The sequence below is a fragment of the Leuresthes tenuis genome, unplaced genomic scaffold (genome assembly GCF_036924035.1).
Source record: "Leuresthes tenuis unplaced genomic scaffold, fLeuTen1.0.hap1 SCAF_4, whole genome shotgun sequence".
In the NCBI taxonomy this organism is placed as follows: domain Eukaryota; kingdom Metazoa; phylum Chordata; class Actinopteri; order Atheriniformes; family Atherinopsidae; genus Leuresthes; species Leuresthes tenuis.
The window spans coordinates 10,495,866-10,615,084 of record NW_027325358.1 but is presented as its reverse complement, the minus strand read 5'-3'; the positions used below and the strand labels follow the sequence as shown (position 1 = coordinate 10,615,084).

At 38.2% G+C, this 119,219-nt stretch overlaps 6 protein-coding genes and 10 non-coding genes across 28 annotated transcripts; 14 read left to right on the top strand and 2 right to left on the bottom strand.

Moving 5' to 3' along the window:
* Window positions 1–22,833: 22,833 nt before the first annotated feature.
* Window positions 22,834–66,023, top strand: micu3a (mitochondrial calcium uptake family, member 3a). Of its 11 annotated transcripts, none has more exons than XM_072384541.1 (16): window positions 22,834–22,951; window positions 24,118–24,257; window positions 40,907–41,054; window positions 43,038–43,069; window positions 44,794–44,872; window positions 48,899–48,946; window positions 50,497–50,579; window positions 51,839–51,910; window positions 53,102–53,143; window positions 55,714–55,809; window positions 59,861–59,875; window positions 61,292–61,386; window positions 61,483–61,654; window positions 62,848–62,956; window positions 63,044–63,201; window positions 64,561–66,023. In XM_072384541.1, exons 2-16 carry the CDS (start codon window positions 24,135–24,137, stop codon window positions 64,657–64,659), a joined length of 1,371 nt encoding a protein of 456 aa, XP_072240642.1. In that variant the 5' UTR covers window positions 22,834–22,951; window positions 24,118–24,134; the 3' UTR covers window positions 64,660–66,023. The 11 variants fall into 11 exon arrangements, 7 of the variants coding, with proteins under 7 accessions (XP_072240642.1, XP_072240644.1, XP_072240640.1 ...); XR_011915362.1 differs by lacking the exons at window positions 22,834–22,951; window positions 24,118–24,257 and adding exons at window positions 34,422–34,780; window positions 64,183–64,303 and having other exon boundaries at window positions 64,450–64,651; XM_072384538.1 differs by lacking the exons at window positions 22,834–22,951; window positions 24,118–24,257 and adding exons at window positions 34,422–34,780; window positions 64,183–64,247 and having other exon boundaries at window positions 64,558–64,649.
* Window positions 27,109–30,575, bottom strand: LOC140305606 (fibroblast growth factor 20-like). Its single transcript, XM_072384544.1, has 3 exons — window positions 29,434–30,575; window positions 28,511–28,614; window positions 27,109–28,341 (listed from the first exon to the last, which is right to left on the bottom strand). The coding sequence occupies exons 1-3, from the start codon at window positions 29,765–29,767 to the stop codon at window positions 28,096–28,098; spliced, it is 684 nt and encodes a 227-aa protein (XP_072240645.1). The 5' UTR covers window positions 29,768–30,575; the 3' UTR covers window positions 27,109–28,095.
* Window positions 66,024–67,040: 1,017 nt separating the features above from the next.
* Window positions 67,041–67,256, top strand: LOC140306258 (small nucleolar RNA U3). The gene has a single exon (XR_011915582.1). It is a non-coding gene; the product is annotated as a small nucleolar RNA U3 (small nucleolar RNA).
* A 1,159-nt stretch (window positions 67,257–68,415) lies between these two features.
* Window positions 68,416–68,631, top strand: LOC140306254 (small nucleolar RNA U3). The gene has a single exon (XR_011915580.1). It is a non-coding gene; the product is annotated as a small nucleolar RNA U3 (small nucleolar RNA).
* A 1,143-nt stretch (window positions 68,632–69,774) lies between these two features.
* On the top strand, window positions 69,775–69,990 carry LOC140306253 (small nucleolar RNA U3). Its single transcript, XR_011915579.1, has one exon. It is a non-coding gene; the product is annotated as a small nucleolar RNA U3 (small nucleolar RNA).
* A 1,131-nt stretch (window positions 69,991–71,121) lies between these two features.
* Window positions 71,122–71,337, top strand: LOC140306249 (small nucleolar RNA U3). Its single transcript, XR_011915575.1, has one exon. It is a non-coding gene; the product is annotated as a small nucleolar RNA U3 (small nucleolar RNA).
* A 1,158-nt stretch (window positions 71,338–72,495) lies between these two features.
* Window positions 72,496–72,711, top strand: LOC140306252 (small nucleolar RNA U3). The gene has a single exon (XR_011915578.1). It is a non-coding gene; the product is annotated as a small nucleolar RNA U3 (small nucleolar RNA).
* A 1,156-nt stretch (window positions 72,712–73,867) lies between these two features.
* LOC140306260 (small nucleolar RNA U3) lies at window positions 73,868–74,083 on the top strand. Its single transcript, XR_011915584.1, has one exon. It is a non-coding gene; the product is annotated as a small nucleolar RNA U3 (small nucleolar RNA).
* A 1,157-nt stretch (window positions 74,084–75,240) lies between these two features.
* On the top strand, window positions 75,241–75,456 carry LOC140306259 (small nucleolar RNA U3). The gene has a single exon (XR_011915583.1). It is a non-coding gene; the product is annotated as a small nucleolar RNA U3 (small nucleolar RNA).
* A 1,157-nt stretch (window positions 75,457–76,613) lies between these two features.
* LOC140306250 (small nucleolar RNA U3) lies at window positions 76,614–76,829 on the top strand. Its single transcript, XR_011915576.1, has one exon. It is a non-coding gene; the product is annotated as a small nucleolar RNA U3 (small nucleolar RNA).
* A 1,820-nt stretch (window positions 76,830–78,649) lies between these two features.
* LOC140306255 (small nucleolar RNA U3) lies at window positions 78,650–78,865 on the top strand. Its single transcript, XR_011915581.1, has one exon. It is a non-coding gene; the product is annotated as a small nucleolar RNA U3 (small nucleolar RNA).
* A 1,064-nt stretch (window positions 78,866–79,929) lies between these two features.
* On the top strand, window positions 79,930–80,149 carry LOC140306261 (small nucleolar RNA U3). Its single transcript, XR_011915585.1, has one exon. It is a non-coding gene; the product is annotated as a small nucleolar RNA U3 (small nucleolar RNA).
* A 450-nt stretch (window positions 80,150–80,599) lies between these two features.
* vps37a (VPS37A subunit of ESCRT-I) lies at window positions 80,600–89,752 on the top strand. 2 transcript variants are annotated; one of them, XM_072384535.1, is made up of 12 exons: window positions 80,600–81,075; window positions 82,932–83,006; window positions 83,561–83,678; window positions 84,859–84,962; window positions 85,211–85,436; window positions 86,410–86,480; window positions 86,649–86,776; window positions 86,884–86,942; window positions 87,037–87,105; window positions 87,851–87,994; window positions 88,087–88,175; window positions 88,371–89,752. In XM_072384535.1, the coding sequence occupies exons 1-11, from the start codon at window positions 80,966–80,968 to the stop codon at window positions 88,165–88,167; spliced, it is 1,185 nt and encodes a 394-aa protein (XP_072240636.1). In that variant the 5' UTR covers window positions 80,600–80,965; the 3' UTR covers window positions 88,168–88,175; window positions 88,371–89,752. The 2 variants fall into 2 exon arrangements, with proteins under 2 accessions (XP_072240636.1, XP_072240635.1); XM_072384534.1 differs by having other exon boundaries at window positions 85,208–85,436.
* A 978-nt stretch (window positions 89,753–90,730) lies between these two features.
* Window positions 90,731–94,887, top strand: nsmce1 (NSE1 homolog, SMC5-SMC6 complex component). The gene is made up of 8 exons (XM_072384533.1): window positions 90,731–90,804; window positions 91,498–91,619; window positions 92,147–92,268; window positions 92,367–92,444; window positions 92,618–92,764; window positions 93,896–94,012; window positions 94,347–94,473; window positions 94,740–94,887. Exons 2-8 carry the CDS (start codon window positions 91,502–91,504, stop codon window positions 94,772–94,774), a joined length of 744 nt encoding a protein of 247 aa, XP_072240634.1. The 5' UTR covers window positions 90,731–90,804; window positions 91,498–91,501; the 3' UTR covers window positions 94,775–94,887.
* An 818-nt stretch (window positions 94,888–95,705) lies between these two features.
* Window positions 95,706–96,698, bottom strand: LOC140304996 (trace amine-associated receptor 13c-like). Its single transcript, XM_072383783.1, has one exon. It carries the CDS (start codon window positions 96,696–96,698, stop codon window positions 95,706–95,708), a length of 993 nt encoding a protein of 330 aa, XP_072239884.1.
* Window positions 96,699–105,464: 8,766 nt separating this feature from the next.
* caly (calcyon neuron-specific vesicular protein) lies at window positions 105,465–115,835 on the top strand. Of its 2 annotated transcripts, none has more exons than XM_072384532.1 (5): window positions 105,465–105,664; window positions 108,033–108,271; window positions 108,834–108,953; window positions 110,564–110,677; window positions 114,098–115,835. In XM_072384532.1, exons 2-5 carry the CDS (start codon window positions 108,143–108,145, stop codon window positions 114,335–114,337), a joined length of 603 nt encoding a protein of 200 aa, XP_072240633.1. In that variant the 5' UTR covers window positions 105,465–105,664; window positions 108,033–108,142; the 3' UTR covers window positions 114,338–115,835. The 2 variants fall into 2 exon arrangements, with proteins under 2 accessions (XP_072240633.1, XP_072240632.1); XM_072384531.1 differs by having other exon boundaries at window positions 105,466–105,664; window positions 114,095–115,835.
* Window positions 115,836–119,219: the final 3,384 nt, after the last annotated feature.

The following is a 119,219-nucleotide window of genomic DNA, read 5'->3' as shown; positions in this document are numbered from 1 at the left end:
CATCTGAACCTAACCAAATACATTGATTCATACCATTCTACTTTTAGCTCTGATCCCAAACATTTGTGTGTGAGAGCACAGTAGAAAGAAAAGGAAGCACAAGTGGGAGGGAAGTGGAAAAGTGGAAGGACCAGTGCCTTTTCCCATCCCTTCCTTTATCCTCATTAGCTTTGGGGCACAATGAACATTAGTGTGACATGGAAAGTGGATGTTATTACAAAGGAGCACGTATGAAGACACTGGGTGTTTACATGCTGACAAATCAAAATTCAAGTTACATCTGTGTAAGGAACGGAGTGAGGAAAACTTTGTAGCCTTACAATTTTTTATCCTTTACGTTTGTTTTTTCTTTTGGCAAACTCTATCTATGTTGTAGTTGCTTTTCTGTCTCTTAATGAATAATACTTTATGTATTGATCATCCAGTGGTCTGGCCACTCTTGGTCAACTTTGGGTATAACAAAGGAGGTGTTTTTAGAATTTCTTCACAATCACTGGTGACCAAATTCCCTTTCATTGCATAACTCGCCGTGAATCTTAATTACTCAGACTTTGTGATTAGTTTCAACTTAGCATGAGATAATTTGATTTTTATTGTGATTTCAAACATGAAAAATAATGTACAATTTTTCATCTGAATGCCAGAAAAGTGCAATGAAATGTTAACATCAGTACAAAACACATGCACAGACCAGTTCCTGAGCTCCACTATACAAAGCGTTATCTGAAAAGTCTTCTTTTCACATATTTGACACATTAATTTAGCTACATAATTATCTGTATTTGCATGGTTTTGAGAATTTTGCTATGTCAAGAACCCACACCTGTAAGACAAAGCCCACCAACATTGCCAGACTGATAGTTGCTACTTATGAATTAAGTTGATAATGATCAGTGAGTTGTTTGTCAAATTAAAAGGCTTTTTGGGCTACTAGGATAAGTCATTTTTATTTCTGCATGAGGACTGTTTAGCTACAGAGCATCATGACCACAATGTGTACGTGAACAATCTGTTAATATTCCAGCTTTTATCAAAACTTAAACATTTATACCTACATACACTATTTCTTATGACAGTGTGAGGATTAGTATTTCGATACTGATTTGACGAATATAACTGACTGACAAAGGAGCAATTAATACTATTTGTAACTCATCAATAAAGTATTAATAAGTGATTCATTAACCATAAATTATGCACAACTTTCTCTCCTTTAATCTCTGCATTTTTTTCGTTTCTCTCCCTCCCATCTTCCCCAGTTCTTAGATCAACTTGAAGTGTCTACAGGAAATCATTAGTATAGATTGTTCTGCAGTGCTGCGTCAATACACACACATACAGCCACACTCCCACTACACACACAAAACATGCCCTCTCTGCATCTAATCTAAGCAGAGAGGTGCTTCAAACTTCTTTGTTGTTGAAGATGCATTGTTGAGGAAAAGATTCTTGGCAAGGAATTATTGGGTGTTGGTTAGTGTGTTAGAACGATCCTGGACACAGTCAAACACACATTGATTTAGAAAAAAAAAATGTATGACAAACACTCATGCAGTGTGGAAAAGACAAAGGTGAGCCTTGTCTGTCCACAAAAGTAAGCAGTTCTCAGGTATCAAAGCGGAGCAGAGAACAGAGAACAAGAACCACAACAGGATGTGGGTTGGAGTGACAGAAAGAGAAAGAGGGAGAGATTTTAATGTGAGTGTGTGCGTGATTCTTTGTGAATCAAAGCTGGTGGGAATTTCCATTTAGAAGAGAAATATGTCTCTCCATTTAGAAGAGACATATTTCAGATTCTCAGACGTGTATGTGAACATTTATTTCTAAAATTCTTCTTATCATTTCAATTTTGACCACTTACATTTCAAACATCCCTCTTTTTGTCCTCTTTCTCCTTCTCGCTCCCTGTCAGAGCAGCACTTAGCTCCAGTCTATTAATATTTCATGCTGCCACTCCAATACCTGCCTATCAATAACCGAGACAAGACACACCTCAGGTCCAATCCATCATACTCACCACTGACGAGGCTGCAGAATTGTGTGTGCGTGTGTGTGTTGATGGATCATTTGTTTCTGCTGACAAAGCCATAGCGGTTTAGATAAACGGGCTCAACAGCTGGGAGATCGAAACAACCCATTCATCATTTCCTTTAGAAAAACACATTCACATATTTAGATGTGCACAAAAACTTACATTCACACAAACACACCGACATATGCTGACACCTTAGGGTTAAAAAATCTTTTCATAATATATGTTATGATAGATCAAAAAAAAAAAAGCTCAATGAATGCAAGAGTAAAGAAGTTACCGCTGCAATACAAAAGTTATTATTTACAAAAGTAGTTATTATAATTTATATGAACATAGATTTTGGTAAAGCTTTGTTTTAGTTACCCGAGTGATGAGTCCAAGTGGTGGTAAAGACACTGCATTCTTGTCAAGCTTGGGTAGCCAGATCTCCCAGAAATACGTGAAATAAGCACAAACTCTAGGCAACATAGTGACAATGTTAATAGACTCCTGATATTTGTCCTGGTGGCCACATAGATTCTCAGTTTGTAGTGGGCCCACAGGTTCCCTTGGAGTTTGTAAAATTATCCACTAGAATCCATCTTTTAAGAGAAAAAAGATTGTCATAAAGATAAAGAGAAAATCAGGACTTTTAATCAGGATGACTCTGGTTCACTTCAGACTTGAATCATTGTTCCATTTCCCTATTTTTTTAGCTGTTTAGTTGCCTAAACTTAAACTGTAAAATATCCCTGAATTTTAATGCATTTGCTGCCTCAACATAAGACCAGGTTAAGAAGTTGTGCTCATTTCATGTATTCCTGTGAAACCCAGCAGGAGGTTTAAAATGACAAAAAAAAAAATCTACCAGCACTGTAACTTTTCTGGTGAGATCAGAAAAGTCATCAGTCAGGACAAGACTTGCAAATGTTATAGCCATGTAGACTATATCAAACAGCAACTGAAAACAACAGTACAAATAATCCCCTCAACCCCAAGAAATGCAGTTGCCAGTTAGTAGCTCTGTGATAGCGGACACATGAAGCTCTTGGTTCAGGTGAGGCGGTATAAAGCCTGAAAGGGATGATTTAACTGACAGCTGCAGACGCCACATTTCATACAGTAATCAAGTTACTTGTGACCAAATTTTTAAATCAGTATATCTATCAATATCTATATCTATAAGCTATCCCTTACAAGCGTGTGCATGTGGTGGACACATAAAATGGATTACACACAGCTACGTCTTGTTGTTGTAGAGTTTGGGTGTGTGTTTTGAGCTTGTAAATTACATTTTATGTGTGTACTTGTGTGAGAAAGTACAGGTTTAAACAGCTGGATGTCACTGATTTTAGATTTTAGATTTTTCCCCAGGTTAAGGTGTTGCAAGTGAAAGGTTGGCTTCATTATCAAATGCTCTCACTGGTAAATGTGTGTTGTACTGTGCTGTGACCAATTCAAAACCTTATATCAATAATAATAAAAATATATATATATATTTACAAAATATTACAAAACATTTTTGATAAAATCTGAATAATTCCTCACATATTCTCAGCAACTCATTAGAGGTCCTGCTACTGTGGTGTTAGCTGAGTATATCCATAAATCGAGGCTTAGAATTACAGCTAAAATGATTTCAAGGTTAAGAATTAACTTTAACATTTTCATCTAAAGTTGACAGGAAATTACTGAAGGAAACAGAAAAAGTAAGAATAAGCCAACATACACTTCCGTGTTAGCTTAATAAAATGCCATCTGCTGGGAAGACTGCGTTATGATCAAAGTTTTCCTTGACTGAATAGTGAAATTTTGTTGTTAACTGCATAAATACACTTGTAAATGTGTCAAGTGGCGGTGTCAAAGTCACTTATTTATCTGTTTTTTTGTATTAGAATTCACAAAAGATGAAACTATGAACAAGAATATTCTTGAAAAGTAAAACAGTGGATTGATAGTACAATGTTTTACTCTAAAAAGAAAGATAACCCACCATCTAAATAGCACTGATGTGTGGTTGTTAACTGCTTTGATGGCTACAGCTGTTTGTGAATGCAGTAAAAGAAAATGAAAAAGGTTTCTGTGTAATCCCACTGAGTCAGTCCAGTCAAACTCTCATCAGCATGCAAACGTGAGGCTTGTTTTAATCCACCTGTGTCACCTCAAAGCAACTGTGCTATTTCAGCACATTGGTGACATGCAGTAAAACATGGGAGTAAAACATGTTTGTGGAGAAAACAGGCCTATATTCCCCCGCAAACAAAACAACTGGGAGAATTATTGTCCATCCATTTTCTTCACTCTTGCACATTGCCTTATTACCACATATTCATGCATTTAAATGTTTGGTGACAAAACTTTGATCACGTGAGACTGATATGTCTCTGTACCTGAACATATATGTTTCTATCTTTTTTCCAGTAATATTTAGGCTCGAAGAGACTGAGTGGTATTATCTGTGGATCAGCCAACTCCCTGTAACAAGAAAGGAAATCAAAGCGGTGGGAGAGACAGGGAGGGGAAGAGGGACTGCGGAGATGCATGGTAGAGAACTTCAAAGGTGAACACAGAGTTCACACAGATATGAGGCTCAGACAACAGGCCAGAGCCCTCATAGACTCTACAAAAGAGAGTTGGAGGGCAGAACTGAGAACATACATATAGTATACACACAGTCAACAAAAACATCCTTCATTCTTGTTGTGTGTCTGTCTGCAGAAGCACCAGCTGGCAGGCAGACAATCAGAGTAGGGGACTTCAGGGGTCCAGTCAGGATTTTAGAAGGTGGGTGGATGTTAGTGTGGGGGTGTGAGTTAGGTATCAGGTGTATCTGGGCTGAGAGGCCCCTCGTATGGGCATACTATTCACCTGCCGCCCGGGCCAGGACAAAGACCGGGGCTCTGGGGCTCTGTTGGGCCACAGACAGGCCAGGTAATACTAGAAGGCCTTAATGGCTCCAAGATGAAGGGAAGATGGTTAAAAGAAGATTACAACATGGGAAAATGTTGGGTTAAAAAACAGAGCTTTCTGCTGGTCCAAGCTGCTGCCATCAATGAGGTTTTTTTTTCCCACGCAGCCATTCAAACACTGTATGCTCAGAAATCATCTTTACCTCAAAAAAACTTATCTGGTGTTTATTTTATCGTTATTCTTAATTTGGCTGTCAACCAAGGAGCCAGTGACATTATTTACATCCCAATAATACATGAAATTAAATCAATATTTTCATTATTTTCAGTTACTTTAGTTACTTTAATTCAAATTTGAAATGTGACCAAAATATTTTTCTGCTAAAATTTAATTGAAGCAAAAATCTACTCACTATAGTAACCCTGGTAATTTACTTTTTAGCGCTTCCATTTTTTAATTATCGCAGTTATCTTGCAATTCACCAAATCTCTTCTAAACCAGTCATTTTTAGAGGTGTAGGCTATATTCATGATATGATATACAAGATGTACAAAAATGGAAAACTTACAACTTGTTGATAACATGCATATGATAATATTAGACATAACTCAGCACTTCTTACTACCTAGATGACACTCCAACAGAATGGCTATATAGCAAAAATGTGCTTTTCATAGGATGAAGCTACAGACATGACTGTCAAACCAAATAAAAAAACTTGACTCCCAACAACTGACTTTTTATTTACACTTTTGCTTTAAAATGTAATTTTAGTATTCTTTAGCTGCTTCCTTGTGCTTTCAGTATTTGCAATACAAACGTCTTGGTAAAGGTTTGGTATTAAAAACTGCTTAAGTAAATTAATTAAGGTAAGGAGGACATCATAGGTTGCATTAAAGAAGACTAAACATGCATCGTACTCAAATGTCATGTGTTCAAAAGCAATACAAACTTTTCTGTTTCATAACTGTTTCCTGTTGTCTCCAGATACCGAGCTGCACAAGTAGCTTCTATGTGCTCAGAAAGCTTTTGAGAGAGGTTACTAAAACATTTGAAAGAGCAACAGTCATTGTAAAAACTCCAACAATAGTCTCATTTGGCTGATCTATTTGTTGAGTTGTGCCAGCCCAGATATATTTGCACACATTTATGTCGGGCACTACGCAGAAGAAATGCCAATGACAATAGAGTGTCGCATTCATGTCCCGTCATCGTTTTCCAGATATCAAAGTCCTAAACTTACATTGTGGCTGATTTTTTTTGGTTGTTAACATGCAGAAAAATTCCAAGCATTATAGTGAAAAAGAAAATGCAATGACAAAAAGTGTCTCAAGGCTGTAAATCAACAAGGTTAGTGGAATTTTACTCTGCAGTAGCCTTGTGCAAATACTTCAGATTCTCTCTGATCTTACAATGTCGAGGGGTGGAGGGGTTATGAACATACCAGTAGTTCTACTAATCGCTGTGTGTGTTCTTATCAGAGATAAGAGAACGTGTTTATGAAACTGATCCTTAGCGCCAGAGTGTCCTCGTGCAACACCAGCAGAAACATTTCTGAAAGAAAATACATTTTGATTTCTGCATTCTGAACATTTTGCTGTGGACTCCCCTCTTCTAAGCTGAATCTAAACAGTAATTACCATACCTACCTGACATATAAACCGGCAGATGTGTGTTTGTGATTGTGTGCTGATGCCTGCTTTAATTCTTAAACACATTTTTCATCCTTTCTCCACCTCATCCTGTTCAGGGTCTTGGGGAGCCTGAAGGTGGGAGACTGTGTTCATCACAGCTACAGCACACAGAAACCAACAAACGTGCATGCACACCTGCATTTAAAATCACTAAATAATGGGTTTGTTTTTAGACGGAAGAAAGTTAGGACAGGCACAGGGTGAAAATGCAAACTCAACACAGAAAAGCCCAAACAGATGTTCAAACTAGAAACTTCCATGTTGTGAGGCAACAGTGCAAACCACTGTGCCATTATGCCACCCTATGAAGACATTTTCGTTTTTTTGTTTCATTGTTAATTTCACTGTTCATTGAAAGGAAACTCTTAAAATTTTCAGGGTTGTTTTACTTGTTAGTCGGCACTTACATTGTGCATCGTGTTTGCATCACAATGTAGAACAAAATCACAAGCCACACTGCTTGTGTTGACAATTAATAGAAGGCAGCCATTAATGTAATGTGTTGAAACATTTTTACTTTTTATTCTTCACATGAAGAATATATACCTTGTCATCAATTAATTTACCTATGATGATCCTGATTGTAACTCCTGAGATTTTTTTCTTCTTTTTTGGTCACTTAAAATCGCAGGTAAGGAACTGTGGAACTTGTACAAAACCCCAATTTGAAATCAAATATGTTTAGATTTTATCAGCTGATATCATTAGCAGGATGTTGCTATTTAATTTGTTTAATAATGCAATATTGATCAATACCAGTGTATCAGGACACACTATTTTCATGAGCCAAAGCTGACATTAGATTTTTTTGTAATGTGTTTAAAAGTTGTGATTATAGGAGAAGAAATTATAATATAGAGAGGACACTGACATCCAAATATGGATGGTACTAGAATGGAAAAAGTAGGGACATCAAAGAGCACTGGAAAAGAGAAACAGCTGGTCAATGCATGTGTGTGTTTGTATGTGTACATGAACACACCTTCAAAGGAGACCCTGGATGTGCTGGCCCACCTGACTTCAAGCATCAGTGTAGGAACACATGCACTCATGCAACACTCTCACACACACACTGTATATGCACACTCCACCTGTCATTGACTCTTTGCGTGTGCCTGCATGTGTGTGTTTCAGTGATTAAAACACACACACAGTCACACAGAGATGAATCACTGGCTCTGTGGATGTTCAGGGGCGCACATGTGCTGACATGTCCAGGCTTGATGCACCAGATCGGCTTGGATTTCAGCCTCTCAGGAGCAGATATGGGACATAGAAGAAGAAGCAAACTGATGAAGAATATTTTTCAGTGCATTGATGTTGGTGGATCGCCCTGCACAAACATCACGTTTTTCTGTGAACATCTGTGACATCTTGCATTTGACAAACTTGCATTTGTTCAACCCATTGCTGATTTTGCTCCAAAACAAATCAGAAGTCTCTCAGTTCAAATGTAAAATCCTGCCAACTAGTGGTGAAGATGCACATATTCGATATTTTAGGGACATGTCTTTATATTTCAGTGGAACTGTATACCTACACATATCCTCCCGCTGTGGCATGCCTTTGGTGCTGCAGCCCCACAACAATGACTAGCTTGCAACTTGACTGAATCAGTGAGTCTGAGGGAAATAGATTAACATTTTGCTGGTCATGACTACCAACAACCAGAGAGCAACCATCTTTCCTTAAGACTGGTCCTGAAACCCCTAAAACGTTTTAAGCTATGTGTGTTAAGCCCTATCTGCTTTGGGTTTATTTTAACATTTACTTTCATAGATACATAGTTAATAAAGCAATTGTATTATTATTATTATTATTATTATTATTATTATTATTATTATTATTATTATTATTATTATTATTATTATTATTATTATTATTATTATTATTATCACTTAAATATTGGTTCTGGAATTCCTGTTACTAGCCTGCAGAGTGTCAGATTACAGACCATAGGATAGGCTGTGTGAAAAGATACAAGGGTAAATATTGTTGACTTTATAACCAAAGTGCATGAAATTGGAATTTTTTTTATATTTATTAACAGGTTTCATTTCACAGAAAGTAATCTACTAACGTAACTAATTACTTTTTGAAGGCTGTCATCTGCCAGCTAATCGGTTCCTTTTTTTTTTTTAAAGGTTATTCTGGTGCAAGGCCTTTATCTGAAAGTGGGATCACAGGAAAGGGAGGAGAGAGAGTGTGAGAAGACATGCAGAAAACCCCTAATTGGTTACTTTTAAATGTAATGCTAGCCAGTACTGCTGACTATTTTATAGTACTTCACACAATCCCACTTAAAAAACATCAAATATCTTTTCAAAGATTGTATGGGCGTGAAAATCTAGTGTAGTTAAAATATTTGACCCATCCAAATAACAAGACCTTGAAGTAAAACAATAAAATAAATCGTTAGTTACTCTAGTACCTATTATTACAATCTATAATACTCTAAATGACTGCCACAACAAGTGGGAGGAGTGTAATATGACTTGTATTCACATCAGAGAAAATGTAATTTTTAAAGCAACATTTTTAAGTGGGATTGTTTGAGTTGTGAGAGTCAAAGCTGCAACAAACAGCAGTCAGCGAGCACTTCGTTTAGAGAATCAGACTGACAACTGAGCAAAAACTAAAATCTGTACAGAGCTGGGCTTGTCAAACAACTCAAATCTTAGAAAAAATTCAAAGTGGTTCAAACAGTTGTTTACACTTCCTCCAAAGCAGAACATTCATGTTGCAGCATTGCCTGGGATGCGTTCAAGAACAGTCCTTTGAGTCTAAATTGACCTTAGCAGTCAGTGAGAGTGCGCATGGTTGTTGCCTTTCACCAAATGACAGCTGGGATATGCTCCAGCACCGCTGTGACACTGAAAAGGATTAAGCACATATAGAAAATGGAGGGATGATAAGAAGGGAAACACACACCTCTTCTAGTAAAAGTGCCTCATTGTGGTGATAATATTTGAATACCAAAGTTACCTTTAACTGTGATTGTTGTTGTAAGAACGGCATCTACAAAGGTCCTCAGTTATAACATAAATCTTCATTTTCGCATCAAATTTCTTTCATTCTTTCTTGATTCATTCTTCATTCTTGATGACTGATGTAAACACAGGAGTTCATTAATTCAATTCAAGTAAAAAAGAATGTCTTTTCAGAGAACTCAAGTTGCAATCTCTGTAATGTGGCTTGTAAAGAAAAAACAACAACTTTTTGATTTCAATTAAACTTTCATTAAGAAACTCATATTTGAGCTGTTGATGACCTGAAGCACAAAATTGTGGGTTAAAGCTCTTGGATGTGGTAAAGTATATACACACACATGCATATACTAATTTAATAGAGATGCAGCCAGGAAAGGAAACTCCCTGGCTTTGAAAGGTAGTGATCACTCATATCCTGATCTTCTGATAACAACGTGTGTGTGCGTGTGTATGCATGTTTAATTCTTACAGTGTCAAAGTGCTCTCTATTGCCATAGTTACTGTCTGTATTCATATACAGCTGCAACACTGTGTATAACACATGCATTTCATTGCTCTGCTGCCATTTGTTCTGCAAGCACACACTTTTTCACACAAAAATATTGTGTGTCACCTCCACATGTTGTAACTCCTCAGGTATGGATACTGTCATCACATGCAAAAATTGCTCTCTGTCTTTCCCCACTACCACAACAAGACTTTATCAAATGCCACACTCTATCTGTATGTGTGTGAGTGTGTGCATTTTGCACAACAGCTCAACCTGTGAGGTAGCAACATTCCAGTAACATCTTCTCAGGCTCTGTGGTATCAGTTTGTGCCCAAAAAAGCAGAAGTTCAGATCAATTTGCATTCTAAACTAGTTGGTTTTAGGTGTGACGGGAGTTAAACTGGCAGCTTATATTACTCATTGGTCCCACGAGCAAGGCTTTGTTGATTGGTTGAAGACATATGCTTGCTTGCCATTTTCCAAATAGTTCCTACAGAGAACCTCCCATTTTATTGTATTGTATTCTATGTAATAAACCATCTGATCTGTAAGGTTACTCAGCAGCGGATACTGCTAAAAACAAGCCAAGTGATAATTATCATAATCATCTTAATCCATATGAGCACTCAGTAACTTTTTTTGTGCAATTCCTGTTACAGTTCAATCTGTTTGCTGTTGAGTTTACCTATCATTTATACGCATGTCCAATGTCTCTGTATTTAGGGGGTGATCCTGATGTCTGACTTCATATGGATGTACCTCAGATGAGTGGCACAACTAATACAGAATAGAGGACATGCAAACAATGTCACAGAACCCAAAAAATCTTTACAGCAAATCAACAAATAAATATCTGCTCCAGCTTTCTGGACATGGCATGTAAAGTTTGGAAATAATTATTAGAACTCTTTATAGCAACATATGTCAAAAGTATGACATAATATAAGATTATTCCACTCTTATGACTCAAAACAGTTTTATTATTCATTTTCAGCATGTGTGTTATTGTATCAGCATGTAACGTAAAGTATTGTTGATTCTACACGTGTGTGAGAATCAATCCTTTGTGTTTAAACTAACATTTTTTATGTTTCAGAAAAGAGCAGCAGACTGGTGACCAAGGAAGGCTGCTGATGTTGTGAAGTCATGTTTTGCTCTGAGAAGCTGGCAAGTTTTCAGTCCGTCTGCTGTCTACACCTCTCTAAGCTGAGAACACTATCACACACACAAAAACACAGGTACACGCGCACACATGTGCTTCACACTTGCTTTGAGGACAGGTTTAATAAAACTTCCCTGTATGTCTTTCATGTGTAAGGCTTAAGAGCTGTCACACTAACAGCAGGAAACCACAATGCTTTGATAGGCCTTCCACACTGAGCAGAAACCTGCCCTCGGCATGTTCAAACGTGTCCCTGTGTGTGCATGTGTTTGTGCCTCTGTGTACAGGTCAGGTGCTATTGCCCATTAAGGTTACCTTCCCAGGCAGCTGGATTCTTGTGAGATGTGGGAGGCCATGATCAGCAGAGATCAGCAGATTGCAAACTATGTGTTTGTGGTTAAGGTACAGTGAGTTGGACCAATTGATGTCAGCTTAAGGTGGGTTTTAGTCTGACAGTAGCTACTGAAGAGGTTAGTGTAATGGTTTATAGCATCTGCTATACCACAGTTGAAGATGATTTTTATTGATGATTTTTATAGAGTAGACAACGATGACACTGACTGCTTTTCATGACTGAAAAAATACTTTTGCTTGATTCCGACTGGCTGGAGGAATCCCTGGCTGCAGCCTGCAGAATTGGGGCAGTTTTCAATATAAAACGTTTAATTGCACAATCTGCAACTTGAGTGGTTTCATTGTTGAATTTGGGTGGGGTTAAATGTGGGTTAGATTTGCTTGGACTTGAGTTTTGCAGAGTTTGAATAACACAAGGTTATGAAATTAAAGCCGCTTCATACTTTTCTTGACAAACAGTGTTGCTACTTTTCTTCCGACTACTTCGATTGCAGTTATTTTTACTTCCTTGTTTTCATCTAAAGGGAAGCAATGTAAAAAAAATATTGATATTTATGGGATTTAACTATCATATATTTACTCAGATAGTGTTTTTAAGTGTCTGCAGAATCCTGGTTGTTTGTCTATCAGACAAAAGGCCTGTGGTACTTTGAGAGGGCTTGACAACCAATAATTAGTTAGGACCCACATGCAAAAAAAGTACATCAGCCCATCAAACTCACGAGCTATGTCAATCAAATCATGTTGGCTGTGAGGTAAGAAGTTCAATATCTGAACTTAGGGGGACCACATACCATCATAACAGCAATTCACCACAACTCAGTTTCATGCACTTTCTACAACTAGGCTAGAGGATCTATTCTTCTGAAAGAGAGTCCCCCATAACATGATTTACTCTAAGAGATAATCTACTATTAGGCCACAAAATAAAACATTGGCTATTAAGTAACTCTAAATGGTTTTTAATATAACTTTTTTTAATACAATATCTATACATGTCAAATGTCTAATCCTCAATAAATGGGTATGGTAAGGGCCTGCAAGGTAAATATGAGATATTCACAAGAGAAATGAATTCTCAGGACTGAGCTTTGAGACAACCAGTTTTATTTATATACAATTGAATCCAAACACTTGTATAAACACGAGCAAAATACAATAAGTGATGTTGATATTACAAATACAGACCACCACAGAGTCACCTGATTTTAACATCAGTGAAAATCAGTTGATAACTATTAAACATACATGTCATATCAAATTAAATTAAATAAATCCACTTTTACAGAGGGAGATGGGTGGGGAGAGGTGGCCAACAGAGAAAGTGGGGGTGAGACAGTTGTATTAGAGCAGAAGCACAGGCCCTCAGTGGAAGGCAAATGCATGTAAACCCACTTACAATTGATTACAAATAGGAGATAATCAATTCATCTTCAACTGAATTCTCATCAAGCAGAGGGGACTAAAGACACAGGGGAAATGCATTTCAAAGCACAGCAGAGGCATTCTTCTCCTCCACCATCGATGGTGCGTTTGACACACATTTGTCATGTCAAAAGCCTGAAGAAAATTTCTACTGATTATTCAGTAAAAATCCATGGCTTCTACTCCCCTGCTGTTAGTGGAAAATCTCCGCTGTCACGTTTTTTTTTTCTCATCCTTCCAGGGCTTTGTCCTCTGTGTCTTTAATAGTCACCTGGGTTATTTGATTATTATGATGACCATACAGTCTGGGCACACATGTGGAGGCATCTCCCCACCAACAGACACACAAATACTGTTCCATTGATCCGCTGATCCAGTGAGGTGGGGAAGTGCAAGACTTTCATTTAGTTAAAATCATTGCTCCTTCTTTAAGATAGAATGGTAAAGGGATTTGTAGAGAGAGGAGAACACAAGGATTTGAAAAAAGAGAGGAAATAGGACATTAGATGGCAGAAAAAGGAGAAAAGATTAAATTATTGATGAGGCAGGAGAAAAACGAAAAGAGAAGCATAAATGCCACTTATAGTAATTGTTTTCATTAATTCTGCTGCACAAAGCATCATCTGTCTTTCTGTAACTCTATGCCTGTTTATGCATATAATTTGCCTCTCTGCCTCTGTCCCACGTCCAACATCTCACATACTCATGCTCACACTGCAGAGAGGAGGGTATGCAGGAAGAAGTCTTTGCAGCGGTCGATAGTTCTTGGCGAGTGATCTATCGACAGAGTGGGAGCGTGTGAGAGATGAGTTCAATATACTTCAATTTAGCTCCACTTGCTTTAATTACTTCCACTATTTGTGTGGGTGTGTGTGTGTGTGTGTGTGTGTGTGTGTGTGTGTGTGTGTGTGTGTGTGTACACCCCCAGAGACAGGTTGGTGTTACACTGATAATGAAAGTACAGTTTAGGACAATATTGAATTCAGAGTGTTTTGGAGCATCTTCAAAGTTTTGACACCTTATTGTGGGAGGGTTGGAAGGTATTAAAGTTGGTGGGAATTATGTAAATTTAATGTTTTTATTTAATCAAGATCTTTTTTGTTTAGCTGCTAGATTTCCTCCAGTGATTTAGACCAAATAATTAAGTTTAAACTCACCTGCTTTCATGCTGCTGATGAGCACTGACGGACAAATAACAATACAGAGCTAGACAAACTCACAGTCTTCATCATAACCTATGACGTCATAGTCATTGCGCTTAAGATTCAATGGGTTTGGTTTCAGGTACAACACAATCTCACCCAATTTATGAAGCTGTCATGAGATTTTATCTATTGATTTGTGTTCATGGGCACAACTTGTGCTTTTTTTGTGGATACATGCAAGAGTACCACCAAAGGAATTGGGGTGCAGTATAATCTTTGTAAAATTGGTCAAATTCATACAGTGCCAATTAAAAAAAATTGCCTAGCTATGGAATCCAAGAGATTGCACCAAAACATAGATCCAATCTCCCATCCTGAGCATGCACGATGGGTAGTAAGAAAGAAATGCCTTGAAACCTCTGGCAGAGGCAGATTCAGGGAGGGTGGCCATCTGCCTCGACCAGCTGGGGGTTGAGAAGACAGGAAACAGGGGACAACAAGTCCCACAACACCAGACAAGGGATACCTGCTGAGAAACATGTTAATGATAACAATAATGTCACGTGTACATGGAGAGTAAAGAGAGCAGAGTGTGGAGAGATGCATCACAGGTGGTGTCCCAGTAGTCTAAGCCTATAGGAACGTAACTATGGAATGTTTCAGGGTCACCTGAAGCCATAACCAACTATAAGCTTTATAGAAAAGGAAAGTTTTAAGTATAATCTTAAAGTTAGAGACAGTGTCTGCTTCCCGGACATTTACTGGCAGCTGGTTCCACAAGAAAGGGGCCTGATAACTGAAGGCTCTGTCTCCTGTTCTACTTTAAGAAACACTAGGAACTACAAGTAAACCTGCAGCCAGACATCAAAGTGCTCTGTTTGGAAAATATCCAACTATGAGATCTTTAAGATATGATGGCACTTGCTCATTAAGAGCTTTATATGTGAGGAGCAGAAGTTTAAATTCTATTCTGGATTTAACAGGGAGTTAATTAAGAGAAGCTAAAACTGGAGAAATACGATCTCTCTTGCTAGTTCTCATCACTTAACTCATCATCTCCACATTTAACTGAACAAATAGGAAAGGGCCTCCCGAAGAATACACCAGTCATGTATTTGTTTCAACTGGCAACAAGTCATTTAAACCCAAAGCGAATTAAGTGAGAAGCTTACTGAAGACATGTTCTCATCAAGGGTCAAATTATTGGTCTGCATCAAGCAAAGACAACAATTAAAAAGATTGTTGAAACTACTGAAACTAGGTCAGGCACTGTTCAATGCATTATAAAAACCTGGGAATACAATTATACACGAAAATTTTGAGGAGGTAGTGGTCGGACAAAAATCTTGAATGATCATGATCAGAGATCACTTAAACATTTGATGAAATCAAATTGAACAAAATTCCCAATAGAACTAATAGCAATAAATGAGAGCCAAATTAAGAGGATTTCCAAACACATAATACAAATAAACCTCAAGGTATTGGGAGTTAACCACTTTGTAACCTTAAGAAAACCACTTATTGGTGATTGGTAATTAAAAAGAAAGGCTTCAATTTGCTAAAAAGCATAAAGATTGGACGCTGGAGCAATTGAAAAAGGTCATGTGGAAGCCAGATTTACTCTTTTCCGGAGTGATAAGTGCATCATGGTAAGAAGAGTAGCGGATGAAGTGCTGCACTCATCATGCCTAGTATCTACTCTACAAGCCTGTGGGGCAGCATCATGAGCTGGGGTTGATTCTGTTGTTCAAGGTTCAGCAGTGTTATGTGTCAAAGCATGTGGTCAACAACTGAAAATACTGCATGACCAGGGTTGTCCCTCATGGCACAGACATATTCTAAGATTACATTTCTTTGGACTCAGATTGTAAAAAATAGTGGCTCAGGGAACATAAGATTTTCACATCATCACCTCAGAGTACAGACCTTAACCCCAATGAGAATATTTTGGTTGTTCTTAAGAAACATTTCTGCAGTTGTCTGATTGTTCCATCAAGGTCTTGGTGAAAAATTAATGCAACTGAACAAAAGGTTTGTTTGTTGGCTTCAAATTTTACTGAGTCTGTTCTACAGAAAAGCTCAAAAGTTTTTCTGCTCTGTTAAAGGATCTAAAAGTGTTAACGATATGTTAATTTACCCTACCACCCAGTTAGTGTTCATCCCTGAAGACGTTTGTACTGTAATACTATTCGAATCCCCTTCAAACAATGACAAAGTGTTATCGTGTTACTTGGCAAATTGCTTTGAAATATTTAATGAGCTCACAGTTTCCCCATTTAGGATTGCAATTTTCACCAGTCTTTAAATATCAGTAGGTGTTCACAGCTCAGTAATGATCCCACTATAGCTCCATGCACCACAACGAAGTCAAGAAGATGCCACTATCAAAAACAGATTTGGGATCCTATAAAAGGAAAAAAGATGCAGTCCCACAGTTCTTCAAGGCAGCAAAGTGATGCTAAGTTTATTCTTATACAGACCAAAAACTGGGATTTATGTAGATAAATATCTAGATATAAGGCTGAATGTAAAAACTGCATCATTTTACATTTGTCACTATCTTCCCTCTTTCATTCTTTTAAACTGCCGCCCTTGGTAGTGAAGTCATATTTTCACTGGATTGTTCATACTCAAAAGATGCTTATGGTGTTGGGTATTTTAATGTTCTTCTTTACTTATTCTTTGAAACTGTAGTTAATTCTGATATCTATTCTTGATCTCATGATGTTTTCAATCAAGATCAAGGAAAAGTTTTTAGAAGAAAAGACTCTTTGTGTAGCAAATCAATGAAAGCCATTCAGGAGGTCATTTTTGGAACATTGTGAACACAATCAAGCAACAACGGGTAAGAGTAATGTCTGCTGACAGTTCTTTCTTCTTTCTAATAATGCACATCATTATTGCAAGAGAAAATGTTCTAGAGATGAAGGCTAACTGTTTGAGCAAACTTTAATCTGGTCAGCAGAAATTTAAAAGCAAAGCGCATCCACTCCCTTCCTCCAGGATTGTCTCCCACACAGTCAATAAGTCAGTTCCAGATGGAGCACACAGGTTTAAACTGGCACATACGATTTACCGCTTCTTACCTCTGTTTTTTTTTTACATTTCTTTAACAGAGCTTAGCTTAACCATGCAAATAAAGCCAAGATGCATTAACTTTTATTACTTAGAATGGTCCTGTGGTCTTTTGCAACTGTAGTGGAAATTGATTTTCCATAAGAAGCAAATGTTTTTGCAGAATAAACTGAAAACCATCTGTGTGTACCTTTACAAAATACAGCATGAATGGGGCAGTGGGATGACAATAAAATTTCTATCAAATAAATGTTCTGACATATTTAAAATGCAGAAGAATAGATTCTACATGTGCATTGTTGTGTGCTGAAATCACAGTCACAGCCTCTTCTTCATATCATTTGCATGAATAGTTAACTGCTGCATCTCATTCTCTCAAACGTCCCTTCTGTCTGGATTTTACCGTTTTCTCTTTTTTTCTCAAGCTCCCCTACCTCCCCGCAGCCCTCAGTGCCCAGTATGTTAATGAATGTTTCCACACCAAAAAGGAATTTTCCATTAATCCATAGCATTGAGCAAACGTGTAAGCAAACCATAAGCTTCATAAATTATTTTAAACCACAAGGGTGGAGAATCATAGGGGAATAAGTGTCTGCTGTCTTACTTCTAATCCTTTCTTTATTCTCCTGTTAATTTCCCAATAACCTACCCTTTTTTCTCTAAATTTCCACCATTGCTCAGTTTGCCATTTTAGTTCCAGTGACTTTGCGAAATTAAGTTTGATTTGTGTGGTTCTGAAGTTTACATTTTCAAAGCTTCACACATAATATGGAAACACTGATGGTTCAAATGTTGAGACAAACAACAAGTTGTTATTTTTAGTTTTCAGGCAGCGTACACAAATTCTAATCTCATGGGTTGATAACAAAAAGATCAGTGGGGACTGTGCTAATCCTGACTATCACTGTGTTTAAAAGGGTCACAATGTGACGCTAAAAATTGAGTGTAGAACTTGGCGATCCAACTGACTTTTAATCTCTTATCTTGCACCTTTAATGCCTGCCAAACTGATGACACTGCTACCAGGATCAGCTTTACTTTGTATGTTAGCTTGATAACACGTTAAACCAACACAGTAAATATGGTAAACTTTTTATGAATTAATACACATGTTAAATCACCTTTATTAACATGTAATAACAGTCACATAAACATTTTCCTCAGAGCTCTACTCTAACTTAAGAAAAGCTTCACAAGTCCAGCTGCAGGATGCTCATAGGAAAACAAACATGTCGCTCAGGGATGTTTGTGTGTTTACTTTTTTAAAGATGTATAACAGTGGCGCTAGAAAGCTTGTTAACCTCTTAGAATTTGCTGTTTCTATAGACATGACTAAAATATCACCAGATTCTCACAATACTCCTAAAAAAAGGTAAGGGAAACAGATGACAACATTAATGTTATATTTGGTCATTTACTGGGGCGTCACAGTGGTGCATTGTTTATTACTGTCACTTCATAGCTAAGGTTCTTGGTTCCCACCTGTGCTGACACCTCTCATGCTGCCTTCAGTAGCTTCAGCTTCTTATTATATTCGAAATATATTCATGTTGGGATCATTTCTGATTCTTAATTGACCGTGAGCAATTCATCAGTGTGTTTGTGTTAAAGAATGGATGGTCACTGAATTATCATTCATGTTTTGTTTTTGGGTTAAAGATGGGAAATTGCAACATGTTGCTAAGCCATTCTTTTGTACAGGGTAGTGTTCATCCAACCCAACTTTATTTGTTAAACACTTTAATGTCACTTGAAAGGAGCCCACCTCCCATGGAAATTAAATAGTGTAAGATGTTTTTCTGTTTCTTTTGTCAGACAGATAAGCGGATCCTAAATAGTAACTGAAAATCAGCACATTATGACAACCAGTAAACTTGCGGTCACTTAAAGCATTTCCAGACTGTCTCTCTGCTCTAATAAAATACCTGATTTTAAAACCGCAGCTTCATCTGACAAAATCAACATTCAAGGGAAGGACGTCTGTTCATTGAAGTCAGCCATACTTAATGTACAATGAGCTCCCGGAGAGAAAATTTAAAAAGCAGCAGGATGTCTTCAACATTACCTCATAAAGTTCACATCAATGCAGCGTCGGACATACTTTGGTCAATAATTCGATTCCCCTTCAGTGCATGTTTACTGGGACAGGGAGCAGCTGTTGTTTCAACTGAGCTTGAAAATATACTGAGTGTATGTTATTGGCCATCCTGCAGTCCAGATCTGTCTCGTATTTAAAATGTATGGTGCTTTATGAGAAGGACAATAAAACCACCGCAAACTGTTGAGCAGCTGATTCTTGTATTCAGTAAGATTTCAAAACTGTGATAATCAGTATCCTCACCTCCCAAATGAACAGTAAGGGCAATTAAGAGACAGAGCAATGTAACATAGTGCTTAACATGTCTTTCTAACAACTTTTTTTTTTCTAAATGCAAAGAAGTCGCTAATTAAGGACTCTGAAAATAATTTCTGTCAGATCAAGTTTAAACAGTTTAACAAATTACAGATTTAAGTTTTAATAGGATTTTATGAACATTTCCCACTTTCCAGAAATTTAAAAAACAAACAAGCACCTAACCCTGTACATTGTTTATCACCCCTAAACATGTTCTTTTAACTCCCAACCCTGACCAGATACATAAAGTAAAAAACTGGGACTAAAATGGGAAGTAGAAAAGTGACGTGACTGTAGAAAACCACCCCTGATTACATGCCTGCAAAGAGGAAAATATGTTAAAGTCTCATAGTTTCATAGAGAACATGTGTTTTGTGAAGTTTAGAGGTAATTATTCTGCTTGACCTATTTACCATGAAGTGCATTTCATGAAACTTAAGATCAAAAACACTGCCATTGCTGTTTTGCTGTTTGCATGGTCACGCATGCAGGTTCACCTGAGTTTGTTGTTCACTTGATGACTCTTTGTGGGAAGGGTAAATGTACAAAGGACATAATTCAATCAGCTAAACTAATGAAAGTAGAAATTGTTTTCAGTAATAAATAAACCACTGATTTCACAAACCCTCTCTATACCAATTATGGTGTGTTGATATATCTACATGGCTTAATAGATCATCACTTTTTATAGTTGTATATATTCTCTGACTTTGGAGATCCTAACACTCTTTAACCACACCTGTTAACTAACAAAAATGTTCATGATTTTCAAAAATGCAGTTTTTTTAAAATGATTTTGTAATCTTTAATCTTTCCTCCTTTGCCCAGTTTCGTGCATGGCCTGTGTTTTGTGTAATTTGTGGTTTTTGGGTTTGTGGATTTGAGTCGAAGGCAGTGGTTAGATGGGTATTTGACATGAAATCTGCCTTCTGCTCAGCAAATGTTTATGATGACAGGGTTGAAAATATGCGTACCAGTGTGAATCTTTCATCTGTAATATGTCAGGTAACACTCTTTCATTGAAACAGCGAAAAGAACAGGAGGTGTGGAGGTGCACATCAAGGACACTTGGTTTATTTGCTATCCTGTGATGTGATTTCCCTCTGTACTGTGTCTTCTGAAATAATCTGACAATCTGTACTTCACATTATTGCCTTAAAAAGAAAAGTATGCAAGCCATTTTAACTGAGTATAGATAACTTAAATATATCTGTTATCGTTCAATAAGTGCTTGAACCTGCACTGACTGACCTCACGTTCGAACTGTAAACACTAAAAAGATTAATTATTATCTTATTGATAAAGATGGAGTGCTTGTTACACACTCTATTTGTACGTGAGACATAAATGTTTTTTTTTTATTAATTTGTGTAATTGGCAATTTGTTCTCACAGAAGTTTATGAAATTATCACAAATTTTCTGCTCAATTTTGGACATGAAGCTTATATGTAGCATGAGAAAAATATATACAGTTTGATCATGCTCCAGTCAGCAATCAAACTCATATCTGCTTTTCATCTCAATCTCCAACCTCTTCAGATCACTGATGTCATCATCACCAACTTGGAGTGTGACTGGGACAGACATGAAATGAGCATGATTTCTATATATGATACAGCCAGTGGTTGGGGTGCTTGCTTCTTTCCCTTGTGTCAGCATTGTTTGCATCTACCTCATAATGTAGGGGTCACTTACCAACATCAGTCCAATATACATTCTCCATTTCACTTGCTCTCCACCCATGAGCAACTCATCTGGCTTTTTAGATACTACATCCTCCACAAGAAGTAACTTCCCAGGGCGGGCTCTGACAGCAGGTGCAAGCTTGTGCAAATGTTTACAGTAAAGGCTCACGAGTCGGTCCTGCAAGAATAAACCTCTCTTTGACTGTGAAGAGATAAAAAGAAGAAATTGAGTTAGTTACAGTTTAATGTAACATTGGACGCCATCAGGCCCTGTGATGGACTAGCAACCTGTCCAGTGTGTACCCTCTCTCGCCCGATGGTACCTGGGATAGACCCCGAATTAGATTAAGCAGGTATAGAATAGATGGATGGATGGCATAAGCAATGTACAAGAAGACCTCTACTGTTGCTGATTTTCACCTTTTTGTCACTGCATTTGTTTTTGTCCTCACATCAGGGTCCGCCTCGCAGTTTTACACCTAAAGGTTCTTACCCAAGCGTAAGAACGGCTTCCTCCCTTAAAACCAAGCCTGAAAATGTCCTGCGGTCCGTATACACTTCATCCCAAGCTGGCCCACATATTATTGCAGTGGCAAAATGTTTTCTGAGTTCTCCATCTGTAACTTTGTCTGCTGGTAGGAACAGTACTAATGCTGTACATTCATTTTTGAATCTGGTCTTTGAAAATTACTGTCCACCTTGGCTGAATGTGGTAAAGAATGAGTGTTGAGTAGTAAAAGTATAATTAGTGTGACTTTAAATAGAAGTGTTAATAAGAAGTACTAGTGCACAGTTTGGAAGGGGTCTGTGAATGAATATACAGCTAACAAGAGACCCAAATCACCTTAAAAGGTGGCAATAGGTCAATGCTCTATTCGCATCTAATATTTCACTCCAGGTTTAAACTGCTTTAGGTTGCACAATGCAAATTCATTGGTGAAGATTTATAAGATGCACACACTAGTTTCAGAGAATAATTCATTTGTTAGTCAAGAGCTGGATGAGTTCATAGTTGTTTAATATGTCTAAGAATTTTGGAAGGATGTGTCACTTTTTTCTTTTATGTTTTTTTGTCTGAATTCACCACAGCTGACTCATTCACTGAACCATTAATCTCACACCCAGAGAAGTGATGACAGACAGTGTGCGTACGCCCTCAGAGTGTGTTGACGACTGAAGGAAGAACACCTGTGTGGCTGCTAGTTGCACCAGCACATTCACTTTGAGATACATAAAATCATGAATGGACGTGGTCTGAAAAGGTGCTCACTGCTCATTCCTTGTTTGACATTTTAAATTTGAATTTTAAATAGTGTTGTCTTCCCTGAAATGTCTTTAATAGGATCATTTTTAATTGTTTCAGCAAATACAACCATTTCTAAATGTGTAACAAATTAATGTAAACAAGCTTATTTTTCCATTTCTGGAGTACTAGACAGACAAAAGTTTTAAGGAGAAGGTGACGAGATTTCACAAATTTCTATCCATTTATTTTACATTTGCTGAGGTTATCCCTGCATGGAGCAATACCTGCTGGATCCAGCTAACTAACAAGTCAATGGAAAACCCCACAGAGGATAGACAGAGAGAGGAGGAGGGGGGTTGGAGGTATGGCACTACACACAAACACACACACAGGCCTTCACACATCAGTCAGACAGCCCTCTAGTCAGGAGAACCCCTGGCTCACCTTCACACAGATTCACAGATCATACACACACACACACACACACATAGAAGTTGTGCTGACATGAATCTATGTAGTCACTTTGACTCACATAAACATGCCTCCCCCTCTGAACAAACACACACACACTCACACTTCAAAGGAAGATTGTAACCTGACGGGCCGCCAAACACCAAGAACCCACATGGGCTTTTTCTAAATTTTTCTTTTCAGAAACCCACCTGTTTCTTACAAACTTTAAACTTATACCTCTGCCTGTCCTGGTTTTAAGATAAGTGTCTGACACACACTCTCAGTCGGTGTCCACATGCTGGTACTCAGGCGCTGCTTGTCTGATGATCCCTCTCATCCTACACTGTATACCCCTATCAGAGGATTATACACACTGAAACATCCCCTAACCAGACACAATGTAGCCATGCTCCTTCCTCTGTAACTAGGACAATATGAACTGAGATGCACTGTAATCTTATCTGCAGCATGTTGCCAAGCTTATGAGCCTGTATACTGGCTCTGACCCATACGTGACAATGTCCCCTTCATTTGAAATACAGCTGTATGCACAAATCTCAGAGGTCTATTATTTCAGGGGTCTCGTCAACATTGGTCAAATGTTGATGGCTGACAGACAGCACAGAGCTCCCCCTCAGTAAGGTCAGGCTTTGTTGAGCCTTTTTTGTTCCCATCCCAAGTACACAGGGGTCCTTTGGGTGTCACAATGGGGGGTTCAAGCACTGAGTACTCAGATAACCCTACAGATCCTATAAGAGCACTTAGTCTGTGTAAAATAGATTAAAGGTTACCACAAATCCCCAAATCGCACTTCATCTTCAGGTAATTCTAATCCCGTGCGAAAAGGATTTAAGGTGTGCTAACATAATTCTAAAAAGTTACTGTGCTCTTATAACTTAAGACTTACTCCAGTTTCACCCTACTTTCAATGTATTGCATTTACCTGATTTCTCATGAATTACTAGAAGCAACTGCTCTGGAACAAACCAACCCGATTTCATGAAAAACATCAACATTGGTCTACAGCGTAAATTATTGCAGATTCATTGTTTTTTTCACTCTGTTCCTTACACAGATACTGCTCAAGTTTTGATGTGTCAGTACCGTCTGTCAACATCTTACATCTCTATAAAAGATCCGACTTCATCATGTCCACTCTCCAACAGCAAGGGTTGGATCATCAAGCTTTGCCCATATTCACCTCGACTGATTTGGGTGAGTGCGATGGGGTTAGTGGGTGTGGCCTGTAAAGTAAAATGATTTACAACTTGGATGTGGTCGGAGTTGGGTGGTCTAACTCCACCTACCTGTAGGCCACAGCTGAGGTTTCTTAAGTGCATGATTAGGGTTAGAATTAATGTACATGGTTATGTCTACATGATGCAAATTACATGGTCAGGCAGTTACAATATTACATGAATATGTTAATAGACTATGGATATGTTGTCATCCCACAGTTTACAACCATGGATTGTAACACAATCACGTTTTTGACCGTATGGACTAAAAATGCAGACACTGAAAATGACTCAGTCATAGCTAAAGGACAAATAGCTGCTCTCCAACTTTTGATCAAAGTGTAAGTCTTTCATCAGTGTTGTTTATTTTGATTTGCTGATCAAGTTTTCAGCTGCTGCACTGTACATATACGTGTGGTTTATGGCATAACTTAATGTTTTAGCAACATAATCCTATTTTCTCCAACTAGAATAGTAACTGTCACGAGCAAATTTCATTAAAACTAGCCGTGTTGCTAATGGAAGCTACTTCCGATTTGAATGATGGTGCTATATAGAAAATTCATGACTATATACAAAATAATATGCAAAAACACTAAGGCTAAGCTATGGAGCAATAAGCAACAACACCAGGAATGATACTGTTCTTGCTCTTTAAAGTGCCAACAGCCAGAACCACAGGAGCTAGTTAGTTCCTACAAACAGTACAGAATAATACACACCATCTGTTAAGCAGATGGTGTTCAAATGGCAACTGAAGATGTTTGCTTTTCAGTTTTTCATCTTCAGCGATCATCATATGATTAAAAGGTCTGGAACGGGTGTTATATGTTTTGACAACAGCCAACTTAAAAGTCAAGATGGAGAAGAAGAAATGTAAATATCTACAGTGCCACAGTCACGGGGGAAAAAAATGTTTAGGAATATGTGAATTGGCTGAAAGCACTGGAACACTGGAAAGTGACAGGTGACATGTTTTGTTAGGTACTGTTTTTAAGCTCAATAATTAAATCAGACCACAGTTTCTTTAAAATGTTCTATTCACTGCGTCTTCAAATTTCAATTTTGTCTGCAAAACAATTTTTATACCTGCTTTGTTTCATATTTGTCTGTCTCTGTCTTGCTTCCTTCTTTCAAATTACTTCCAATATATTTTATTGTTTTGGCTGGATTATTCTGCCTGGCGGGAAGTCCTGACAAAGAAGCTGGGAGCATTAGGCTACCAGCATGCACTTTGCCACATAGTATTCTTACCCCTGCCCTCTCTCACACCTGTGACATCTGTCCACATTAGTATCAGGTAGTATAAGACCAAGGGATGACTAACACAGCATAGGAGGTCAAAGAAGACATGAAGGGGAGGATGAAAGAGTGCAGCAGAGCTCTGGATCTGCCAGTCACTTCTTTAATTGCAGTGTCTGTCAGAAGAAACAAGGCTCCTCTAACAGATGATTTAATGTTATTTTTCTCCTCCTTTCCCATTAGTCCCATCACTCTGTCTATATCTTTTAGCACAGTCTCACCAGTAAAACGTGTCATGGGTACATATATCCAAAATATAGTGTCACAATCCATGGAAAGAAACTGTGCCTGCTGTTTTCAGTCAGACGGCAACCTAACGAGAGCCCAAAACACACTAAGAGTAAAGTAGACCCTAACAATGTATTTTATTTCAAACACATAACCATTTACACTATCTTTAAGTTCTAACCCTAAACTTTTGTTTTTGAGAGTGAAGTAGAAAAAACAGAAAGGACCATGGATAACACTGAGGGATTCTCACACTGGGCATTCCAACACAGGAGTCGATACATTCACTCCTCCTATCACCCTCCTTCCTCCTCATAAGTGTTTGTGGTGAATACATTCATCATCATTTAGTGAGACAGTGAATTTCTCAGACATCTTTTAGTGAAACATAAGCTCCATCTGTGTAAGAAAATCAGTTAAGCAAACCTGGTCATTGACCTGTAATTCAGTCTTTGTTGCGTAATTTTGTGCTGTGAACTAATCTAGCTTTTGTGAAATCAGATTGCTCTTTAAGATGTTCCTAACTTCAAAAGATATTGGTTTGTACTTGGATTTTTCAGAAACATGACATAGATAGTGTGTTATACACTCGAGCTTCAGAGAGCACTAGTCAGACTGTATAACACAGTTTTCTTATAAATGGCTTTGGGAGAAGACTTGTTAAGTCTGAGGAATAACACCTGAGTGATAGCAGATATTTTTACATATGGAGTGTGCAACAAATATCTGAGGTCAATCATGTTGTATCATAAGAACATTTAGGATACCGTGTTTGTGGCCCTTAATTAAGATTCTGCATGTTTCATGCAGAAACCACTTAAATACCCCTTTTCTTTCAAAAGAATCAAACATACCTTGTCAAAGAAAATTTTAAAAATCATTTGGATGCTGGCTTCACGGTTATGGGTGATTTTTTACTATATCTCCAAATTAGAGTTAGAAGAGCAGTATTAAAATATCTTATGTAATTTTGTCCATGTGCAAATCAAGTCAGCTAAATCACATTCAAATAGATTCCAAAAGATAAATAGACAGAACAATAATTCAGAACTGTGGACTGGTGGTTAGAAAGTTTCCAGTTTCATCACAAACCCAACTGACTGGTTTTGCAAGTTAAATCCTAGAGTTGCGATGCCATTTAACAGCATCATTCTGTGGACACAAGGTCAGGTTAAACCCATGAAAAAGCCTCCTTCCATCAGACTCTGGGCACACAAAACAGCAGTTTAATAAAAACACAAAAAAATCCCATTGCTTGTTCTGGATATGTTTTTTATTTTATCTCATACCTGTAAAAATATATTCTTAAAATAAATAAATATATGAAATAAATATATTGTTTGCCCTGGGAAAAAGAAAACATAAATAAGAATAAAATCTGTCAAAATGTTTGTAAAGGTGTCTTTGCAGGTCTCATGCTCTATGTTTTGCCTGCAGTCAGATGGACAGCAGCTGAATTCCTTCACTGGGTATCAGAACGAGTCTCTAGCATTTCAACAGAACACAAAGTAATCCACCACAGGAGACCACAATAGAAGTAATTAAGAAACTCCATTAGACCTGTCCTTATCTTCTTCTTCCTCGTATACTTTGCAGAAGAGTCACAATCTCTGAGCAGCATCTGTTTTCTTATAAGAGCTGTTTCCCAAAACAAGCACGGCTGCTTTCCAGTGCATGAAACTACCTTTTTCTATGTAAACCAGCCACACATTTTAGTGGAATATGCAGTTTAGTTAACTGTTTACTTAGCAGCCTCCATAATGTTTGAGTGAAATAAAAAGGCATACTGACACTGTAGCAATTTTACAGACAAGACTGAGAGGCCACAGCAGTAAAAAAGCTATAGCAGCCAGGGGTTAATCTCAGCTATCAAGTCCTTATGTGTCCCTTTGAACATGCAGTCTGGACCACCATGTATTTGGGTATCTTTAGTTAATACTTAAAGGAAATCCAGATCATCCATTTGGCCACCAGGGCCTTTGCATAGGCCACCAAGGGGGGAATATTTGAAGCCCAAAGTCTCTGTTTCTCTGATGGTCTCTTCATGTCTTCCACAAATGATTCCTGGCACTGTTCAAACTCCCAGACCTGTCTGCTTTCAACTCCTTTCTCCATTCCAGAGGTGCAGAGTGTTGACTTGGTTGGTGCAATTTCTGTGATCTTGTTTTGTCCAAATAAACAAGATCTTCCACCCCCCTTTAAAAAAAGGGATGAGATTAGGTGCACTTGATTTGCCTTTTAGCTCAGACCAGCTTTGACAGAGTCAAGGTATTACTCCTTTGCTCTCAGCTCTGGCCCAATATGTCTCTGTACAGGTCTGGGACTCTATCTGGGTCTACAGGCCTCGGTAGGAAATGAGTGAACCTCTGATGCCGCCTTGATCTTGTTCCATCCCGGGACGTCCCATCTTTGTTCAGTGCCACAAAATAAAATGCCCCTTTCTCGCCATGCCGATAGATGTTTGAAGAATAGGTGTTATACCAATTTTCCTCAAATTGCTCCCTGAAAACACATTCTGCTGAGAGCTTCTCCTACAAAAAAAAGTAAGACAAGCAGATAAAGAAATGTTAGATTTGTGGTGCACAAAGTGCCACCTACTGGCTGTGAGACTAAATCAGTCATAAAAAAGCTTACATCAGTTTCAAATGTATACACTGTTAAAACATATGTATGTTGGATGTTCGTTCAGGGTATCCTTACCGATCCGTACAATTCTCCCTTGCTGTCCATGGCAAGGTAAAGGCCACTGTCCACCCCTCTGATGCTGACCAGTCCCACAGCAAGACTGATGAACTCCAGAATACCTGCACACACACATTTCATCACATTTAATCGAAAAATACTTTAAACGCTTTAAATGTTAGATTTGATACTGAATTTGTATTTTCTAAATTACTTCCACTGCTAATTTCAACGCAAACTGTACTGCAGTCAATAACAGCAAAGTACAATTCCACATAATGACCAGGAGACTCTAACAATCAAGACTGGAATGCTCTGCAGCATAAAGTTGCCACCAAAACCTTAAATGGATTGAATCGAGAACAAGAAGTGCTACAGCGTGCAAGCTGCAGTACTATAAAGAATCTCTAGTCTACTTTTGATGTGCCACAAGCTGGGGCTGTGTACCTTGAGACACATGATTTAAACTGGTAGAAGCTTCCAATATAATCTTAAAGAGGAAATGTAGATCGGTGCAAACATGAAATTTTCATTAATATAACTGAAATAGTATATAAAAAATAACTCTCCATCTGGGAAGATTTAAATTTAAATAAATTACTTGTATGATTTTGCGCTAAAGTGTCAATGCAGCAGCAGCCTTCATGAGAGCCATATGGCTTGAGTGGTTATGATTGTCATCATGGTTGCATTGAGTGTACTGCAAGGGATGGGAGTGATGCAGATATTTACTGTGCGTAAGAATTCCTCGACTTACTTTTTTTCACTTTTTGTCTTGAATTACTTTGAAATAATTGATTGACCTCTAGATAACATTGAGTTTTCTCTCGTTTTGGGTTCACTGTAGGCGTATTTGCCAGAACCTCTTCCTCCAAGATATAAGTGCAACTATTACAAGGCTAACACTCATATTAATACACTAATTGTGAATGGGTCTGTACCAAATCTGCTGTGGTCTTTCCTGGTGCCCTGCACGGTGCCGTCAGGATGGATCTCCAGGTGGAAGCCGGTCCTGCAGTAAAGCTGCCTCCGCCTCAGAATCCCTTTCAGATGGCTGAGGTCCGCCAGGCTTCTGGACAGCCTCTCTGCGGACACCAGGTGCTCCTGCTGCTGCCCCTGTCCTCCCATCATCAGCCCCGTTGCGGAGTTGTAGTCTACAGCCCCGGCTGGAGTGAGAACAAAATGTGACCCTACGGGAACCGGAGCGGCACCCGCGGCACCAAAGCTGTCCAAAAATCCGTTGGCGAAGCTCCCAACCTCTGCCGCTGCCCCCATCACAGATTAGACACCCGATCCTGTTTTACAGCACAGAAGATCCAAGTAGAGGTCCAAGTGATGAGCAAAGAGCCTCTGAATGAGCGAAGCGAGGGTGAGCCCGTGAAGCGATCGAAAAGAAAAGTTGAATGTGCGAGCAGACAAAATCCCCAGAGAGTGAGTATGGTGCACCATTAATTAGATTGCCATCTAATTGCCATTAAACTCCTGCGTTATTTTGATGTATGTGCGCTGTATCCCCGTCTGTAGCAGTCCGTCTCCTTTCCTCTCCTCTCCTCTCCTCCCCTCTTCTATTTATCCCTCTCTCTTCTCTCCCTGTCCGCTCTCTTTATCTCCTCCTCACCTCGGGATACTCCCCCTTTGCTCCGATCAGGGTTTCCTCTCGGCTAACTGCTGTTAAATTAACTTCAACCCTTTAATTCTGCTGAACTCTGCGTTCACCGCTCCAGTAGCAGCAGCAGCAGTGTAAAGACAACTGCACCTCACTCCACAAGCATATAACGCATTGCTTCATAGTCACCCCGAGTTGGCTTTTTATGCAAATGCGCCCCAATCCCCTCCTTTTATGGCTCAGTTCTGCTCCCCTTCATCCCTCCGCTCGTTGCTCTGCAGTCTCACCTTTGATGTTCAGTCTCAGCGCAGAGAGCGCAGGGACTTAAAGACGAAATTAAAACTACTAGTAAAAATTAGCCTCACAGGCTTATTTTCCCGCACTCCCCCTGTAGCTACACAACTGCTGCACCGATGCTCAAATAGACTCAGAATTACAGCGCTCTTGGGCACTTTAGCAATGCAAATAGATTAACAGCGAGCTCGTCTGAGGGTCGCGAAGGCAGTGCGCAACTCAGCAACTTGTCGGTGGAATAAACAAACGTGGAGAGAAAAAAAGTGTATAGTATTTGTCAAACAGCAGGAAAGTGGCATCGCCACCATTCTAAACACTTTACAACCCCATGGCCCAATTTCGAAATGACTCAGGTGCAGCGAGAAACAGAGGAAAGCCCCCATTTGCGTAATTTTCGCACCCGGCTGTTGATTTATTGCTCCCGTTTTATGTAACTCAGCCGCACGTTTTACAGCGCCCGCACAGACACAAACACTGGCTCTTGTCTACACACACAATCGTACACATGCACCCACACACACCTGTGCAAACGACATCACTTGACTGTCAATCCCCTCATTGATCTTTCCATGATGCTTTGAACAGCGCAGGAGCCCATATATCCTTAATTGTGGTCTTAAAAGACGAATCAAAGACACTGGGGCTTCAAAGCGCAGGGATCTTGTAAGGGGATCAGGTAATAACAACCAGAATATACCTGTTTGAACTGCAAACTTAGAAAATACCCCGACACGTGACACTTGAAGGACTTCAGGGAAAAAAAGTGTATGTGGGGCTTTTTTATTTTTGTAAATAACTGACTTTGATACACATACCCATATTTTGAATGCAGCCCAGATATTGGCAACTTACATGCAAGTAAAGCAGTATGAAGCAAACAAAACTGACATAGGACTGCATGAAAAAATTGTGTGTTTGATTATCCGACTAATAAGAGATGTTAAGAGAGCATTACAAGATCGTAGGTCCGTATAAAGGACTATGCATTATCACTCAAAATAACACGTCTCTCCAAATATGAAGACTTGTAGCATTCATATATGTTTGTCTTTTTACTGTTCATTCATGCTTGACTGTGGGAATTAAGCCAAACTATATGTGTCTGATTAAGGCTGTGGTTTTATCAGAACCTGGGGCACGGGGTCCCTATATGGCATTGATTTTGCCAGCTATACAGATACACTCTCGTGTGCACAAGCACACGCGCCCACACAGCTCCCCCACCATCCCTCTCCTGGGAGTCCCGTTGATAAATGAGTTGCAAGTGCAGAGGTGTGTGTACGCGCGCGTGTGGTCACATGTACGTGCGTCGATTTCTGTATCATGACAAAAAGACATTCGTAAATCTAATATGCCTCGACGTGTTTGCGCACGCGGCCTGTGCACGCGTATGCTTGGCAGACAAACTGAACTGAACCGGCGTGAGGCCTTCTCCATCTTCCTCTCGGTTCATTTGTATTATTTGACCAACACACACAAAGAACTTTTTTAAAAGAGATTGGATCGATCGGAATCGCCTCGGGCAGATCAGATGTATTGAATATCGACCTGGTCTCAATGAAGACGTCAACGCCACATCCTCACACTCACTCACAAAGTGAGCAGCTCCCAGGATCACGTGATTTGCTTTAAATTATAGTTTCTGTTTTCTGCTCTCGTGGCCTCAGAGGGAAGTCAAGCATGTAGCGGCCACAGCATGAGGAGGAGGGTGATGATGATGATGATGATGAGGTGGGGACCCTCGGGGTTATACCCCCGCCCCCACCCATAAACACACACAAAGAAATCCCAGTTTATAATCGAATGCCTGGGTAATGGAATAACTGGGAAAAGTAGCCTAGAGGTTATTAATGCAAGTGGTCTCCAAACTGGGGTCTGGGAAACTCCAGGGGTCCTCCTCATCGGTAGAATTCAGAGGGCCCCTATTGAAATGAGACGTTAATTTAACCATTTAAATACACATAAAAGGATCTGCGATTACATTCTAATATAACTTTCATTTTCCCTAAAATGTCCTAACACATCAAAATGTTAGCTGTAGCCACTCAGCGTCTTCCATAGATCCTAATTTCACATTAGCTTTTACACTGTATCATTCAGAAAATGCCATTATTACAGTAACCATGCTACTGTGATATACTTCGGGTTATGAGCAAAATAGAAACCAAAGAAACAAATGAAGGGTTTAATCACCATACTCAACCTTTAAATAGTTTAATTCAACCAAGAGGTTTTGATAGTAATTGTTTGATCTGTTTTCAACTGAACAGTAGAGTGATCCACTTTGCTTCATGTGTGAACAGGTGACAGGCCCATCCTTTAGGATTCTCCCCTTTATTCTCTCAGCATCAAAGTCATCAGAAAAGCCCCATCAGGTTAGCATTAGTCCCACAAGTGAAGACTTAAATGAAGTGTTCATCTTTGATATTTGTTTGATATCTTCTCCCCATTGGCTGCTTTGATCCTCACTTACCAGTGGAAATCTGATACCACACTGACCTTCAATGAAAAGTGAAGACTGACAAATGTTGAACTCATTGGCTGGTCATAATTTCCCCCATGTAAACTGAGACGGAGGTCATGTTAACCCCAGCATGTACTTATATTCAGCTCTTGTAAGATATCAGATATATCATAAACAGAAGTTGCTTTGCTGTGAGTTTAAGGTTTAATTTTTGACAATGTGTGTGTATTTTATTTTTCATGTGTATTTCTGAAGGACTTTTACAGCTTTTCTTTGGTCATTGCAGTCTTTCATAAGAATATCTTTTGTTTTTTTGTTAAGCCACTTAACAATGACCTAATCATTCAAACTTAAAAAAGGCACCTAACTCAAGAAGTGAGCCATTGTTGTGTCAACATATAACAACTTAACAAAGGGCCAAGCAGTCTGCCACAAAGACACAAAGTTTATTACCATTTCTTTAATTACATCGACCAAAGATGTTGGTTTCACAGACTAAAAAGTAGTATTTTTGCTCCAACAAGATGATTTACTGAGAGCAGTTAGCCTAATACTTGTTTCTCTGAGAAAAAAATAAACAGATGCATAAGAAACTATCTACCACAGACAAACAGCATCTGTAAATAATATCTTTAGAAAATAAAGAAAAATATCCAGCAAAGATCTGATATAGGACCTGAGAGATGCATCTGGACCTTAAATTGATCAATCTACTGTTGACCAAAGCCAAAGCCTAATCAGAAAATAGAACGTCAGCTGTCAAGATTCTTAAGGATGGGACACAGGCTGAGGTATGCCAAAAGACACAAGAACTGGGCTGAAAATCAGTGGCAACAGGTCTTGTGAAATAACTCCATTTCAGCATTTCCAACAAAGTACACTGTGTAGATTATAAATACGAACAAAATGCAAATAATTTTAAATGATTTAGAAAATGTGATTAATGGGCAATGGTATCGAGACTACAAATTAAATGTTAGATATTCTCATTTTGAATTTGACCAGAGGAACATGATTTGGAAAAGTAGGACGGGCATGTTTATCACCGTGTTTCACCACCTCTTCTTCTTCTAAAGATGTTTTTAGAGGTTACCATGCAGGCAGATTAAGAAATGGCCAAATCATTTGTCCAAATCACGAACGTGAACATGACTCTTACATTTTTTATCTGTTTACCCACAGTGTCTTTCACAGAGTATTCGACACCCACCATTACTTCTGAAAGACCTTTTGTCAGTTTACTGACCTGTTTCCATCTATGAGACATCTTAACTACACTAGCCTACACAACTTTTCTAGTCTTGTGTCTTCCCTGTTCTTATCTTCAGTTTTAAACTGTTACATCTCTGTGTTTGTGTTGTATGTTTAACAGTGTTTTTGCTTAAAGTCCAAATCGTTTCCAAAAAAAAAAACAACGGGTCAGTTTAGCTCACTCACGTTTATGTTCAACGTAATGTGGTTATAGTTGTGAGTCAGATTAATCACTCACTTTCTCTTGGTAAAACAACACATCTTCCCTCTGAGGGACTTTGCTCTCAGAATCACCACTAACAGTGTGGCTGGCCGCACATCTCGCGATGAAATCGGTTAAAACGCGATAGTTTTGAGCTGCCCTTAAACTTACAATCACAGCAGCACAGCAGCAGCACCAACGGCAGCAATGGCCGCTTTCCGCAGAGTGGCAACACTGGCCGGAAAGCTAAACCTGTGGTCGGCGACTAGAAGCGAACTGATCGGTGGTCAGGCGGTGCATGGAGCGAGGAGACGGAAGTGTCTGGCAGTAGGGATGTGCGTTGCAGCGGGAGGCGCCGTGGCTCTTTACTTCTACAATGACATGACGAGCGGTACAGGCAGGAAAAGGATGAGGAGGCACAGCATCAACGGCTTGCTTCCGTCCATCCCGACTGTTGAAGCCAAGGAGAAGGTGAGTGGCTAACATGAAAAGCTGCCTTGCTTTAGTGACACGTAAGAGGTGTATCATTGGCCAAGAATGTTTCTTGTTGACATAGGGGCCTCTGTAGAGAAAACGACGGACACCTGAGAAAAAAAAAAGGCAGATAGCACTGAGTTTTTGTCACATTTCTTCACCAAAATTAGACCAACATAGGAGAGCCCACGTCTCTTCTGTAGCCAAGCTGTGGCTGGCAGTTTTTTTTTTGTTTTGTTTTTCTCCCGTGCGGAAAAACTGTGCCACTCGTTTCCAGCACGCCCTGTGGAAACAGTTTGCTCACTGTCTGGCTGCGGGACGGTGTGCGCGCGCAGATGCAGGGATGGCGCTTTCCGCTCTCGCTGGTGCTGAAATGGACACCCGCTGTCACTCAGACAGATGTGTGCAGGGACAGCTCAGACTGCACAGCTGCACACATCTGTCCATCTGAAATATGTAGTAACTGAAATATAGGACACATGTCTATTTTTATTTGAAAAACGCATGTATTCATTCTTGTCTGTATACAGTAAATGATGCTGTTCATGTCATCTTATTTATCAAGTACGGTGTCAGTGATCACTATGACTTCATAAATGAGAAGTGGCTCAACTGGTGAAAATGTTGATTTACTTTAACTCACTTTGCATCAGTTGCTATGATCAACGTTATCCGACAGGCAGGTTTGCTGTTAACCATTAAAATCAACTATGAATATCTGTGTGGAACATGCATTATGTGTTCTGTAAACTTTCTCTCTGATCTTTTTGTGTGAAATGTAAAAAAAAGCATTCTATTTACAACTTTTTAATTTCTAAATCTTATGTAGGTTTCCAAACTGTTTGTTTTACACCATTTACATGCAAGCTGCTGTGTTTGTGCAGATTGTGTTTGAATGCACTTGCAACAAGTCCAACTGCATTTGCCTCATGGCCAGGAGGTCACGAGAATGCATGCACACCACACCAGACGTGTACTGATTACAGTTGCTTGAATGTTTTGAAACATGCAAAAAAATGCCCTCTGTTCCAGTGGCAAACAGGGATTTATTACATAGTACAGTTTATTTCCAGGCACACATGTACTCAACAACTCATTGGCTCCCTCCAAGTCATAAACACCTGAGTCAAGGTGTTTATGATTATAATGGCTCAGACTGATAATTTATTTAAGCACCACTCCCTCAAGCAGTGGAATGCTTATCATTTAAAAATGGCTCTCGAAGCTTGCAATGCTCATTTGTAAAGCAGACAGCAAAGTGTGGAAGCATTAGACTGAAATGCATAAAATGTGTAAAGTGCGACAAAATAAAATAATTTTCTTTCAAAGTAGACATGAGCACAATGACAGCATCTATTGGTTTGTGAAATAATATTTGGTCGTTGACATTCTGTTGGTTATCCTCCCTATTTTTTTAGCCAAAATAAAGTGACAAAATCTTAATGAAATATTCTTTTAAGCTTGGAATAATTTTCATCAGGCTCATCAGTACACTGATATAAATGTCATGACTTGATATTTAATCAGTGAAGGTGATGCTTTTTTAATCAGAATATTCTGCATTTAATTGATTGATACTTTATTAAGCTCTAAAAGTAAATTATATTGTTGCCACACAAATTATTTAGGAAAAATAGATTAATAAATACAAAAAAAATACATTATTGGAAAGTTGGAAATGTAGCAGGTATGGTTGAAATCTCCAGAAATTGTCATTTGGATGTTGTGTTTGTATATGTTTGTTGCTTGGTAACAACTCAGCTCTCTGTAGACAACTCGGAGGGAAACTTGCAGCCAACAGTTCAATATCTGGGTTGCATAGATGCTCCATCACTGTCATATATCCAGGATTACACCATCAGTTCTTAACAAGCACTAAAATCCTTCCTCCTTTACTCATACTACTCTGTCTGCAGTCTCTGTCTGCCGGTAAAGTTGAGCAGACAGAGTAGAGAGGCGTTGGAGTCTGTAATATGTTCTCACAGCCATGTTGGTGAATCACAATACTGCGTTCCCAATATTCCCAGAGTCCTGTCAGTGTTCTAAGCTTGTCCATCACGTGCTAATAATCTCACTTTCCTCATGTTGATCAAGGTAAGAAATGGTTCAAACTTCTCTATTTTGTTCTTGCCCTACTTCCACATAATCTGCTTAGGTTAAATCTTCCTAACATATGTTAAAACAAGATACAAAGAAAGACACAATTTTACCAGGACAACTGCAAAAGACTGTCAATAGTGGCACATACAGTCAGTGCCAGTGATATGTCCATAAGTCCCCCAAGCATGCTGGGAAACTTTTCATACCTGCCATTAATGCACTGAAAACATTATTTTTTATGCTATACCATCTGGACATTGTTGTACATTTTTCACATTTATGTTTTATGATTTTATTCTATTGTTCACAACTATACATTAAGAATTATTATAGGATTGGCACAGGAATGTGTTTCTGCGTGGTATTGATAATCACTCAATAGGTTACCTTCTTTAGATCTTTCAGACGTTTTCAAAGTATTCCAACTCAAGCAGATCTACCGATTGTTAAGACTGGTATACATGGGAGCCTTTGCAGTCAAAGCCCCTAAATTATGGAACCTATTGCCCCCGTTTTTAAGTCCCCTCTTCAAACACTCTTTTTTTTGGCTTTCAAGGAAGTATGAAAGTTATTTGTTGATTTTTTTTCTTACCTTTGTTGTTATTTTGTAGGTTTTTAAAAAAAAAATTTCTAAAGCTTTTCAATTTTATTAATATTGATTAATGGTGATCGCTACTTTGAATCTACAACATTTTGACCAACAGTAGTTGCTGTAAATGTGCCTAAGTCCCCACACATCAATAGAGCTTGGAAAGACTTAGCGTTTGACTCCTTTTATACCCAATGCTGACACCCTTACCTGTTTCCTAACTATGTCCAGTCTGTTGCTGACGTCAACATTTAAGTTTCTTTATATTTTCTCATGAGATCGGTCAGTGAACCCACTGAAAATTTCTTTGAACTTTTCTTTGAGTTATTTCATTACTTCGACAACACATTTTGAGCAACAATACAAATCTAATTACTGAAGGAGTTTATTACAATCTTGTTTAGAATAGGTTAAAGTTGAAAGTTTGTTGAGCTTCATCTCTGATCTGCATTTGTTGTGGAGGTCACTGTTTGTTATGAGAGATTTTTTATTTTGCCTACACTATTTTGTAGGGTTTATTTTAATTTTCTAAAGCTTTTCCATTTTATTAATATTGATTAATGGTGTTTGCTACTTTGAATCTACAACATTTTGACCAACAGTAGTTGCTGTAAATGTGCCTTATGAAAAAATGTGTCTTTCTCACCCAGCACAGTTCCCATTCCTTACAGGAATAGTATAGTTCTAAATGGGATGGGTAACAGCCATCTGTGACTTAGTAAAGACTTGTACTTCTCCTATGAAAAGGGAAGCAATTGAAGAACTCAGCTCAAGGGATAAAGAACAATGATGTGAGAATTAATGTACTTGAAAACGGGAGAAAGAAACAAGAAAAGGTTTTGGAAACTTGATTGCAAGGGCAGCAGACTTCTCGAGGACAAGGGCCTATATTACACAAACCGCACATACACAGTTGAGTTGAGATGCAGTTACAGCTTGATGCGGCCATTTAATTGGACCTCTGTCCTTGTCCTGGTATAAATGCACAGGTGTGAAATCAAGTTAGTGACTGAAGTGTATCCGGTGCTGCGATACTGTGAACTATATGCGAAAATATATTAAGATATTAAGATATTCTGTTTCCTCTAACTTTCTCTGTATTTGGTTATTCTGCATGTAACTTCAACTGAATTCACTGCACAGGCACCATCCTTAAGTTAGTTGAATGGTTATTTCGTGAAACTAAGGCAAAAAGCTGCTCTGAGTGCACTGCCAGTGATTTCCAGACCCAGACAGCACTAAATAGACCTATTTGCCCTAATTTTGAATACTTTCTTTTGCTTTCAACCACCAAAGCACCTGCACCGGGTCAGGAAAACATGTGCTGCAGTGTACCAATTTTTTGCTGGTCCACGGTAAAGCATCACTTTTATCAGGCACTCGGTTTGGGGACATGGTGACCAAGAAGACAAACTAATTTGTGACTAAGATGTTTAAAAACCCAGTGTAGTGTGTAATCTGCATAATTTAAGAGAGAACTATTAAAAACTGAGCTATGACATCAACATGGAGTGGAAAATTAGCGGAAGCTCATCTGGCTGTTCTCATCTTCCTTTGTCATTGTTCTCCAATGCGTCCCACTGAGCGGCATTTGCTATTATCATTTTGAAACTGAATTTATAAGCAGCATTTGCAGCTACATTTACATCCATTGTTGGGTGTTTTAATAACACCAGCTGATGTTTGCAGATTCTGCTTAAATCAATGTGGAGAAATCATGTTAGTAGCAGTGTTCGTAAATACTGGTCTGAGTTTGGGAATGCCAGTTGGATTTACAAGAGTGTTCACAAACATGACTGTTGTTTACAATTGTGTATAGAAACTAAAATGGCGTTCAATTGGCCCTTGAAATGGGACAAACACTGCGATTTGTGTCGGTAAACTGTATCCCTGCTCTGTGGTCCTCTACAGGGGTTCAGAATACAGTGGAAGGATGTTTAAACAACATATTGGAAAGTGTTTAAAGTGATGTAATGACATAGCTTTGTGGTGGTTCTCTGGCTGTGGAAAACTTGACCAGTTCTTTGGATGCTCTAAAGTATAACTAGCACTGAAATGGCTCTTGTGCCAGCCCAGTATCAGCATCTGATTGAAGAGGGGTAACCAAAAAAAAATGCTAATGTCTAGCTTATGTTGCTCAGCAACCATGTAAATGAACTGCAATTTCTGAGAGCTCAGGTTTAAGAACTGATTTATGATTGCTTGGATATTAGCCAGCTAAATTTATTAACTGAACTGAAATAGCTCAAGTTAAGTGGAGGGTTTAAAAAAGGTTAAAAAAGCTGCAGCTGCGGAGAGAAAACACCAGATTGTCTAAGGGGAAAACACCTGGAGCATCTGCTGTGCAGAGAACCAAGGCAAGGCAACAGAACCAGTCCAGTTGTGGATACATGACAACTACACAAGAACACAGTGTACTGCACAGACTCCACTTGATACTCCCTGCCATTAAATAATTCTTTGTTCTAAGGGAATTAAATACTTTTTATATCTTTTCGCGCTGCGTCCTATGTGAACCTTGCCGTCTTTGCAGAACTTTACAAACTTCATTCATTAGTGAGAGTCAAACCCATGGGTGTGAATGCTCTTCAGCTTGATTACAGCGCATTCCCATGAAACCTAAGCATTCATCTCCCATCCGTGCCTGCCAGAGCTCCCTCGGTAAAGGGAGCATCAAAGCTTTATCAATGAACTTGCGTGCTCATTAGCATGTTCGCTGAGCTGAGCAGGAACCTCTGTGAGCTGGGGCCTGCAGCCAAACAGGTTTAAATTTGGAAACCTCTCTGCTAATTACACAGCTTCATGCAGCACAATCTGTTGGTACAGCAGCACTCATTCACTGCAACTAATCAAGTTGAAATCCTGGCTCCTCACAGAGAGGGAGAGAGGAAGGCTAATCAAGTAGAAAGTAGTGTTGGTGTGTGTCTTTGTGCATTTGTGTTAGCCCCTGTTCTTCTGTTTCCCTGCGCCAGAGGTGTTGACTCTATTTATAATCTCAGAGAGCTAAATGGAGAGAGTTGATGCCAAGAATAGATGGATATTCTCATTATATAGGAGTTCAAAAGCAATGAGGAGGCGCCACGCAGCTTGGATTCTGCTGTCCGCATGAGACGCAGTACAGCTGTGGAAGTCACATTCAAAGCATGACCGCTGTGGGAAATAAATGTACCAAAACTGCATGTGGTTTTGTGTTCGGAAAGTCAAATCTGATGGTTGGATAATAAAAGTTTTTGCTTACACACAGTCATAATCTGGGATACTTTTCACAGAACTAATGGTTATATTCTGAAGATCAGTGGTGTTATAATATTTAGATAACCACCTTATAAAAATTTGGTATTACTTTTGCTTACATCCTGACTGATGGCCTATTCATCACGCGGGCCACAGGCTAACTGTCTGTTCTGTTTTGTGTTTTGGATTCTTGTCTCCAGGCACGTCCATTTGACTTTGAGGATGGAGATGTGTACATGTCTTCTCATGAATATCGTTTCCGCATGTTCAGCTCTGTGGAGTATGATGGACAGCTGTACATGACTCCGCAGAACTTCATCGAGTCGGTTACCATGAGCGAACCAAGAAGTAAGTATCAGTCATAGAGGTAAGCTTTTGCAGTTTTGTTCAAATTTCTTTCTGAGGGCCTTGGATACAAAGGTTTTTATACATGTTATTCATGTGTCGTATGGCCCATATTTGTTTTAGGATAAAAGAAAATAAATTTTCTGAACGAAGCTTTAATTCCACTTACAGTTAGCCCAACCTTTGTATTAATTTGTGTCATTTCAAAGTTTTCTGTGCAGCATCATCGCAGATATACTAATCTTGGTTTGTCTGTTAGAGCCATGCCTCAAAGCAGAGCTTTCAGGGCAGTAAACTGCATAAACTGCCAAAAACAATGGTTGGAAATTGGAGGAAACATTTAGGGCTGATTGCATCCTTTTGTCAAGAACAGAAGAAGATTGTAAATCCAGGCAGTTAAAAGGCCAGATTCATGTCCTCATTTTTCCAAAAATTACAAGTTTCTTCTGGTTTAACTTTTAAAATACTGATTTAAAAACTTGAATCTTTTGTTAATTCATTTGAATCTTTATTCAACTGACACAAGTCCAGAGAAATGATTTTCAGTGACTTCACAGACCAACTTAGTTGAATTTAGAAAAAATTTGACGGCAGCACCACACATAAAGGTGTTTACCATTATGTCACACTTCTATGTGTTTCAGCGTACGCCTGTGCCCGTGTGGCTACATTAATCCAGATGTTAGTTTCTCCTACAGTTCTGCCTAGTGTTTGAAGGTCACACACATCCAACGGAAGTTTCTTTTCTGGGGGTCAACTTACTGTTTCCCGAGAACCTCTAAATTTTCTCTAAATATTTTGGAAAGTAGAAACATTTTTGAAAATATTTTTGAATCTCTTGACAGTGTTAGCAGAAATTGCTAAGTCCCCACACATCAATAGAGCTTGGAAAGACTTAGTGTTTGACTCCTTTTATACCCAATGCTGACACCCTTACCTGTTTCCTAACTTTGTCCAGTCTGTTGCTGACGTCAAAATTTAAGTTTCTTTATATTTTCTCATGAGATCGGTCAGTGAACCCACTGAAAATTTCTTTTTCTTTTTCTTTTCTTTGAGTTATTTCATTACTTCGACAACACATTTTGAGCAACAGTACAAATCTATTTACTGAAGGAGTTTATTACAATCTTGTTTCAAATAAATTAATGTTGAAAGTTTGTTGAGCTTCATCTCTGATCTGCATTTGTTGTGGAGGTCACTGTTTGTTATGAGAGATTTTTTATTTTGCCACGTCTTGAAACACTTAAAAATGATGAGTTTAAGCATATATCTGCAGTTTCTGTCAGCTTACTGCCAGTTGTAACAGATTAGCCCCAGCCAGCCAGCCTCAAAGCAGATGGCTTTACAGCTATTGTTTAGTCTGAGTTCAATGTTAGTCAGACACACACAGACTCACATTCCATTTGCTCTCATGTACCCTCTCTTATCCTGTAAATATCTAAACTCGGCAATAAACTGAAATTACTCCTGTATGACCACTGGTCTAAAAATGTCAGTACACATTGAGGTTACCACAAACAAAGAAAAGATGTTTCTTTTTTTCAGTGGGCATTAGATTGAATTGCATGCAAACTGTGCACCTGTATGTGTGTGTGTTTACATCTACTCTTGGCTTGCTGTCATACGATACAGCCGCTCGTACCCACTCGGCAGCCGACATCCTCTAATGCCCTCTTTGAAGTTGAATTAGATGAACTTTGTTGTATAAAACAGAACAAAAGTAGTACGTGCTTTTACTGGGACATTCCACATACTACAAAGGCAAGCACAGTGCACTTTAGACAGTACAAATGGGCCTGTGATGATGAGTGTATATAAAGTGAGTGTGCCGGTGTGTGTATGTTTGTGTGTGTGTATGTTGTGACTGTACTCGGCACATTAAGACCCATTTCTAAATCATACAGATGCTATCTGACTGAGCCCACCCAAACTCTCTTCTCCTCTTTCCCTTCTTTCTCTCTCCTCTTTTGTCTTGATCCCTGGCAGACAAGAAGCCCTGGAGGTCCCTGACCAAACAGGTGGGAGACACACTTTAAATCCTTCTTTCTACTGCTCCCTCCATGATGCAGTCAGACATCTGTTGCATGTTACATCTGCTACAGGCTTTTTATTCACTGCAGAGAGTAGATACAATTGTTTGACTATGCTTTAAGTAAAGGTCTTATATGTAGAATTATTCAAAATGTTTTAGATGTATTCTTTAGTAAATGTATAGAACAGACAAGTTTTGATCTGCTGTTGGGATTTAACACTCTACTGCCAGGCCTGGAATTCCCTATAGACAGGACAGGAAACAATAAAGTGGTACCATGGATACACTGCCTGTCCAGGAAAAAAGTCAAGCTTATGAAATATTTTAACATTTATTTACAACTGGAGTTGCTCTTATTTTTCCCCATAACTGATGATGGGAAAGATTTTCTGTGGGGTTAAGGTCTAGGCTCTGAGGTAGCCAGTCTATGCTTGAAAATGATATGTTAAGTTATGCTTCCTGAACCACTCTTTCAGAGTTTGAGCCAGATAAGTCCTGGCATTGTTATCTCGTATTGACGTCATTCAGTATATTTGTTTAGTCAGCTGACTTAATTTTTAGGACATATTAAGTTTCTGAAACTAGAGCAGACCAAGTGAAGCAACCCCAGGTCATTTGCATATGTAAATCCAGGTGGTGACATATTGTTTTTGACCAAATAGTGTATACTGGATCCATTGTTCCTGCACAAGTCAGGTGCTTTCTTTTAGTCATACTCATGGTAGTTTTGTTGCAGTAGCACTGATCTTGGCCAGATTTGTTCATGATATATGAAAGTGTTATCACTGGCACTAAAATTGAAGGGAACTAGTATAGTCATTTTTCCAAAATCTAGCAAGAACACATGTAAATGTAATCCCAAGAGGTCATTTTGTACTTCCTTGTCAGACTGGTTGTATTAGCCACTGACAGACAGAGATGCACTGTGGCAGTTGCGATCTACACACCACACTTTGCTGTCAGGCTGAGGTGGATTTTCTGGAAAGTTCAGTTTGTGGGTTGATCATGTTCAGTTCAAACTAAAAAAATATCATCCACTTTAATTATTTAGACCCAAAAAGATGGAAAAACACAGCCCATATTTAGAAATACTTGGAATCTTGTGAAGGATTGCCTTAATGTATTCCACCGTATTTCCCAAGTCATTCTGTATTTCCCAGCAGCATATCCCACCTCAGAAAACATTTCTAAAGCAATTTTTGGAAAAGAGTTTTGAAATTTGCATTCGTAGCTTTCCGTATTTAGATGGATGAGCTCTCATGTTCTTCGCTCCAGTGCCAGTTTATTACTTTTACCAATCTAAGCAAGATACAGAAGCCATCAAAACCCACATAAATATTGCTTCATAGCACCGCATGTGCTCAAAATCTCCACATTGTGCTTCTATTGTAACAGTGAGTTTGTCATTCAATCTTATGTTTGTTGTTAAAGTTTTCTTATACTTGGTGGTAATTCAAATATAACTTGATCGATTATAGTCAGTGTACTCACCCTAGTCACTGCTTTTCTTAAATTTCAGATTTTCTGTGCTTGAATGTTCAAAAATCGACATTGTTGCAATGTCAAAATAATACATAACATTTTTCCATTTTTCTTAGCATTCTGATCTGTCTTTCTAGCTTTCTATCTGTTTCTATGTAGAAGCTGAAGTTGGAAGGGTGGAAGTCTGTGTTTTTAGTGTTGTCATAATTTTTTGCATATATGTCTCAGGAGCTGGAGAAGATCCTCTCGGACACTCCCCCAGTATGGAGAGGATCCTCTAAACTGTTCCGCAACCTGAGAGAACGAGGTCAGAGAGCACACACACACGTAAATGCAAACATTCACACACCAACCATAAAACAGAGTTGTGACCCTCAAAACTCTGAACCACTAAAAAACAAGAACACATGTACTAAATATAAAAAAAGTACTTTTGCATCCACCAAAGCATATGCACATACGCTTAAAGACTCATAAACACTGTTTTCTGTTTGATTCTAGAGCAACATTATGACTCATGGGAGTAGCCACTAGATGAGTGTTTCTACAGGCAGAATGAGATACACCACATCTCGAATCTTAACAGTCACATAGGTCCTGTGTTCACATCCTGCAATATGACTCATATGAGCATTTTCAACAGTAAAAGTATTTGTGAAGTTTCTCATTAACAAGGTTCTAATAAGGGGGGTGGAGGAGAGGTGGAGGAGAATGACAATGCGTCATTGATTTCATTGACTTCAGTCTTTTCTTTCAGTTTCACTCGCTGTTTTACTCACCTAAAGACTCGCCTCGTCTTTAGGTTTAGCCAACACGACTCCTTGGTCAGGATCTGAAAAGATCATGTTTGGCCTTAACGCGTATTTTTGTAACATTGAAATGGTATTCTCTTTCTCCAGAGTAAATAAGTACCAGTTAGATGAAAATATGTATCAAGTTCAGTGGATTTGGACTGAAAAAGATTTGGAGCTTTCAGCTTTATAGATAAGTTTAATATGTGCATAATTTCACTGCAGCTTGTGTACAAAACTACAAAGTTTAGTAGTAAGTTTATTGCAGAACTATTACATGACTACTATTGGCTTTTCTGTACTGTGCTTATGTGCACGTCTACCACAGCCTACCTTTTGATTTGTTATTAAATAATGCTGGTGAATATCTGTGTCACTGTGGGTGTCTCTAATCCGGTATTGGTGTCATGCTGTCCCTGCTTGCTGCCAAACAACCTGCTGAAAAAAAATCTCTTCTTTTCTCTCTTCTCTCTCTCCTCTCTCTCTCCTCCTCTCCTATTTAAAACCATCCCAATTTATACTTCTAGAAGAGAGAAAGAGGAGATGAGCTTACCTTGATTAAACATTTGCTTCAGCAATATGTAACTGAGGAATCACACAGTCAGGGACTGAGTCCCCATAGTGATAATTACGCTGATCAGCACGCACACACACACACACTGGGAGATGCTAAATATAGCACACCATGTGTGATACATCCCCTCTCTCATATTAACAGAAGTATGTTCACCATGCTACTTGAATAAGTCTGTTGGGACAAGTATCCAGGTGGACTGCCTTCTTTCCTCTTTTTTTATCTGGGAGATGGAGAGGGAAAAGAAGAGTTTAATGAGTCAGGAAGTTAAAAAAGAGAGAAGCAACATAAGCATGTAGAGAAATACAAGAATGGATAGATTCTAAAAGATTTATGTAAAGGACATGACTGAGTTGTCAGAAACAGATACTTGTATTTATGCTTATGTATTACTTCTAAAACACATATATATTTCTTCAACTATATATAATTTAGTGCTTTTCCTAGAGTGTCTTGTGTGTAAGCCGTGTGTGTCAGAACTGGCTTGCTTCTTCATGCCATAATGAGCGAGGACAGTTGAAATCGTTTGAATGCCTTTGGATTTTTGACAGTTACAGAATTGTGTCTCAGACAGAGGAATGCAGAGTGTTACCCGAACACCGCTCACTGTTCTGCGTGTGTTTGTGTTGTTGGGATCTGCTGCTTGTTTGTAATTTACACAGTTATTTTGTTACTTGGCTTCAGAAACTGTGCATTTACAGTGATATGATTATGGATACTATAAAAGGCTGTACCATAACAGATATTTCCAGTACAAAGTAGATCCACATGTCAGCTGACAGATATATCAGTGGTCTGAATGTAGTTTCAGTTTTAACTTATGCCTTTGTTAAATAATGTAATATTTATTCCAAGAAAAAGCCAAAATGTTGGTGCGTCCAAACCAGTTAACATTCCTCTATTTTGTTGTTATGTTGCAAAAATGCAAAAAAAAAAATGTTAATGCACATTAACACATGTCATTCTTGTCTACTCTGAGAATAATGATTTGTTACCATTTTTGGATAATAATTCACATGTACTTGCGGTTTAGTGTTATATATAACCCAATGTCTTTTGGTTTGATCATATGTCTTATTATTTGGGATTTGAGAAGGTTTTAAAATTCCCCTTGTCTTCTTTTAGATCCTTATCTAAGTCATTATCTAGTATTGAAATAGACCTGAAAAGTAATACACCATTAAACAAAAAACTGAGCTTAGCTATTTATGAGAAGTACATGCAGAATTTTTTTCTAGACTATCAGATTTACCAGATATCTCTGGTTACAGAATTACCATTTTCAGGTATGTTGTTTACCATTTTTTCCATCTGCATTTAGTTTTGTTAAACTGATAAACATGCTAACTACACACGCCTATTGCATATTCAGCTTTATAGTCTTATTTTACTCTAAATTGTTTAGTTATTTAGTTTTTTTTTTTTTAAAAAGACTTCAAACTAGTTACTCAGAACAAAAAGTTAATAGGAAAATTTTGCTGATGTAATGCATAAAGTGTAAAATGTGCTAATTTCGCATCCCCCATGCTGGCGATTAGAAGAAGCTCAACACTTCTCAAATCTTTTTCTTCTTCTTCTTTCGGCCTCTCCCTTTTATCAGGGGTCGCCACAGCGAGTCGATCTCGCATCATCGATTTGGCACGTTTTACGCCGGATGCCCTTCCTTCACCACTTCTTACTTGGGGCAGTTTATTGTTGCAAGCAGGCATCTGTCTACATTGATCATACCCCATGAGTGAAGAATTTCGGGTATTCAACCCATGCGAAAAAGATAGCATGCATTCTTCTGAAAACTTAACAACACATAGCCCTCAGAGATGATGACAGACATAGGTCTAATGCTGATTGATTGAAAGTTAGTGATAAAGAGCAAAGAAGCACAGGTGACAAACAGACAATTGCTGCACTGCGCAATCATCATTATGTTGACAGTTTCCAACACAAAGCAGTCCACAAGAGAGCAAAGCTAAAGGACCAACAAAGATCACTCTAATTCAACCAAGAGTAGCAAGCCTCAGGGTGTATTTCCTGCCCCCAAGTGGCAGCAAACATGCAGACATTGAAGTCCTCTGTGTAACTTCTGGTTCATATCGTGGATGATACTGATTAGCACACTTTAAGTCTGACAAAAACAAAACTGCTTAACTATGAAAACTCAGAGATAGTGGAATGGTTTTAGATAGTTATAGATTAGAAAATCAACATTGTAAATTAATGTTCTTCATTCTGTTATTTCCCTTTGATAACTACCACTTGAAAATCAACATTCACCCGCCTTACATTCATTAAAATGTCACTGAAAGCATGGGAGTGTAAACACAGACTGTATGAAGAAACCTGAGCAGCTTTAGAGTGTATTTTCTGGTCTTTGCAGAGCTCAGGCTACATTGGGAAAAGAGAATTCAGTTCCAAACCAGCTCCCCAACACAAAGCAGTCAAGCATTAGCAAAACACAAGGCCCACAGTGGCTCGAACTGGTGTCATGTTCACCTTCACACACACTCATGCATACATACACACCAAAGGGAGAGCAGTCTTCCATAACACTCAAGCGAGTCACCCTGAACTATCTAAGCTATCAGACAGAAAGTGAAAAAAGAAAAAAGGACAGCAAGCTGACATGGAGCGACAAAGATTCTAAATGTGCCAGAGGCAAGAAAGGACCTCCTCCTGAAACATTTTTCACTTGCTTATCCAAACACTCACACACACACAAACCTGTGTCTTCACTCTGGACACTTCTGGTGTAGAGAAAGAGACGGTGTGTGTGGCCAAATGGCTGTTGGCAGCTCAGCTTGGAGAAGACACATTTTAAGATGCTATCTTCATGAAAGGGAGGATTATGTGTGTTATTGTGTTTGACTGTGTGTGCGGCTCAAGAGGCCCATGGGCTTTGAACATCTGTAAACACTGCAGGACTGTCTTGAATGTGACCTTTTTTAACTCCCTGTCTTGATCTCGTCACCAGGCATCATCTCATACACAGAGTACCTGTTCCTGCTCTGCATCCTGACAAGTGAGTCAGTTCAGTCTTAACACATCTTATTTTCACTCAACTTGTGCTTCACTTTTTTTTCATCCAATCCTGATCCCGATTTATTTTAGTTCTATTTTGCTCTCACTTCAAGGGTAAAGTGTTAGTTTTGGAAAGGAATTTAAAATGTGGTCAGAACCTGACAAGATGCGAGCGTGTTGGAGTGGTCCATTTCTTCTTGGGTTAAGTGACAAAATGATACATTAAAAGCTTTACTGCCCCAACTCTTTGACCTGAAATTTAAAAAGGAACATATATTTACAGATTAAATTAAGTTGACAAGGCAATTTATCTGGAAATAATCTGTATGCGATAAAATGTAGGTCAAAATAAATGTTGAACTTGTGTCATGAGTCCTCCGTCACACACAAACTCTTGACTTCACTGTTGCTCCATTACTCTGCATTTTGTTTAAAGCTTTAAGAACTGTTGCTCTTATGGCAAATATATTTCTCCAGTGTTTGTTTTCAAAATGGGTGTTACTGGACATATGGTGCGTTTGGTGACAAAAGAGAAATCTGAATTTCAAACTTACAACAGGTCAAATATCGTGTTGGGATGTAAAACATTACACACAGTACTGGTAGAGCATTATTAGCTCTATATTTTCGTACATTAAGTGAACCTTAAAACTCATGAAGAGATTTGATGTTAATAGTGGAGATTCAGAAGGAGGAGGATGGATAACTTTGAGAAGTGATCCCAGCACAATCTGAACAGCTCACTAAATATAACATTTTCATAGTCACATGAAGCCAAAAAGAAAATGTCAGGGTTGTTTTTCTTTCTAATTTTAGTGATTTCAATTGGTAGTGATACCCAAATATATGCTATCAAGCACAGAAAATAGTGATTATTTTCCATAAAAGAAGCCCGATCATTCATTTCTTTCATTTGTTCAGCTCACTTGTTGTCCAGGATGTTTAGCATGGAGCCGCTGAGGACAACCAAAGTGAAAACACAGTTCCTACAGCTCATCTTGTTACAGAGCAATCTTCTGCTCCGGAAACCTGTGTCCTAACCATCAGCTATGCCCCCACAGGGGCCAATGAATTTGTTGCTAATGTCCCAGTACCAGCCACTCCACAACACCCTGAAATGATATTTTTCCACGCCAAGAGCGTCATTGGTGGCATGAAGAGGAACTCTTAAATATTAAGCAGGTGGTTGATTAATGAGATAGCGTGTTAGATGGGTCGGGAGGAAAGAAAGCTCAACTTCTTGCTATTTTGTCAGAAGCTGACAGCAAGTGCAAGAGAAATATGCAACAAAAGACATTATTTTTTAAATATTTTAGAGATAAATGTTAAATGATGCAAAGCTGTATTCGATTTTGCAGATCAACATTTGTGATTGATCACTTACAAGAGTTTTAATTGTAGCTTACAGTCCACATGGATTTGTTGTCTCATTCCTTCTCTCCTATCTATGCTATGTGCCACTTCATCTCTTGCTATTCATAGCTTTAAAATAGCCTTTAATAAACACAAGCACACACTCACACCCTATGTGTTCTCCTATCTGTTCTGCAGAGCCTCATGCTGGCTTTAAGATTGCTTTCAATATGTTTGATGCGGACGGCAACCAGATGGTGGACAAGAGGGAGTTCTTGGTGGTGAGTTGCTGATACTGAGAGAGGAACCATCTGAATTTGCATAATAATATTAATAGCCTTCTCTGCTCCTATCACAGCTCAGACATGTTGTTTAGGACATTAAATGTATTAAGAGCCAGTATGAGGTGAGTATCTGTGATTATAATGGGACAAAAGACAAAAGCATCCATTTGAAAATTTAATTTATTCAATATTTGGCAGTGAAACGTTTGAGAGATCTGAGATCCCACAATCTTAATATGGAGTATCATTATCATAATGATCAGGGATATGGTCATTTTGATAAATGAAATTTGGAAATAAAAAGGGCTGATATTAAAGGCTTAATCCATGCATGTGTCTTGCATTTTTATGATAATTTCATTTAAATGTTAGTGCTTTTTCTTGTCCATATTTTAGAAATGAATGCAAGTAAGTTGTGGTGTCTAATGTCTGATATTCTATCAGAATATTTTTTCCTTTTAGTTTTTTCTATGCGTAAACCATCTGAAAGTCTGATTATGGCTCCCTCTTGTTAAACAGCAGAGTAATTGTAGCATTTCTTGAGGGCTTTACATGTGCTACTTTCTCTGTGAAATGGGAAGGACAGATTTTCAGCTAAAAACACTGCTGCAGGCAGGAAGGGATCAGAATCTGCGTGGAGGTGGGTGGGAGTGGGATGGCACATCAGCAGGAGGGAGTGGTAATGGCTTTAGATCCTGTGGGAGGCAGGCAGGTGTTGGACAGAAAAAGAATTCCCACATTGAGTCTTTGGTAATGGACACTGATTTCTCTGCTCTCCAAACAAGTGGCAGTGATTGTCAGATTAAGGAAATATTATATTTAGATAAACTGCAAACAAATATTACTGTAATTTGTTGCCATGTTTGATTTAGTACTCTAAGTAAAGTTAAACATTGTGACATGTACAGAATATGAAAACCGCTGATGTTTTGTATGACCAGTTCACTGAAAATGAACCACCAAGCAACCATCGCTTGCCTGATACTGGTTGCTTTGCAGCTGCAGCTTTCTGTCAGATTCAGTGTTCATCTGCCCTTTGATATCTGTGAGCATAAATCATTGTGTCAAACTAAAAAAACCACCGTTCTTTATCGTCTTGCCAGAGGACCGTCATTCGAATCACATCACAGACCTGCATGAAAGACCACCTGCTTGAATGACCTTGTGAACTCAGAGAATGTTTGTACATGTGAGCATTTAAGGTTCCAACCGCACTTGGGTTTGTTAATGAATCCTCATCCCTTGTCTCATTTCAGCTTCAGGAGATCTTCCGGAAGAAAAATGAGAAGAAAGGAAGGAAGGGAGATGCTGAGAAGTCAGCACAGTTGGTAAGAAAGTGGGTTACAAGGGTGTATGTGCTTTTGTTTAGACTGAAACTGATAATACCTTCACACAACCAACAGTGAAACAGCCATGTCTGTACAGATGTGGTCTTTAATGATGCTGCTTTCACTGATCGGGTTAACTTGAGATACAAATGTCCTAAATGTTCTGGTTTCATTCAGGTTACTTTAACAGTAATCATTATTATAAAGGGTTTTTCCCCCCAAATGATCATTTTACTGTATCCATGAATGCAAAATGCTTCAACATTTCCTTTTAAAGTATCTGAAAGCGAAGTGTTGAGTCAAACTCTGCAAGTGGATGTGTTGAAGATGACACAAGTTGCTACTCATTCGTGGCTAAGAAAGAATGAAAGTTAACTAAATCTTTCATGTGACTAGTTTTGAGTGCATGCTTGTTTTTGACTATGTGCTAACTCGTCTGTTATTACTGTGACAGTTAACCCTACTGTGTACATGATAAGTTCGATGAGCTGTAAAATGTCTTTCTGATCACTTCTGTGATTGAAGTTTTGAAACAACTGTTCACCTTGCTTTACTACACTGCTTCTGTCGCTCATATATCTACTTTTCAGGCTTGATGACTGCTAAAGTGCAGCCACTTCATAATCCATCAAGCTGACATTTTTTTTTATTAGAGCCACCAGTATTTTAGCGGTGGATCAGTATCAACTTATCATTGATATGTTTTTGCTGTTTTACAAATGTGATGTTTTGGTTTACTTTTTAAACATCCGCAGTAAGATGATGACTGATTTCTAACTTTTTTTTCTCAACTGTCAGCATTATAAAGTCATCACAGTGGCAACTTATAAAACCTTGTAGTTTAATTCTACCATAAAGTGAAAGGATCTTGATAAATGTTTCACTTAGAGATCAATTCTGGTAAAGGTTTTGGCTTTGGCTTGAAAAAGGTTAAATCTGGGAAAATGCTGAAATTGCTAGTTTCCCTCACATACACCATCTCACAAATCCTCTCTGTGAGGTGCAGTGCACAGTGTTGTAATGCAAAGTGTGCTTTCTAAAATGTAATTGCAGATGTGTAGTACATGACACATCCTCTTTTCTTGCATGTGCTAACATGTCTTTTACCTTCTCTCCTCCTCTTCCTCCTCCTCTCTGACTGCATGCTCTGACCTCTTCTTTCTCTTCCTCGTATCTCTCTCTGTGTGTTAGAGTATGCAGCTGTATGGATATCAGGTTGCCCCCATGAACAGCGTATGTATCCAAAACCGTAACACCGTAGTTTCCTTTCCTGTTCTTTAGAAAGATGAAGAATTAGATGGTGGAATGTGCAGCAGGAAAGTGGATGTGCGTGTCAGCGTGATTTACTGTTTAACTCGGTTATGAATCAGGACTATTTGAGATTCCGTATCTCCACTATATGAACCAGAAGTATTTACAGACACTTCAGAATATTTTGAACTGAATATTAATGGAACATTTTCTTTGTGGCTTTTGTTTCTAAGCATTTTAGAATAGTGTTCAATTAACTATTTTAAGCTTGAGCAAGTATTCCCTTTCTTGAGAAGAGTTAGTTGAGAGGACTAATTCTATTATCTGTTTGCTAAACATGAGATTACACCCAGCAATCAGTTATGAGGGGGACAACGTGCCTCACACATTCCAGAGGATCAGGGTGACTGGACCTTTGAAGTTCACAAGTTGATGAAGTGTATATGTGTGTCTATTCCATATGGAGACTCTAGTTTGGAGGGGACTTTTTTATTTTTATTTTCACCTTTTCTATCAGAGTTTTAAATATCTTTTTTATGCGTTTAAAAGGTAGGCAAAGAGAAGTCCACACCAAAGGCCTTTCTTTTCTGACCTGTCTATGTCATAAAACATGAATAAAAAGTTGCATTATAGTGTTTATTGATTAGTTTGGCATGCTGCAAGCTAAATTGTAAGAGCTGATATTAAGCATGAGCTGCGGGAGACTTCGTAGGTGGAGTATAAAATAACTACAATCATATTGGACATGTTTTACGAACTTGAATGAGTTTTCAACAGTGCCTGATCTCACAGGAATATCTGCTGGAACACGCGTGAGAGTACTATAAAGTAATTTAGCCATGAAAGAGAAAATAAGACCTTCGATGTCAGTCAAACGAATTTAAAAAAGTCCCAAAATTTTATTGAAAAAATTATTTAGATTATGTTGAATAGATGTCAGCAAAATTAGTGTTTAAATGCCCCTGTTGTCCACTGACCTGCTCTTTCAAAAAGCCTTAACCCTCACACAGTCCACCTGATCCTCTGTGATCACTGAAAACATACTCTGTTGGCTCCTTGAAAGGATGAATGTAAATAGAGAGCGACAGAGAAAGATTTGAGATTGGGTGTCCATCTGTCAGGTCAGCCGATTGATTTATCGAAGGACGGTGGAGGCTGTGGGATGAATGGACAGAAGAATGGCAGAAAAAGAGTAATAGATTTAAGGGGTCAGCAGAGATGAACTCTTACAAAAAGAGAGTGATGTGATTTAGAACGACCTGAGATGCTCTGAAGCTTTAAACACAATCAGACTCTGGCCATTTTAGACCATTTTAGGACTCGTGCTGTTTGTTTGGAAATGTGTGAGTGTTCCATTTGTTAATACTTAGAGAGCATATGATTTTCTTATTGGATCAGCCTCAGCTACAGACAGAAACTTGTTTTTAATATCTGAAGATATTTGCAGTATAACAAAAACAAAGTTACAAATGTCTGATTTATGGCATCCGAATTGAGATAGATAACTTATTTTTCATATTTAATTTCAAATACATCCTTGATCGTTACATTTTAAAGAGAAAGAGAAGGTCTTTTCCACCTTTAATATGAATTAATATTTCACGATCACGTGAAAATGTTAGGAAGATGTGTGCAATCCAGTAATTGTAAGCTACCAGCCACAAGTCTCCTTCTGGACTAGAGATTTCATACACTTTCTTTGTTTCTCTTGCTCTCTGTTTTTAACACACGCACACACACACGCACACACACACACACACACAAACACACACACACACACACTCCCTGTCCTGTCAGCATTGTGATGGATAGCTGCATTGTCACTGGGAAGTTAAAAGCGGTGCAGGGTCATGTTAAAATGGCTGCCACTGCATTCTCCCTGGAGAGAAAAGGCAAGGTGGGTGGTCAGGAGCTCAGTGCTGTGGTTTGCTTTTATACCAACAGAATACATTCTAACAGAAGCAGCCGTTTTCTCCTGTTATAAGTAAGAGCTGGTGTAATAGTATAGCTTTACCAGAGGAATTCCTCAGTTAAGAAAATGTATATTTGTTTAAGAGATTCCTTAAAAAACAACAACAGTTTCATTGACTGATAACCTTTTATTTGTCTATGACGTAAATCGAGTTTTCATGTGTAGAGTCACTCTTCCTTTCTCAAAGCATCTTTGATGCTTATATGTTTTGTCGCTGGTGTTTGGGATACTTTTGCAACTAACTAAAAATTATAAGTGGAATTTTGATCGGATGACAACTGTATCGAGCAGTTTTAACGGTGGAAAAATGCTTCCAGCCCCATTTGTTTTCTTTTTCTGACTCAGCAGAATTAATGGGGTTTTATATGTTGGTGAGAGGAGTGAGTGCCAGATATCACAAGAATGATGTAAAGACACATGTATCACTGATGAATGCTCTTGTATGTTACAACGTTTAAGTATATAAAGATATTTGCACTTTGAATATAGATTCAGAAATATAACATTGTGAACCTTATAAACTTTTACTTTGGTTGAATTGGGATGAACTGACCCTGGCCCTGCTTGACCACTCCCACAGGTGCTAAAAAAAGACAGTCAGGAGTTTGTGGCGCGGAGTTACTGGGACGTTTTGAGGCGAAGCGCCACTCAAGTCCTCTTTTCTGACCTGGCTGAGGTACACAGAACCAGTTGTCCCTTCATTCCTCCATTTTTCATCTTTCATTCTTTCTCTTCCTTTAGTTCTTCATCAAAGGTTCAGAGTGATGTTTGTACCTTGCACTTGTCTAAAATAACTCAAGTCCTTGATCAAAACTGAAACAAGTGTAATACACTCATATATATATATATGTCTGTCATTATTTCTTTGTCATTCTGGCTCAGCTTGACGTTGATGATAGACTCACACATCATCTCCTTTCTTTCCTGTCCTAACATTTCCTAAATGTTCAGACATACCTCCTAATCCTCACCAGATTTGCTCATTTTGTCCCATATCATTATGCTTTGCACCTTTACTTATCATATCAGTTTATATGAATTACTGTCTTTTAGTAAAGTGTTCAAACTATAATCATTTCACTCCTCTTTTCCTTTGTCTAGTGTGAAATCATTTCTGTTTAGATGAGCTCCAAAAATCTCTGAAATCATGTGAATACACACATGCTGTTTATCTTAAATTACATTCAATTTGTGGGAAATTATTTCCGCCTTTCTTCAACAAACTATTGAATAATCTAAGCCTACTCCAAATTTTGGAATTTTAAAAAAAATATAATGTCAGTCTTTTAATGACCTCCTCTATTTCTCACCTGCTATCTATCAGCTGGTCTCTTCATTCTGCTTTGTATGTGTGTCTGTACTGCGTTTTGTAGCTTTGGTGTCAGATCATTCTCACGTAACACCAAAAATGATTAGAATTATAGAATACCACTGGCACAAAGATGAAAAATTTGACTTCAGAGCACATACAAAGTGTCCAAACATTACAGCATTGCATCCTCATGTTTAATCATGCAGATTTTGTAAAAACTTAAAAAATTTTACATCTCAAATGTTAGTTTTACACAAAAAGCTGAAAAGCTCACTGAATCAGAGCTGAGGATAATGCTAACATGTTGATATTTGGAAGGTATTTTCCAAAGTTTACAGGTACTAAATCCAAAGGAACAAAACTGAAGTTATTACAGTTGATTTTGTGATGATTCAGGTGTGGCTGAGATGTCTCACTAAAATAAATTAAATGGATGCTTCATGGTGGCGCTAGAAAAAAGCTGGCCCTTGGAATTGGAAGGTTACAGTCAGTCTAGTCTACTAGCAAACAGTCTATTTCAGCTAAAGTGGTGGGCAGATGTTTTCAAGATGAATAAAATCTGTGGAAAACTAAGAGACAAACAGGACAGAAATCAAAAAACATTAACACGATTAGCAAAGCTGTTGTTCTTCAAAACCTAACTTAACTCAAATCATAACTCTGACAACAAATGGTGACTAGTAATGATTAATAACAGCTAACACAGAGCTAACAGGTTCGCTGACTAATGACAGGCTGGGTGCTGTGGTAGCAGCGGAAGCTAAGGCTGGAGGTAATGATAGTGCAGCATAATGGGGCCGAACTTGTATTTACACCAAGCACTCTTTCATCTGCCGGGATGGACAGAACAGACAAATCAGACAGAGGGGAAGGGGCTGTCAGGAAAACAAAGAAAGATATCCAAATTGCAAAGGATTACAAATTACATGACTGAATTAATTAATGAATTAATTTAAATGGTGAAACAAAGCAAGAAATGGGTACAAATGAAAAGGTTGCAAGAAACCCATAAGAATCTGATCTGATAAGCGAAAAACCTGAGGGTGAGAAAAAAATAGGACGAGATATAATCAGAGCGTCAACAAACAGATGAGAGAGGCCAGAAGAAGATGACACAGGTCAGCAGACAGAACAAATCTCGAGGAACAAAGTGGGTGAGAAGAAAAGAGGTACATTTAGGGGAAAAGAAAGAAGCAGGTTGTTTTTAAAGAAAGATGTGTTTACTCAACAGATTAGTCACCATTATACCTCTTTGCTTTTGTCTGGAGAAGGAGGGACTGACTGACAGGCAGAGAGGGAGGGAGGATAAGAAAAAGCAAATCCCTTCTATGTTTGTCAGGTGAAGGAGGTCCTGACGGGTAGTGTGAGGAGAAAGGAAATCAGAGTAGTCAGAGCAGGGGCAGGAGAAGAAAGCAGAGAGGTGATAAGGGAGGGAAAGAAAAAAGTGAGGGTGGGAGACAGAGGTGCACGTAGGAAAACTGAGTATGCCGTGAGATGGGGAAGAAGGGTGAGATGTTTTTACTGCTGGAAGGTTTGACTGACTGACTGACTGACTGACAGACTGACTGACTTCACTAAAGACTGACAATGAGCTCTTCCTCTGGAACATTACTCACAGATAGGGAGGGTGAGGAAGAACGTTTAGCGTTTACATCAGTAATTACTGTTTTTACCCTCTGCTTCGTGATCAAAGACAGTCTAAGCTCACAAGCACACACAGATGGACAAATAGACACATGCATATGCCAGGTGTTGGCTCGTGCCTCATAGGCGTGGTAACCATTACGTTGTCACAGGGATGATGAGCTCACACCACTGCTGCTACACTTCCAGGAATGATAAGCTTGTTGTGAGTTTACATCTGAGAAAGGAAAAAACTAAAACTGTAAAGTAACAAAGAGAGTTCAGAGTTCAGTTCTGGCACAGCAAAATGAAACTTTGTCTTTGGTTTGACACAAGATAGAACCAATATCTTGTTAGTTTACTTAGTTTGGTTAAGAAGTCTGTGTGTTTGCTGTCAAAGGCATGCTTCTGAATTGATGACATCATTTGTGAGTCGTAATGAAGTCTAACAGAAGTGAGAAGTCAGAACTTTAAAAGCACGTTTAGTTCAAACACAAATTTAGTTCATCCTTAACTGAACAAACGTGAGCTAAAAAGGCACAAAATGTATTTTGTCTAATCTTTTATTAGATCAAGGGGAATAACTGTGCAGGCTTCCCTCATGAGGAATGATGATGCTGGATTTGGGAACCTTTGAGTTTAGAAACGTCTTGTGACATTTTCTTAGTCAGACGTGAGAAATTATGAGTGGCCAATTTGACGTCAAATACATCATTAGTTTCTGAACTGTTTTTCTGAACAGCTTTCCCTATACTCTAACCCACAGAACAGGACTAAACCCCCAAAATGAGATCAAACCATCCATTTGTGGGATATTACTCCTGTTTAGAGTGAAGTTAGAGCAGAAGGAAAACACCAAAGTTGTTACTATACGGACCCATTTTATATCCAGAAATAACCTGACCATTTTTCAGTTACTCTGCTCAAACCATGAATTTGTTTGTAACAGCCCAGTGATCAGCGCTTCATCCCTTATGAATTCCTTGATTCACATTTTACTGTATGTAAGCTAATGGATTTTTTTACTTGAGAGAAAAACAACATTAAAAAAAAATCAAATGAGAGACATGAGAAGAGGGGAAGCTACATATGAGGGAAAAGAAGCGGAGACACACCACCTGGATGCTGTCTAGTTGTCTGAACGGCTCATGTGTCATAAAGACATCAGTAATGTGTCAGTTTAAAGATAAAAGAGCAAAAGTATTTTTGTGCTGATTGTCCGTAATCAGAGGCTTAATAAAAAGATTCCTTAGTAACTGAGACAGGGAAAACAAGACACTGAAATAAGTCTATGAGTGATCTTTGTGTTCCTTGTGTTTATATGAAGGAAGTCTTCCGTTGTTCGTAGTCAAAGACTGACAGATTGGACCATAAAGAGAATCAGAAATAACTGTTTGGAGCTGGTGTTCCAATACAAATGTTTACTTTGAGTGTTCTTGCACAGAGGACATTTTTATTTACAGTTAATAATCTGCCTTGATAACCATGACTACACACAATATTTTGTGAAAACATATTGTATTGGACATTTTTCTTATAAGTTAAGAGATAAACTATTTATAAAACTCTCATAAAACTATTTATATAATCTATCAGCAGAGGTTGTTCTCATCCATATCACTTGTTTTCTTTCCATAAGCTCAATCACAAATATTTGCTCATTTCTGACTGAATGCTCACACACTTTGTCACAGCAAACAAGCACAACAAAAGCTACATTGTGACTTTTTTCCATATATAAATCGTTGTCATGTTGTTTGACATTTTCTCCTTGTCCCACATTGGACTTTAGGATTTTACCCTTGAGGTAGAACCACGAATGGCATCGTGGTGATTTTTTTGATGATGATGATGGAAATGGCATAAACGCTTCTCCTCCTCAGAATGACATGAGATTTCAGTCAATCTGATGTCTGCATACTTCCCAGCATGGCCAAGGATTTGACACTGGGGACGGCTTGGTGGGCATGGCGGGCAGCGAGAAAAAAAAAAAAAAGTTGGGCTTTTAAAGTCCTCTCTTTTTGCCCTGATGCTAAAAAGCACAATCACCTTTTTCTGAGGTACTTACATGTTAACCAGCATAGATAATGAACAGTGTACTTAGGCACAGGTTTCTTAAAGACTAAAAAACTTGCTCCTGTCACCATGTTGTTGAAAGGGATTTGGGAAGTGTTAATCAGCAGATAACAAAGTGAGCAAATAGAAGTTACAGCCTGAAGCCGTTTGGATGAGTTTCAAATGATCAGGATCACTGAGTGAACACACATTCCAAACACCTGAGGAGGGAGAAAAGACAAAAAAACAAACAAAAAATATATCTTCAAAGCTGCAAAAGGTGACAGCCGAGATCCTCATCACTTCACGGAAAAAGGTGGAAGAATAAAGAATTCCTGCATCTGTGCTTGTGTGGGTTTTGTATAGTGTTGCTATTTGCAGTGGGATGTTCTGTTCAGGTGTCTCTGTGTGGCATTTGCAAAGAAATGCATGGAATGTGGTGGCCTTAATGTGTCTGTGTGTGTTTCCCAGCTCTTTGTTATGTAGCAGAGTCACTCTTAGTGTTTCTACCATAAGTTTGTTTTGCATACTCTACATGTTTTCCGTGCTGACCTTCTTCATCCTTACCCTTCCACTGACTCAATGGTTGTAGGCATGACTGTGTCTTTCATTGTTTCTCTGTGTCTTTATTTGGGGCTGTTACCCAAGCACTCGTCTTGTGTTCATCAGTCTGTCAGTCTGTTTCATGCTGCTAAAGCACAACTTCTCACCAGTCTAGACTGCACAGATAAAGATTTACACCATATCACTTATTTGATTCCCCTACTTTGCTTTTTAAATCTTCTTAATCTTGATTGTTAGAACTAAAAGAGACAGAAAACCTTCCTTTTTTTTCCTCTTAATTTTAGTTTACTTGTCCATTTATTTCTGAACATTCTTTATCTTGTTAAAGAGTTACTTCACATTACATTTTGCTGCCCAGACTGGTTAGTTTGATGTCATGATGGCTTCTGACTGTTTGGTCTGATAACTTTTATTGACATTTTGCTGTTGCTCTTTCGACGCACGTTATGCACACGTCCAGCAGAATCCTGCTTCCTGCTCGCCTGGCACAGCGGTGGCCATGTTGGATCAGTGATGGACTCGTCCTGCCCGCTGCTCCTCCAACCACAGTGTTTGAGCTTTTTGATTAACCATTGATCCTCTCTCATTCTTTAATATCCAATAGCGATCAGATGAGAACATCACAATTGACACCACGCTGTTGGTCCATTTCTTTGGAAAGAAAGGAAAGGCAGAACTTACCTTTGATGACTTCTACAGGTGCTTGAAATTTGTAGTGCATGGCACAATTTCAACCCCATACTAGTCTTTTCGTTTTTCTTCCTACCTCACTCTCTCCTCCCTTCCTCATCTCAGGTTTATGGATAACCTCCAGACAGAGGTGTTGGAAATAGAGTTTCTGACCTACTCCAAGGGGATGACCACCATCAGTGAGGAAGACTTTGCCAAAATCCTGCTGCGCTTCACCAATGTGGAAAACATCAGTGCCTACCTGGAGAACGTCCGCCAGTGTATTCCTGATGAAAAGGTGCAGCGCATACGTGCACAGTTTTTCTTACTTGGTATAGAACACGCAGACAGCACTCGAGATGATTATTCTGGCGATAACATTCGATATATTTCCTGATCTTCACCCGTCTATTAAATTGCTTTCTGCTCCTCAATGAGTGATCCTGCCTTCCAGCGATCTACAGCACCTATAATTTTCCACTGCTGACTCCACCTGTGGCTGTTGTGGCTCTCCACACTTCAGCGCTGCTTCGCTTCACTTGACCTCACACAAACATTCACACAAACACACAGTGGACTGCCTTTTCAGCTACATTTCAACGTTTGTTGGTGTGTTTACTCTATGTATCTTTCTAGCAACTGTATCTATCTGTCAAGCTATGCTAGCAAGCTAGCTATTCTTTGGCATGTCATCCTTATGTCCGGATGCAACCCAACTCTATTTCTGTCCCTCCTCTCTTTTCATGCTGTGGAAGAAGCAGGAGGTTTGTCTCTGCCTCATAAAATGCACAACCTGCAATCTGTCAGTTTTTCCTTTTCTTTTTTTTTTCTTTACATAAATTCATTGTGATTTTTGTCTTTATCTACATTTGCTCATGTGAATTGACTGTACTGCTTTTCTTTGTATGCTTAAATGTATGGATGTCTTTATTGGAATTTCTTCATTAAATGATCTGTTTCAGGTTTGAGCTGTTCACATCAAAGAGCATGTGGTGCAACAGACATCCTTTATAAGCTTTAAGTTTGGTCACATGAGCTTCGTCATTCATTTTAATACCATATCGAGGAGATAAATATCAGGTCTCGCTCTTTTAGTATATCTGCAATGTGCAACCACAGGACATCTGAACCCATTTTCAATTCGTAGAAGCTGGTTGCTGTTTAATTTTTTTCATTTTATGCATGCAAACCTGTCATTAATGACGTATTCTGTCATTAATGGGACTAGTTCATGGAAACACTTGGTTATGAATTGATAGCATGAGTTTTTCTTTTTTTTTCCCGGCAACAGGACAGATCTGCCTCAGGGAATGTTGTATGCACAAATGGTCCCTTTGATACCTTGCTGAAAAAGTCTGCAAGTTAAAGCCTAAAAAAAATCATTATTCTCATTTTCAAGCTTCTTCCTCCAGAGGATGACATGTTCTTCGGTACTCTTCTCTCTTTGACATTGTATGGTTGGTTCACATGTGGTTTCTTTTCATGTTTCAGGGAATCACATTTGATGAGTTCAGATCTTTCTTCCAATTTCTCAACAATCTGGAAGACTTTGCCATTGCCATGCAGATGTACAACTTTGCTTCACGTTCCATTGGACAAGGTAGTAAAAACTGGTTGAATCTGCAGGTGCTGAAAGTTTCTGTAAAGTAAGAGCCAAAGTAATGGTTTTAACCTTCTGTCCTGCTAGATGAGTTTGCAAGAGCAGTGTATGTGGCCACAGGCCTCAAGCTGACACGTCACCTTGTGAACACCATCTTCAAGATCTTTGATGTTGATCACGATGACCAGCTGTCCTACAAGGAGTTCATCGGCATCATGAAGGACCGGCTGCACAGGGGAGCCAGGGTGAGGAATTTTCAGCTTGTTGAGAAAAAAAGTATTCTTATGCCTTTTTGAAAAAGATCAAATCATAGCCTCAGCAATGATGAAATGAGGAAAGAGTGAGATTCTTTTGATCTCTTTTTGAGATATCACGCAAAGATCTGAGGTCAAGCCAGCAGCAGAAAACACAAAACTTGCAAATGTTATTTCTATATATTTTAAAAGGAGTTTAAAACAAAAAAAGCGGCTCTCTCCCTTCTGTCGCTGCAAAGGGGATCAGGTCATTGTGGCAATTTTTTTTTTTTAATTACGTTAACAAAAGAAATAATTATTGTGAAAGTATAGTATAGGTCAACCTCTTCTAATTCAAGACTGTGAATAACAAAAATCTATGCTTTGAATTGCAAGTCACAAAAAAATGTATTCTGATAAAAAAAATATCCTAAATATTTAAAATATTACCAATTATTTATAATTAAAGTTATAATGTCTGTGCTATTTTGACCAACAGTCCTCACAGGTACCTTCTTCAGTGAATCACTTGAAATGATGAAAACTCCAAACTTGAAATCACGCTGATTGACTTCTTGGTGTTATTCTTAAACCTGACACTGCCACCCAGTGGTGTGTTTTGATACTGCAGCTCAGAGCCCTACACTTTGCAGAGCACCAGTGGTTATTCAACCCCATAAAAGTGTAGCCATAAGCTTAGATTTTGTCTGATAAACTGCTTACATTTCTCAACATTAAGTCAACAGTTATGGCCTTCTTTTAATGCTTTTTAATGCTTACCTGGCCTCACAGTCTTGGCTTTTTAATAATGTTCTAATTTTCAATTTCTGTCCTTCTCTGTCTTTGCTTTGGCTGAGTACTGAATCTCCTTTTTAAGTAAAATTTTCTCTTCAATTTCCTTTTCCTTCTTCTTCTCCATGCCCCCCCCCCCTCTATATTTGTTTTTGTTTTCTTGCTCCACTGTTTTTTCTCAACCATCTACTGACATCTCAGGGCTATAAGTCAGTGGAGCGAGCCACCTCCTTTAGATCCTGCCTGAAGAAGGAGCTGGCGAGCAGATAAGTATCTCTTACAACTACAGCGATTAACAAAAACTGTTTTATAGAATTGGTTTGTTTGAATTTTTGTTACTGTTTGTTGTTTTTTGAAGTTTCAACATGCTTCTTGAAATTCTGTTATAACCCAGGTAAAGAAGTAATTTAGAGGTGGTGTTTGACTTCTCTAACATTAACAAGTCACATTAACCTGTGGCGTGTTGAGATTGTAGACGTAACATGCCACACATCTGCTGGTGTCCTATCCTAATAGACAGAATGGATCCGGATTTGTTAATCACGTCTTACACTCACAGTAGAAATTTGTGTTCACCAGGTGAAGGGCAAACATCACAACTCCTTCTCCAGCTGTGTCCGCGCTGAAGCCAGAAGACACGTGCACAAGCTGTGGAAGAGGTTCAAGGAGAAGCCATAGAGGACGGAATATATCTATCTGAGCTCTGACTTTGATCCATCAGGACCTCAGTTAGCAGCAGTGCGTTTTCATATGCAGCTCTCCAGCTAACCTTCGAACCAGATCATCATCAGAAGCATGACTGCACTGACTGATCCTCTCTGTGCTGATTATAAGCCAAATCATTAATCTTTTAGTTACTATTTTCTCAGCCTGCATCTTGATTTGATGCTAATCATCACACCCATTATTAATGGCATATTAAGCCTGTATCAGCCTGTGGGTGGGGTAAGCATTGCAACATATGTGAAGTTTACTGATATTAGCGGTCAAGCAATGAGAATTACCATTTTAATGTCTCACTTATTCTGACAGTGTAACAACACAACATCTTTGAGCTGTTGACGTTCCCCCATCAAATAATGTTATCTTTTTCCTACTAGTAGTTAGACTGCTGCATGATAACACTGTCACAACTGAAAGAGCACAAGAGTAATCAGATACATTCTGTATGGTAACGGTTACATCATCCATGCAAAGTTAAAAATGGTAATGTACAGCAAAAACTGCAACTTGCTAAAACTGCTAAATTTAATTGTGCAGCTTTAGTGCATAAACACTGCTGCTACAGTCGGGAATGCTTCATCAATCTTCTATTAAAACAACATTTTAAATGTGTTTGACCTAGATTTGACATTACAAGACAAGAAAAAACTTTTCAAACTTTTCAACTTTTTAAAATTTTTCATCCATAATTTATCCATATTTTATCCTTCGTTTCTTGACCTGTTTTGTTTTGTGTTTTAGTCTGAGCTGCATGTATGGAAGCAATAGGTGCCTTCTTATCATTCCTCTTTTCATATGAAAAGTCTCAAGTAGAAACCCAGACTTCTACAACATTTTACTCAATGAGTTTCTGTCACTAGCAAACTGTGATGAGATATAGCAAAACACGTGCAAAGATTGCTTTATTTGTATTATATCGGATTCATACCGTCTGTAATATTTACTACATATCACTTTGAAGTCTTGTGATATATATTGGCTAAGTTTAAGATAAAGACATTGGAAAAAAAGAAATCTAATATAAGGAATGCAATATTTGTCATGGTGTTAGGAACTCTCATATTTGTAAGGATTTGGTGAATTAATTTTCATGCATGAATAAACTATTTTAGGACATGCAGAGTCCGTGGTGTCCATTGAGCATGCGCAAAACCATCGCTCGTTCAACCGCTTACAAGTTGGAAGGACCCTACCGCTTAATTGATTTCTAACATGTAAAACCTTTCAATGCAACACGGAGAAGTAAAAATGTACCAACCCCTGTTTTACGGGTAAGTTTTCTTTAATCTGTCAATTGACATCGACGTTTAACGAGTATTTCAAGCTTTGTGAGTGAAAATGACGTCTTTAGCCGGTGTTAGCTAGCTAATCTAGAGAGCGGCTTTGACATTGTGGAAAAGATGTCTCATGTTTTAATTTGTTTTCTTCCGAGTTTTATAATCTGTTTAACGAATTATGAATAAAAACATTAATAAACTCTCAAAGCTGAGTAGAGATGAAAGTTGTAGGTACTTTATGTAAATTAGACTTTATAATTCAGCAGGTAATTGTTGTTATTGCTTGTCAGATGTTGCAAAAGTAATGATACAAATTAGTGTGCACTTTTTAAAAAAAAAAAAGAAAACTAAAAGATCAGCTTTTGTTCAGTCAATGTTATGATTTATTTATTTTATTTTTAGCTTAAAAAAAATGCCGCCATCGTGTGTTACACCAGGGAAACAACGGCTACTTAACTTATAAAATTAAGCACAAATCTGGTAATGCTGTGGTTAGAAGATTGTGAGCAGTTTTCAATGTCATGTATTAAGGATGTATTTTGTGCCTTCAATTATACAGATTTTAGTCAACGTTTAAACCAAACTATGTAATTGTCCTCTACAGTACGGAGTAATATGTTTGTAACCGGAACACTTCTTCCATACCAGCTTGCCTTTAGGAGCATTAAAAACGACGCACCGTGTAAGCGTGTGTTTGGTGTAGAATCGAAATAACTGTTACTCCTGTTATCTAACGAACGTGTCTTCAGTTTAACTAAACAATAACTTGGTAAAAGATTAATGCAATGGCCCGTACAAATTTCAAAACTCACTGAATTGTTTAAATTAATAAATGTAAGTCACTGTTCCCGCAAAGCATTCTGGGTCCCTCAAAATTACATTACAGTATTAAATAACTTAGATTCAAAACAATCCAAAGGGAAGCGGTATTATTGAAGGATTGTAGGTTGTTAATCTTTCTTTTTCTGGTTATTTGGAGCACGGTTGACCAAATAATTGTACCCGTACTGAAAGTGGTTGTCCTGTGAATGATACCCTCTCTCTGTCGAAGAAGAGGTTAAGACTATACTTTCAGGGATCATTTCTATAGTTTCTAACTTGAGAAATGTGTTTCTAAAGTGTTTGGTCTCGCTAACCACGATGAAGAGATGTGATATTTCCTTCTGAGCGCGAAGCGGGCCGAAAATAATGATTCATTTCATATGTTTTCTGTCATTGATGACCGTTCTTTACTCTTTTGTGGAGTATTGAGGAGGGAAATATGATCAGAGTGGTTATTATTTCATGTCCAAAACAATTATGTAGCTCTTGCAGTTATATAGATTAGCAATGCATGTCAATCAAGAATTGTTTCAGTATTGGACATCCGCTCTGGATTCAGACACTAAAAGTCAGAGCCAGTTAAGTATCACCTTTTACCTCAGTGTCTAAATGAAGGATTAGCTCATGACATTTTAAAATCTGTGGTGAACAAGACATCACTGACATTAAGACACACATTTGACCATTCCCTGTGATACTAGACTGCTTCGCAAGGTTTATGTTTCATCGTTTAATGTGCTGGTGTTACAGCTGCTTAATAACACGATCTAGAACATCAGCACAGCTCAACTTTATGTTAATCAGACTTTCTTTATAATTTAGCTGGTAATTTGGTGTTATTGCTTCTCAAATGTTGCAAAAGTAATAATACAAATTAGTGTGAACTTTTGAAAAAGAATACATAAAAGATCAACAGCTTTTGTTCCGTTAACAATATGATTTATTTATGTTTTTAGCTAAAGAAATGCCACCATCATATGTTACACCAGGGAAACTGCTGCTACTTAATCCTGTAAAATTAAGGACAGATCTGGTAATGCTGTGGTTAGAAGATTGTGAGCAGTTTTCAATGTCATGTATTAAGGATGTATTTTGTGCCTTCAATTATACAGATTTTAGTCAACGTTTAAACCAAACTATGTAATTGTCCCCTACAGTACGGGGTAATATGTTTGTAACCGGAACACTTCTTCCATACCAGCTTGCCTTTAGGAGCATTAAAAACGACGCACCGTGTAAGCGTGTGTTTGGTGTAGAATCGAAATAACTGTTACTCCTGTTATCTAACGAACGTGTCTTCAGTTTAACTAAACAATACCTTGGTAAAAGATTAATGCAATGGCCCGTACAAATTTCAAAACTCACTGAATTGTTTAAATTAATAAATGTAAGTCACTGTTCCCGCAAAGCATTCTGGGTCCCTCAAAATTACATTACAGTATTAAATAACTTAGATTCAAAACAATCCAAAGGGAAGCGGTATTATGGAAGGATTGTAGGTTGTTAATCTTTCTTTTTCTGGTTATTTGGAGCACGGTTGACCAAATAATTGTACCCGTACTGAAAGTGGTTGTCCTGTGAATGATACCCTCTCTCTGTCAAAGAAGAGGTTAAGACTATACTTTCAGGGATCATTTCTATAGTTTCTAACTTGAGAAATGTGTTTCTAAAGTGTTTGGTCTCGCTAACCACGATGAAGAGATGTGATATTTCCTTCTGAGCGTGAAGCGGGCAGAAAATAATGATTCATTTCATATGTTTTCTGTCATTGATGACCGTTCTTTACTCTTTTGTGGAGTTTTGAGGAGGGAAATATGATCAGAGTGGTTATTATTTCATGTACAAAACAAATATGTTGCCTTTGCAGTTATATAGATAAGCAATGCATGTCAATCAAGAATTGTTTCAGTATTGGACATCTGCCCTTGATTCAGACACTAAAAGTCAGAGCCAGTTAAGTATCACCTTTTACCTCAGTGTCTAAATGAATTTTAAAATCTGTGGTGAACAAGACATCACTGACATTAAGGCACACATTTGACCATTCCCTGTGATACTAGACTGCTTCGCAAGGTTTATGTTTCATCGTTTAATGTGCTGGTGTTACAGCTGCTTAATAACACGATCTAGAACATCAGCACAGCTCAACTTTATGTTAATCAGACTTTCTTTATAATTTAGCAGGTAATTTGGTGTTATTGCTTCTCAAATGTTGCAAAAGTAATAATACAAATTAGTGTGAACTTTTGAAAAAGAATACATAAAAGATCAACAGCTTTTGTTCCGTTAACAATATGATTTATTTATGTTTTTAGCTAAAGAAATGCCACCATCATATGTTACACCAGGGAAACTGCTGCTACTTAATCCTGTAAAATTAAGGACAGATCTGGTAATGCTGTGGTTAGAAGATTGTGAGCAGTTTTCAATGTCATGTATTAAGGATGTATTTTGTGCCTTCAATTATACAGATTTTAGTCAACGTTTAAACCAAACTATGTAATTGTCCTCTACAGTACGGGGTAATATGTTTGTAACCGGAACACTTCTTTTACACCAGCTTGCCTTTAGGAGCATTAAAAACGATGCACCGTGTAAGCGTGTGTTTGGTGTAGAATCAAAATAACTGTTACTCCTGTTATCTAACGAACGTGTCTTCAGTTTAACTAAACAATAACTTGGTAAAAGATTAATGCAATGGCCCGTACAAATTTCAAAACTCACTGAATTGTTTAAATTAATAAATGTAAGTTACTGTTCCCACAAAGCATTTTGGGTCCCTCAAGATTACATTACAGTATTAAATAACTTAGATTCAAAACAATCCAAAGGGAAGCGGTATTATTGAAGGATTGTAGGTTGTTAATCTTTCTTTTTCTGGTTATTTGGAGCACGGTTGACCAAATAATTGTACCCGTACTGAAAGTGGTTGTCCTGTGAATGATACCCTCTCTCTGTCGAAGCAGAGGTTAAGACTATACTTTCAGGGATCATTTCTATAGTTTCTAACTTGAGAAATGTGTTTCTAAAGTGTTTGGTCTCACTAACCACGATGAAGAGATGTGATATTTCCTTCTGAGCGCGAAGCGGGCAGAAAATAATGATTCATTTCATATGTTTTCTGTCATTGATGACCGTTCTTTACTCTTTTGTAGAGTATTGAGGAGGGAAATATGATCAGAGTGGTTATTGTTTCATGTCCAAAACAAATATGTAGCTCTTGCAGTTATATAGATAAGCAATGCATGTCAATCAAGAATTGTTTCAGTATTGGACATCCGCCCTTGATTCAGACACTAAAAGTCAGAGCCAGTTAAATGAAGGATTAGCTCATGACATTTTAAAATCTGTGGTGAACAAGACATCACTGACATTAAGGCACACATTTGACCATTCCCTGTGATACTAGACTGCTTCGCAAGGTTTATGTTTCATCGTTTAATGTGCTGGTGTTACAGCTGCTTAATAACACGATCTAGAACATCAGCACAGCTCAACTTTATGTTAATCAGACTTTCTTTATAATTTAGCTGGTAATTTGGTGTTATTGCTTCTCAAATGTTGCAAAAGTAATAATACAAATTAGTGTGAACTTTTGAAAAAGAATACATAAAAGATCAACAGCTTTTGTTCCGTTAACAATGTGATTTATTTATGTTTTTAGCTAAAGAAATGCCACCATCATATGTTACACCAGGGAAACTGCTGCTACTTAATCCTGTAAAATTAAGGACAGATCTGGTAATGCTGTGGTTAGAAGATTGTGAGCAGTTTTCAATGTCATGTATTAAGGATGTATTTTGTGCCTTCAATTATACAGATTTTAGTCAACGTTTAAACCAAACTATGTAATTGTCCTCTACAGTACGGGGTAATATGTTTGTAACCGGAACACTTCTTTTACACCAGCTTGCCTTTAGGAGCATTAAAAACGATGCACCGTGTAAGCGTGTTTGGTGTAGAATCAAAATAACTGTTACTCCTGTTATCTAACGAACGTGTCTTCAGTTTAACTAAACAATAACTTGGTAAAAGATTAATGCAATGGCCCGTACAAATTTCAAAACTCACTGAATTGTTTAAATTAATAAATGTAAGTTACTGTTCCCACAAAGCATTTTGGGTCCCTCAAAATTACATTACAGTATTAAATAACTTAGATTCAAAACAATCCGAAGGGAAGCGGTATTATGGAAGGATTGTAGGTCGTTAATCTTTCTTTTTCTGGTTATTTGGAGCACGGTTGACCAAATAATTGTACCCGTACTGAAAGTGGTTGTCCTGTGAATGATACCCGCTCTCTGTCGAAGAAGAGGTTAAGACTATACTTTCAGGGATCATTTCTATAGTTTCTAACTTGAGAAATGTGTTTCTAAAGTGTTTGGTGTCGCTAACCACGATGAAGAGATGTGATATTTCCTTCTGAGCGTGAAGCGGGCAGAAAATAATGATTCATTTCATATGTTTTCTGTCATTGATGACCGTTCTTTACTCTTTTGTAGAGTATTGAGGAGGGAAATATGATCAGAGTGGTTATTATTTCATGTCCAAAACAAATATGTAGCTCTTGCAGTTATATAGATAAGCAATGCATGTCAATCAAGAATTGTTTCAGTATTGGACATCCGCCCTTGATTCAGACACTAAAAGTCAGAGCCAGTTAAGTATCACCTTTTACCTCAGTGTCTAAATGAAGGATTAGCTCATGACATTTTAAAATCTGTGGTGAACAAGACATCACTGACATTAAGGCACACATTTGACCATTCTCTGTGATACTAGACTGCTTCGCAAGGTTTATGTTTCATCGTTTAATGTGCTGGTGTTACAGCTGCTTAATAACACGATCTAGAACATCAGCACAGCTCAACTTTATGTTAATCAGACTTTCTTTATAATTTAGCAGGTAATTTGGTGTTATTGCTTCTCAAATGTTGCAAAAGTAATAATACAAATTAGTGTGAACTTTTGAAAAAGAATACATAAAAGATCAACAGCTTTTGTTCCGTTAACAATGTGATTTATTTATGTTTTTAGCTAAAGAAATGCCACCATCATATGTTACACCAGGGAAACTGCTCCTACTTAATCCTGTAAAATTAAGGACAGATCTGGTAATGCTGTGGTTAGAAGATTGTGAGCAGTTTTCAATGTCATGTATTAAGGATGTATTTTGTGCCTTCAATTATACAGATTTTAGTCAACGTTTAAACCAAACTATGTAATTGTCCTCTACAGTACGGGGTAATATGTTTGTAACCGGAACACTTCTTTTACACCAGCTTGCCTTTAGGAGCATTAAAAACGACGCACCGTGTAAGCGTGTGTTTGGTGTAGAATCAAAATAACTGTTACTCCTGTTATCTAACGAATGTGTCTTCAGTTTATTTAAATAATACCTTGGTAGAGATTAGTGCAATGGCCCGTACAAATTTCAAAACTCACTGAATTGTTTAAATTAATAAATGTAAGTTACTGTTCCCACAAAGCATTTTGGGTCCCTCAAAATTACATTGCAGTATTAAATAACTTAGATTCAAAACCATCCGAAGGGAAGCGGTATTATGGAAGGATTGTAGGTCGTTAATCTTTCTTTTTCTGGTTATTTGGAGCACGGTTGACCAAATAATTGTACCCGTACTGAAAGTGGTTGTCCTGTGAATGATACCCTCTCTCTGTCGAAGAAGAGGTTAAGACTATACTTTCAGGGATCATTTCTATAGTTTCTAACTTGAGAAATGTGTTTCTAAAGTGTTTGGTCTCGCTAACCACGATGAAGAGATGTGATATTTCCTTCTGAGCGTGAAGCGGGCAGAAAATAATGATTCATTTCATATGTTTTCTGTCATTGATGACCGTTCTTTACTCTTTTGTGGAGTATTGAGGAGGGAAATATGATCAGAGTGGTTATTATTTCATGTCCAAAACAAATATGTAGCTCTTGCAGTTATATAGATAAGCAATGCATGTCAATCAAGAATTGTTTCAGTATTGGACATCTGCCCTAGATTCAGACACTAAAAGTCAGAGCCAGTTAAGTATCACCTTTTACCTCAGTGTCTAAATGAAGGATTAGCTCATGACATTTTAAAATCTGTGGTGAACAAGACATCACTGACATTAAGGCACACATTTGACCATTCCCTGTGATACTAGACTGCTTCGCAAGGTTTATGTTTCATGGTTTAATGTGCTGGTGTTACAGCTGCTTAATAACACGATCTAGAACATCAGCACAGCTCAACTTTATGTTAATCAGACTTTCTTTATAATTTAGCAGGTAATTTGGTGTTATTGCTTCTCAAATGTTGCAAAAGTAATAATACAAATTAGTGTGAACTTTTGAAAAAGAATACATAAAAGATCAACAGCTTTTGTTCCGTTAACAATATGATTTATTTATGTTTTTAGCTAAAGAAATGCCACCATCATATGTTACACCAGGGAAACTGCTCCTACTTAATCCTGTAAAATTAAGGACAGATCTGGTAATGCTGTGGTTAGAAGATTGTGAGCAGTTTTCAATGTCATGTATTAAGGATGTATTTTGTGCCTTCAATTATACAGATTTTAGTCAACGTTTAAACCAAACTATGTAATTGTCCTCTACAGTACGGGGTAATATGTTTGTAACCGGAACACTTCTTTTACACCAGCTTGCCTTTAGGAGCATAAAACGACGCACCGTGTAAGCGTGTGTTTGGTGTAGAATCAAAATAACTGTTACTCCTGTTATCTAACGAATGTGTCTTCAGTTTATTTAAATAATACCTTGGTAGAGATTAGTGCAATGGCCCGTACAAATTTCAAAACTCACTGAATTGTTTAAATTAATAAATGTAAGTTACTGTTCCCACAAAGCATTTTGGGTCCCTCAAAATTACATTGCAGTATTAAATAACTTAGATTCAAAACCATCCGAAGGGAAGCGGTATTATGGAAGGATTGTAGGTCGTTAATCTTTCTTTTTCTGGTTATTTGGAGCACGGTTGACCAAATAATTGTACCCGTACTGAAAGTGGTTGTCCTGTGAATGATACCCTCTCTCTGTCGAAGAAGAGGTTAAGACTATACTTTCAGGGATCATTTCTATAGGTTCTAACTTGAGAAATGTGTTTCTAAAGTGTTTGGTCTCGCTAACCACGATGAAGAGATGTGATATTTCCTTCTGAGCGTGAAGCGGGCAGAAAATAATGATTCATTTCATATGTTTTCTGTCATTGATGACCGTTCTTTACTCTTTTGTGGAGTATTGAGGAGGGAAATATGATCAGAGTGGTTATTATTTCATGTCCAAAACAAATATGTAGCTCTTGCAGTTATATAGATAAGCAATGCATGTCAATCAAGAATTGTTTCAGTATTGGACATCTGCCCTAGATTCAGACACTAAAAGTCAGAGCCAGTTAAGTATCACCTTTTACCTCAGTGTCTAAATGAAGGATTAGCTCATGACATTTTAAAATCTGTGGTGAACAAGACATCACTGACATTAAGACACACATTTGACCATTCCCTGTGATACTAGACTGCTTCGCAAGGTTTATGTTTCATGGTTTAATGTGCTGGTGTTACAGCTGCTTAATAACACGATCTAGAACATCAGCACAGCTCAACTTTATGTTAATCAGACTTTCTTTATAATTTAGCAGGTAATTTGGTGTTATTGCTTCTCAAATGTTGCAAAAGTAATAATACAAATTAGTGTGAACTTTTGAAAAAGAATACATAAAAGATCAACAGCTTTTGTTCCGTTAACAATATGATTTATTTATGTTTTTAGCTAAAGAAATGCCACCATCATATGTTACACCAGGGAAACTGCTCCTACTTAATCCTGTAAAATTAAGGACAGATCTGGTAATGCTGTGGTTAGAAGATTGTGAGCAGTTTTCAATGTCATGTATTAAGGATGTATTTTGTGCCTTCAATTATACAGATTTTAGTCAACGTTTAAACCAAACTATGTAATTGTCCTCTACAGTACGGGGTAATATGTTTGTAACCGGAACACTTCTTTTACACCAGCTTGCCTTTAGGAGCATAAAACGACGCACCGTGTAAGCGTGTGTTTGGTGTAGAATCAAAATAACTGTTACTCCTGTTATCTAACGAACGTGTCTTCAGTTTAACTAAACAATAACTTGGTAAAAGATTAATGCAATGGCCCGTACAAATTTCAAAACTCACTGAATTGTTTAAATTAATAAATGTAAGTTACTGTTCCCACAAAGCATTTTGGGTCCCTCAAAATTACATTACAGTATTAAATAACTTAGATTCAAAACAATCCGAAGGGAAGCGGTATTATTGAAGGATTGTAGGTCGTTAATCTTTCTTTTTCTGGTTATTTGGAGCACGGTTGACCAAATAATTGTACCCGTACTGAAAGTGGTTGTCCTGTGAATGATACCCTCTCTCTGTCGAAGAAGAGGTTAAGACTATACTTTCAGGGATCATTTCTATAGGTTCTAACTTGAGAAATGTGTTTCTAAAGTGTTTGGTCTCGCTAACCACGATGAAGAGATGTGATATTTCCTTCTGAGCGTGAAGCGGGCAGAAAATAATGATTCATTTCATATGTTTTCTGTCATTGATGACCGTTCTTTACTCTTTTGTGGAGTATTGAGGAGGGAAATATGATCAGAGTGGTTATTATTTCATGTCCAAAACAAATATGTAGCTCTTGCAGTTATATAGATAAACAATGCATGTCAATCAAGAACTGTTTCAGTATTGGACATCCGTCCTTGATTCAGACACTAAAAGTCAGAGCCAGTTAAGTATCACCTTTTACCTCAGTGTCTAAATGAAGGATTAGCTCATGACATTTTAAAATCTGTGGTGAACAAGACATCACTGACATTAAGGTACACATTTGACCATTCCCTGTGATACTAGACTGCTTCGCAAGGTTTATGTTTCATGGTTTAATGTGCTGGTGTTACAGCTGCTTAATAACACGATCCAGAACATCAGCACAGCTCAACTTTATGTTAATCAGACTTTCTTTATAATTTAGCAGGTAATTTGGTGTTATTGCTTCTCAAATGTTGCAAAAGTAATAATACAAATTAGTGTGAACTTTTGAAAAAGAATACATAAAAGATCAACAGCTTTTGTTCTGTTAACAATATGATTTATTTATGTTTTTAGCTAAAGAAATGCCACCATCATATGTTACACCAGGGAAACTGCTGCTACTTAATCCTGTAAAATTAAGGACAGATCTGGTAATGCTGTGGTTAGAAGATTGTGAGCAGTTTTCAATGTCATGTATTAAGGATGTATTTTGTGCCTTCAATTATACAGATTTTAGTCAACGTTTTAAACCAAACTATGTAATTGTCCTCTACAGTACGGGGTAATATGTTTGTAACCGGAACACTTCTTTTACACCAGCTTGCCTTTAGGAGCATAAAACGACGCACCGTGTAAGCGTGTGTTTGGTGTAGAATCAAAATAACTGTTACTCCTGTTATCTAACGAACGTGTCTTCAGTTCATTTAAATAATAACTTGGTAAAGATTAGTGCAATGGCCCGTACAAATTTCAAAACTCACTGAATTGTTTAAATTAATAAATGTAAGTTACTGTTCCCACAAAGCATTTTGGGTCCCTCAAGATTACATTACAGTATTAAATAACTTAGATTCAAAACAATCCGAAGGGAAGCGGTATTATTGAAGGATTGTAGGTCGTTAATCTTTCTTTTTCTGGTTATTTGGAGCACGGTTGACCAAATAATTGTACCCGTACTGAAAGTGGTTGTCCTGTGAATGATACCCTCTCTCTGTCGAAGAAGAGGTTAAGACTATACTTTCAGGGATCATTTCTATAGTTTCTAACTTGAGAAATGTGTTTCTAAAGTGTTTGGTCTCGCTAACCACGATGAAGAGATGTGATATTTCCTTCTGAGCGTGAAGCGGGCAGAAAATAATGATTCATTTCATATGTTTTCTGTCATTGATGACCGTTCTTTACTCTTTTGTGGAGTATTGAGGAGGGAAATATGATCAGAGTGGTTATTATTTCATGTACAAAACAAATATGTAGCTCTTGCAGTTATATAGATTAGCAATGCATGTCAATCAAGAATTGTTTCAGTATTGGACATCCGCCCTTGATTCAGACACTAAAAGTCAGAGCCAGTTAAGTATCACCTTTTACCTCAGTGTCTAAATGAAGGATTAGCTCATGACATTTTAAAATCTGTGGTGAACAAGACATCACTGACATTAAGGCACACATTTGACCATTCCCTGTGATACTAGACTGCTTCGCAAGGTTTATGTTTCATGGTTTAATGTGCTGGTGTTACAGCTGCTTAATAACACGATCTAGAACATCAGCACAGCTCAACTTTATGTTAATCAGACTTTCTTTATAATTTAGCAGGTAATTTGGTGTTATTGCTTCTCAAATATTGCAAAAGTAACAAACAACTCAGTGTGAGCTATTGAAAATGTAAAAAGTATCAGCAGCTTTTGTTCAGTTAACATTATGATTCTTTCGTTTTTTTTAGATAAAGAAATTCTGCCTTATTGTGTTACTGCAGGGAAACTGCTGCTACTTAATCCTGTACAATTAAGGACAGATCTGGTAATGCTGTGGTTAGAAGATTGTGAGCAGTTTTCAATGTCATTTACCGTAATTTGCGGACGATAAATCGGATTTATTTTTAACTTTATCTCACAAAATCCAAGACCAATAACAGACATTTAATCTGGAAAGGCAAGTTATTCAACTACACAATACCACACAGAACCACAGGCTGAATAGGTATGTTAACGTCACACATTAACAGTTATTCAGCTACACAATAGCATAAAAAACATACCTGGGGGGGCTGAATAGACTAAATTAACATAACAAGCCAGCCAGTTCAACAAGCATGTTACCGATAAGCAAGTTCACCAAGCTCCTGATCTCATTCCACATCACTGAGTCCATTGACTTTTTAATCATCTGTGTCGTACTCGGGGACAAGCCGCTCCCGGCAGTATGTTGTTCAAGCACCCACCTGTGGACTTGATCCTCCAGCTCTGGCCATCTTGGTTTCAGCCCGTGAGTAGCTTTGTTTGTTTTCTTCATTGCTGTCAAATTAACCTCTGCTTTTTGCCAGTACCTCACAAGTTTCTCACTCCCTCCACACTTTCTTTCTGCTGCTCGATTACCGTTTTCGGCTGCATATTTTACTTCCTGCTTTTCGTATGAAAGATTTTCTATTTGGCATAATTTTTTTGTGTTCAGTTTTTCTCGGTTGTCTTTAAACACATTTTTTCAGTGGTACAGGAGCAGCATATAGTTGATATAAGCCTAGAGTGTCCTCTGGCAGCTGTAGATAGCAATGTTTACACCTTGGTTCATGTCAGTCAGTATGAATTAACATTTAAAGACATGTTAAATTATATATATTTTGACATGTAAGTTGCAGCGCAGCCAAACTATGAAAAAAAGTGCGACATAGAGTCTGGAATCATCAAAATAACTATTACTCCTGTCATCTAAAGAAACGTGTCTTCAGTTTATTTAAATAATAACTTGGTAAAGATTAGTGCAATGGCTCGTATGAATTTTAAAACTATCACTGAATTGTTTAAATTAATAAATGTAAGTCACAATTCCTGCAAAGCATTCTGGGTCCCTCAAAATTACATTACAGTATTAAATAAATGAGTTAAGAGTTTGAAAACAATCCGAAAGGGAAGCGGTATTATTGAAGGATTGTAGGTTGTTAATCTTTCTTTTTCTGGTTGTTTGGAGCATGGTTGACAAAATAATTGTACCCGTACTGAAAGTGGTTGTCCTGTGAATGATACCCTCTCTCTGTCAAAGAGGAAGTTAAGACTATACTTTCAGGGATCATTTCTATAGTTTCTAACTTGAGAAATGTGTTTCTAAAGTGTTTGGTCTCGCTAACCACGATGAAGAGATGTGATATTTCCTTCTGAGCGCGAAGCGGGCTGAAAATAATGATTCATTTCATATGTTTTCTGTCATTGATGACCGTTCTTTACTCTTTTGTGGAGTATTGAGGAGGGAAATATGATCAGAGTGGTTATTGTTTCATGTTCAAAAGAAATAATTAGCTCTTACAATTAAAGAAATCAGCAATGAATATTTATTTTCTTATGAAACATCTGCGTTTAGATTCAAATACAGAAAGTCAGAGCCAGTCAAGTATCATGTTGTCTTTAAAAACCTTTTACCTCAGTGTCTGAATGAAGGATTAGCTCATGACATTTTAAAATCTATGGCAGACAAGATATCACTGACTTTAAGTATGAGTATTGAGGAGGGAATATGATCAGAGTGGTTATTGTTATCTTAAAAAGAAATTAGGAGCTTTTAGAATTTGATGTACTGAAAATGCATGTTAGTGATGTTGAGTCATCTGAGATTTGTCTTTGAGTCAAATAAATACTGAAAGTGTGAACCAGTTTGTCATCATAATCAACCTCTTTTTCAGTGTCTCGTTCAAGGATTAGCTCATGACATTTTTAAATCTGGTAAACATGACATCACTGACAATAAGTTACAGATTTGACCATTTCATGTGATACTAGATTGCTTCACAAGGTTTGTGTTTCACCGTTTAATGTACAGATGTTAAAGCTGTTTACTAACACAAACTAGAACATCAACATAGCTCACTGATATACAAGTTAAAAAATGGTGTCCTTCCAGATTTGATTAACTTGCTGTTTTGTGAATAAACCCTATAGTACAAAGTTGTGAAAATACTCTGATAGCTGTGTGGTGCTAAACACTAAAACAAGCCGAGGAACCGAAGCTCGGGCAGCAGAGAGCACTCATACACACTGAAACTCTAAAGGAGCAACTGGACTCTGATTACAAGCTGCCAATAGCATTTAAACTAAAATGAAGAGTGTATTTCTGACATAAGGGTGTTTTAAAACTGCCCTGAAGGAAACATGTTGCAGCTGAATACAGTTTTTAACTGGAGGAGAAATGTGCTGGATTTAGTCGTAATGCCCCTGTCCCTTTTTGACAGGAATTTCTCTCATGAACCATCTGAAGCAGGTAATATTAACTCCTGTCTGTCCCTGAGTAAGGTTCACAGTGCTGTAAGTGAGATGCATTTTTGACTCAGTTTTTCATTAAGACTATACTTACAGGGATCATTTCTAGAGTTTTAAACTTGAGAAATGTGTTTCTGAATTGTATGGTCTCGCTAACCATGATGAAGAGATATGATATTTCCTTTTGAGCAGGAAACTGACATAATATAATGATTAATTTCAATGCAATGTTTTCTGTCATTGATGATTGCTCTTTACTCCTTTAAGGAGAATTGAGAAAGGGAATATAATCAGAGTGGTTATCACTATATGTAAAATAAGGAAATTCCCTTTAGATTTTAGTTTAGTTTTAGTTTTTTACAGTGTATGTCAACAAAACCTTGTTAAGTAATTTTAGTTTTTAATGGTAAGTATGCTAATTAACTTTTAAAAAATGAGAAGGATTCAGATTCTGCTCTCCTATTTGTTCATTCAGTGAAGTCTACTGAAAATAGAAGGAAATTACTTTATTGTGTCTTTGAGACAAATACTGAAAGTCAGAGCCAGTTCTACATCATAGTCTTCCTGTAAACGTTTTGTTTGTATATAAATATGCATATATATATATGTACAAATGGCAAACAGATCAGTTGGTGACATATAATTGATATATGTACATATAAATATGTTTGCGTGTATAAAAAGTCTGAGAAGTCTTAATTTTTCTACACTTTGAAAAGACTGACGAGAACAGGAAGTTACGTAGGACGTAATTTTTTGTGTGACGTGATACGTAAATAAGTTGACCAAGCTGTTTTTAGCTCGGGTGCTGTCTTTAGCTATCATCTCTTGCTTCAGTAACACTAATGACAGGTCAAAAATAACATACAAGCTGTCTGAAATAGAACGGAACTAAGCCTGTATCCAACTTCAAAGGATATACTTCCAACTTTGTAATGTAAAACAGCGTACGCTTCATGTGGACAGTAAACCGAGTTTTTAGACGACCAGCTAACGGGGTTAGCACCACAAATCTCCACACCTTGTGCTGCTTATGCTAACTTTTTCCACCATTTCTTCTTCGTTGGCCTTCACACTCTGTCCATCAAGTTCAGCCAGTGGTTTTCCCCGGAGAGAATGAACTGGTTTTTCCCCCTGTCCAAAGGCTCCGGACCTCTCCCTCCTCTGAACAGCCTACAACAACAGAGACAGCGGCAGATTGAGTCGCTCAAAACCGCTCACCCCAGGTAAACATGAACAAGGGTCATTCACTCAAAGTCCAGCTCTGACTATAGAGATGAGCTTGTAAACATTGAAGTTGTTTTATGAAATTACAACTATCAGATTACCGCGTTGCTTCATAGCCGCTTTGCCAATTGAATCATAGACAGGAAATGTTAATTTAATTCCCGCTAGCCACCTGGCTCACATTTAAGCTAAAATTAAATGACGCTTCTATATCACTGTCTTTTTATTTATCTACATTAAGTGTCCCCGCTGTTCTGTAAATGTGTCAAAATTATGCCACGCGATTTTACCTTGTTTCATTGTCATTGCTTTGACGCCACTTGTGTAGTTTTTGACGGTTGTGTCTGCTAATCAGGGAGCTGATTTCCTTACGTTCCGTGTTAGCTCCATAGCTAATCAAATCAGTTGGTGACAGTTACGGTGTCTATTTTTAGTGCTGATTACACAAGTTGTAGCTGGCTGGTCGTGTCCTGTGATCACTCCACTGTTTGTCACGCGTGTAGTTTTAGGATGAGCTTGTTACTTGGGGAGATTAAAGTATTAACCTTTGTTTACTAGGAGTGTAGGTACCTCAGTGACCTTTTATTGTGACAATCCGGTACACATCAACTTATAAACACACTATTAATGTAGTCTTTATTTTGACAGCAACATGTACAGAGTTATAGGTACCCAAGTATGTTGAATTTGTGGAATTTAATTTCACAGTTTTTTGCGAGGACACCATGCATTTCAAGTGGAGTTCATTGGATTTCATACAATATGAAACTGAATACTTGGGATTCTGTGGGAAAGATGTTAATGAAGTTTAATGGTTTTATTTATTTTTTTTTAGATAGGGAGAACTTATTTTGAAATATCATACCAACTTCAGGGCCAGTGAAGCATTACTTAACTTTTAAAGTAAAATTTTTACAGCAATTAGCTGTCTTATATAATCTATGTTATTAGAGATATGAATAGAATTAAGACTTTGGATGAGAAAAAACATTGCAGTGGCATAGGAGGATGTAATGTTGACGGGTCTTCAATCAGACTGTCTTTAATGACGTGTGCAGGAATATTAATGTAACATCTTATCTGCAACTTATCTTAATGCCATCAGTGGAATATTGTTGTATTACAATTGGGTCAATTATAAGACAATTGCTGTACATGTACAGATTCCCAGTGAAGAACATTATTTGGGTATCCGATATTGGTGAGCACTGGAGTATGATTGCGCCATGGAAACAGTTAGGCATCAGATAAAAACCATACATACAAACATTTTGGTTGAAAATCTTTGCGATCAAGTGGTTTTAATTGGCCAGATTCAGCTTGATGTTTGGCACAGTGGAGTGGTAGTTCGCACTGTTGCCTCACAGCAAGAGGGTTTTAGGTTTGATTCCTGGCTGGGGCCTTTTGTGTGGAGTATGCATGTTCTCTCGTGTATGCGTGGGTTCTCTCCGGGTTATTCCAGCTTCCTCCCACCACCCAAAAACATGCATGTTAGATTCAAATTGTCCCTAGGAGTGAGTGTGTGTCTTGTTTGCCTCTATGTGGCTGGACTGGTGACCTGTCCAGGGTGTACGCTGCCTCTCACCCAATGACAGCTGGTGTGGCTCCAGAAAATGGATGGAATATCTTTTAAGCTGCAGCAACTGGATTGATGCCCTGTATAGTCAGCACTGCCATTTACCCAAACTGCATTGCATTTACTCTTTTTTTGGAAAGGTATTTATTTTTAAGATCTGTTATTAGGAATCTTTCATAAACACTGAGGGTAGAAGTCTAATATCTTTTTGAAGGCTGAATATGACCAATGATTCAAGACTGGAGCTGATGACATTTCTCTGTTTGTGTCTGTCCACAGCCTTGCTGAAATCCAGAAGGATGTGGAGTACAGAATACCATTCACAATCAACAACTCCACCATTAATGTTAACATGTGAGTACATCTTTTAACATACAGTGAGATTGTAAGGTACTCGACGACAAATGTGGTTCAACTTAGGTTACAAATCTTTTCTTACATTAAACAGAACTCAAAGGATGGCTAGCTTAACACCAAAAAAAGAAAAAGCAGTGAACAATTCACCTTTTGCTTACAAGAGCTTCTAGTGAAAGTAATTATCATTTTCTCCCACTGGTGCAAAGACTGACATTTTATTAACCTTTGAAGTGTATAAGGTTGTGCCAAGTTTTAGAGGATTAGTTCTGGTACAGAACAGATCACATCTACAATACTGCTATTTAAATCTAATTCGTCTCTGTGTTTATCAGTGTTTTCATTTGCTTGGTATGACATTTTTTCCCTTCATCCAATCATCCATGATGAAAATACTCGTTTTTGTGTTGACTCACCACCCTATTGCTGTGTTAAGTTGTGTTTTAGTTTATTCTTAATACTTGTTTTGAAACATCCGAGTTATATTTGCAGTTATTACGTCTTAATTCAGTGCTTGTAACACATAGACCCCTCTTTATTTTTCATCCTTCCAGTTTGCTGCCTCCTCAATTCCCTCAGGAGAAGCCGGTGGTTAGTGTCTATCCCCCTGTTGGTCATCATTTAGTTGACAGCAATAATGGCACCATGATCACAAGCCCCCTCATCACTAATGTAAGTAACTGCCATAGTTCAAGGGTGAGTTCTTTCCAATCTAAGACCTGAAGCATTTAAGTAAGCCTTGGGTCAATTTATCGGCTGAATAAAGGGATACCGTGCAGCTGATAGAAGAATCAGGACACAAAGTGAGGTTTTTGTTTCAACCCTAACATTAACAGAAGTGAGCAGAATTCTGACTGGTGGTGCTCTGACATAACCTCATTTGCTTTGAGTTTGTTTTATTGTTAACAATAACACATCTTGATTAACACAATCTTTATTCTCCATGGAAAGTATTAATAGCACCCCAATAAATACATACAGCACAGGGGCAGCATTTATGCTACAGCACTATGACAAGATTAAGTGACGGATCTTTACTCATAGTAGTATCCAAAGTAATGAAATCTGTCACTTGACTAAAACTGAACTGAAAAAAAGGTGGTTTCCATGATTGTAGGTTTATGCAAGGTTGGGTCACATGTGAACAGGAAATTAAAACTGTTTGCGGTCTCCTGTCATTCCTGTGGTATGCTCAGTACAAACTACCTGACTTTATAGTTCTGACCAAAAATACGTCTTCGGACTAACAGTTGCGTCTAAGTGTGCCTATCATTTGTATTTGTCCCCTCAGCATTTAAACCACTGCCTTTTGCTTTTTAACAAACCCTAGAAGAAGTCTTGTCCCCTTTTCTGAAATGATGATACATTGTTTACACAAGCAAAAACTTAAAAAGCACCATTATAACATTGATCAGAGATGCAAGATTGCATGTAAATGAATTGATTGAATAGACTAGCGTGTGCCAAATATCCCACTCTGATACAACCACTCAAGCAGCACTCAAACACATTGGGCTCGTTTGGATGCCCTCCATTTCCTCTTCTCCCCACCCCTCATCATTTCTTCTCACTGGTTTACATGCTGATCATAATAAAATGTACACACCCAGTTATCTAATTTCTGAGCAGTATTGTAAACATGACTTTTACAAACTAAGTAAATGTCCTCTCCAGATTTCTCCCAGTGTTGTGCAAACTTGATAATATTCAGCTGTGGAAAGAAGTTTTCTTGTTTTTCTGTTTCTTGCTTTGCTTCTTTCTTTTGTAATGAGAAAATATATCCATTGCATTACAGTTTAAATACCCATCTATGATTTATTCTAACTAGTTTTTCTCATTGTGTGTGTTATAGTTTGGAATGCACTCAGACCTGGGTAAGGTGATTCAGAGTCTCCTGGACGAGTTCTGGAAAAGTCCTCCCGCCCTGATGTCTTCTGGCTCTGCAGGCTTTCCATAGTGAGTTTCCCATTTTCATTCCTTGAAATGGTTAGACACCTTTTCATGGGAGGTTCAGGTGATGTGCAAGCTTGGTCTTATGTAAATATGTGTGCTATATTGCTTTTATTTGTGAAATGCATCAAATATCCCTCCAAAGCAATTTGACATTTAAAATGGGAATTTAGGACAGTTCACTTTTTTTTACTTCCAGAAAATCCTGGGGTGTTTGATATGTTTTTTTCTGTTTCCCAAATTTGCTGCAGCAGTATGTACAAGCCATCAGGCATGGCTCCTTACCCCAGCCAGCCTTTTCATTATGGTTCTCGCCACGTGGGACCCAGTCAGACACCACCCCCTGGTCCTGGTCCAGCTCCATCACAAGCCCCCATGCCTCACCCAGGGGTGGATATCTCTCATGGACCCCCTCGAGCTCCAGCCCCATATGGACTGATAACTGACCTACCACTGCCTGTACCAACTGGAGACTCACAGGTACACTGCTGATCTATAACATAATTCAGTGGGTTGGTAGCATACATTTTTGCATGAATCAATCTTTTTGTAGTTCTGTCATTGTTAAAGTGCTCAGCTCTGAAAAACAAAGAATTTGATTCTCCAAACCAGGTAGAAATGTATTCTGAAAGCAAACAGTAAAGCTAGAGTCTCTCAAGCACTGACACCCCCATAGATCAAGTTTTCCATCCCTGTCATGAATTTGTTTAAGGAGAAAGGCTGAGTCAACAGTTTCAGGTAAATATTTTTCCACTTTAAGCAGAACTTTGTAAACCTGAGAAGGTAGAAAAATTTAGCTTAAACCTCCCTCTCTGCAGCTCATTCACACCCTATTTCAGTAACGATGTTGTGTTTGAAGCTACGATAATGGGCAGAGTTCATATTTTCTTTATAGAAACACATTTACCAGACAAAACGTCTCACGTGAAGGCTTTCAAACTCACAGCAAATACTGTCAGTCCAAAAGAGAGAACATTTTTCCATGCTTTCATGACTGGATGACAGCCGGCAGCTCACTCTCAGTCCTGCTGCGTGGGCTGATGGTTGCGGTCCAGTCAAGAATATTGATTAGTCAAATTATTTCAGAAAGTCATGCTTATTGCAAATCGTGGTCCAACATAACGTCCAGAAGGCAGTGTAAGGCCATCCCTTGATGCTGCCGTAGTTTACAGGCTTCAAGGTAAACGTGCTACTACTGGCAACGGGGAAAGGATGTAATTAGCTTGTTATAGTGGCTATAACCGTGTTTAAAAATGTTTAAACATGCTACTTAGGGTGTAAAGATTGTATTACTGCTCCTTTGCAATCAGATATGTGGATTCTTGCAAATCCCATTAGAAGACAGTTTTGGGCAATTTGAAAACATTTTTTTTTAATATAAGTTATTGTGTTTCACTTTCAACTAAATGAAATGAGTAATGCATGATGTTTATATAATTGCTGTCTCTTTCAGGCTGGACTGAATGGGCACATGTACAAGATGCCTGAAATTCCTGAGTCTTTCCCTGAAGTCTGTGACATGAAGTAAAGTATCCCAGTGTATTAACTGAACATGTCTTTAATCATTTATTATTGAGACACAAGTTATGATGAACATTAGAGAAAACTGTTTTAAACCCATATCTGATGTATTGGTGCATCCGCTGTTATATATCTGCTTGTATGTCCAACTTTTACTTCACCCTATCCAAGCCTTACCCAGCTGTCGGACATGTCTGAAAACGAGGATGTCTTACTGGAGTTCTTTGTGAGTTTGCCACAACTCAAACAGATCACCAGTGATAAAGAAGAGCTAGTCACCAGTATAGTGGAGATGGCGAGTAAGTTCCTCTCCTGTCTGGACAGACGACCCTCATGATCAGTGATGATGAAGGTGCTTTAATTGAGTGTCGCTTCATATAAAGACTTATCTTTCTCTTACTTGCAGAGAAAAACCTTCACATGGAGCCACAGCTGGAAGGAAAAAGACAAGAGATGCTCTACAAGGTTAGTTCTTACACTATTTCTTTCATACACATACGTGCACAGCAAACACATTCATGCCTTTGTTGCTCTGCTCATGACGTGTTTGTGTGGACAGTATGAACAGCTGACTCAGATGAAGGCAGCCTTTGAGGCAAAGACGCAGAGACAGCATGAGCTCAGTGAGGTAACTCATCACACCCTGCTTTCATTGAAAACAAACCTTTTGAGCTGATGCACATTTCTGATTGAAGCCTCTGATAATTCGATATGCTTTTTCCAATTTTATTTTCTCAGTTTTAGGGACTCAAGCTGACAGTTCTTGGTTGATCATTTAATTGTAGGAGCCAAAGAGTAGAGCGGTAGTTTTAAGATTTAAGACAGATAAGTGTCAGTGAGACCAGGTTCTACTGAAGAGCACAAGAAGAAAAGCTTTCATAAAAGCATCTCTTTCTACTCATAGTCACTTGAAATTTGAGAAAATTTCCCTCTGGCTTTATTAAAAAAAGGATCCCACTATTAGTTAACCATCCTTTCTTTGGTAAATAAAGAAGTTTATGGGCCCATTTATACTGAGTATGTGGTCAAATGCTTGATAGTTGTCCCTATTATATGATCAGTTTTGAGGACCTCATTCCAGTAGATTCCAGTAGAAAGAGGCATTTCACTCGTGTACTACAAATCAAGTCAGCAGACAACTCTATAGGATCACAACAAATTGCCAGGGTATTTGTCATCAAAAGAGAATGCCCCAACACCCCCTAATGACAACATTTAAGTACCACTGACCCCACGGTAGCCTGTGACCGTGTGAATTTTTTCAAAGATCTAATATGGGAAATTTTGAAGAGATTAGTGTCTTTCTTTTTTTCTTTTTTTTTTAACTATCCACTGAAATTGTATCTTTTCTTACTTTTGTGTATTTGAACTAGAGTTGCAGTTTAAGCACTCTACAGGCTCGATTAAAAGTTGCAGCCCACCAGGCTGAGGAGGAGTCAGAGGAGACGGCCGAAAACTTTCTGGAGGGACGCACTGACATTGATGAGTTCCTGACCAACTTCATGGAAAAGAGAACAGTGAGAGAAGATTGTCATTATCAAGCCTGAATGCTGTAATCACATCGGAGGAAGAAAGATGCTTTAATGCTGTTGTTTTTGTTGTTTTGCAGCTTTGCCACAGCAGAAGGGCCAAAGAGGAGAAGTTGCAACATTCTATAAACATACACGGACAGTTTCCCACCAGCCACTAGACCGCAAGGTAAAAAGACCACTCCCACTTACATGGGCAGTCGGTCACATGACAGTTGTGTGTTAACTAATGGGGTGAAACTTTTGGTTCTCAGCTGACAGTATTGCTTCTGGCAGTTCTCTGATTGTTTCCTCTTCTTCCATTATATAAATCTGATTTGTTATCTTTTCATTCTGCTCTTTACATCATATCTTTGATCCTCAGGTTTTGCTGTTTTCTCACCCCAACTGCTGCCAACTGGAAAAAATACAAACAAAAAAAGACTTTACTTGGGGCCGAAAGCACAACGAGTCAACAATTGGCACTTTGGAGAAATGGGAAGATGGTGATGGAAATGCTGCGCTAAAATACATAAGCCCATCTAAAATGTAAAAAGTCAGCACAGCAGGCCACACGCGGGAGTATGAGCGACACGTGCTTGGATTGATCACCGTATGGATAATTTTCTTGGCGCTTTCTGTTTATCCAGATTTGATTTGGCATTGATGACCAAGAGTCTTGTTTCCTTTTGGGATTGATGTCCCTTTGCTCAGCGAAGAACACCCGCACTTGATCAAACAGTTTGATGTGAATACATTTTTTAAAAAGTACAAATTGCTTCACACACTATTCCCAGCCGTACGTTTTCCGACGCAGTGGAAAAAGATATATTGTGAAATGCTGTTGGCGTTTGTACTGCCCCCTGTGAGAGAGTTATCCATTTCTTGCTTTACGATACGTCAAAGGCCTCCTTTTCTACAAAGATGCTGTGCAGTCACTGCATGGTAAGTATCCTGTTTACATCGAAAAGGCTGTTCATAACATACACGTGGGCTGTGCATCTGGGAGTTTAATATTAACAAGGCAGTATGTCCAAGGCATGCCTGGTTGCAATTTAACAAAGCCGATTTCGACTTTAACAATAATGGACTGAAGCGAGGGAAGGGCAGTGCGGACAGGAAACATTCACTGTGCATTTTAACTGCGGAAAGTGGTATATTCTTTATGTAGTTGTTTGGTTTGACACTGAGCAGAAACTGTGCGCTGTGTGTATATCAGCGTGTTTGCATAGAGCGTGATCATTTAATTTAACATATTAAGGCAGTACTCTGACAACCCTGCAACAATTTACCAACTGTACATTTTAATAAATCTGTTTAAAAATCAAAATAAGCCAAATAGCAGACCAAATATCACACAGCAGTTGTGTCTCTGGTTGTTTTAAGATGTTTCCTGCTGGTTAATGAACACTTTCACAGCATTACTTATCTAAACTCACAGAATACTCCACCATTACCCTCATATTGTTGCCTTAATAGTTATTTGCGTGGATGCAAACACACTGATCACTATTTTGTTCTGATATGCACAGTTACGATAGCTCAACTGTTTTCTGACACATTTTGAACTTGAACTTGGTGATAAAAAGCCTCAAAGAAAATGATCCAATGTTGAGGAATATTAGGCTAAATGCTGCAGTAAAGCTTGATGACATCTGATACTGTATTTAAATGTTGATAATAGGCTATATTATAATCAAAAACTCAGACACCTTGTATCATATGTTCTTATTTAATTTGTTAGAGAAATAAAGCATTTAGAATAAGTCTTGCTGTTTGATTAATGCACCCTAATACAACAGTCACAGGATATTTTCAGTCCTTGGAGCAGACGTTTTATCAGTTTGCTGCTCTGAAACACTCAGATGTGCGTTTCAATGCCAAGGAGGAAAGACATCAGCAGTGATCTTCAAAAATCAAATGTTGCTGCCCATCAATCTGGGAAGGTTTTTAAGGCCATTTTCATACTATTTGGAGTTGGTTGCTTATCTTCAAAGGAGCGGACATTTCGGACTCGAACCAAGAGCTACATCTCAGACTCTACAGGCCTCAGTTAGCATGTGAGATGTTAAAGTTCTTGACAGTACAATTAGAAAAAGGCTTAACAGTTAAGGCCTGTTTGGAAGGGTTGCAGGAGAAATCCTTCTCTACAAACAACAATTTAGGTTTATGTTTGCAAAATAAAACTGGGCAAACCACCACTTCCATAACAAGGTCCTTTGGACAGACAAGACCAACATGGAGATAGTTAGCAATAATCCACAGCGCTGTGTTAAATAAAAACTAAATACAGAATATCATTGTCAAACACTACATAACTGCCAAGCACGGTGGTGGAAGACTGATGATTTGGGCTTGTTTTGCAGCCATAGGACCTGGACACCTTGCAGTCAGTCCACCATGAACTACTCTGTAAGTATATGATGTATCTGTAAGGGGTGTACTTTCTTTTTCACATGGCTGTGTAACTACAGCCCTCATGTCAAAGAGCAAACAAAAAACTGCTGACACTATTATGACTATGACACTATTGCTTTGAAAACAGTTTCTCATTTTATCCCACAAATGGTAAAAAGTTATTAACTAATGACTAACTAGTACTCCTGGTTGTAAAATAATGATAGACAGTAAAATGGGTTAAATGTACAATATACATGAAATACAAGTAACTGTCCTTTACATAAACCAAATCTCAACCACCGCATGCACGTTGTAACATGTGCCGGAGCCTCCGCAGCAGCAGGGGGCAGTAACACACCTCATATACCAAGAAAAGAACACCAAACACGGAAGGCGCGCCGTGGGAAGGAGGAGAGAAGGTAAACTTACTTTACACTCAGGTGTAAAGAAGCTCTTGTGCATAAATTGTAAAACGAAGGCGAGTTAATCAGGAAAAAAAATAACTAAGATCCACCAGTACTTTTAAAATATGTACGTTGTGACAGCCGTTGGAAGCCGTTAACGGTCAACAGACGTTAGGACTGCTTGTGTCCTCAAAGTTTTCATTATCACATTAAATTAAGCGAGATGAGGAAACTTTAGCTTCTATTTTATGGTCCATGATCTTTCTGTCATTTCAATAAAATATTCGATGGATATGAATCTGCATTTAGAACCATGCAGGAGGAATAATTTAGGATATTTGCTTATCTTTAGGCGACTTTTTCTACCAAATGTCATCTCGCTGTGAACGCTCCTGTTGAATCAAGTGTAAAGATCCAAATGAATCTGCTTAATGAAATATCTAAGAAAGACAACCAGTCATTCAGGTCAAAATCTAAATGTGTTGAGTTCGTTTCCTACTGAAAATGACTGAAAATAACTATATACGAACTATGATTTACACAAATGTGGACTTTTTTTGCTTGCCGATGACGACCTCCTCTGTCTGTTGACCATACGCTGTAAATCCTCACCTTTCTTCCTGTAACTATCAAAAGGAGCTAGTTGTCTCAGCTAGTTATCCACATGGTAAGTTAAAGATAATACAGCCACTATTTCTATTTGTCCAGAGTCATGTCACGGCAGATGGGAGACAGCCATCGAAGGTTTCTCCAGACCATGATGAGTTGTGGCATCACTGATGAGCCAGGAGCATTGGCCCTCTATCAATATTGTTGTGAAACGCATAAAGGTGAAGGATTTTTTTTTTTTTTGTTTAACTAAGCTGTTAATGGTTGTAACTGAGTGCAACTTTAAGGAGCCCAGTAGTTCACAGCCGGTGAATTAAAAAGCAGCATTACTTCTCTAACCAGAAGTCCAAAATGTTCACATCGGCTGAATGTTAGCACTGCCCTTTTTGTTTTTATATGGAAATACCAGGAATATTTAGACTCATGTACTACAGTTTGCTTTCAGGTTGACTCAACAATTTTAAATGACCATTACGCTGAAATCTCAATGATTTAGGATCTGATAACGGTTGTTGTGAAAAGCAAAAGTAAAAAAATTGCAGGTAGATTCCGGCTTTTTCTCTATATTTATTCCACTGCCTATCATGCCATGACTAATTCATCTGACATCAGGTTAGTGATGTTATTAAACTCTTGTATTTATTAGACTTTGCAGGGCTGATAATGTTTAACTTTAGGAAAAAATGCCAAGAGCTACAAATACGTTTTGGATATAATTTTTTTGTCTCATTCTCCCTTTTATTTGCAGCAAATTACGTTCCTGACAAACTGGATGATTTCATTGATACCATCAACTCAAAGCTGCAGCCAATGTTCATGCAGATTAGAAAAGGGATGTCTGAGGACAATGGTCAGCAGTACTATGCATTGGTTAGTGGCCTTTACTCCACTTGCAAAGATTTCGATGTGTGTGTGGATCATTGAGGGGGGGGTGGGGAACTTGGTTAACTACAGTTAATCTCGTCCAGGTGAACACGGCTGAAACTGATGTGACCAGGATGACGTCAGATTATGCTGACAATGAACTCGAGCTGTTCAGGAAAACGGTGAGTTGGGTTTACACCCTTCTGCCAGGCCGATAAATGCTTTTTGTAAAGTCTGTGAAAGAGGTGATTTCATTCAAGTTCTAAAACACACACACACAGGAAATTACCTGTGGATTTCCACTGACAGATTTTTTTATAGACATTTCGGTAACTGTGGTGAAATATTTGATTAGGTGGACCTGATTGTGAGCTCTGAGAATGGCAAGGCCTCCTCCACAGAAATCCTGAACAGCACCGACTCCATGACCTCCAAAAAGCTGAAGAAGAGTGAAACGGAGCACCTTCTGACCCGACTCGTGAATGACAAATGGTTCTGTGAGGTAAAATACACTGCGTGTGCATCAGGGATTCACAATATGACCGGATTGTTTGTCAGAGTCATTTTAAAACTATGACTTATCAACTGTGGCCTCTTTTTAATTCCATTCGTTCATTTTCTTTACACGCTTCATCCTATTCGGTGCCTGGAACCTATTACAGCTGCCATAAGGCGACAGGCAGGGTACACAGTCACATGAACTAAGAATATATCTTTCAAGTAGTTTATTTCACCCAGTTTGACATCAGCGGTGATGGTAAACAACTGGTTGTGTTAATCATGAATTTAGCAAAGTGGGATTTAAATGAGCACAAACTGCTGATCCCTGCGGGAAAATGATGGGAAAAAGCAGGAAAAAGTGATGTGGTTTTCAGAGGGAGAACTGAATTACAGTGTTTAATGACATTAGGGATACACTGATTTGAGGCTGATTTGATTTATTTGTCCAGCACTGACTCATAAAGCTGCACAGGGTGTTTCTGTTAATGGGACCGTTTGGTTCAGACCTGTTCTGATTATTTGCATACATTTTTGACTCATTATTAATTACATTTTGTACATCATCTGCTGTGGTTTAATCATTTCATACCCTGTGTTAAAACATGGAATATTGGAATATTAAGATTTTTTTATTTTTTTTTAAACAAATTTTGTATTGTAGAAATAAATAGCAATACAATAACTTTCTATTTATGTTTATGCATTTAGTGGACGCTTTTATCCAAAGCGACTTACATATTTACATATTTACTTGTTACATCGTGTTTTTCAGAAGACGAAGCCAAAGTTTAAGACAAGCCTGATGTTACTCAGGTATCAGTATTGGTATTGTGACTTAATGTCTGAATGACTCCCTACAGATCAGAGTATATGAAGGATTTATAGAAATTAATAACACCGTCTTAAGTTAGGCTGAGTGTAGTAATGGAGACAGAAATGTGAGGCAGCGCGACACAATGATGATGCTTTTTGGACAACATTTTATTTTCAAAGCAGCTTGAATAACATTTCGCGTGTCGAGCCGGTGAAATTGGAGCAGTTTCCACTCGCCTTCCTGTGTTTTCCTGAACTTCTTGCTCCCACTGAGTTTACGCATCTCTAGTGTGTGACCGAGTGCTTTTTATGAACTCAGAAACAGGGGGAGTACTCTCTGTCCGTCCGATGTATCATAGAGATGGAGCCGTACATTCGTGCAATGTACCAAGACCAGGTCAAGGTGTGCCACATCTGTCACAACATCGCCTTCCAGGTAAATGCTACTCTGCTTTATGTCGCACCACTTCCCTATACTGTTACCCTTGCACATGTTTGACAAATACATGAATAAATTCAGGTGCTAGTTTAATCTTAGAACTACTATAAAGTAGGAAGATGATGACATTTTTGGACTTGAAGAGAGATTTTGATGCGTTTGAAGCTGCCCGGCGACATCTGAGCAGTGTGTTTAGTTTAAAATTTGTTAGAATATCAATATAGTAGTATCAATCCAGATGGATTTAGTAAGAGTCATGTGCTTTTTTTTTTCTGTGTATTGGTTGCTCACAGTATTAATCTCATCTGAGTATCTCTCTTCTGTCCCCCAGTGCCAAATTTGTGAGAATCCCACTTGTGGCATAAAAATACACAACCCATGTGTGGCCAGATACTTCAAAGGAAGAACAGAGCCACGATGTCCAGCTTGCGATGACTTTTGGCCACATGAAATCCCTGGTAATGATGCTTCTTTACTACATGCTATCTGTGCACACATTACAAGTAAAATAATATTAGTTAGATATTCCTGCATATTTGGTGATTAACTTTCACTTTGCAGATTGTAACACAAAAGTGTTACAGAAGTAAAATATACATTTGGAAATCAGTGGTGTGAAATATTGATAAGCTACTGCGTTTGTATGAATAGCAGAGATGGAGATAGATGCATAAAAGCAGATATAAACATTTGCTCCTTTTTATCTTTGTTCTTTTCTTTGCAGAAGTCAGACGACCTCATTCCAAGTCCAAGAGATGAGGACTTCAGTATTTGCTGTGTTTATTCTTTTTTTAAACCGTTTGTAACAAACCAAATTTTAAGCTTAAATATTTTACCAGTTTTTACACAAATAAACCTTTTTTTTTCTTTCATTTTGCTTCTTAATTACATCTATTCACGCACATTCATTGAAATGCAAGCCAGCAGTTTTTTATTTGCACATTCATGTCATAATTGCGGTTTTCTTCCACCACACAAAACTTTCCCTTACACATCACGCCACCTCAGCATCACTTATTTAGATCACGAGGAGTCTCTTTCCAACCATCATCAGTAATTTAATCTAACCATAACAAAACTGTATGGTGAAGTCGGCACTAAAATGTCTTTTTCCCTATTAAGAGGAGAAGAAGTTTGGGCCAAGAATTTTACTAAATTATTTCATGCATTTGTCGCTCTAAAACTCCACTATTCATAGCCTGTAAATATTCTCTGGTGTTACTTTTCTTTTGTTGAAACATTGAGAAATATCTTGTTCTTGTAAATATATAACTCAAGCTTTTACTACTCTGCAGATAAATCCACCTTGTAGGTGAAAGCACAAAGTTCTTATTTATTTTTATTTTTTACAAGAATATGAATTGAAATAAATCATCAGCCTTTTTTAGATTAACTAAAATTGGAAGAGATTCTGTTTACTGTTGGAGTAAATGTAGAAAATAAAAGTCACATTCACATCAGGTTGCAGGTTAGTTGTCTAGTTCAGCTAAACAGCTACAGATTATATTAGAAGTGAGTCCTTATTCTGACAGGCTTAACAGGCTGGAAGGTACGAGTAAAAGATGAAGCAATGCTTCTACAAATGTAAACTGTCAGTAGCTCAAACAGCATAAACCACAGGCTGTCCTGTCAATTTAAGTATAAACCGCCTTTTTTGCCAGGTTGTTCAGACTGAATGTGTTTTGTGACTTTAAAGTATGTTCGCCTGAGAGGAGTCCTGCTCTAGGATTTTCAGGGTGACAATTAAAGAGATCGCTTTTCTAAACCAGGGATAGAAAAAAGCATATATCAGTGGGTTCAAACAGGAATTTAAATATAGCAGCCAAGAAACAATCGCCCAAGATGAAGCATTGTTTGAGATGTCCTGTCCTGTTAGAGATGGATAGTAATATGGACAGAAAGTCAACAAGAACACAAATATCACAATACCAAGAGTCCTGGCTGCTTTTCTTTCTGATTTCTTTGCTGTGACTTTGGCTGCACCAGCTGCAGCAGCTGTGATGTGAAGCTGCATGGAACGAGCCTGAGACACAGCCACAACAAATACTCTCACATACAGAATCAGGATGACTGAGCAAGGCACAATGAAAGTGAACACGAGGTCGACAGTTCCAGAAACAAAGCTGATCACCACTAAACACTCCCCATAGCAGGAGTTGTATCGGTCTGGCTGTCTGAGATGATCCTTTAAGATGAGCCCGTTGTAGATGAGAGAGAAGGCCCAGCACAGACTCACTGACACCTCTGCTCTGCTGACAGTGATTTTTGCGGAGTATTGCAGAGGAAAACAAATAGCTACATAACGATCAATCGATATGAGCACCATGTTCCCCACGGAGGCTGAGGTGAGGATGAAGCCGAAGATGTACGACAGAGCGCACATGAGGTCACCCAGCAGCCAGCAGGGCTCTATGAATCGCACCGTTTCCACCGGCATCACCAGCAACCCCACCAGGAGGTCTGAGGTGGCCAGGGAGAGCATCAGCACATTGGTGGGTGTGTGGAGCTGTCTGAAGTAAGAGATGGAGATGATAACCAGCAAGTTAAGAACAACTGTGAGCACAGAGATGGAGGAGAACAGTGCATAGAGGAGGACAGCCTCGGAGCGAGGACGCATCAAACCTGTGCAGGACAAATTCAGGAGCTGAGGGTAGCAGAGTTCAGCTCTGTCCAGACTGTCCATCTTTCAGAAGTGAAGAGAAACTGACCTGCTGGGTTCACACAGCTCAGTGATCCCTACAAGACTTGCTGAGCTCATTTATCGCTGATGACACTCCCCACTTCTCATCCCTGCCCACTAAGCTCCTTTTCTCTGCTGCATCTGTCTGACAAATCTGTTCCCTCATACCTTTGCCTCCTCTTTTAAGAACTCCTTTTTCTTTCACCTCCCCCCCCCCCCCCCCAACCTCATGATGTAAGATTTTGGGCTTCTTGCAGTCTGACCTTCACAGAGTTGTTGTTTCAGGGAACATTTAACATCTAAACTGTCTAAATTTTCCATAACATAGCAACCAAACACTGAGAAATCAGTTGTCAGTAAGAGAATCCTGCATTTTTGACACGGTTCATTGAATATTAGCAAAACATTCAATTCAATAATCATTAACTGTCATCATTGACTGCCCCCTTGGATAACTCTGATGTGGAAATGTCTCTTAAGTAACTCCAACATTTGCAGTTTCTTGTCAGAGATGTCACTTTTTATTGCTTTTCTGTCTTTCTTCTGTTAAGACAGGTCCAAAAGTGACGTAATAGTCAATAATCTTGGAAATAATCATCTAATTTGAGGATTTTTTAAACATTTCATCCCACATGAAGTTAAACATACACAGTGCACTCTTCAATTATATCTAAGTACAACTGAAGAGTATAATAATGGCAACCATCACATTCTTTGTACGAAAGGTCACATTTCCTTGAGTATAAGATGACAGTCGCTTATGTTTGATCTGCTCATAAGACGCTTGTTTTAGTTATCAACCTGCAAGTTTCCAGCAGAGCATTACTGACTGAGAAGCTCCGGGATTTTGGGAGAAGTGACATCAGACCTACAGTTATGTTAACAAAACAATACACTCTCTATGACTTCTACGGATCTATGTGTGAGGACATAAAATCATCTGGTCTATGCCAGGTCTTAAAATCAGGTCACTGCAACCTCAGATGATAACATATGACACATTGAATCATGTTTTTTTTTGTCATGAGAGAGTGAGAGAGATTATTTACATGTAGAAAACATTTAGGAATCACAACTTATTCTTGTTGTCTGTTCCCTGACTCTTTACTTAGATACTCTCTTTACAAAGAATCAACTTCAAAACTGCCTCAGATTAAAGAAGCTGATTTTGTTGAGGAATTCAAAATAGATAAAGTGACTTAGAGACAGAAACTTAAAAATGAACCTGTTTTTGACTGATCATTTGTATGTGTTTTATCTATTTTTTGTTAACTTTGCTTGATACTTTTGCTTCAGTCAAATGCCTGTGTGTGTAGTTGCTGCACAGCTTACATTTGAAAGGTGACTAATGATGCACCGATAGTGAAACCGTGGGCCAATACCTGTTAAAAATAATATTTTGACCAATTGCTGATACAGATAGTTTTTTCCACTTTTTCTTTCTTAAATATCAGTGATCAAAAGAGCTTGAATAAGGGCAACTGGACTTCCCCTCTCTTTTTCAGTTCAGAACTGAAGAAGCCTTTTCAAGATCTTCAAGATCCACAAACAAGTCCAGTTGCCCTTATTCAAGCTCTTATGATTACTATGACCTGGATGACTGAGAATCTTGATCAATAAATTTTAATATCAGTGAAACAATACAAATATGCATCACAAAAGATTAAAAAAAATGAAGTTACTTTATTAAATGAACACAAAAGTGTTAACCAAACTTTAGTACAAACCATCACGTGAACAACATCCTTAAGGTGAAAAAGAACAGTTTCAAAAGCCATTTTAACCTGTTAAAGTGTTGATTGGCCAAACAAAATGTTTTATGAAAAATAAATTGCCTGATTTGGAATTAACCTTATTAGTCACTTATTGGGTTTTTGCTGAATCTGCAGCTGCAGCCTAATCCTGTTTGTTTCTGAGCAGGGTCAGTAAAACGTCAGATAAACATCAGCTACTCCCATCGGTTCGTGTTTTCCTTTTTGTAGTCAACAAGCTGAATATCGGCTGATACCAAAAATTAGGCCAATATATCAGTGCATTCCTAAAAGTTAGATCTTCTTCTGGGACAATGTCCGTTAGACAGACAAGATCAGAGCAGAGCTGTTTGGTCAATTCAGAGTACCATGTTGGGAGAAAACCAAACAGCATATCAGCACAAACACCTCATTCCAACTGTCAAGCACAGTGGTGGATGATTTCTGCAGCCACTGGACCTGGGCCGCTCATCCTGGAGCACACAACCAACAACACAAAAGAATTAAAAGAAAGGAATAGTTTTATAAAGGAGCATAAAGAGCAGAAATCTGCTTTTGTAAAAAATACTTCCACAAACTCAAAAGATTTTGAACACATAGCAGGAGAAAAGTGGCAGAAAGTTCCAGACGACTGCTGCAAGACGCCAAAAGAACCATCCAGACTTCACTGTTGCCAAAGCTTCTGCAACCAAATATCAATGAAGGATGTTGGTTGTGTTAAATTGTGCCTGATCGTTTGTTATTATCTTTCTGACCTGTTTACACAGATGCATAGAGACCATATTTAACAGGAAGTTGTGATAAAACAGCACGTTATATTATCCAATACTTCCACCTCTGATGTGTTTCTGTTGACTTTTTTGTCTCATCCAACATTTGTCCTATTGTCATTCCACACTTGAGTCCTTACTTTTTGATAAATGTACGGTACATTCATGTGGAATATGATTGCATCATGTGTTGTTGTGAAAGTGTGTTTATTCACACCTTTGACAGTTATTCACTTGTGGTTTAATGTGTTATCAGACATAATTACACGGTGTAAGCAGCTCCCTCTGGTACACAAGACAAGCAAAACAGTAATGTTTGTTTTTCCTTTGATAATGTATCGCTTAAGGCTCTGCCAGGTTTATGTTTGTCATCAGACAATTTGTGTAGTAGTTTGTAGTAGTATAGTTTAATGTTATTTAATAGTTAGAAATACTAGTTTTGTGTAAATCTTCATTGCATCATTATGGACCATTTTGTCCTTAAACGACTTAAGAGAGTAGTACATTTTAATTAACATTTTAATCCTTGACATATCAAAGACTGATTAAAAAATCATCCCCCAGCCCCCCAACATTCGTTTTAAGGAAAATAACTCATTTTTTGTGGGTTTTTGTAAAAAGAAAAAAAAAAAAAAAGAAAAAAGTTAGCATCCTGTAACCAAACTGGCATTTAAAGGATTAAAATCCTGGTAATTATTCAATACTATAAGTTAGTTTGGATCAGGACTGAAGTTGTTTGAAATATTTAACCCCAAAAAACTGAAAAATAACCAAACGTTTGTTATATGTAAAAAAAAATAAAAAATTGTGTTTTTTTTATAAAGAAAAAAACAACAACAGTGACATTGAATAATCAATCTGGCATTTAAAGGTTTAAATCCTCAAAATCTTTGAATGTTTGGTGGTTTTCAGCAGCAGGGCGGAAGTTGTTCGGGAGATTTATGCAGAAAAAGATATCAATCTGTGAAGTATTTATAGCAGTTTTTTTGGAAGTGGACATTTTTGTCCTGAATGACTTAAGAGGGTAGTAAATGAAAGTGAAGCCTACAGGATGAAATAATCATCATCAAAAGCATTTAATCAAACTATTGAGACCTTTTCATTCAATGTTTTAATGCTTAAATACACTAAAAGATTTAACTTTGCTGATTGTTACTCCCATCCTGACTGACTGGATTTTATGGCCAAAATCTCAGACTCAGGAATGAAAGACATCGAGTTGTATCAGGATTTCAGGATTCAAGACACCAAACCTCTTCAAGTGCAGAAAACCTCTCATAGACAAATGACCATATTTATGTTCATTGATACCTTTTCAAACTCTCCTCATCCACATGAAAACCCAGTAAAGTCATTCTTAAAGTGATTTATTTGCAGATCTGGTGGGACTGGCTTATAGTTCTTTAGTTTATAATGAACGAGTTTATTATTGCCTAGTTTGTCCATATAAATCTGAAAGTTTAACAGATTGGGTCATTGTTAGTTAATCTGTTGCATCTTTGTCTTTTCATTTTTGCTTTACATTGAGGTTTTGTGCTGAAAACCATGCACAAGACTAAGACTTGTTTATGTAATCCATTGAGATTTAAAATCAACTAATCAGTCACTTAAAGTGGAGGGATTTTCTCAGACATGGTGGGAAATTCTAAAGACAAAAAGATCTGAAATGATCAAACAACAATCCATAACAATTTGTGTCATCGAAGACGATGGCAAAGTACGACATGAAGCACTGAGAGGGGGAGATGAAATTCAGATCACTGACATGCTGCTGCCACCTGCTGATGATTAACTCAAACTGATCCAATTATCCATCACAGAGTAGATCGGCTCACCTCAAAAAATAGATCTGCAATGACAAATTCATTGTCTCTCTTGTTGGCCTTTCCCAATGCTGAGGTGGTTATGTGAAGATTCAGACACTAGAGGGCGGTGTTGGTAAAACATAGTACAGCTCTGAACTACTTAATCAGCTTTACATTAAAAGAAAAACGCTTTCCTTTTCTTTTTAAAAACAAAACTACACATTTTTTTAACTCTGGTATCACTGCTCTTAAAACACTAAGTGTGAATGAGTCTTTTACAAGCAATCTGATTTTTTGTTATGTTTAGATTGTTAGTGCTATGTGTTTTATTTGTATTTTTGAATGAGCTTTCCACTCAAATAACAGTTTCATATATAGCTTTTAAGAGTATATTAAAGCCGTAACTTGTGCTTATTTGAATACAACTTCTGAATGAAAACTCTAATTAAACTAAACGGATTAAATTGTTATTTATGAAAATACAGATATTAAATGATTTTGTCACTAGTAGTAGACTGTCCGGTCATGTGTGCTGATGTTAAGTCATTTTAAGAAAGCCCAACTTGACTCTCATATTTGTTTTTTTTCTCCATGTACGTCATGTTCAGGCATTTAACCAAAGCTCTCATCCATATTTGTGTCTTCACTGCTCCAAAAACTCACATTTACCCCAAAAAATAACAGCAGAAAAGCAGTTGGTTGGTTTTCTTTCAGCTTGGAAAGCACTTCACTGTTAACCTTCACTGTTAAATGAGAAATTACTGCGGAGGAGGAGACAGAAAACCTTGTAAGAGATGGATCGGTTGTTTTTTAGAGAGAAAAGACAGGTTAAGTGATTCTGTGGGAAGAGGTTTGTGTAGAAGGTGAGTTGTGAAAAGGTTGGACATGAACTGTCAGCGAGGAGAGCTGAGCTGCTGTGTGAACATCTGGGTCTTATGGATTCTGCTGAATCTGCTTAAATGCAGATCTTTATTTAAGGGGGAGAAACAGACTAAAACAGACTTCATCCAGCACAAGCTGCCTGGGAATGAGGGTCTTTAGGTTTGTTTTCTGTCTCTGACCTTCCCTTTAACGATGAGGCCGTGAGCTGTGTTTATTTTGATAATGCTGACATTGCAATCAATGAATCAGATTTCTCTTAAAAAAAGAAAAAACACGTGGTGAAAACTTAAGGGGCATTTTATCCTTACATCAAACCTAACTAAGAAGCATCAACAAATGATATCCTCATGTTAGACATGAATAATTTGTGGTAACATTATTGCTTCCCCCTCAATATTTATGATTAACACTAATATTTGTTCTTCTTCATCTCACAGTCAATAGTGTCAGGTATTATGCAGGAGAAGCATATAATCATACTGATAAATAAAAGGACACTGATAGAAAACAATAATGTGGTTTGTGACAGAAAAATTTTAATAATTTGATCAGTTAAACAAGTTGAGTGACAAAAGTTTACCATAAAGTAATTTAATTTAGTGTTTTAGGGCAAAACTTTGCCCTCCATTGTTGAATTAATTTGTCAGTTAGATCTTTTTTAATGCTTTAAAGTAGCCTGTTTGTGGTACTTTTGGTAAAAGGTATGTATTTATAAATCAGCACAAAAACACGAGTTTGGTCATAGCTCCTTAAATCACCATTAATTGTGTTACATTTTTATTTTATATGTCTATATAGAATAGATGTTTATTTATATCTATATGTAGATGTATATATTTGAAATAATATATGGTAAGACTTGATTATTTCAAAGAAAGAGATTAAAAAAAAAGCATAAATAACTCGCCATCAGGCTGTCAGAAAGATTTCTTCAAGTAAACACGTGCACATGAACATATCTGATTGGACCTGATTTTCCTTCCACAGACTCCTGCTTCAATGATGCTCACTTTAATTATGTTCACCCAGTCTCTCTTCTTCACAGGCAACAAAACCGGCGCAGGCTGGCAGTCTGACTCTCACACTGTGAGAATGACACCTCCGTCTTCTTACAGAAGACCCAGTCGAGGATTCACTTTGATGTCACCCCCTCTTCTCAAAGGAAAGGTCAAAATAATAAATGTAGGCCCAATGTAGGAGGGAGGGGGTCAGCGTAGATTTTTGGACGAGTGAGCCCCAAAAGACATAATAAATTCTTACAGTGAGACGTGGCCAAAGAGGAAAACAGCATGAGTCCTCTTTGCATGAAAAGGTTGATCTAAATCTGCAGACAAGCCCGGCTCCTTCCCTCATTCAATAACACGCCGCTTTCCTCTTTCTCTTTCAAACACAGGCTAACACATGCGTTTGAATATCTTTTGCATCTTTGGCACCTCAGTAAGCTGCCCCAGCTACCTCTTCCTCACAGCAAGGCATCTTTGATTCAAGAGTAAATAACCAAGATAACAACAGTGCTTAAATGTGTATTTGAAGAGTCATCAGGTCAGAAAATATGTGTTAGTGGGTCAAAGGAAACTGAGCGGCACCAGACTCACCAGTCATCATGTCAGCAAAATAAAGTCAGTCACAAGATGTTAATATTTATCAGCTTTATTCTGTTGGGAGGTTTAATCTATAATATGCTATTTATTTTGAGTTATGTTTTGCATATGAAATCTATAACCCTTCATATTCAGCTCATTTCAAACAACACAAGCATGTAATTAATGGTTTAATACAGACTTTTGTCGAGTTGATACAGCACCTCCTGTGAGCACCTATAAGCCAACAGCATGTGTGTGATACAAACATCATTTCCAAGAAAAGTGGGAAAATTTAAAAAATGCAATCAAATTTTCAATCTGTAATGTATGAATCCATTTGAACCTTCATTTAACAGACACAAGTCCAGTTAAATGATTTTGAGTGAAGGAAAATATAAACAAATTCAAAATTTTAATTTCAGTGACACATTTAAAAAGGATGGAAAAGGGGCTAAAAAATGCTAAAAGATGCTACAATCAGCAGATTAATTGGTGACTGGTGAGGGTGTTAGGATTGGGTATAAAAGCAGCTTACACCAAACGCTTTGTTTTTCCAGACATGGCGTCAGGATTGTTGCTCATCACTTTATGCAAACCTTGGTCTAATAATCATCAGTGAGTTCCAAAACAATATTTCTCAGTGCGAGATTTGAGATTTAGAATATAAATTTGTTCTCAACATATTGTGAAAAGATTTTTTCAGTCTGGGTAAATCTGAGTGTTTAAAGGCCAATCTACTGTAGGATGCAAGTAACCGTCAAGTCCTCAGGCGGCACTGCATGTGAAACCATCACGGTGATGTGATCAACACTGGAAAACAACTGCATTAAGAAATGTATCCTGAAACTGTCATATCACATCTGCACAGAAACACGCCCAAGTTCTCCGAGCTCCAGCTCATCTAAGATGAACAGAAAGACAGTGGACACTTGTTCTTTGGTCAGATTAGTCGACAGCAAAGTTCTACTCGCCAAAGACGAGAAACACCATCAAGGCTGTTTACATACATGAAGTCCAAAACCCAGACAAGAAAGAATGTTTGGCCCAAATGTGGGCCAGAACTGAGCAACAAGTGTCAAAAGGAGCTCAGATTAGACAAAAATGTTTCCGCTACCTAGAAAGCCAGTATCTATGATTGTATGAGTTTGAATCAGTGCCCATAGCGTGCAAATGTGCGAAGGTACCATTGAAGAAGAAGCATATGTTGAGAGTTTTGAGACATATGCTTCAACCAAGCCACATCTTTTCTTGTGTTTTTTTCAGCAGGACAATGCTAGACTTCAGGGTGTGTTACACTCCACCTGAAATCTTATATTCTTCAAAAATGAACACGGATTCCTTTTGTCAAAACTCCAACAATTAATATCCTCAGTTACCAAATAATCAAAAAGTGTCATTTAATTCTGTAAATGACACTTTTTGATTGAATGATGGAACTCAAAGGTAAAAATACCTCCCTCCAAATTTATTTTGAGTCTGTTGCTGGCATCAAATTTCTAAATGCAATTGAATTTGTCTGTGAGGACACCGAAAATGATTTCTTTAGACTTTTGTCTGTTAAATTAAGGCTGAATGGAATGATCAAATCACGGATTTAGGTTTTGATTGCATTTCGTCTTTGATCAGGTTTTGTGATATAAAATGTGTCTTAACCTTACTGAAATTCCTCATTTGAATTTCTATCAGATACTCACATTCCTATAAATACTTTTCCATATTCTTTCACACAGAAGTATTAATCAACCTTTAGTACAAAAATAACAGTTTCAAAAGTCATTATAACCTGTTAGAGTGTTATCTACTCAATTACTTTTCAGTACTCGATTGGCCAAAGCAAATGCTCAAAACTTCAGGAGAACTTTGTGTTCCCATTCGCAGACAAACCAGTTGAGAGCCCGTTGGATCGCCTTGAGGATGACAAACACTCACACCAACGATAAGTTGATTTGCCACACGCAGACGTAATTTCCTGTGCAGCCACAGTCTCTGCGAGCCGCCGTGAGACGCATACTCACACCGAGCTGCCAGTTTCCGCCGGAGCCGCTCCAGGCTGCATTACATGCGCAGTCCTGCCCTGAATCCTACATCACCACGGCAACCGGCGTTCACACCGTCCCCGTCAGCATCCGAGAGACCCGATCCCGTCCGCAGGCGACCGGAGATCCCGCAGAAAACACAGTAAGTTTTTATTCCTCCTTATGCAGTACTGTTTGAGGGGCAGCAGTGGGTTATTGGTGGGATTTGAGGGTTGTGGATGCCGGCACCACTGCGGGACTAGTCGCAGAATTGATAAATGTAATGATTTGGTGCAGATAGATTTTATCTGGTTAGGTGAATGAATGGGCAAGCGTCATACCTTTTATCGGTGATTTTCTGTACCCGTGTCTCTGTGACAGTTTGAATAGCGCTGTAATTTGCGCTATGCCTCTACGTTATATAAGATGCCCATGTTTCGATTGACCGCAGAGCTTAAGGACATTAATTAAGTCTGCAATTAATCATAATCGTGTAGAAAATGTACAGCGGGAGAGTGAAGATGACGTAACTTTACAGAAAGCTGTGGAAATAATTTCAACTCACAACAAAAATGCTCATAAAAGGTGTTTTTGTCAGCCTATCCCTGCACTCTGATTGTTGGTTACACAGCTTCTATGTCGCAGCAGTCCTCAGTGCAGCAAGTTCAGATATGCATGACCAGTGAACCCTGAAGAACTTGACAGAAGATGGCAAACACTCTGCTCTCACCTATTCACTGCCCAGCATGCATTCTCCTTTAGACAGCTTCCCTGACCCTTAATGTAGGCCAGATGTATGTGAGGAATCAAACTATGAAATGATTATTATTCTTTATAAGAAGATTAAACGCAAGAAATAACAGTGGCTGGCCTAAAAAGGATGTCATTTGCTGGGTTTGTTTCCTGCCACAGTGTGGGAGCGCTGAGTGTTTGACAGAAGCGCTCAGCTCATTTGTTAATCACACATTCAGGATGATTCATCATACCCACACTTCACTCCAACTGTGGGGATGAAAAATGGTGGTCAGCACAGATGACCACTTTAACCACCCACTTATCAAGGCTGCAATCGACTATAGTCTTGAGTTATATTCATTTCCTCCCATTTTCTACTGGGCAGAATTCATTTTGTCATTTTAAATTTAGAATAATTAAAGGAGAGCAAGTTGTAGAGTTGGAAACATTGAATATTCTGTGATATCATAAATGTTTTCCACATGGTGACAGCGTGTACTTCCTTCTTTATCAGATCATTTATTCACAGTTTGTTTGTGTTGAGGCTCCAGTAAATGTTCCCGCATCTCTTATCAAAAACACATTTCCTGTGCATCAGGGCTTTCTCCAGCTCTGTAGAAGCTGTGGCTCTTTGCCTCCTGGTGTGTGTATCATCATTGTGAGTCATTGGCGTCAGCGGGCCAGTGGGGTCTTTGGCTGGAGGAAGGTGTTATGTTGCACTGTGTGAATGAGACAAGTGGCTCCTCATCTCTTCCCACCACAATTAAATGATCATTTGATGGAGGAGAGAAAACTGAATAATGTCATCTCATCGTTAGCATTCTTTTTTTTTTTTTTTAAATGTTGGGAACTGATTTCTTGTGCGCATGCATCTTGTCTGGTATCTCTAACACAGATAATGCAACTGGCCCCACTGTTCGTAAAGAACAAAAGCAACATCGTAAACATCAAATTATGGTATTTACTTATTAATAAACATTAAGGTACTCACAGGGAGGATAAAGGTTGGATGGAGAAGAGACAGTAAACCAGTAAACATGGGTCCCATGTTCAAAATTAGCCTTGCTTTGAATCACTGCTTGCTAGGATTTTCCTACATTTCTGAACTACAATCCAGTTCAGAGGTGCTTCAGATTAAATTCAATTAAATCACATCAGTTTTATCTATATAGTGCCAAATCACAACGAATGTCATCTCAAGGCACTTAAAAGATAAATTAATTGTGATTATATTATTATGGAGGATGTTTTTGGCCAGGATAAATGTGTAGTGAAAATCACATTTTCACAGCCATACTCCCAACACCCAAAATTAGCATTTTTACTGTTTTCACAAAAGATTTTTTCCTCAGTTTGAGTTAACAAGCTTCAGCTTTGCTGTATAACTTATGCCAACATACTAATGGGCTCATAATGAGAAAGCAAACATGCTTATTTTCTAGATGGTATAATCTGTCATGTTTATCCTCTTAGTTAAGTATAGTAGCAACAAATGCCAGTGGACACAGTTTAGCTATGAATGATCATCATCAGTTTCACAGGGTTTTTAATTCATAAACTTTTGTGACCTGTTGATAAGACTTGATGAAAGTGACTAGAATTCATCCTGAGGTAGACATAAATGTAAAAAAGGTGCTATCTACATTCACAAATATAGCATAGCTGTAATCTGATGTCTAGCAGCATCGGAAATTCTTTTTTTTTTTTCTTCTTTCAGTGTTTTCATATTACTCTTGTGTGCTGTTGTCCATTTTGATCATGCTGTTATCTTCTCTACCTTCTTCATGTCCTGGCAGGACACACTATCACCTTTGGTGACAGAACGCACGGCCTGAGTCAGTCTGATCTGAGCTCTCTGTCCCTGATTCCAACATTCGTCCAGGCATTTTCAGGCAGCCAAACAACTATGGTTAAGCTGGGCAGTAATCTGTCTGATAAGCTGGAGAAGCAGCCATCTGCGGATGATGGCTTTGATAACATCCCCCTCATCACACCCCTGGAGGTCAACCAGCTCCAGCAGTCATTCGCAGACAAGGTAAGTATGTTTAGCATGAAATGTGTTTCGGTGACTCCCCACGTATGTTTGGTTTTCTCTACAGCATCGTGACTCCAGGTTGGACACCACAAAAACATTAATTACAGCATTAAAGAGATCTCCAACAGATTAGGGCTCACTGCAAAACTCGTGGTATAAACCCCATTAAAATTCATCTGGGCGCACTTACCTTCCTCTCATAAGCCCTAACGCTGAGGTTGCTGTATTTACTTTTACTCACCCACCATTCCAGGTTAAAACTTTAGCATCAGCCCACACAACACAAGCGCCTCTGTGAATACATAATACAAGAAGAAACCCTACAGAATATATATACATTTTTAGGGTTGAATGATGCTTTTAGCAGCACAGGATGTTCCACGAGCTGTGTAGCTGGTAGTGAAACATGAACATAAAAATGAGCTGCATTTGTTCGTAGATATGCGAAACAGGGTTTTCCATGACTAGTGGACTTAAAGCTAAACCCAGAAGACAAAAACATCAACTTTAATGGATAGTTTTGGAGCATTTTTCCACTGAAGGTGCTTTGTCTCTCCTACAGGTCATCGTCAAGACATCGACGCAGTATCAGCTGCAGCAGCAGAGGAAGGACAGGCTCTATGTTCCCAACATAAAGAAGCTGAATATCAACTTCTACAGTGATGTCTCAGATAGAGCCAAGGTATGCACAGATTCTTTCAAATGCAGAGGATAAGTCAGACCATCAGGTCAGAGTTCCCACTCAGTGCGTCCTGGGTTCTTTCCATCTGTACTGGATCAGCCAGGGCGCATGTTAACCCCAGGTTTAAACAGCCTCATATAGACAGTGTAGGGAAATTAGGATCTATTGAGAGCAGGCAGGAGCCTGTATGAAACTTCTTCTACTGCAACTGTGAATGATAACGAGAGCAATCTGTAATTAGGCCATATAATGATTGAAGACCTAAACAAAAATATAGAGAGGATACTAGTTTAATTAAATTGTAGTACGTAAGTATAAGTTCTGATTTAGCAGAAGACTAGTATTTGTCTGGTCTTCTCCGCTCTCTTAAGTAACATTAGGACAGAAACCAGCGGACAGTAGTTTGTTAATTAGACACGTTATCTGCCTCAGTAGTGAACCCATAGTAGGCTATTTTTCTCCAATGCTAGACATGCTCACTCTCACAGCTGGTTGCAAATTCTCATTTCAAGATTCAGCATTGGCTGAGTAATACTGTGAAAGCAGAAACCTGTTAGTACCTGAATGCCTGAGAGTCAAACTAATAGATTGCTGATTTTAGAGTATTAATGTCCACCTACTTTTTCCAGGTAGCATGAGCAGTGAATGGACCGAAAGAAAACACATTTAAATACAATAAACTGACTGGCATGCCGTCTCATACTCACAGTGTCTCCCAGACAAATGGCTAGAGGAGTCACCACCAGGCGTGAGAGATATTTCTCTATAGGGAAGGCATCGCTCTGCGTCGCTTTGCTGCAGTCAACCACAACCAGAAGCAGCAGCCACAGCAGGGAACTTTGGGAGGGCTATCAGCCTCAGCGCCTGGCAAAAAAACACATGAAAAGAAATTGACTGATCGGACACGCTTGCTAGTACTCGTAGTCTCTCTCAGATAAATGGCTTGAATAGTGTCGCACTTCATAAATACTTTAGCTAAAAAACATGGATCAAATTAGTGAATCGGCTCTCTGAAAAATGAACACTGCAGATCTTTTTCCTCTTTAGTATCTTTGGTGGAACACTTCAGTGGCTCCAAATGAACTGAATACACTTCTGATGTAGTTTAAGTACTTTGGACAAAGACATGTAGGCTTAAATAATCAGGTTTCATGCTGCCACAGAATGTCACATCTGCCACAATGAGAGGCAGACACACAAGCTTACTTCTCCATCTCGCTTGTGGTAGCTTCTCCTATAACTTGTGAGAGCCTCATCCAGCTCGTACTCAGGATTGGTTGTCACCGGCTCTTCCAAGGAATCTAAGCAGAATATTCAGACTGTCTGACCTCGTCTGTCTGAGGCTAAGATCTTCTGATTTAAACCAGAATCGTCAGACATGGGAACGATAGCTGATTTTGCTTGTGATATGTCATGTAATGCACAAAAAAACACAATGTGGACAAGTTAACAAGGTGAAAATATAGATTTTTAGCAGATGGAGACTTCAAAAATGAAATGTATTATCCATTTTAAAACTTGTTACTGAAATGACGCATCCTCTGTTTGTATGTGTGTGTGTGTGTGTGTGTGTGTGTGTGTGTGTGGTTGGGTGGGTGGGTGTTGTTCAGATCACAGGTCTGATCCTCATCACTTTGGCGTTCTTGACCAGCCTGCTCCTTCTGCTCATGTACAAAGCCATGTGGTACGACCAGCTTATCTGCCCTGAGGGTTTCGTTCTAAAGGTGTGAAACATATACACATAAGCACACACACACAAAAAAAAAGTCAAATCAAACGCACAGTCTAAACCATTAAAAGCAGCTACAGACCGTGCGATTTAAGCCATTGTAGAAGTTCACTGCGGGCCAAGCTGTGCGACAGGTATCTTCTGATCCTGACTGTGACATCACTTCTGATGTGCACAGACTGTACAATGAAGATATCTGCTGAATCACAGCAAACTGCGTACTGTGAAGAGCAACACAGATCCAAAGCATCACGTTAATATAAAGTAAGTTTAATTTGCTAATGGTCTGAAAATTAACTTCCCCATTTGCTGCTGTTTGAATTCAGATGTTCTCTGATTTCCAAATTGCTTAGAATGAGTAATTCTTCTTTTATTTGTTCCCATGCTACATCTTTCTTTGCACGGTCTTAGCTGAGACACACATCATACAGGCAAGGCTTCTGCTGCTGTAGTTCAACCATCAACATGTCACTCCATACTGCGCTCCCATTGCTACGTTAGTAGGCGTAGGTTGTAGCAAGAGATACACTGGAGGATAATCCTCTAAATATATGACACGGTCACCAATTCGACTCTGTCTCTGGTCTCAAGACTGTGGCACTGATAACCTTTGAAACGAACATACAGTCCAATGTAGGACTACCATTTTAAGCCTCAATCAAAGATATCCCACATGCCGCAATGTTAATGTTTCATTTGGGACAATCGAAAATAACAGTTTGTACTGGATATAAGAAATTGTAAACAAATCAGATTTGGGGAGTTTTCTATTGATTTTTTCATTTGATGTGCTCTATCCTAGCAGAATAGTGTGCATAAACACATACCTCCAAGCCATGTGTAAACACATGCCTACATCAGGCGCCTTAATTTCCTGGAACCTTACCCTAACATGGCTATTGTAAATCTAATCCTCAGCCAAACCTCAGTCTAAATCTAACTTTAAACCATGTCCTTAACCAAATGTCTAATGATTTACATCATAAGGACTTACTTTCAGCCAGGAATGGGGAGACATAAGTCCACGGTGTGGCTTTGGGAACAGACTTATGGCACCACAAGTACACACAGATGTATGAATATGGATTTTTGTTATAAAGGGAAACAGGGACACTGGATATTTTGGCAGATTAATTATCTGATCTTCCTGCAGCACGGCACAGATCAGCAGAAAAAGTTCAAAAGTCTCATATTTTTATTTTGAAATTTATCACAGCTGAAATAGACGGTGCAGCACTTACTCAAAGGGCAGTTGCACAGTTCAAAATGCGCCTCATTTGGTGGCTTGTTTCTCGTCACACCTTCACAACAGTCACTTTAGAGGGATTCTTTGAAAACTGGGGCTGTAAACCCAAACTCATTATCTCCCAGCAACACCTTGGAGGCATCGTGTACTGAGCCAGCGCTGCCACGCATGTTAGTTAAAGAGCCTCTGTCGCAGAGGAAAACCAGAGGGTGGGATAGACAGAGATGGGGGTGGGAAAAAGGGGTGATGGATCCCACTTTCCGGTCAGGCAGAAATTGGGATGCCCGCCTGTGAATCAGAGGGGTCTTTAATTAGGACTCAGCGTGACTAAACTGTGATTAAAGGCTTAACAGTGAGGGGGACAGAAAGGAAGGAAAGGAATGAGGGGGGGGGGGGGGGGGGGGGGGGGGGGGGGGGCGAAGAGGACCTTCCGGCAATGCTTTTGAAGTGTTTGCAGGTTACAGTTTTAACATTTTTTTCCTGCTAATGTGTTGTCAGAGACATGAAAACAGAATAGAGGGTGGTATTGTTGTACCCTCTTTTCTCCTCACGCTGGTGCATTGTGGGGATTTTTGTAGATCTTAGCACACCTTTTGGAAGTTATTCTTGGCTTTAGTGGCAGCCAAACAACAAAATCAAAACTCAAGTGACTGTGTGTAACATTACATTCTGCAAGGTTTTGCCACATGATTGTCTTAAATGTCAGCATAAAAGATGTTAACAAGCTAAATCTGACCACAGAAGGCTTCTTTTTATGGAATCAATATGAATTACTTTCACATTGGTATTAATAAGAATTCATAATGTTAAATTAAAAACTTTTTCAAACGTGTTAATTTTGACTTAGATGCTTGGAACACAAAGCTTGGACAGTGTCATTTTTTACTGCGTTGTAGCATCATCTTTTTTTAAACACTGAGTATTTGGGAACTGAGGAGAGAAACTCTTGCTGTTTTGAAAGTGAAGCACTTTCCCGTCTGCGTCATGTTTCATCTTCACAAAAGTTTGGGCCTCCTTCATCATGTTTTTTCATTTCGCAAAGCTCCATGTGCTTTAAGTTGGTGACAGGTCTGTACTGCAGGCAGTCTGGTTTATACTCTCACTACAGAGACATGCTTTTGTAATACATGCAGAATGTGGTTTGGTATTGTTTTTTTAAGCGACTAAGCCCCTTTTTGAAGAAGATGATGTCTGGTCATTCCAAATCCTGTACATATTAGACTCAGCATTAATCTAAACCTTTTTTTCATAGATTTAAAAAAAAAAAAAAATGTTTTTCACTTTTTACTGATTTTCAACTATTGATGCAGTACTGAGTGCAGTACTGAGTACAGCCATTCAGGCATTTTGTGCTTGTGTGATAACAGGAATATACGTGTGTGTGTGTATTTTTTACAATGTATGTCATATACATATAACCATCATATAAATGCTGGACATTTTTATTTCCAGCATTTATATGACGTGTTTGTACTATTTTCAAACAAATATAGTGAGAATGAAAATGCATTCTGTGTTTTTTAACATTTCAACAAGACTTCATCACTTTTTTGTAAATAAGGTGTTAATTTTAAGAAGAACAATGGTGATTTAGACAAGCTATATATATACATATTTACGTATACATATATTTATCTATGTATATAGATAGATATATGTGTAGAATATGACTGAATGAAAAACAGTATAATTCAGATCCATGGATTACACTTTCTCCTTCATAAAAGTGACTCTATCATAGAGAAGTTTGTTATTACTACTAAAAAAAAGATCCTAAGAGCTTGAAGAAGTTTTATCTAATTTAGAAAGCTTCTTTAATGCTAACTGACTGGTGGTGAGAAGTGAAGAAGCCTTGTGAACCCAGTGACTCTTCTGATGTCCTACTTACAACTTATAAACCTGATACTCCCCACCAGCTTGTCAGAACTGAAGAAGCCTTTTGGATGAGAAATGAAATGTTTTCAAGAGCCAAGTAAAGAAGTCCAGTTGCCTTCTATTCAAACTCTTATTATTACCATGACCTCGATGGCTGAAAATTTACATCAACACACTAAAAAAGATAGAAAATCAGTAGTCTGTGTTTATTCTTAAGGGCTCTGTGTTGTTGATCTGTGAATCACTAAAACTGAAACCAACAAAGCTGTTGTTTTGTTTCTGCTGTAACAGCAGAAGCACTGTACCCCTGCAGCTCTGGAGATGTACTACACAGAGCAGCAGCAGCAGGAGCCGGGCATCCACAGCAACACCAACACCGGGCTGTACGCCGCTCTCAGCCACCTCAATGAGGTCAAGAGGACTAGGCCGGAGCTGCCATCACCATGGTTACCAGTCATCAGCGAACTGAAGGAGACCGAGGAGGCCAAAGACAGCAGCGAGCCACTGACAGGAGTGCTGGATGAAGAGAAGTGAAGGATGCTGTGAAAATGAAGGTGGAAGCAGGAAATGATGATGAGATGTTGTGTCACTTTTGTATGTATGTGTTTAAGATTTTCTTTTTTTTTCCCACCAGACAGTCAAATGAATTACTCACTAATACTGAACTCCAAAACTTTAAAGCTCGACTGAGAGTTTGTATCAGCAATGCAGGGTAGTGTGTGTGTGTTTGGGTGTGTGTGTGGGTGGGTGTGTGGTGAGTTGTTGCGGTTAGAGGCAGGAATGTGCCTGACTTTTACAGTGTTACTGAGACATGACTAAAGCCTGCCATCTGCATCCTCTGTGTGCTCCCACTTATATAAATCTATACACATATGTAGCGTACGCGTGGTTGCTGTCATGCGCTGCGTGTCCACGAACTCAGCTCCCTTTATACCGTGCACTTGTCTGAGTAAATTGGAGGTGAAAGAAAAGAGGCGAGGCGAGAATCCGAAGTGACAAGTGAAGATAACAACTTTTTAATGAGATTGCTGCGAGTTCCTCCTCATCAGTCAGCCTTGTTATTATCTAGCTTCCCCCTCATTAGTCTTGGAGCTGAATGTATGAAATCATCAACAAATGTACTCAAAGTTTAATTATTAAGATATTTCCCTTTTAGCTTAAGTGAGTTGATGTCCCATCCTCTTATCTGCAGACTGCAAATTGCAGTTTTGTACAGTTCAAGTCATAGAAGAGAGTGTTTTTACAGAGTTAGTCTGGATATATTTTTTAGGTAATTAGTGGTAATTTGTGGTGTTTAGAATCAATTGGCAGAAAAGTTCATTTAATCAGTGTTAAGTCAAATTACCGTGCATTGTGTAAATTGGCCTGGATGCATTCTGAATCCACCTTATAACTCTTTGTTTGGCCATTCTGATGTTGTATTATAATGTGAGCTATTTACTGTAACTATGGGAGGGACATTTCATGTATTATAGACAAAATCTAAACTTGAACTATTCTGTATCTCCAAGTATGTAAACACTAATCAGTTCTGATCCATCCTTGTTTTTGTTGTTTTTTTCGCCAATTTATTCTTCTGTAATGCTCTCGTCAGTGTACAGTAATCACAGAGTTGTCTCATCGTGAACCTTGAATGTATAAAGGAGCTGCTTTTATCATGCGGTAGATGTAATTAGAGCTTATAATGTACGACCTTTAAGCCCATTAAGTGTTTTCTGTATTTATTTGTATGTGCGTTATTTAACATCCTGTGAATGGAGAAACTATCATAGAGTGGAAAAAATCATTGGTTGCCTTTCAAAAGAGATGCAACTGTTGTTTTTTTACAACTACAAATAACCCATGATTCTCTGAAAATCTGTTTAGTTTGCCTTATTGTCATATGTTTGAATTATCTTGAACTCTTCTTCCCACTTATTTCAGGGACAAATCTCTTAAAGTGAGCAAGATAAATCTGAGATCACCACTTCAATCTGCTCTGATGTCACCCATTAAACAGAAATAAAGAACTGTAGCATTGTCCTATTTACAACCAGCTCTGCCCTTCATATTCACCACTCCAACGATTTCACGATTTTTCAGGAATGTTCAAACACTGAATGTTGAATTTCACAGAAAAAATTGTGTATTTTTATCTAACACTATTTTAATTAAACGATTAATTTCAGAAATTTAGCTACACCAAGTTAATTTATGGCATTCATCAACCTGTTGTCACCTCCAGCTACTTTCCTCTTATCTCCACCTGCCACCTTTGTTGCCCAGTTAGCTGTGGTAGGTTGAAATGGTCACAATTTGGAGCACGTGTAGAGAGATGGAGACAGAAATAGAGGGAAAACGGAACTTATTGAGTGAAACCGAATCACGCTGAAAAAGAGCAAGATGAACATTAATCCTTTCTACTGGATTACAGCACTTTATGCACTGGGTGGAAGCAGTGTGCATGAGTTTAAAAGTTACAAATTTAAGGAGGATCCTGGAACACCCAGTGACTGCAACTCTATGAAATGAGTATGTGGAGGGTGGATTTTACAGGAAGTCATATTTTGGCACAACATCAGTTTCTTAATGAGCAAATCTTACAGTCACTGCAAAGCTATGCAGAGTCCATGTATATAAGAAGCCATGATGTTGGTAGGATCCTTACAATATAGCACACAAACAATTCCAAATTCCCACAATTCAACAGGAAGTGATGTCACTCTCACATTCTCTAATGGAGAGAAGTGTGCTTTTTTTAATGTGTGGTTACATTATTGCTCTCAGGATATAAAACCAAACTAGTGGTGGAACTCTCCTTGCTCTTGACGCCATATTGAATAGACCTAGTATGTACTTTCTTTTTTCTTTTTACTTTTAAATGGCTCCATTTTGCCTCATATAGCTAAAATCCACAGCAGAAAGATGAATAAGATGCATCAGACACAGTGTGAAAGCTTGCTGCGTGTAAAGAGTCCTCTCAGATGAAGGATTTAAAAGAAAACAGTTTGCATGGTATATAGTATGCAGAGGCCTTTAAAGCATGTTTGATATAAAGCTAACATATTTTTACACGAGTTTGCTATCAGCATTTGCATATTTTTTCTTTCGAATTGAAACACATGAATGCTTCTTTGACACAAATTCTTACTCTTTAAGCTATACTGGCAAAATAACTAAGAACAAGTAACTCAATGCACATGTTTCTGTTGAATATTCGCCTGTTAAAAATGAGGAAAAATGTGCAGCCCCTTCCACACTCTGTTGCTCAGTATGCATAGAATTCAAAATATGATTCCTTCCACCTCTTCAAACTGTAGTTTAGCAATTCAAAACTAAGCCACATCCTCTGCTTCTTTCTGCTTTCTGGGTTCACTGCTGTGAGCCTGTCTGCATCTCATTTGCACTCACATATTTTCACACCATCGCTGTAAACCCTGGGATGTGTGGCTTCAAGTTTATGTGTGTGTGTGTCACTATGAAATCATTACCTTAAAGCTATGTGTGCTAAAGTTAATGTGTGTCTTGTGTGTCTTGATGTGTGTGAGCCCATGCTCAGACTGCTAATTAAATCTACATTATGCCCTGTTTAGCCGTAAGGTTTTTTCTCTCCTCACCATTACTGGGTGACATGCTTTTGATACTGTTGGCCCAGAGCATGGAATTAAATAAAGTGCTGAAAAATATTTATTAGGGTATTTACAGATCCCATGCTTGGTCAAGGCATTGCAAGTTGTGCCAAAAACACTTAGATTCAAGGCTGCAGGAAAATCATGTAAAATCAGCCAAGTAGTCACATAAAAGCCGCCAAGCCCGATTTTCTGCTTTACAGCATCAACAGATCTGAACAATAAAATAGCAGGTTGGCGTTTTATTTGTCCTGATTTTTTGGAGTTCGGAGTCCTCACTTCCCCTGTGTTCCCCCTGATGACTGTGAGAGACATTATGCCAAGAGTCATTTAGTCATTTAGCTGTTAGCATCCCACCAGAATCACATTCCTCTGAGACCTGATCTCACTGAAGTGCTGGAGAGCAGGAGGACGCAAGCATGGTGACGCAAGTACAGTCTTCGTCTCTTTGTTTTTCCTTTGCAACTCAGCCTGCGGTGGGAGGTTTTCATTTAAAAGAAAGTTCCAATAAAAGATGGGCAGTTGGGGGTCCAGGGGATAGAAAATTGAAGGGACAGAATTTATCAAATAGCTGAAATCTACATTTTGCACTTATTTAAAAAGAAGGGGAAAATATATATAGATTTTTGGAAATATCTGAGTGAGAGAGTTGGGAATGTTGAGGTCAATCTAATACCTGTAGAGTAAATATGAAGTTGTTTTTTTTCTAAATCAGATCTAGGTAAGCTTAATTACCATAAAAAATTGATTCAGTGTCAAGAACAATAAGGCCTCATGAAATGGCAAACTCAGTTTTATGTGAACATTTAAATTCTGCTCCTCATGAGACTCTTTTTCTTATATGTACTGATGCAATCTATGTTCAGACAACTGTCACAACATTTTTATTCAAAGAAATTAATTTTCCTTTTCATATACTTGGACAGTCGCATAGCTTTTTGTGAAACTATGACCAAGAGTGTTCATCTGTGTTAAAAGGCATACGTTTCCTTATTACGACACTGACGGGGTACAGTGAAGTAACAGGCTGTCAAATGAGGGACCTGAATTAATTTCCTGTCCAACGCAACACTTTCTGTACTAACTTTTTTCAGCTTAACGCTGGAATAACCTCTCAGCTTAGACACTTGCTATGGAAATTGCTGGCATCAGTTAAAGGAGGTTGACCCCACAGTAAACTGCTTCTTCAACAAAACCAAACTACAAGGCCAGCTCGTTTCCGCAGATCTCCAATTCCTCTCACATTTAAGTATCCATGTTGAAGCAGCCCAATTCTGTTTCTGTGCTCCTCTGGTCAGTTTACGAGTTAGTCCACTATCATTCTTAATTTGTAGCTGTTGTTCAAAGTTGAATTTCCCAAACTTATTGTCAGTCAGGTATTGTAATATGTTCTGTTTGACTGATTGCCATTCACTTGAAGTAGTTTCAACATGCTATGCTGATAAGACCAGTGCAGCCACATCTGATCAAAAATAAGATGAGGCAGGCTTCCATTGAGTTGTTTTGCACAATGCCATGATTTTAGAATTTCTCCTGACAACAGAACATGAACTGGTTTCTGATTGGTTAATTACTTTTACTCAAGGGAGGAAAAATACTTTCCGTCTTTTTAGGTTTAACACACCGGGTCCTTTGATCTTCCAGAGTAAAATCAGTTATACAAAGATGACTGCTGATAACCTGATCACAATAACAATTCCTCAATTTAATTGATGGCTAAAATCCAGCTAGATTATCTTTATTTTCATCATTTAGAACTTTTTATTTTGCTAAAAATTTCAGAGGAGGCAATACCTTATTTGGCCCTT

Excerpts from the sequence above, each read along its gene's own strand:
- nsmce1 (XM_072384533.1), top strand. The coding sequence starts at position 91,502 with ATGTCACGGCAGATGGGAGACAGCCATCGAAGGTTTCTCCAGACCATG. Across the intron at positions 92,445-92,617 it reads TCGAGCTGTTCAGGAAAACG|GTGGACCTGATTGTGAGCTC; the intron begins GTGAGTTGGGTT and ends ATATTTGATTAG. Across the intron at positions 94,474-94,739 it reads TTGGCCACATGAAATCCCTG|AAGTCAGACGACCTCATTCC; the intron begins GTAATGATGCTT and ends TTTTCTTTGCAG.
- LOC140304996 (XM_072383783.1), bottom strand. The coding sequence starts at position 96,698 with ATGGACAGTCTGGACAGAGCTGAACTCTGCTACCCTCAGCTCCTGAAT.
- micu3a (XM_072384536.1), top strand. The coding sequence starts at position 34,517 with ATGGCCGCTTTCCGCAGAGTGGCAACACTGGCCGGAAAGCTAAACCTG. Across the intron at positions 43,070-44,793 it reads GGAGGTCCCTGACCAAACAG|GAGCTGGAGAAGATCCTCTC; the intron begins GTGGGAGACACA and ends TATATGTCTCAG. Across the intron at positions 44,873-48,898 it reads CCGCAACCTGAGAGAACGAG|GCATCATCTCATACACAGAG; the intron begins GTCAGAGAGCAC and ends TCTCGTCACCAG.
- vps37a (XM_072384534.1), top strand. The coding sequence starts at position 80,966 with ATGAACTGGTTTTTCCCCCTGTCCAAAGGCTCCGGACCTCTCCCTCCT. Across the intron at positions 83,679-84,858 it reads CAAGCCCCCTCATCACTAAT|TTTGGAATGCACTCAGACCT; the intron begins GTAAGTAACTGC and ends TGTGTGTTATAG. Across the intron at positions 85,437-86,409 it reads TACCAACTGGAGACTCACAG|GCTGGACTGAATGGGCACAT; the intron begins GTACACTGCTGA and ends TGTCTCTTTCAG.
- LOC140305606 (XM_072384544.1), bottom strand. The coding sequence starts at position 29,767 with ATGGGGGCAGCGGCAGAGGTTGGGAGCTTCGCCAACGGATTTTTGGAC. Across the intron at positions 28,615-29,433 it reads GAAAGACCACAGCAGATTTG|GTATTCTGGAGTTCATCAGT; the intron begins GTACAGACCCAT and ends GTGTGTGTGCAG. Across the intron at positions 28,342-28,510 it reads AGGGAGAATTGTACGGATCG|GAGAAGCTCTCAGCAGAATG; the intron begins GTAAGGATACCC and ends TTTTTTTTGTAG.
- caly (XM_072384531.1), top strand. The coding sequence starts at position 108,143 with ATGGTTAAGCTGGGCAGTAATCTGTCTGATAAGCTGGAGAAGCAGCCA. Across the intron at positions 108,272-108,833 it reads AGCAGTCATTCGCAGACAAG|GTCATCGTCAAGACATCGAC; the intron begins GTAAGTATGTTT and ends TCTCTCCTACAG. Across the intron at positions 108,954-110,563 it reads ATGTCTCAGATAGAGCCAAG|ATCACAGGTCTGATCCTCAT; the intron begins GTATGCACAGAT and ends GGTGTTGTTCAG.